Source organism: Ochlerotatus camptorhynchus, unplaced genomic scaffold (assembly GCF_037179485.1).
Source record: "Ochlerotatus camptorhynchus isolate MF236.1 unplaced genomic scaffold, CSIRO-AGI_Acam_v1.1 ptg000437l, whole genome shotgun sequence".
In the NCBI taxonomy this organism is placed as follows: Eukaryota; Metazoa; Arthropoda; class Insecta; order Diptera; family Culicidae; genus Ochlerotatus; species Ochlerotatus camptorhynchus.
The window spans coordinates 70,455-209,173 of NW_027040923.1; the positions used below are offsets into that span (position 1 = coordinate 70,455).

The 138,719-nt window shown below is 38.9% G+C and overlaps 1 protein-coding gene and 1 long non-coding RNA gene across 2 annotated transcripts; one reads left to right on the forward strand and one right to left on the reverse strand.

Moving 5' to 3' along the window:
- Positions 1 to 78,796: 78,796 nt before the first annotated feature.
- Positions 78,797 to 121,010, reverse strand: dpp (decapentaplegic). The gene is made up of 3 exons (XM_065234726.1): positions 120,520 to 121,010; positions 96,294 to 96,937; positions 78,797 to 80,718 (listed from the first exon to the last, which is right to left on the reverse strand). Exons 2-3 carry the CDS (start codon positions 96,919 to 96,921, stop codon positions 79,844 to 79,846), a joined length of 1,503 nt encoding a protein of 500 aa, XP_065090798.1. The 5' UTR covers positions 96,922 to 96,937; positions 120,520 to 121,010; the 3' UTR covers positions 78,797 to 79,843.
- LOC135711764 (uncharacterized) lies at positions 110,348 to 121,213 on the forward strand. Its single transcript, XR_010518504.1, has 2 exons — positions 110,348 to 110,806; positions 121,022 to 121,213. It is a non-coding gene; the product is annotated as an uncharacterized LOC135711764 (long non-coding RNA).
- Positions 121,214 to 138,719: the final 17,506 nt, after the last annotated feature.

The following is a 138,719-nucleotide window of genomic DNA, read 5'->3' on the forward strand; positions in this document are numbered from 1 at the left end:
CACCCAGAATGCGAGCGGAGCGCATTCCACCCCAATAAAAGCTTGCTTGTCCCACAGGGGGAAAGCAAGAACGAGCGTGCGAGAGAAAGAGAGCGGGCATTCAATTTTGGCCACATTTTTGGAGGCGGGTGAAACACGCAAGAATCGAAATCTTCGCTCGAAGCGTTTTTTCCCTTCTCATTCTCTTGTTGGATGCGGATATGCGCGGTAGGATTTTTCGACGGAAATTATAGGCTTCTTGCGGATTCGAACAGCTCAGAACCACACTCCTAATGTGACGGCGGGCCTGTTCGAGGAACGACCGGCCGAAAATGAGATAGATTAGGCCATGGATTTGAGAGCTAATCGAGGCACATTTCATCACTTAATTTTTACAAGTTCTGGGAATAAGTTCGTGTGAATGTTGTTCGTTGGGGCGCGATTGGCGGTGGCTGCGGGAGTGGTGGCGGTGCATTCCATTTCTAATAGTGAGGAGGCTGTTTTCGTTTCGAGTGAGTCTTTCGGTCGGAAAAAGGAGAGGAAATGCTGATTGGTTTAATTTGGGCCTTCGGTGATCGCTTTTTCTTCGGGCCTTCGTTAGGATTCGGTAGAAATTAGGGGTGGGGAATTATCCCATCATATTTCGGAACCCGTGCGGCTTGATTCAGATCGCTGCGGATGAATGGACTTGCTAGAGTGGTTGGCTTAGCCAAACTGACGTCGTCGTCGTCGTCGGATCGATGGCTTGGAAGTAGAACGAGCGGATCACCCGACGGAGGGGAACAGATTTAAGTCAACGGAAACATTTAATTGACGAAATAGCAGCAAATGTGAATAATCGAGAAGACATGATAATTTAATTTCCGAACGTGCAAATTAGTGGGACAGGAAATTGGCGTTCTTGAGGAATATTTTCGGTCGAAGGTGGTAATCTTGTTATTACAGGCCAAATTTTATTCATCCGAAGCCATTAAATATTCATCACTGATGCACTGGCCATATCGCATTACGGGGTTCATTTTTTATAGGTCCAGCAGTCTTAATGTATACCTTTTCTAAAATTTATGGGGACTCGACATTTATTTAGGGTTATATTAATTCAAACTCATTTGATTTAATACACTCTGGAAACCTCTTGCTAACCACAAAAAAGAAAAAAAACCAGACAACTTTGCCTGATTCCAATATTCCTGAGTTAAAGATGCTACTCTTTTTTGGGGGGCTTTAACCTGGATTTGGCGGAGACGTAATCATTTTCTTACTAATTTGAACTGTCAAAATCGAACCAATTTTTTTGCTGTTGCAAAAAGGAAAAAAAAATAAAAGTATTGAGTATTTAGTGTAAATCCAATCGCTTATTTTTTCACATATCATTTCTAAATAGATTCCATGGTTATGTTTTGTTTTATCGGTGGCAACTGAATTTCGGTTTTATAAATCATTTTTTTTTAGCTAATAAGGCTGATGTTATTTTATTTTTATTTGATGTTACCATACCCCTTCATACATTACAAAATACTGAATGGACATAACAAATCTGCTCTTCTCAAATTCGTCACTCACTCTCCTTAAGCTACACAAATATTTTTTTTACATTTATAATTTTTTAATTTATTATTGAATGAGTTGTTAACACATTTTTTATTGTTCCTTGTTATTTATTGTTGCCATCCTCTTTGATTTATTTGAGTGATGTAAGACAAAAAAAATGAAATTAATATTTGCATCAGTTGAACTGAACTTGGTTATAATTAGAAATTTGATTTCTATTTAAAAAAAAATCAACATTAAAACCGCTACATCTAAAAAAACGGTGTGACTTAGATAAATTTTATGGGAACGCTTTTTTATTGTTAATTACCTGTACTTTCATTATATCAAATCGAAATAAAAATCGATCTGGTTTTGGAATTTTTTCCAAAAACCTAAATTTAAAAAAATCATAATTTTGTTGTTTATTATTTCTCCATCTTGACCTACAGATTGCTACAGATGGCATTGGTAAAAAATGAAAAACATTTGTTTGTGAGAAAACATATTTAAAGTTTTTATTTAAACTTACCGGCCCGACGATGACAACAAGTTTTGAAAAATACAGGATAAATAAGCGATTTGACCATGAATCTCTTTAATATGAAAGGAGTTTGTTTCTTTGAAAATCTCGAACAGCTGGTACAATTTGGATATTTTGCGTCTTAAACGGAAAAGGGACAAATGGTACAAACAGTTTTGTAGATCAAATAATGACAATCATTTGAATAGGTACACAATCGTGCGTAATAAGTATTCAGAATCGATAAAGAAAACTCGTTGTGAATATGTTCAAAGGAAGATTGATCAGCATCAAAACAACAGCAAAGAGTTATGGAAAATTTTGAAATCTTTATTAAAACCTAGTAATTGCAAACCGCGGTCCATAACTTTTAATGGCACATTAGAACAGTCAGAACAATTGATTGCCTCTAAGTTTTATGATTATTCTGACGAAATATAACAGCCAGTTAATAGTAGTTGCAGATTTGAAGTTTTTCACCCAATTACATTAGATGAACTTAGAATTGTTTTTCATTAGGAAAATCGGCTGGAGTAGATAATGTTAATGAGTTAATGATAATGATGGTTATTCAAGATTGCTTTCATGTCATTACCACATCTTGCTAGACCTTATTAATGAATCATTGCAAACTGGACATGTGCAACAAAATTGGAAGGAATCCTTAGTGGTTCCTCTTCAAAAAGTTGCTGGAACGATTAAAGTCGAAGAGTTTCGTCCCATCAACATATTGCTCACATTAGAGAAAATTTTCGAACTTGTTGTAAAGGCCAGCTGTTGGAGTATTTAAATAGTAATAGTTTGTTGATACCAGAAAAATCGGGATATCGGGAAGGTCATTCTAGTGAAACCGCGTTGAATTTGGTATTAGCGAAGTGAAAAAGTAGCTTGGAGTGTAAGTAACTATACGATTGTTGCTGTTTTTTTGGAGATAAAACGCGCTTTTGAAATAATTTCTATTCCTTTATTGTGAAACTATTTTCTCTTTCACAAGGGTCAGAAGGACCCGTGTCTACGCCCTAGCTGCTGGTCAAGCCACGGCAACCGTCCGGGGTGGGCCTTACAATGGCCTCTTTTGTGAGAATTGTTATGGTCGTTTTAATAATTGGTAACCTAGAATTTTCGACTTTAAAGTCGACGTAATCTTCCGGTTGATCGCTTACCTTCTGCAACATGGAAGTATACCAAGGTGTGTCTGGTGTGTCTTGAACCACGGCAACACTTCGCGATAGGGCGTCTGGGACCACATTCTCCTTGCCCTTGCGGTGGACTACCGACATGTTATGTTGATGTAAATCAAGAGCCCATCTACTACACCTGGATCCCACCTTCCATTTGGTGGTAAGAATGTGAGTGAGAACGAAGGAGTCTGTTATTACAGTGAAACGGTAACCTTCGATGTAACCACGGAAAGCATCGATTGCAAGGATCGCTGCTAGTGCTTCTTTCTCTGCTGCATGGTAATTTTTCTGAGGCGTCGTCAACTTGTGCGAGTAGTATGAGATGACGCGTTCTCCACCCTCTTGCTGTTGCGTGAGCACGCCAGCAACCGCTACATCACTCGCGTCCGTTTGAATCACGAGCTCTCGTGAAAAATCCGGACTTCCGAGGATAGGGGATGAGATGAGCCGCTCCTTGATCTTACAAAAAGCCTGTTCTGCCTCATCATTCCAATGAATGACCTTTGATTTGGTCTGCAACAGGTCAGTCAAGGCGGACGTTACCCCACTGAAGTCTTGAATGAACCTGCGGTAATAATTCGCCATTCCTAGGAATCTTCTAAGTTTGGAAACTGTGTTTGGTCGTTCGTATTCGACGATCGGTCTAATCTTCTCCGGGTTTGCTCGAAGACCGTCAGTACTTAGAAGATATTCTAGGAAGGGAATTTCGCTGATCCCAAACTGGGATTTCTCCACGTTTATACTAAGGTTTGCCACTTTAAGGCGACGTGCAATTTCAACGAGAAGCTGCACGTGATGCTCGAACGTTTCCGTGACTATGACAATGTCGTCAAGGTACACGAAAACGTACGGCTCCAGTACACCATGACCCAGAACGTTGTCCATTAGTCTAGCCAAAGTGGCCGGACTATTAAGTAGGCCAAAAGGCATTCTGGTGTACTGGAACAACCCTTTGCCCTGCACACTGAATGCCGTGTACTTCCGCGAGTTTGGATGCAACGAAACCTGCAAAAAGGCTTCCGATAAGTCGATGGTGGTTAGGTATTTCGCTCTAGGAAGTTGTCCCAAGATTCGGCCAGAGTGGGGCAAAGGGTAAGCATCACGCACAGTTCTCTCGTTGATCTTGCGTGCGTCCAGACAGTGTCTTACCTTAGTAGGCTTGATCACGGGTACACAGTTCAACGATCAGTCAGAACTGCTGCGTTCGATGATCCCCACATCCAATAATCTCTGCAACTCTACTGCCACCAATTCCTGCGTCTTCGGGGACATAACGTAGGGAAACTGCCTCACCGGGGGTTTGTCCTTCCACTCTTCGCTGATTACGATGCGATGTTGAGTAAGTGGAGTGATGGTCAGCTGTCCTGCTCTCGTTGGAAGAAAAAGACGTTTGATCTCCTCGATTCGTTGGCGCTCATCTTCTGACAAAATCGATTCGGCTTTAAGCGGATCAACGGATGACACAATTCCTGGATCCGGTTACGACTCACTCTGAAGTATTGTGGGCTGGATCTGAAATTTTCTCCAAAAATCCATGCCACATATACAGTCGTGGGACAAATTCTGGACAACCAGGGTTGGAAAAATCTGGATCCTGTCGAGGAAACGAAGAGGAAGGTGAACTTGGCCGAGAATTTGGAGTTCATCGCCGCTTGCCGACCGGAGGGAAATATGTTTCGGCGGACTGTGGAGCTTCTTCGGCTTCAATCGAGCGAATACACTTTCGCTGATGATAGTGAAATTACTTCCACTATCCAGGAGTGCTTCCAGGAGTAAACCATAAACTTTAACGGCCACGTAGGGACGATTATCATTCGGAAACGGATATGTAATGTTACAGATTTCTTCTGTACGGAAATAACAGTACTCGGTTGCGTGTTCTTAGAAGACTGGTGGTTTTTGAATGAAAATTGGAGGATTTACGCTTCCGGGTTCTGCGAACGGCGATTTTCGTTCGCTCTCGGTCCGTTTTTTATACAGTACGGGCAGAAGCTAATAGGGAATCCCTGCAAACCACAATTTTCACAGAAAAGGCGACGAGGTCGACGACACATAACCAAAGGAGTCCCACAATTGAAACAGGTGTTTTGATTCGGAGGTTTGTGACCGTTAACGACCTGTTCAAGAGTGATCTGAGGACGGGAAGAAGTGCCTGATGGACCCGGAACTGGTGATTTCTGCCCAGAATTCTGATTAGAAAGTGGCCTTTGTTGGTTTTGAGAGTTACCAGGACAAGGAGGATTTGGTGGATTTCGCGTCGGGTTAGGGAAATTTTGTTGATTTCTTTTCTGGTTACCCTGTGATTCCTTGAATGAGCTTGAAAATCGCTTTTGCTGCTGTGCGGGTGGCTGTGCTGGTTTTTGGTGATTTTTGCCGGTAGTGTCCTGATTTCCAATCGCTTGAACTGTTTTCTCGGTCCCGAAGATTTTGTTGTAGGCCGAGAAGTTGAGCGCGTCTAGCTTCTGTCCCGCGGCAACGAGTGTTTCCAGGTTCACTATAGGAATGAAAGTCATCTGCCTCTTGTAGTCGACTCTCATGTTCTGCTGTAGGATTTGAACCTTCTCGTGACCCGAAATTTGTACGCACATCGTCCTGAACAACTTCTCCATCTCAAAGTAGTATTCATGGAACGATTCTTGCTTCTGCTGCCGCCGCTGATATGTTTTTATCTTGATCAGTGCATCTAAGTCCGGGTGCATGTACGTTCGTCTCAACTCGAACACTAGATGCTCCCAATTCATCAACCGTCCAGTTGACCGTTGAGTCATGTACCACTTCAAGGCTGATCCCATGAAGAGATGTACGGCGGACTCGAATAGTTCCCGATCTGAGACGTGTTCTGCGAGGGATAGCGCTTGAACTAATTCTAGGAATTCGTTCAGTCTTAACCCCTGGTCATCTCCACTGTACTTTGTGATATTTCATTTGGATAACGGCAAAGTATGACGTGATTGATATGGTGTTGGATACTGAGCAGAAGGGTAGGGGTATGGTTCTGGCCTAGGTACTGGTGAAGGTGCAGGAGGAGGAACAGGAGCAGGTGCAGGAGGAGGAACAGGTGCAGGAGCAGGGGCTGGATTCCGATTACGGGGTACGAAAGAAGGAAAGGAATTCGGTACCCACGGATTGGGTACCTGTTCGTGCCGAGGATTCGGAAAACTTTCAGGAAGGTTGAAAGGTGGAAAATTGTGGCTAGGGCTGCATGAATCAAATGGATTTTGGGTAAAAGGAGGGGAAGAATTTGTCTGCACAGTGATGTCCCTTCCTTCCTTCCGTCTAGACAACTCCTGTTCAATGTCAAAAATCCTTGCGTGCAGCGAGTGAATCCAATCAAGTTCGCTTTGCCTCCATACTAACTGCCTCCTAGTCTTCTTTGTCCTATTGTCTGGTTCGGTTACCTCGTCGGTTTCGTCCTCGCTCTCTTCATTATCCTTACTCTCATCTGGATTGAGAAGAGGGTTCAGATCATCTCCCGGGTTTGGTACGTCCTCTTGTGACGGTTGACCTAAAAACTGCTCTAATGCTGCGGCCGTTTCTACCACCAAGTTCTGGATACCACTATGGAGGTTGGGCGAACCTCTCGAACCTGCCAGTAGTCTCACTATTTTTGCCCCGTAGTGTACTAATCGGTGCTGCACAACGCGATTTTTCTCCTCGTCCTGTTCCGATCTTAATTGACTGAGTAGATCCGTACAATGTTTGGAACTCTCATTCAGATCGTTCGTAGTATCAGCTGCGACAAAAAAGATACCCTCATTTTTTTCCTCATCCTCAGCCTTCAAACGATCCCTTAAAAATTTACGCTTTCGAGCGAGATTCATATCTCTGGTGATTATGACACATCGTGCCGTTAATTCCTCATCAAGTTCCTCTTCCGTGAGGTAATCTACCCTCATGCAATGGTACCACTTCATTACAAGTGTACTAGCCTCATCGTAAGTAAGGATTGATTGAGCCATATTTTTATTAATAAATCAAGAAAAACCTAATAATTCAAGCGGTACCTCTAAATGGTCTTAATCGATTAAGGTAAAATTGTGAAAAATGGTAAGTGTGTATACATGCAGGTTAAATTGGAAAATAGGTAATGCAACAAGATATTTTCATATTGGACTAAAAAATAAATCGAAAAAGCAAATAATACACAATCTAATAAAGGGAAATTACTTAGCAACAACACTAATAAGAAAGAAATAAATACAACAAAACTTGATTCCAAATTCAGTAAGGATAATTGACAAAGTAAGTATAGGTTATTTCAATGCTGTTTCTACGTTTCTGATCATGTCCAACAACGCAGCTAACAGTATCGACGAGAGGGTTTATCATCATCCGCAATGCCCAGCAAATCTCCTTCCGCAATATCCCCACAAAATCAGCTTTTCAATTAGGATCACACTGATGACTACGCGATAATTGAAATGAATTTTAATTCGTTGAAATTTCTCCGGGAGATCGGTTGAAAAAGGGATTTACTTCAGGTCTTGGAAGTAAACCACTCTTTCTTTTGCCTTGGGCGCCAGTGAAACTATTTTGTCTTTCACAAGGGTCAGAAGGACCCGTGTCTACGCCCCTAGCTGCTGGTCAAGCCACGGCAACCGTCCGGGGTGGGCCTTATAATGGTCTCTTTTGTGAGAATTGTTAGGGTCGTTTTAATAATTGGTAACCTAAAATTTTCTACTTTAAAGTCGATGTAATCTTCCGGTTGATCGCTTACCTTCTGCAACATGGAAGTATACCAAGGTGTGTCTGGTGTGTCTTGAACCACGGCAACACTTCGCGATAGGGCGTCTGGGACCACAATTGTTAAGATCAATCAAGCGCTTTGGAATTGCGAGTACTGCATATAAATGGTTTGAAAGCTATTTGTCTGACAGAACTCAACGGACTGTTTTTAATGATTCTGTTTCTAGTCCCGCGGGGAATAATCTTGGAGTGCCCCAGGGAAGTGTATGTGCCCCTGTTATTTATTATGTATAATAATGACATGAGACGTGTTTTACAATTTTGCGACATTAATCTTTTTGCAGATGATACTGTGTTATTCGTTGCGTTTAGATGATGCCGTTTTACACTTGAATGAAGATTTGCATTCTCTAAGTAGATGTATAATGGTACTTTCACGGAATCGATTAAATGAGAACGTCTCTGTTGTAATTGATGATGAGACTATTGATCGCGTTCGCGAGATTAAATATCTTGGCGTGATTATTGATGAAAAACTTAAGTTCAACTCTCACATTGACAATGTCATCAAGAAAATTGCCAAGAAGTATGGAATTCTATGTCGACTGAAAACGATTTAACTATTGCCAGTAAAATACAGCTATACAAATCAATCATCTCTCATCATCTAGACTTTTGCCCTTCCGTTTTATTTTTGGCCAATGCAACACAAATATCGAGATTACAGCGCTTGCAGAATAAAATAATGCGTTAGATTTTAAGATGTAATAGATTCACTTCCTCAACTTTGATGCCGGTGAAGCAAAGAATTGTATATTTGACTATGGAGTTCATTTTTAAAGTAGTTACTGGTTTGCTGCCTCGATATTTGTGTGATCGAATTGAAAGAGGAAGTGACTTTCATAGATATAATACTAGAAACGCGGTTGAAATAAGAACACCACATTTCTTGACTTGTGCTTCACAGAATTCATTATATTATAAAGGAATAAATGTTTTCAATTCGATGTCTAGACATATAAAACGTTCAGCAACACTTACAGAATTTAAAAGACACTGCATTTCACACGTTAAAACTGTCTTTTGAACAGTTCCCAACTAACAATTTTAGCTGCAGATTAGCTTATACGGCCAAAAAATGGCTTATACGGCTAATATTTGCCTGTATAAGCTAGTCTGCAGCTAAAATTGTTTGTTGGGTTATCCAGTGATTTTTTTTAATTGACAAACTATGTATCTTGACGAAGTTATCTCTAACGGATTATTTTATATGGATAGCTGTCATAATTATTGCAAACTGCAAAAACTATTTTTGTTCTATGGTGATGATGGATTTTTAATATTTGATATTTGATATTTGATTACAAAGGTTTGAGCCTCGGGCGCGTATTATGGATATAGAGGACTGAATTTAAAATTCGTTAAAAAAAATGCAATTTTGAAGCTTATTTGGAAGATACCTTGAGTTAGTTGTAAGTTTTCTGGCATATGTCGGAGGTTCGTGAGCATTCCTGACATAGCTGAAAATTATGATAGCATCAGATTGCGGGGTTGCTAGTGTAATAGGATGCGTTGTTGATTGTTCATTAACTCTTGATTAATACTTATGAATATTTTAGGTGGACGAAAAGGCGAACGCCTGAACTTTCCCACAATTATATCGCTGTGAAGCAACTGTAAACTCTAAAGGAAATTTATATCTGTAACTGCAACCAGCTCGTCCAGCTCAAACCTTTGAAGGGGTTTTGAGGTGGGACCATCATCATCATCATCAAATTTTGGAAAATTTCGAAAAGAAAGAAACATGGCACTTCCTATAGGGTGTCCCAGAATGTCTAAGCACGACTTTGGAATACCCCTGCTTGTATCAGATGACGTTTAAACATCTGATTATCACGCAAAGCATTTCTCCGGAAAAGCGCAAACAGATCGTGCACAAATGTTGTACTATCCCCAACATTTCTCTGAATCAATTAGCAAAATTGGAAGGTGTAAGCATCGGAAGTATGGTGATGAGACAAATTTCCAGGAAAGGAAAAATGTGGACGTAAACCTGTTGACCGAAATCTGGACCGAAAAATCGTGCTTCGGTTCGAGACGTGGCTAAAAAAGTGGGATCCTCGAAGAGTAACGTCCAGCGGGCCTAGACAAGAATGGGTCTAAAGTAGGATTGGACGATCTTCAGAGAAAGATCGATCTTGACGGATCGATCATATATTTGGCTCTAGAATCGATCTGATTAAATCGGTACCCAAGAATCGATCTTTGGTAGATCGATATTTTGATTTTTATTTTAATACGCTTGTTTACGTTGGTAGCCCAAGAAATTATTTCCTTTATTATATTCAATTAAATGTTGTCGTGACGGTAAGGGGCTGTTCATTTAAAACGTTGACAGTTTTTTGGGATTCTTGACCCCCCCCTACGTAGACAATTGTCTAAACCATTTTTTTTTAATTTGTCAAGGCCGTGGACAATTTCCAACCCTCTAACCTGTCTACGTAGCTTATGAACAGCCCCTAAGGAGTAATGAGCACAGGAGGGAGGTAGCACAAACCTTCAAATTTTGCAGTATTCGTGAATATCGAAAAAGCCAATAGTGACGTCATTGTAGGGAGCGATGCTGATGTTGACATTATGTTCGTTAAATTTACTACGTAGTTTGTGGTGAGAGTAAATCGTTTTCAGATGTAAATACACTTAAAAAAATTACACCTATTTTTTTTTAAGGTTGAAAGAAGAGATCGATTTGTTCGATCTTTTCGTGGACAAAGAATTTGGCGTCGGATTTGGCGTCGGTTCATTACTCCAAGGACTCGGTAGCCTGGTATAAAGCCAAGAAGGTCCAATTCGTACCCAAGGAGATGAATCCGCCAAACTGTCCCCAGGCCAGGCCAATCTAAACTTTTTGGGCCCTGACCAAAGCACATTTGCGGAAACATGTAAAGGCAGCGGATTCCGTTACAAAGTTTACGAAAGATTGAGAAGAAGTATCCAAAATTGTTGAAATGGCATCTGTGCTGAAGCTAATGAGTAGCGTTAGATCAAAAATCTGCTTCTTGGCTTACGACTGATCGGATCTCGGATTTTCTACGTTAAACTGTAAGAGAATACTATGTGTAGAGAACATGAGTACAAAATAAAAATCGAATTTGCTGTAAACAGAGTTACGTTATCGTTTGTTTAAATCATACTTAGACATTTTGGGACACCCTTTAATACAAAACCAATCACCATAAAACTTCCATCGAACTCTTTGAATATCATCACATTATATACAGCAAAATTATCTGAAAACATAAAAAAAAATTTAAATGTTTATACGAAAGTTAGAAGATACTGAGAGGTAAGCACATATCATCGGTAAGAGACGTGTGTGTGAGAAAATTTGCGAAAAAATCTAAGAGCACCGGTGGGATTCAAACCCACAATTCCCATTCAGTACACGGGTGCATTGCCAATTATACAACGGTGGACCTATGGTCTATGGATGTATTTGGCTAATGACATTTGAATTTCGAATCCGTTTCCCTCCCTAGTCTTTTTGCACAAGCGTTCTCTAATACACACTAATCGTCTATTACCGACGATATGTGCTTGTACCGCAACCACTCAGTATCAGTCGATGTGAACAAACACAGCTCGTATGTGTTCTACATCACACATGTTGGATAAGGGATGTCCAATGCAGTATGAATAGAGCAATGAGTTGTTGGCCTCCGACCACCGGGCCATAGTGATGATTTATCATCAAATTTATTTTTGGATTACGGTTAAATAAATAAAATATCAAAAAGGGCAGCATTCCGCTAACATCCCAAGTTCATTACTTCGTTATGATGGCTACCAAGCCTTTGGGATTTTTTCCTTATAAGAGATTTGAATAGATTTTTCTCCTTTACTTTAATAAAACCTTTGGTTATTATTAGTTAGGTAGGTTCCGATTCTACACATTGTAGTTTAGTTTTTATACCTGAGATCTTGACATTTTTACCTAGGGGATTGATAAGTCTTTAGTGGGATTGACACTGATGAAGACTGCACATTGTAGTCGAAATATGTATCTGTCATGGATACCAAAATTATTTTAGTGAAATTAAATGGAAATAACCCTTTTTTTGCTGTTTTATTAAAAAATGTGTTTGTTAACCCTAGCATGCTAAAATTACATGAGCTATCAGAATCCAAACATTTTCACACAATAGAAGCTTTTGTGTCATTTAGCAAGCATTAAAAACTGCTAAACTAACTAAAATTAACAAAGGAAGGGATGGATCTTTCCAAGTAGCTCGCTGCCATCATGAAAAGTTACAGCAACTTGTTTATGACTTAAATGACAGTTTTCGAAACTGTTTTATGACAAGTGTTTTGCTAGTGTTCATCAATGTTTCAAAATTCAACTTTTTGTTTATTAGTTGTTAGGATAACAGCGGTCAGCAGTATTGATATTTACTAAGAAACTTAAAATTGTTGGCTGATTTCCAACACCCGTTGCATATTAATCTCAGAAACTGTTACCGAAATCCACCAGTCATCTAAGTTCTAGTCTGACAAAGATCACAAGATTACAAAGATGCGAAGGCCGAGGGCCGTACGTTGGGCAGGCCTGCGTTATAGGATATCGCATTGGTGCATTTTAGTATTTTTTTATCGCAGTATACCATGCGTCTCCATGAATTTTGCAGTCGTTTACTCAATTAAATGTTCCAGGCATTATTTAAACGCATCACGCATTGTTCGTCGTATACATTTTAATCCATATAAGTACCAACTTGAGCCTCAATTTATAAAACTACAATGTAACGTTTTTAGCTTGAAACACCATTTAAGAACAGACTAGCATAGAACGGATGTTATCAATTATCTTCAACTTTCAGATCCGTATCTATAAACTCACTCTCACCATTATTGAGCGAACATGTCTCTTCATGAAATCCAAACATACAGCAGGTGTCCGGCTTTGTCTTAACTAGCTGCCTAAATGCATTCCAAAGTGTTGTTTAAAAGCCCTCGAAAATTCTCTCACCCCATTCATCCATCCGTTTCAATCTTGATTGCGATGAAAGTTTTGACTGAAATTATTGCATCGAAGATAGATGTCAGTTCTTGGAAACGGACTCATCGGAAAAGCAAATATGCAATTACCGGAATGGTACTTCCCACAGGCTCTTTTCTCCTTTTTTCTATCTCTGTCTGAATCAAGCATAGTGGAGCATCACTGAACCTACGTACTCAACCCTCTTTACTTGGTGTGTGTTGAATTTGTGTATAAATCCACGTCTCATCACTCATTTCCTACCGTCACTTTCGGAATCCAACCTGTGCTACGGGATGGGAAGGGGGAAGAATGCGTTAAAACAAAGAATTTTAATTTGATTTGGCCATTCCGTTGAGTCACGCTAGAAAATGAATTCCCATAGCACATCATCAGTTTGTATGATTAGGAAGTTTTGATTCTCGTCTATTTTTAAATTTTCCTAGAGTTCGAACCGTTCACCCGGTCAGTCACATCATTGACCAAAAATCGAAAATTGCTTCCTACAGGGCGGCGACTGAGCGCAGTGGGGCCGGAGTAGGTAGCTAGTTAGCAATTTTTTAAAAGCTTCAATTCTAAAAACCAACACACCCTATATTGCTATGTGCTGCACTCATCGTTTCCCTTTCCGTCGGAAAAAGGAACCTAATCTGCGGTTGTGTGTATGTTTTTGTTATCCTTATCTCACGACGGAGTGCGGTTTCTTTTGTCCCTAACTTCCCGAGAATCCATTAAGAAATCAGAAATCGACATCTCATGCCACCACCGAAGCCGGCTCTACATACCTGCATCCACCCTATGGCCGACAGTTTGCGAGCGAGCGATCGGAGTGTAGAAACGCCGGCAATCAATCAGGACGGACGCGGACGGACGGAGATGAATGGATATTGGGTGATTATGTTCTTATGGGCATGCGAGAGTGAGTGAGATAACGAGATGGAGACAGATCCTGGTTTTGTCTCAACTTGGAAGTGTGCGGGCATATTGCGGCTTTGCCAATTTTCCGACGAAATTTAGGGCGTTCTTGACAGGTTTGGCAAAAAAACGCATTCCACTGGATTCGTCGTGTGTGGCAGAGTTTACAATTGTGACGTTTGAGATGGATGTACAATTTTGTTTCGCAAATTGTCAAGATTGAATTTAGCGATGCGTTCACATAAAAAAATATTGTTATATTGCATTCATGATTACTAAGCAAATGCCAAAATGTATTAGTTAGCTTATTATTAGAAGGAATCAGTTTTGTTTTTTCCGAACCTTCAACATCTGACCTGTTCGGTAAAACTCAGACATTTCAATTAATTAGCATTATAGCTTAGGAACAAGGAAACTCCACCACAATGGCAAGACTCGATTATTTAAACAAGGCTGACAGTGTCTTCAAATTAAACTTTAGTGAAACAGCTTTTTAAATTAGGGTCAAAGTCGGTAATGATGCCGAAGTGTGCACAATTGTTTATTTTGAGGACATTTTAAATTTTATTACAGTAATTGACTTGAAACAGTCATGTCTGGAACCACGATGAATCTACCGTATGCGTGATAATGTTTGCACCATTGAGCAATGTCAAAATTTAAAAAAATTCGCAAAAATTTCGTTTTCGAGTTTTTTTTTATTTATTCAAAGGGGGGATGTTTCTCAGAGTCTTAAACTATGTTGATCATCGATCGAGTTTTCACTTGCTGCAGTTACGGCCTCCACACGCTTCCGGAATGCACGGCAGGTTCTAATAATGTAGTCTGGATCCGTTTCTCTCCAGGTACGGGTCAATGTTTGTATGAGGCTTGCTGTACTCGGGTGGCGTTTAGAACAGGACTTGGTCTTCATGACGCGCCATATTTAGTAATCCAGCGGATTAAGATCGGGGTTTGATGGCGGCCACATATCCTTCGCCCAGAACGGAAGATGTTCCTGCAACCGCTTCTGAGTGCGGTTCAAGGTGTGGCACGGAGCCCCATCTAGTTGAAATACAACATTTGGCTTCGGACTTTACTGTTATTTGATCCACGGAAGAACATACTTCCTTAAAATCCCGAGTAAGACCACCGTGTTGACCTTGTCGCCTTCTGGAATGAACACCGGGTCCATTTTTTTACCATCGGAAGCCACCAATCCTAACACCATAACACTAACAAGATACTTGCTCAGATACACGTTCTTGTGCTCGTCGGCCACGTCTTTTACCGGAAGAGAGCTAATGTACCAGTCATTTCTGGAATTTGATACGGGATCGACGGTAAACATGCTCTCGTCGGTGAACAGGATTACCGGATTTTTTCGCTTAAGGAAGTTCAAGATTTTCTTGCATCGTTCGACTCGTAGCTCCCAGATGCGGTAGGTAATCATGTGAGTTTTTTTCCGTGCCCTCGACTTGGCTCCGCAATCTTCCTTTACGATCTTCCGTGCCGTAAAGTCACTGATCCCGTGTTCCTTTGCCATTTTCCTTATTGAACGCACTGGATTCACCCGAATCTTCCTTTTGATAGCAGCGATAACCCTCGGAACCCGAGCTGACCTCGGACGACCTGTGGCCACCTTCGCGGATAGTTGTCCTATCTTTTCTCGGTCTAAAACCCGTTGGACGGTCCATCAGGACACTCCCACGGTAATTGAAATGTATTTTTGAGACATTTGCGCGTGGGACAAATCACGAATACGCTGCCACTTCGTCCTGGTACAACTGTCAAACTAAGTAAATCATTTTCTTTTATACACAGCCTACTACGGTATGAGCTATACACGCTAACTTGAAAGTACCCATTAATGAGTAAAAAAAGAACAATTTTTTCGAAAAGTGGCTTAACTCATTAAATGAGTAAAACTGAGTTTATTCATTAATGAGTATTCGACGAATACTTCAAAAAATGGATATTTTGTTTTTTTCTGCCCATGGGAAAAAAAGTACTGTTTTTTAATGTTTGCTTCATGGAGCTGCCTGTTATTAAATTTAAACATGTTAAACTAATAAAAAAGCTATAATTGTCAAAACTTTTCATAATTTTTATTGAACCAGAATCAATATTAAACGGATCCAAATATATATTGGTGAACATTTAGATATTTCTTATAGATTCATTTACCAAACGAGGCATTAAGTAGTACTTCCGTAAGATCGTCTTCCTCATATTATCACTGCAGTAATCAATCCGATGATGGATGCTGCTATTCGAAAACGTTCAGATCATTGAGCATGTCGTTTTCCTTCTCGAAAATCTCCGCTAATCTGGAACAGGAACACTTGTTAGAATTTCATCATGGTTTCATGTCTTTTCCTTACCTCGTAACAATCGGAACTGCCATCCAAAGCACTATTTTACTGTGCTCGTTTTTAGCCTTAATGAACATCGGCCGAAAGAAATTCACTGGCTCAATCACATCTACGTTGTGTGATCTTATAATAACAGCACTAGTCGGAGCATTTTTACCGAGAATCTCATCGAGAACTTCGACCGATTTGCAAGAATGGCAAGACATTTCGCAATCTGAATACTCCGTGCTTTTATGTTTTCAGTTCATCAGACTGATGACAATTATTATTATTATTACTCATTTTTTCTGCCTTAAGATATTTTCAAAAATGAAGAAAAAATACCATTTTTAATCTTTATGAAAATACCCATTTTTTGACATATTTTTTTTTTCCTTTGGTTTATTTTTTCCGTCGATCTTGTTTTCCGTGCTGAGCACCAATGCTACCGACGTGCCAGGAAGGCAGCTCCCACACCTGGACCCTACCTATCGACCCATCAACTCATGAACCGGGGACCAACGGCTTTACTTCCCATCCGAAAGAAGGCGTGATCGGAGATGTTATGCCTCAGAACATCCCGGCGGCACCGACTGGGATTGAACCCAGGCCTGCTGGGGTGAGAGGTAATCACGCTTACCACTACACCACCGGCGCCGTTGTAATTTTTTTTTTTGCGTACGAAAAAAGGCGCCCACTAACATCAACGAAGGAAGGATAAGGCCCCGGCTTTCAGGGCGGCGGACTTTTCCTTCATGAAACGTGTGGATCTTATCTGTGGATCGCTAACTATGGCTGGCTCTGTAAGAGCAGCGACGTAGGTCTTCTAACCGAGATCCACCTAAAGTCCGATGACAGTTTTTGGTTGCCTGACCACAACATTATCCGGCTTGATCGCACCAGCTCTAGGGGAGGGGGTGGTGTAGCGGTTATCGTCAGGAAGGGAGTCAAGTTCTCCACTCTGCCCCACATCCGCACTTCTATCATCGAGGCGCTTAGAGTGGAGGTGGAATCACACGTGATCGCTGTTTGCTACGTACACCAGTGTACCGCAAGCAATGGACTAGGAATCCAATTTAAGAACGACCTGACCGGCATCACTCGTACTAGCTTGGTCGTTTGGGGTGACCTGAACGCTTGTCACGAAGCTTGGAGGAACTACCAGCTGAACCAGAACGGACGCCTGCTATTCGACCACTCTCAACATGGTCTGTACACTGTACGGTTTCCGGACGAACCAACTTACACCTCTCTGGCGGGAAAGTATCGGAGTATTCAACCCGGTAGCCATCAACGATCTCTGCTCCGACCACCAACCGGTGGTGGCTGAAGTCGGCATCAACGTGGCTCCTGTTCCAAGCCTGCGCAATGACTACCACCACGTCAACTGAGTGCAGTTTGGACGTGTGGTTGACAAAAGCATCGGGGAAGATCCACCGCTTGACATCGTAGAGGACACCGACAGGGCGTTGGAAGAACTTCTTCAAGCCATAAACGTGGTCGACGAGGCGTACGTCCGACCAGTTCCTGTGAGGGGTAAGTTTATTGCCATTGATTCCCACACCCAATTACTGATTAGCATGAGAAATTTTCGTAGCCGCCAGTATCAGAAGTCTAGAGATCTGGACAAAAACGTGGAATGGCTAGTCTGAACAGGCAGATTGCTTCCAGAACATTCTACAAGGTAGCCAAGGTCTTGAAACTCATTCCAAACCCGTTCCACCTCTCAGATAAATATGATGATGATCGGCGCTTTATCACCCCACAGACGAAAATTCCTAAAATCGTACAGACCGTACGAGATCTGGCTGATGATCTTAATATTTTGAAATCGTTCTTGCACAATGTCCTGAAACTTGACATGAGCTTCCAAGCTTTCAAGAAACCGAAAGTTCATGAAGTTTTAGAAGCTTCGAAGAAAATAAGGCCCGAAAGAGCAATTGTTCTACTATCACGGCACGCTGGGGGAAGAGTTTTCCCTATCCGACGAAACGTTGTTTGCCCGACCAGCAGCCTCATAATGTTCAAAACGGCAGATTGTGGTCTTCCATTTCGGAAAATGTATCAAGGAGTGACATAAATATTTCACAGTTCCAGTGTACTGCTCTAGTGATGATTTCTGGAGGAATATGTAAGAGCGATAAATTCCATCGGTTTTCATGGAAAAAAAGTGTTAATGTTATGCAAAGGAATTTGGGAGAAAGTTGTCAAACCAAGTGTACAAGTAATGATTGGAAAAGATCATTATGTGTATAAATAGGATGGAGCGCCCGCTCACACAGTAAGCTCGTTCAGAGGTGATGCATAGATAATTTGACTAAATTTTTGGCCTCCGGTTTACCATGGTAATGTTTTTGAATGGCCTCCGGTTTACCAATGTAAGTTTGGTTGAGGGTTTCAACCAGTCGGTCTGATTTTTTGCATGTGAGTAGTGCCAATGGAGAACTAGTCACTCGCAGAAAATCAGAGCGCTTGATTGAAAACCCACCGAGACAAAGCGGTGGGTAGAACTCAGTGGGTAACGCGTTCATCGGGGGAAAGCTGTTTATCAAATTCATCTATCATGATGTTTCCCAATTTGCAAGGGTCAGATTTTTAGGGTTTTACCTTGAGTTTTACTTTATGAGCCAGGCAGATCTTCAAATATAAGTTTAACTAATCAACGACTCCTGCAGAACTTACCCATGAACTTCTAGAAATTCCATCATCCAGTTTAAATAGAGTCGTTAATTCATGTGCAAGCACTCCGTGTGAGGTTTGATCCCAATTTCACTTGCAAGTCAATAAATACTGTACATGCCACATTACAACCAAAGGTGCTGGTTCTGTTTGCTTTCCCTATTAAAGTATACCGCTGCTACACACCCAAGTCGTAACCTCACGCGTCATGTGTCAATAGTGACCATGATGTCAATGTGCTGCCACTTCTGGTATTTCACTCTGCCTAGCTAAGGCTTGGACAACAGTAGTAGGAAGGTAACAACGCTAATCGCCTTATCGTCTACTTTTACCCAATCTAAACAAGCATACGAACAAACACCCAGGTGCATCCGAAAACAGAATCAATATTTACCAGCTCGGTACCGGTATCTGACTGAACGGATCGGGTCACGCTAGATGTAACATCTATTGAACCAACTGACCAACAACGTGGTGCGCTCCGACTCGGATTAGTGTAATGGGTCCAAGATTTGTTTGCACCTTTCGCGGCTTGGGTGATCCACCTCAGAAATTCCTCTAGATGAGTTGATTTTCCAGTGCTTCCCTGTCAACAGGGTTTCGTTGGTTGGCGGACGATTGGCTGCCATGGATTTCTAGGGATGTTCAGTTTACCGAATGAGGAGTAGAACACACATTCGTCTAGATATCATCAATCAAATCTAGATTAACACAAAACCTTCATAAATTGATTCGCCACACAGTGAATTTGGAACATCTCTCATGCACATCGCATTTCCCTTCAACCCCCTTCGCTAAATAACATTGATTGCTGCAAAAGAGGTTCGTCGCTTGTAAGACGGCCAAGTCTTTTGACCATTTCTCGGAAATACGATCCGCTCTCTCGTGCTGCTGGGAGCAACCAGGTAACCACTTGGCCTGCATGCCACCACAAACGCTAAAAAATTACATCAGAACGCACCAAACCGTCCTGTCTCCGTCCTTTCTCGAAACGGTGTTCTAAATTAAAACATTTGTTTCTTAATTAGTCGATCAGATAACGAATCGTCGAACACGGCATCCTTCATTCATTAAAAATGCTACGGTTTCCATTTCCCTCCTTGCTGCCTCACTTCACGCATGCTGGCTGCAGCATAATTTCATGGAGAGTTTCCACGTTCCACCATTTCCACTGCTGGTCCGATGCGCGTTAGGCAAATTCGTGTCGAACACTCAAGTTTATAATAAATAACATGTGAAAGGAATTTGTATTAATAAATTCGTGGCTCTTTTTTGGCTGCTCGTCAGAGCTAGAAAACCGAAACAACAAACTCGCACCCTCTTCGTTGAGGGTCTATAAACATCCAGAAAAACAAAAACAGACAGTCAGAGAGAACTGAAACCCATCGCGGCGGCGGCGGTGGATGATGATGATGATGATGATGCGACTACCTGATGGTGTGGGTCCGTTAAAAGAGCACTAAAAATTCTTTTAACACGATTCTCCGCGCCGGTTATATATGGGGCTGCGCCCGATTAGAAGAGTGCACATAAATTACAGCCCGAACTGGTTGTTTGGTGGACTTAACAGCTTGGAACTAATTATATCTCAAACAGTGCATCGTAACATGATCGTTAAATTTTTCGGGTATTGATGGATGGGTGATCCGGATGATAGCGAATCGAACTGAACTAGGGGATTGATAGTGCATTAGATAACTATGGTATTTTTACATTGTGCTTTTGAGGTGGTTGCTGATGTCTATGGACGGGTTTGACAGATGAGTATGGCTCCAGTTTCTGAGCTTGGTATTGTGAATCCTTTTAAATTAAGGCCTTTTTAGTCTAGTTAGATAAGACGTATAATTATCACTTTGGAGATGGTGGGTTCAGTCTAAAGGGTGATACGGTCAAAATTTGGTCAAGGGAAAACGCGTGTAAATCGGTAAAATCGTTTATTTAAAAAATCAAATTAAATTTCTTTTTCTAGTTCAATTAGTATAAAATTCAGGAAAAATATTCAGTTAGGCTTCCGCTTTTCCAAATCCGAATTGCCGGGCCTTACGCTTGACCCCTGCCATCAGATTTTGTACAGCCACCTTGTCCACCTTCTTCGCCGCAGAAAGCCAGTTTGCCTTGAACTGCTGCTCGCCCTTAGCAGTTTTTTTTGGTCTTCTTTAGGTTCCGCTTGACAATAGCCCAGTATTTCTCAATTGGGCGTAGCTCTGGCGTGTTGGGAGGGTTCTTGTCCTTGGGAACCACCTGCACGTTGTTGGCGGCGTACCACTCCATGGCCTTTTTACCGTAATGGCAAGATGCCAAATCCGGCCAAAACAGTACGTAACAACCGTGTTTCTTCAGGAAAGGCAGCAGACGTTTATTCAAACACTCTTTCACGTAAATTTCTTGGTTGACAGTCCCGGAAGCTATGAAAATGCTGCTTTTCAAGCCACAGGTACAGATGGCTTGCCAAACCAGATATTTCTTTGCGAACTTTGACAGTTTCATGTGCTTGAAAACATCTGCTACCTTTCCCCTTCCTTTTGCCGTATAAAACTCCTGTCCCGGAAGCTGCTTGTAGTCGGCTTTGACGTAGGTTTCGTCGTCCATTACCACGCAGTCAAACTTCGTCAGCATCGTCGTGTACAGCCTCCGGGATCGCGCTTTGGCCGTCGTATTTTGTTTATCATCACGATTTGGAGTCACTACCTTCTTGAAAGTCGATAGTCCGCCTCGTTTTTTGGCTCGATGCACGGTTGTAGACGATACACCCAGCTTATTTGCGGCATCTCGGAGAGGGAGGTTAGGGTTTCGCTTGAAACTACCGGCAACTCTCTTTGTCGTCTCAGCGGCTTCCGGTTTTCGATTTCCCCCCGATCCAGACTTCCTGGCTGTCGACAAACGTTCCCCAAACACTTTAATTACATTTGTAACGGTTGATTTGGCAACTTTTAGCGATTTTGCCAACTTTGCGTGCGAGTAGCTCGGATTTTCGCGATGCGCGAGCAAAATTTTGATACGCTGCTCTTCTTGCTTGGACGGCATTTTGACAACTGAAGAGTGAATTCCAACATCAAAATAGGAGCAACATTCTACACACACACACCTTCAAAATGAGGGGTGTTCAGGTTTTTTAAATGCAAAATTGAAAGAAATACGTCAAGTTGATATTGACCAAATTTTGACCGTATCACCCTTTAGAACATCTTTTGGATCGAACATTGCTTGACACTCAATATGGGTCATTCCAGCTGAAGAGTAACCTACAAAATTTTCAAAAGATTTCATCAACACCTTTTTGGACTTTGCTCTAAAGTGGCTAGTTGCCTCTAGACTACAACCCAAGTGTTTTTTTTAGGTTTTTAGATGTTATATCATTGAATCAATGGAAGGTTTAAAAATGTTAAGTCTGATAAATTTATCAAAATTTTGGTATGTTGGAAACTACTCTGGAGAGTTACATTAAGAGAAGGTATCCACTTTATCAAAAAGGGCTATTTTCGCTGGCCACAATCAGGTGGGAATGGGAAAGGAATGTTAGTGCGCGAGCTTTGCTGTATTGACAACCGAGTATACGACTGCATCCTCACAAACATCAAGGAAGGGAAATTTGATTAGAGGCTTAGGTTTGTATGATCAGGATACACCTTGATAAGTGATGTGATTATGGTTTTGATACAATGCACTATGGGCAAAAATGGGTCCAAAACTACCCAAAATTCAGTATCTCAACAGCATGCTGAGTTCCGGTCGATTGCATGTGGTCCCATATTCTGTATACTACTAGAGCCTTGTGTTGTTGGTATGTGTTTTGGACCTTTTTACCCCATTTTCCCCTACTTTTTGGAGGAAATATTTTTTCACAGCTCTATTTTTCGTAAGATATAAGCACTTGATGCATGGTTTTACAATAGTATCTTTTTAAACAACAGTTCATGAGATATTAGGGTAATACGGGGTACACCATATAGGGAAGTAGGGGGTAAAAGTGAACCCTCACTAAATTACTTTTAATTCATAAAAAATGTTGAACGGTGCGATTTTTCGAATTACCCCAAAGCTTGCCTGCAATAATAAGATTTATTTTTCAAAATTAAAAAAATTTTGTAATTTGGGGTTAAATTAGCTTTAATTTCACTACTAGGGGAACTGGCTCTAATGTTTTCCTATTGATCTAAGATTGGGCCCATCGCTATTTATCAATTTTATCTAGAAGACCGCGTCATTGGGACGGTACGAATGGATATTTTTGGTTGCTATTGAAAATTTAGTCGATTGCTGAATTTATGTATGGGCCCATATTTGGGACACTTAGGCCGACATTACATACATTTCCCCTATCTAATTTTTTTGTCTGTATATTTAGTGACCTTAAATTGATATAACATTGCTAATTGAGCCCAATTTTTTGATATACGAGGATAGACGTTAATAGATAGACGTAAATAAAAATAAAATTATTTTTTAATAAATCAGTGTCATCATGCATTGTAATATTTTTGGCTTCGTTCACACAAATTCGCAAATCACGCAAACGTAAAATGTGAATTATTATAGCATTAATCTAATGATGCTCTATCATTGCAAAGCTGAGACTCAATTAAAATAATTTGGATCAATAGGTTCAGCCTGAACGAAGGCTGAAAGAAGTTAATCATTATAATATATATCTTAAGATTTTCCAGCAACGAAGGGCTCAAAATAAATTTAAAATAATAAATCCAGCCTTAACGAAGGCTGAAAAAAAGTTAATTTAATGATATTTCAGCTTCGAAGAGCTAAAAATAAACTTTAATAGTTTAAATCAATAGATTAGCGGCGGCGGTGGTGTGGTAAGCGTGATTACCTCTCTCCCTAGCAGGCTTGGGTTCAATCCCAGTCGGCGCCGCCGGGATGTTCTGAGGCATAACATCTCTGATCACGCCTTCCTTCGGATGGGAAGTAAAGCCGTTGGTCCCCGGTTCATGAGTTGATGGGTTGATAGGTAGGGTCCAGGTGTGGGAGCTGCCTCCCTGGCGTCGGTAGCATTGATGCTCAGCACGGAAAACAAGATGGACGGAAAAACAAATCAAGGAAAAAAAATCAATAGATCCAATGACTGTCTTGTTAGATCTGTGTTACAATTGTAATGCTTTTTTAAAGCTACATGATGATTTGCTATGATTAATTATATTTCCATCTAATTTTCTCCATCTCCCGGTCGGCACTTTCATCATCAATCTCAATGACACGCGGTAAGAAAAAAAATTATCGAACGGCCAGTTCCCTTTTACCTACTTTTGACTAGTTTGTCTCCTTTTCTCCTTCTAATGTTGTCAAAAACGGAGTAAAACCACCCAACATGGGGTAGTAAAGTGTGGGAATCTAACGTTGAGTATTACCATATTTACCTATTTTTGGGTACAACTAACTTACTTCTGGGTAGATAGCTAATAGAAAATTCTATACCCTCCCCATGGACATGGAGGTTGACGGTACTGAAGCAAAGGGTTATGTTTAATTTCGTTATATTTGCAACGATGATGATTTCCTATAGTGACACATATCACCTTCTTAATGCTTCAGTATGCCTCAAACGATTAATTCTTGGTTGTTAATAGAACTTCCATGATGAAATCGGCTGCTGAGCAATTCTGATTATAGTATCAGATTTGTTCTGTATACAGAGAAACTGGGAGGGCTTATAAGAAACTTCTCACCAATAATGTTATGATCTTGTAGTAAATTTTGCATATAATTTTATTAATATTTTATTTTATTTAAGCATATTATTTTTGTTACAGTCAATTAGCATTAGCATACGATACAAGAGATTTAATATTACTTGCTCGTTTTTGCGTAAAATAATCAATATTTATTTTACTTGTAATTACCTTTGAAAGTATTTTTCAAGTTTTTTTTTTGTGATTTCAAAATTTTCCTAGTTTGGTTAGAAGTTTCGAAGCTAACACATGTCCACAGGCCTAATAGAAAGATAGACAGACAAAGCGTATCATGAAGAATAGTTGCATGCAGGGTTGCTTCCACTCACTTTCTATAGATGAGTGATTTTCGGAGTTTTGAATTCGTTAGATGTTGTAATGGAGATTTGTGCTGTTGGATGCGGGAGGAGATTGGAGGGCGGGTGTTTGACGCATAGAGCCTGTCAATTTTGCTTTCAGAGTGTCGCAGTCAGCGGTTTTATGATTCGTGAGCGCTCGCGATTCGTAGAATCGTTAATTGTGACTGCAAGTGGATTTGGCGGGTTTTGTGAGTCGGACGCTTGCTTTTTGGCCTCTTTTTGTGTTAAACATGTGCAGAGTATCATTACAGCGTCGAATGGTTTTGAGATTCCTGGTTGCGTGAAATATATATATTGTTGGTAGAATATTTAGAATATTTCATTAAATGAATCATAAATTTACACGATCTGTAATGTGAATTTGTATGATATGTGACGCTCCATTATGTGCATCATAGTGACAGAAATTTACGCTACTTTTTCGAACTGTGTAGTTCATTTATATATTTGTACTTTGACGCGAAGCACTGGCGATTATGGGATGCTCGATGATCCTGGAGGGATCGATTTTGCCCCAAGGTCTTCCACAGCACAATAAATCGACACCATCATTTGTATATTTGATATTGAACATTAACCTCGGGAACTATTTGCATATCAAGCGAAAACGTAGTCCTGTATTGTCGCGATGCGTTATGGTTCTGATATGCTCGATGACCCTGGAGGGATCGTTTTTGCTTCTGAGCAGAAAATCATGGGTTTAATCCCAAGCTTTCCGTCATGACTCTTAAAATTCATGATCACTAAACAAGGTTAAATAAACAACAAATAAACAATACATACTTTTGGTTGCATCGTCAACTTGAGGTGAATCCTAACCGAATACCCTACCCAACCCTCCAACTTCGTAGCACTTATGAGGGTGTCGCTAAGTCGGTAGCCTCTCGTTAAGTAAGTACTACATCAACATTTCCTTCTTTATCCCTGGCTATGGTAAAGATGGGCGTGGCCGGAAATAGCGACAGTCATGCTTCTGTTACTCTTGTTCAGATTGGAACCAATGTTTACTCCCCAGCATTATTCCTGAAAGTAGTCTAACTGAGAATTTCAGAAGAGACGTGAGTGTCGCTAGTATCCAATCTACGAAGTATATCATAACAACGCTAACGCTAACGCTAACGCTAACGCTAACGCTAACGCAAACGCTAACGCAAACGCTAACGCAAACGCTAACGTTAACGATAGGTAATGCAAAATTCTATAGGAATTGCCAAAAGCCAATCTCAAAAACTGCATGATTGTGTGGCTCATCGTAAAAACGAATAAAAGATCACGCACGATCAGAGCCGTACCGGGCAACAAATAGGAAAAGGCAAGAGCACACCAAGCACCATTGCTTCTGCAACACGATCGATAACATAAAAAATACTAAAACTCATTCAATCAGACCAAATTATGGAGCACAAGATAAAAAAAAACAACAAAATCAAACCACCGATCCACATCAACACAACCGAAAAACCCCAATCACTAAAAAAAAGGTATGCGAAAAATTAAAACTAATTAAACCAATGCGTCATGCCCGGGACCAATTCAACCGAACCGATTGACTCTCCTCAGTCCTCACATAGCATCTACAAAATGTTTAACCGCACAATAGTTAGGGTTGATCTGGGTACTGCGGACTCACTCGATGTGCTTGTTACTTGGGAGCTAGTGTGAACTGTCAAACGGGAGTCAAACATTCAGAAGCAACAAACGTAGCTACTGTTCTTATCGATCTTCAAGCATTGTAATCTCATGAAAATGATCCATACTTTTTCACAACACATTCCAAATTTTAAGCTCAAAGGCATAAAGTGACAGGCTCAGCGATAAAAATTTAAAAACCAGCATATTTCGGAGACGAGCCAGCCAACGGCTGAAAGTCTCCTTAATAAAGATAAAAAAAAAACCAGCATAGTTTTTATGACACAGCAGTTTTTTTAATGCACTAAAACATACGTTGACGAAACATGTATGTAAGCAAACTTTGATAAAGGTATGGGGGCTTGAGCACTCCTGGCTTAGAGATCAACAGAAAAAGTTCAAAAAAGGTTTAAAATTTGATAAAAAATTCAAGCAGTCTCCCATTGGCTTTTAGAATCAAATCGGTCGAGGCTGATATAAATTAAATAAAACAACTGTAAACAGCTGCTGAATTGTTCACTACCTTTCACTGTTTTCAGTAATAATTTGCTGAAAAATAGTAAAATTTGACAGCTGGTGATGATTTCATTTTTACGGGTTTTTTTTTTTAATTTAACTGAGCTTCGGTATCGAGTGACGAGCTGGTCGATTACTTTTGACAGCACTCAGAACCCGAAATTAGCATTAAGTACACCCACGAGACAATCCAATGCAGCCTGCTAGAATGATTATAAGTGGTTCTGAACGATCAAATAATGCCAAATATGATCTAAAAATCGCCAAAAATGCATTGAATGCACTTCTGTTGGACCACAAAAAAAAACATTTTAAACGCACTCAGAACCCGTTCGATCGATAAGTTAATTTATACTGTGATTCTTTTCAACTAATCACATCTAGCCGGTGGTGTAGTGGCAAGCGTAATTACCTCTCACCCCAACAGGCCTGGGTTCAATCCAAGGCTGTGCCGCTGGGATGTTCTGAGGCATAATATCTCTGATCACGCCTTCCTTCGCAAGGGAAGTAAACCCGTTGGTCCCCGGTTCATGAGTTGATGACGGAAAACAAATCTAGAAATAAAAGTTTAGGTTAATGGTGTCTTTGGTGAAATATTTGTGCCTTATTTTGGTGGTTGTAAACATTAGGGTGGCCTTCGAAATAATTGATATTCAAAAACTTATTTTTATTTTATTTTTGAAAATAAAGACATAGCGGAAATGGATATTATATTGGCCTAAATGCCCCTCATTTGGGCCCATACATAAATTGAGCAATCGACTAAATTTTCAGTAGCGACCAAAATTATCCATTAGTACCGTCCCAATGAGGCGTTCATCCAGATAAAATTGATAAATAGCTGATTTTTAGCATTGGGTCCAATCCATAGGCCAACATTAGAGCAAAGTTGTAGCTGAAATAATTTCAAGCAACTTTGTGAAAGTGTTTATGGAATTACCAATTATCAGAAGAGGTTTTCATCCACAAATAATTGTTTACACAGCAAGTGCGTTGCACTCTTCAAGTGGCGCAACATTGCAATTCGACACTTTTATAAGCGCCTGGATAACATCATCAAAACAGAGATATCAGATTACAAGCATTGCGCAATGTCACTTCGCAACCGCTTGACCCATTTCTTTTCACAGAGCATTAAACCACAGACAAACAGACGTAACTCTTTGAAAAACTTGTTCTTGAAAACATAGTATCTCAAAACATATAACCTCAGTAACGACATCTCTCTGGCTTCTCGCGGAAAACAAGCTTGCTCGCTAACTCGTAAACAATATTGCATAAAATTTCTGTAGAATGTATAGAAACGTCAAAGTGATCTGATGCCAGCGCTGCGGCGAGTAGTTCGCGGAACTGATAATATTCAAATCAACCGTTAAATGCATGAACGAAGATACACTATGAAGAGTTACGTCTGTTTGTCTGTGATTAAACTATAAGTAGGACATGTCCACACAGCAATTCTTTTCCCTTTCCATTGACCTTCTTCTGATGGGACTTTGTCCTAGACATTTATGCAAATTTGGCTCAACTTATGAGCTTCGCACTGATCTAGATATCTTGTAGAGTTAATAATTATGTGTAGAGAATATAAATAGTTCAGTTCGGTTTAGTTCCAGGCAGTCAAGTTCAGTTTAGTAATCAGTGAGTTGAGTGTACTTAGTGAAGTACATTTTGTTAAGTTGTGATGTGTGTGAGAAGAAGATATACGTTAAGAAGAAATAATGTGTTACATTGGAATTAAATAAAACTTTCTTAAAAAGGTTTGAATAATCGTGTCGTGAACAGACGGAAATGAAAGAACTCCGGAAATAACGAAGTTGGTTATTGGACATGTCTTATCGCAACATTTTTTTTTTATCTCCCAACATTATAATAACAGCAGTTTTTCAGAATATAATTACCTGAAAAATTCAGTGTTTTTGCTTCAAATCTTTTGTTTTATTTTAGTAAACTAATGCTGATTGTAGCGATTTATAATAGGTACACAAACACACAAACACACTCGCACTCATGAAGTATTTATAAATAGAGCATCAAATGATAGATCCCTCGAAAAGAACTAAACTTATCTTAGTTTGCTTCTTCCGTCATGTTACATGGGGCGCTGCCAGGATTTTCTGAGGCATAAAATCTTCAATTACTATCCAATGTTTATAGTGAGATAATGGTGTGTAGGTTTTGTTAATTGCATCCGCTCTTTGTCCATCGTAGGGTTTCTGGGACACAATTCCTTTTCACTACTCGTTGTTGTTTGATAATGCGATGAAGTTTTTCTCTTTCGCAGTTCCCTGTAATCCTGGAGCGGTATAGAACCATCGCAATCGACATCCATTCGATGATATCATACTGAGACTTGATGATAGTACTCTTCAGCAACATGTTTTTTCGGCGTAGAGTTCGTTAGAGTAAATATTCAAAGGCTGTTCTTCCACTTCTAATTTTTTTTTTTCAAAAACGTCTCTACAAGCGGTAACGGATGCCACATAAGCCACAACATATAAGATACAGCGCTTCAAAAACTGGACCAACAAAATTGATCCAATCACACTTAACCATTTTTGCGTAAACGATAATAAAAACTTCATTTACGCATTTAAAGTATGAAGCTTGATGCCGAACTTGATTAATGAAGTCTGGTAAATTCGCGAAATATGTCTACTTTTCTTTAAAATTGACGCAGTGGATCTTAATTTTATGACAAGCTGCGTTTACTGTGCAAAAGATAATAAGATCATCACTCCAAAGAACTGCGCATGTTAAAAAGGCCAGCTAAAAATACCAATTACATACCTAAAAGCATATCTTTAAAAAAATAATATATCCATTGACAATATGAAATTTCAGTTTTATTTTTATAATATTTTGAAAAAATCCCATATTTATAATGTAAAAAAAACCAGAATTGAGGAAAGTAAAGAAATGTGCACAGGGCTGCCATTTAGGCATCTAGTAGTGTTCAAAAATTGAAAATCTCTTTTCAAGTATTCGGCCAAACGGAATTTGGCCAAACGACTCATTCGACCAAACGCCATTCGAAAATCGTGTAATCAAACCCAGCCCCAATCATATTAAAGAGTTTCATGGTCATATTGCTTGCTCATCGTGCTTTGTGAAAATTATCGTCGTTTTCTTCGGTGCTGGGTTTGAATGGCTACAACAACTCGATCATAAGTAGTGTGATGTGATATGAGGGGCTTGGTAGCCTTTGAGCGACCGATTTTGCTTATTGAGCAGAACATCATGAGCTTATTCTCATACCCCTCCACATTTAGGATTCGTTAGCTGCCATTTTGTATTACTATATCCCATCTATTGCAGCGCACCGTTTGCCAAAACGCAGCTTGCTGCATACCTGACTCTTTTATCTAACATCTCAATGATTTCTCGTGGAAGTGCAGAGGACTCATCGGCTTCCAAAAAAGCGGGTATTACGTCAACACATTTCTACCCAATCCTTTCTTGATCTACATTCGAACGCGGCTGGCGCTGGTATTGCCTAATTTTAGATAACCAGTTTTTACACATTAAGGATAATTGCTAGTCTCAAGCATCATCTGTTGTTTCTCTGTGTGATCTGGAAATAACGGAGTAGCATCCGCGGGTGGTCAATCGTGCTCAATGCTCATGCTCATTAGGGTGGCTCATGCTCATTATGGTGGGTCGTTATGATAATTTTTTCCAGAACTATGTTTTTTTGGTTCCATTTGGGGTCATAAACAACTGTGCAAAGTTTTGGGACCATTGGTTGTAGCCCGGCTTTCGGCATTGCGTTTGAAATTTGTATAGACATTAGTATGGGAAAACCTACTTTTTGTAATTTAGTTTCTAGGAACCACAACTATGCTTAAACCATGCAACTAATCGTGTAAAGTATAGTCCAAAAAGTTCCTAAAAACCTTGTCAATAGATCTACGGTGTTAGATTGGCTCTTGAAAAGTTATAGCTATTCAAAGATCGATGTTTTGAACGAAATTCCAAAAATCACTTTTCTTGCCAACACTGCTGGCTGGTGTATCAATGAAAGTCAAATTTTCAGTGCTGAGCACCAATGCTACCGACGCCAGGGAGGCAGCTCCCTCATCTGGACTCTACCTATCTACCCATCAACTCATGAACCGGAGACCAACGGCTTTACATCCCTTCCGAAGGATGGCGTGATCAGAGATGTTATGCCTCAGAACATCCCGGCAGCGCCGACTGGGATTGAACCCAGGCTTGCTGGGGTGAGAGGTAATCACGGTTACAACTACACCACCGGGACCGCTATCTTATGGATTGTTAAGGATGAATTATTCAAAAATAATTGTTTAATTTCCTAAACGTATTAATAGAAGAGGGGCTTCGCAACTAACACATATTCATGGCATTATGTTGAGTTGTGGGTTGCTTGGGTTACTAAACCAACCCCCCCCCCCTCCACTCATAGCAATGGAAGTAAAGCTTCAAACTGTAATAATTTCGGTGTTTCTCATCTTGTCGAGTTGGAAATGTTCAGTTGTGTTATTCAAAACTATGTATATACTTTTCATGTTTTAGACACTAAATTTTAAATTTTGATCCATAAATAGAAAAAAAGGCACCTGTGCTGACCCGACTAATGCAATGTAAAATTAACCCAACTTTGTTATTACATGTAACATGTCACATGAAACATGTCTCAAATAACTTGTTACATGTTATATGTTATATATAATTGTTACATGTAACATATCACATGTAGCATATCACATGTAGCATGTCACATGTATCATCTGATATGTGACCTTTCAGCATGATGCTAACCATTTACGCCAGGCCCGTATTCAGTTAAATATTATGAATTCAAAATCAGTAATCAAATTGATGTCATTGAAAGCAGGATTAGTTTTCCGTTTGATTTTGTTTTATCTAGTTCGTTTATTTGTAAGGCTCAATCGCGTTAGCTTTACGGAGCCGATAATTCATTGTTCTTTGTTTGTAACAAAATTCACTTAATTCTATGTCTAGTAGGAGTTGGGCCGGATACTCGCGGCTTACTCGAGGTTAGAGGGGTACATTGTCGAAGGATAGGAAAAGGGGAGGAGCTTGGGAGTAGGGTTTCGTTGCCTCATCAGAGCGTTGTCGCCAGTGTGAACGGTAGTGTGGTTCTAGATTCGTCTGGAGTTCGACCGGCTATGGTGATCAGTGGGCGACGATGAGGCTCATCGAGACGGGGGACAAGACAAACAAAAACTAATAAAGAGATACAAAAGACAAACGAATTAAATTCTTATACTAGACATTTGCAGAAACACATAAATCGACTGCATATAGCAGAGATCGCGGGTACCCAACACGTCTCTGATAGGGATATAGGGTTGTCTTCTTTGGGCTTCGAGGGTATTCAAAAGTCGCTCTCTGGCGGCGTCATTATCCGTACATTGCCAAACTGCGTGATCGATGTCGTCGTAACCGTTTCCACACCGACATATGTTGCTGTCCACGAGGTTTATTCTATTGAGATGCGCATCTAGCGAGTAGTGGTTGGACATAAGTCTACTCATCACGCGAATAAAGTCACGACTTAAGCCCAAGCCTTTAAACCATGCTCTCGAAGAAACATTAGGAATAATTGAATGTAACCACCGTCCAAGATTTCCATTGTCCCAATCGGTTTGCCAACTCGAAAGGGTACTCTGACGCACTAAATGGTAAAATTCATCGTGTGAAATTTGCCTGTCATAAAATTCGCCTTCCTGCGCGCCCACCTTTGCGAGAGAGTCCGCCTTCTCATTGCCTGGGATTGAGCAATGTGAGGGGACCCATACAAAGGTGATCATGTATGATCTTTCGACCAGTACACTCATCTGCTCCCTTACCTTTGAAAGGAAATAAGATGAGTGCCTACTTGGTTTCATCGACCGAATAGCCTCAATCGAACTGAGACTATCCGAGAAGATGAAGTAATGGTCTGCGGGCATGTTGGAAATCATCCCCAATGCGAAGTTAATTGCTGCCAGCTCAGCAACATAAACAGAACAAGGTTCCTGAAGTTTGCGGAAGGCGCTAGAGTTTTCATTGAAGACACCGAAGCCAGTGGATCCATTGAGACGTGACCCGTCTGTAAAATATCTTTTCATGCAATTGACGTGTTGGTACTTTTCAGTAAAAATACGCGGGATAATAATAGTTCGAAGTTGATCTGGAATCCCATGAGTTGCTTGTTTCATGGTCAGATCATATTCAATTGAGGAACTGCGATTGGTGAAGTGAACACGGTCTGGAGTATAACAAGGAAGACACATATCTGATGATATGTAGTGGTGGTAGATTCTCATAAATCGAGATTGTGTGATCAGCCCAAGAATTTCTTCAAAATTAGCAATTATAAGTGTGTTCGTCACTCCGCATTTGATTAGTATTCTGAGAGAGAGCTCCCAGAAACGGTTCTGGAGGGGTGTTACTCCTGCCAGAACCTCGAGACTCATGTTATGCGTTGAGTGCATACAGCCGAGAGCAATACGCAGACAACGATATTGAATTCGTTTCAATTTTATTAGGTGACATTTTCTTGCCGAGAGAAAGCAGAAAGAGCCGTACTCTAGAACAGAGAGAATTGTTGTTTTATAAAGCGTTATGAGGTCTCCCGGATGAGCACCCCACCATGTGCCGCAAATTGAACGGAGAAAGTTGATCCTCTGTTGACATTTTTGCTTCAAATACGTAATATGGGTATTCCAAGTGCACTTTGAATCAAACCAGACCCCAAGGTACTTGAAAGACAATGATTGAGTAATGTTTTTGCCCAAAAGATTAAGATGCATTTTGGGTGGGTACCGCTTTCGACTAAACACTACCAGTTCAGTTTTCTGCGGCGAGAATTCGATCCCTAGATTCATAGCCCAAGAAGACAAGTTATCTAAGGAACTTTGCAATGGTCTTTGCAAGTCCACGGCTTGTGGACCTCTTACGGAAACCACACCGTCATCTGCAAGTTGTCTTAGCGTGCATTGTTCTGCCAAACAGTTGTCGATATCTTTGACATAAAAGTTCTTCCGTTTGATTTAACAATGTATTACGTACCTATTTTGCTCCCACTTTTGCGAGATCAACGAGATTTTGATTGCAACTTGCTTGGGTAGTGTTTATTCCGGTTATTCGATCCCACGATGTTCCTGTGAAGATCTGACCAATGATTGCAAGCTGGTACTTTAGACAACAACGTTAATTTTGTAGCCAAAGACATAAACCCACACAGACCCCAGTTCTGCTCAATCGCAAAATTTGGGGTTATCATCGTTGTTGGCAACTGGAAACACTGCAAGATGTGGATTTCTTAGGTGCCGTTTCTATGTTTGCTCCAGCATGAAATCAATCCTATTTCCTTCTGCTAAGATATGAACCGTTCGATGGAGAACGGTCGGTCGTATACAAGGGTTTGAATGTGCGTATAAATTTTAATTTGATTTTGGTGAGCTGTTACCTTAACTTCATCTCAATAAAAGAACAATGTCCAAGTGTCCAAGTGTCCACTGCCCTAAGATTAACTCAATCATAATTTGTTCTATGAAAAACGTTCTCTCATTAACCCCACCATCTGTCGTCACTCCAAATGACACATTTTATGGAGTAGACTAAAAGGTTGTCACATTTTACTGCTCTCCTCTTATCTTGAGATGTTAATTTGTAACAATTAATCTAATATGGATGGTTTCGATTATCTCTCTTGCCTTGAGCTTCATCTGTGTGTGGTATACGAACAGGTACGTGACTCATAAAAACGAAGCCTTGTTCTGTTCTAATTCTATCGCTGCGTTTAGAACTAGATGACTCAGCCACATTAAGATCTCCACACCGCAAGGGAAAATGTGGTTTGATCAAACGATAATAAACTTCATGTAAAACAAACTCCGAAACCTGAACCACCGCTGGAGGCCATCGATCGGCGCGCGGTCAACCCTTTTCCCATCGCATCGGTGGAGAGTTGCCTCAGCCAGAAATTCGACAAAACGATAAATAATCGTTAATTGCATTTATCGTTAATGTCATGGCGATCCAGCTGCATAGCGCTGCATGTTGACCGGATTAAGGAATATTTTCGAAAATAAAAACTAAAAACAACAACCTGATCGCGAACGGGAGGATATGTACCGTCTCAGACAAGCACAAATATACACACTCACACGGTCATGGTTGTTTTGTCCATTTGGCAATGTTTTTTTTTGGTTTTGTCGTGGCCGGCCGGTGAGAGGCCTCCATTAAAAGATGTCGATTGCAAACGCACTCCATTCATTTTACTTATTTATTGATTGAATTCCAATGTGACATCTCCCCGCCGCGAATTGCACGCCACCGACCGACCTGGCCATGGTCAATCGTCGTCGTTGTCGTCGTCGTCGTTGTTGCGGTTGATCGTCGTGAGGGTCTCCTTGTTGAGGCTGTTGTTTTCGCTGCTGAGTAGACTTTCGTGAGACAGTGCAAATGCCACACCATCCGCAACGGTTGTCCTGGTTAATCCGATTTCGGCAGAGCCGGATCGAGGCGTTTGATAGTAATGTAATAAGAGATACTCACTTAGAGAACTTAGGATAAGAGCAGCAAGTTTTGGTCATACGTTCCTAACTAGGTCTTACACCCAGCCGAGAAATGTAACATTATTTTACAAATTTGCATAAAAAGCATGCAGAATTTGGTATGTTTCACCACATGAACAGATTCTTTAATGTGATGGTCGGAAGAGTTTTGCTTAAATATAATTTCCAAGTTTTATGTTAACTAAATCTAGTGTTCCGAATCATAAGGGCATAACTGTGATGATCGATTCTCTTCATCGCATTTCCATAGTGAACCAATTTTTCGAACCAATGTAGTGAAAGATTGTATTAGCTTGCAAAAGCAACATCCGTGAAATGTTAATTCAGCGTGAAATGTTAATTCAGACCTCAGTGGTGCAGAGTCGGTCACTTTAAATTTTCAAATGATTTTGCTTGAAAAATATTAATTTTCTTTCCTCTGTTTACATCTTCTCAAGACCACCTTTTTTCCAGATAAAAAATGAGAACTTGCTCGTGACTTCCTCATTATTTGATTACAATTGCTTGAATGAGCCAATATTTTGTTAAGTTCGAAATAAGCTTAAAAATGGGTATCAAGTAAAAAACTAATCAATATCAAGTCAACCGGTCGAATATGCTTTTACTGTTTTCTCTCAGACCCGTTTATTTTGATGTTTAAGTTTTATTTGTTGAAGATGTTTACAATCATTAGAGATTATTGCAATGAATGAATCGTACTTTTTCATTGGTATAAATGAATGTGACCAGCCTTTAAAGATACACTTGTTTTATTACTTTACAATCTAATTTAAGGATAACATTTTGAGTGTTGATCCTAATACTTTATATTTCGAACGAATCTGTTTAAGGGACGTAAGCCTTGATGTTGGTCCTCATCGTTGATTTTTTTTTTGACAGCATCAGTTAGATTGTGAGAGAGATAGAGAGAAAAATTCCCAAACGCTTAAAAATCTTTACAGAAATTCGAGGAAGTTCCAAAAATTTCAAAAAAATTACGGGTTCCTTAAGTTTGAAAGATTTTAGGAACTTCACGAAAATTCTTTTCAATTTTAATGTGATTTGACGTATAACAACCAGTGCTGAGATTTGTCATTGTCATTGACAGACTTTCGCGCGATATTGACAAAATTGTTCGTCACATAGTCACTGACAGACTTGATCCTCAAAAAAACTTTCGTCAAAATCTCATTCATTTTTTCGTCAATGACAAAGATGCACCTGGTAACAAAAAGTGTAATTTAGCACATTCTGTGTCACATTATTGCTATCCAAGTAGCTCAGGACGTAGATACTTGTTCACTAAAATGGATCCATGTAATTGTTTTGCTCAAGTCATTTAATTTCGTTACAAATTTAGCTAATAAACAAATCTGCACATGTTCGTCACTGACACCATTGTCTTTGACAATTGACATGGTTTGCCTTGACTATGACTGTTATCTCAAATGAGTGACCAAAGCAGAATTGTCAATATCACCGTGTACTGTCGAGATTGTGCAGCACTGATAACAACCATGAAAAATAGAACAGTGGATGCAGGACTTTGCTTACTGAGGTTAGGATCTGGATTCATATTGAGTTTACGAAAGTTTTTTGTCTCAAAAATCGATAGCTAATCAAACGAATTGATTGGGTTGTATGAATGACTCTCTTCCCTGTAAGTATTTTTGAGTTTTATGGCAAGTTGATTACAAACAAGCTATACTCATAGCTCAGTGTAAATTGTGCTTACATGTATTTATAGTTCCTGCATTACAATTATTGACTCTAGTAAAACGCGTCGCATGAATTTGAGGTGGTCATGAGCGCACATCTGAACATTCAGCAAGCAACCAGCTTCCAATTTACCATGACAGCACTAGCTTAAACTTAAATACATGAAACCCATCGAAGCTCCCTGTACTTCTGATTGTAGTTTCCTGAGCCTCTATGAAGTTCCCTGAACTTGTGGGAAGTTCCGTCAACTTCTACGAGAATTCCGAAACTTCTAAGATTTCTCCATTTTTTATACTAAATACCACTGAATATCTAGCGGCACCTGCGGTGTAGTGGCAAGAGTAACTGTCTCTCGCTCCAAAGGGCCTGGGTTTAAACCTAGTCGGTGTCGTCAGGATTTTATGAGGCATAAAATCTCTGATAACGCATCCTTTTGAAGGAAAGTAAAGCCGTTGAAAAAAAACAAGTTTCCTGAACATCTAAAAATCCCTTACCTTTATTTCTTGAATAAATTTCAACTTCTGTTCCCTAAACTTCTCCTAGGTTCCATATTATTATTTTCGGACCAAGTTCCCATGAGCTTCTACAAACTTCCGGGAAGATGTTGAACCATTCTTACAAATGTTAAGTAAATATTAAATTCCTTTAATGTTTACGAAGTTTGCTGAGTTTACACAAAGATGACCGAACTTCTTAAAATATCCCTGCACCATATTTTACAAACTTCCTCGACTTTCTACGTGATTTGCATAACTTTTAAAATTTATGCTTTATATGCTGAAATACTATAAAGTTCGCTGCACTTTTACGAAGCTCTCCGAATTTGAACACCGTTTGAAAGATTCGTGTATATATCTGCAGTATATAGTGCACACGCTATATTTGGCATAAATTTACATGATTTGTCTTGTAACTTTAACGGACATTTCGCATAAACCAGCAGTGTTGTATACAAGCTTGTAATCAGTTCCGTTGTTTATGCCAACTGTTGTGACCTTGTTTTTCCTCTGTTCGGGACCTAACACTATTGTGACCAGTAAATTGATCTATTGTAGTTTAGTACATGTCGTATTACTCCATCACTATTGAGAAATGATGAAATATTAGATTTTTTTTTACAGTTGCCACTCTTGCGTTTAACGCAAGGATCCGACTCTAATTGAAAGCTTCCGCTATTTATACCCTTCGGAGTGTTGAAACACCCTCCAAAGCCGCGCCCCTTTGTCAGTCAAAATTGGATTCCTTAGCAACAAAATTAAGGTATGACACCGATAATGACCATGCATCAGAAACCTAGTCTTAACCACTTCAAACTAGGGAACAACGAATAGACCTTTACCAAGTATTCCACCAGAGATTACGGTGATCGTATTGCTGTTTCTAGTAGGTTGAGAAGTTTCAATGGTATGTAGGCTTCGCAGTCAGTATGTAGGTATTCCGTGCGAATTCACTGAATTGTACTTTAAAACACTTTAAAGGAGAACTTTGATATTTGGACGTAATTGCTTTTGTAAAGAAATACGTCAATCGCCGATTGCTCACGAATAAAAGCTCAATCTCGCAAACAAACTATACCAAATGATAGAGGAATCTTTCCTCTACCTGTTTGCGTTGTTAGTTTTTGAAAATGAGCTTTGATTCGCGAGAAAGCGGTGATTGACGTGTTTGTTTACAAAAGCAATTACGCCCTAATCTCGAAGTTCTCCGGAAATAATGTAAACACCAACTTTACACAAAAATTTCAAGGGAGTTTTGACGCGATGGCTAAAATTCAGAATTTCTTTCTTTGTAGTAACTTTTCCAAAATTTACTGAAGTTCTACCATTCTTAAATTCACCATTACGAAGTTCACTAAAGTTTGTTGAGCTTCTACAAAGTTAGATGAACTTCATTAAAATTTGCTGCACTTCTAGATAGCTACCAGAAGCTCTGTGCAATTTCCTGAACGTCTACGAAATTTTCTATAATTCTACGAAGTTTCCTGAAGATCTATGAAGTTCCTTGAAACTCTACAACGTCCCCTTTTTTTGTTGGGGGGAATTGAACTACTGCGTCCATTATTTGAACAACGTCCCCTGATCTATTGCGAAGCTCCACGAAATTCTCTGATATTAAATGATATTATCTTAACTTCTACGAATCGACCTTGATGTCTCTGAACTTCTGTTAAGGCTTATTTTCATAAATCTGAAATATTGAGTACCTTTCCTCACCAGCAAATTTTATAACTAGCGGTGAAGAATTGTGAAGATATTTAGTTGATCTCGTTGAAGATTTTTTCTAAATACCCCTGGCATTCTTGCTTATGATTCTGAATGCTAGATATCCAACTCCAATGGAAGTGGCGAAAAATGTCAACCCAATGCTTCCGGTAACTAGAAAACTTGCATAAACTGTGCCCGAAATTTGCAACCTGTTAAAATTTGTATGCCCGAAAAAAAAACTTTACTCAAAAGCACTTAGATCCGACCCTGTACCCGTTAACTCCTTTCCCATTTCCATCAAGCGAAAAAATTGAAATGGAATGTTAATTTCCATTCAATTGTGTGTGGCTTACACAAAACTCGGTTGACATGCGCGCACCTTCCAGGATGCAACCGACAACCGACTACAACGACATGTTACCTGCTCCATGCACGCTCTCTTGAATTAAAAGTCTAGGTATTATTGGAAGTCACTACCAACATGGAAAACAGAGGGGAAGCAAAACCGCCGCGGTAACTGCGAAATAATAATGAAAACGTGAGAAGGATCTGTTACGTTTCCAGGGTGACACGTTTTATTGTTACATTCCTGAGAGGGACTTCTGAAAAGGTTTCACCGAATAGGAACGACAAAATAATAAAAGCCTGTCTGAGATAAAAAAAAATAAACATTACACACCACGGTGGCGAAAAATGCGAAACATGAAAATAACACACGAGGTGCTTCGGAGTTCCCCTGCCTTCACGCCGAGTTGAATCGTATGGTTCATATATTCTTTCATCTCTCGATATTGTAGACCTTAATCCAGCTGAAATGGATCGTTTGCTGTTTGGGGTGCGTGTGGTTGAGTTTTCCTTGAAATATAACGATCGACTCTCTGATGCAGATCAAGCCTCGTGGAGTCTCGTGGTCTACTATATCAGTGTAGAGACGTCTGGTTCTTGTCCTCATGCTAGAAATCCGGTTAAAGACGATTCAAAATATTGCAGGCATGTTTTTTCCGAATCACATTCACTTTCTTTTTCGATTTTTTTTTTAATTGGCTTGGAGACGCAGCTTTGAATTCGAGATCTAGTTGTGAAGCCTTCAGGCACCAATTCCTTACCGCTGGTATCAATTGATGACGACCTGAAGTTTTCAGGTGTTCTCTGGTGATACAGATCTTCTCGCTGGCCCAGATTCCACGTTGAAATTTATAATGGCTAAAATATATAAAGGGTGTTTTCGTAAAATATGCAACACACAAGCATTTTCACCCATGTTAGAGACGAACCAGCCCAAGGCTAAAAGTCTCTCAAATAAAGCAAAAAAAAAAGACTATTCACCACAAATCAGCCTTTTACCGGATTCTTTTGAAGTATTCCAACAATGAAACAAAACTAATAATGTAAATTATGGAATGTTTTTTCTAATCCGCTTTTCCAACCCAAAATAACTGCACCTTCTTATAACCCTACCCAACTAATTTGTTGTTCATTAATTTATTTGATAAGGTTAAATCGAATTAACTTTACAGAGCCAAGGATTCATGTTTACTCTACAATACATCTTAAAACTATAGTCAAAAGGTAACGGCGCCGATGGTGTAGTGGTAAGCGTGATTACCTCTCACCCCAGCAGGCCTGGGTTCAATCCCAGTCGGCGCCGCCGGGATGTTCTGAGGCATAACATCTCTGATCACGCCTTCCTTCGGATGGGAAGTAAAGCCGTTGGTCCCCGGTTCATGAGTTGATGGGTCGATAGGTAGGGTCCAGGTGTGGGAGCCGCCTTCCTGGCACGTCGGTAGCATTGGTGCTCAGCACGGAAAACAAGATCGACGGAAAAAACAAACCAAAGGAAAAAAAAAAAAAAAAGTCAAAAGGTACACCACAATAAACACTTTGTCTTCCGCCATCCAATAAGCCTCCTCCATCAAAACGGGAGCCGCTTCCAGTGGTTTCATTATATGGCAGTATCGCCAACGAGGGGCAGAGCGCTTCCATTACAGCAATGGACGCAAAACGTGGTCAGCACTCACACTCATGTAGCATGATGTCGAAATTTAGAATTTGGTTTAAATCTAACAAACACGGAATATCTTTTTTTTTTTTTTTCCTTTGGTTTGTTTTTTCCGTCGATCTTGTTTTCCGTGCTGAGCACCAATGCTACCGACGTGCCAGGAAAGCAGCTCCCACACCTGGACCCTACCTATCGACCCATCAACTCATGAACCGGGGACCAACGGCTTTACTTCCCATCCGAAGGAAGGCGTGATCAGAGATGTTATGCCTCAGAACATCCCGGCGGCGCCGACTGGGATTGAACCCAGGCCTGCTGGGGTGAGAGGTAATCAAGCTTACCACTACACCACCGGCGCCGTTACACGGAATATCTTCACTTAGCATATAAGCTTGCATTTGAAAACGAAACTTACTGCCTCGTAAAGGGCACACGCAACATCAACACTCCTCCTAGGTTGGATGAATGTTTAGATCACGAACTGCATCACCAACGTGTGTAGATCTACCACTGCCATTGCATTCGTTCGTCTCTAATGCAAGACCTTCTGATTTCACATGGGATTTACGAGGTGCATGCAGGTGCTAGTGCAAGTAGAAGTAATTTTCATATCGTGAAAAGATATTTTGCAATTTGACATATCAAACGCTTTATAACAAGTCGCTGGTTTCTGTTCCACATATGCGAACTCGTACTTTGGAACAACCGGCAACGTCGTCGTAGATATCGGAGAGTGGCACGCGAAGTGATTTATTTATTGGACCTCTAGAGTAACCCACCAACCGACCGTCACCGCAGACAAATATAATTCATGTTCGACTAAAACGGCCTGTGGATTATTACGCAATTGAATTTATTGCAGAAACGTGAGAAAAGTTTATAGCCACAATCCCAGGGTGCAACGGCACCGAACTTCTCCAGCCGCAGAAATCGGACACAATCTGAGACTGGGAGGCATTTGAATTGAATACACACAAGATGGAAAATATCCTGCCATTGTTGCATTCTCGGGAGTGTGTTTCACCGAGGCGGTTGCTTCTCTGGAGGTCCCGAAATTTCTTCGTGTGGGGTAAGTTTGAATTGAATGGGAAAATTCCTGGCAAACGACCAATAATCGATTTCGTATGCCAATGTGCATTGATCGAGAGCTTTTAATGCAGTTTTGTTTTTCAGAATCGCAGATCACTTCATGTAAACGTTAGCCATATTTGATTAAATTAACTTGACTAGCTTTCAATTAATGTTCATCAAAAGATGCAATCGACGGTTTCGTACATCGCCGCGGAATATCTCCGAAATTCCAAGAATCGATACCAGCAAAATGCTTGCCCTATGTTTAATCAGTTGGTCACAAAATTCTTACCCATGTTTCTTTTAATTACTCGAGCCCAATGCAACCAGCCAGTCAGCCATCCAGCAGCAAAACCCAATGATGCTCGCACACGCGGACCGAACAAGCTGAAATATTTCGTAAACAGTTGCAAAACAAGGAGTTAATTAAATTCCATTTACCCGAGCGTTGATTTTGCTGTAAGTTTTTACCCCGCGTGCTAACAACTGCAGGACCATCTTCAGGGAAAAACTCGCTGCTGTTCGTCTCTTGTCACGACGAGCGTGGCCTTACCATCATCATCATCATCATCACCGTCGTCGTCGAGGTTGCGGATATTCACCATACAGAACCGAAAGGCGCTCCATGGAGATTCTTCGCCAATCCAAACTCGCTCATTGGCAGTTGTCCGATGACTTGGATGGTGCAGCAGAAGAAGAAGCAGCTTTGCATTAAATCTCGTTTGGTTTGCTTTTTTCTTGATGGAGAATCAGCCTTTTTTTGCGCTCTCTCTCTCCAGATGTTGTAGAATGTAGAGTATAGGTACCGCGGGTTGACATTCCAACAGGTTGTTCGTTCTTTCAAGAGCTATAGTCTATAGCACCTGATTTAATGATTTATTAGCATTGAAGTTTCGAATAGCAAGTAAAAAATTTCCATCTGCAGATTGACATACAATTTAGAGCTGGACACGAGAGAACAAAAATGTTTTAGAACTATTTAAAGACCACAGCATTGATCCGAGGCCTTGAGGACTTATTTTCACGATGAACATTTACATTTTTAAGAGAAGCGGAAGATTGAGGGGTCTGCTAAATGCTAGAAAGGTGAAAGGTGGAAGTGACGGACAGGTTCGTTATGGGATTTTTATGGATAGAAACCGATTCATCGCTTTCGGACAGTTTCACAATGTCTGTGACTAAATCATACTGTCTAAAATTGACTGTAGGAAAGCTATACTGGTCTGAAAAATGAGTGGTTGCTCACTTTCAATATTGTTATTAGGCCAATAAAACCGAATAAAGTTTGAGTTGTGTGTTTGGCTCAATACTACAGCAGTATTTAGAACTGATGGTTAAATACCTTCGTTAGCAAGTCACCGGGTGTTCCTCAGCCGTCAACATTGATTATCAATCGTGCTACAGTGTGATCAACGTGTACTCTGAGCGGTAAGCGGAAATTAAAATACCAAAGTTTTGTGGTAATCCATCCGACTGAATTGTGTTTTGAGGCATGTTGGGATCCTTGCAAGTGATAACCTCTCGATGTAGAAAATGGATTTAATTGAACGCGAGTGCTTTAGCTTATCTTTCCTGGCTCAACGTCTTTACCGGCGAACTAACTCGGTTCTTGGCTGCTTGTCTCTAGTCTCATGGCTGTCCTATTTACACTTTCAAGGTCTTGGTCTACTTGCTACTAGAGCTTTGAAGGTGATGTGGCTGACAGCAAGGAACGTTCAATTCAAATTAACTCTTAAACAACAATAATGTATGGTGGTTCTGAAAAGAACCGTTTTGTCGTGATGGTTGAGTAATGCTGAGCTATTAGGGTGTTCAACACGGATGAGGTTAGCGAGCTGTACGGTGTTTGGAACGAGGGTGACGCGCTTGGCATAAATGGCCCACAGTGACTCACGGAGAGCTGCTAATTCCGATCAGTAGCGGGCGGTTTCTTTCTCGTTCTTCGGTGAATGGACGTTAATGTGAGCTGAAGCTCGCTGCTTGTGGCAGCCTTTCGTTATGTACTGCTGCTAATGACGACCGACCGGACAACACAACACACGGTGATTGAATAAACACCGTTAGGCGAGACTGGATTTGGAATTCGATTTTGAAATCTGTGTTGGGGAAAAGCGCTTTTTGCTGGCGATCGGTGATAATTTGAATTATCATAGGAACATTTGCACATTCATTCAATTTTCAATAGTAAAATATAGAAAATTGATAAAGTTTTAATTTAACAGATTCCTAGAAGCATTTCCTATCGATTGGCGTATTAAGATTTAAAATTCATGATCTCTGGGTCAAAATTAGATCACTTTCATGCCACGACCATCTTTGGTTTTTGAAATTTCACCTCCAAAAATACCTTAAAAATACATGGTATTTTTTAGATTTAAACTAGTGGAAACTGACATTCGATTGATGACCTCAACAAATGTTCAGAAAATACTCTTAAAAAAATTTATGGTGGTCCTGAAAAGGACCATTTTGTCGTGATTGTTGAGTAATGCTGAGCTATTAGGGTATTCAACACAGACTGGTGAGCTGTATGTTGTTTGGAACGAGGGTGACGCGCTTGGCATAGATGGCCCACAGTGACTCACAAAGAGCTACTGAATCCGAGCAGTAGTGGCACGGCTACTTTCTCGTTCTTGGCGTCTCGTCAACGGCTGTGGATTGGTTCAGATCTTACTTGGTGAATCGCTATGTACGGGCTAAGATTGGTGCGTTGGAATCGGATGTTTTCTCAAACAACTCGGGAGTTCCGCAAGGCAGCAACCTAGAACCGCCCATGTAATAGTGCAGGTTTTATCGAGGTTTTATAGCATTCTACAAGTCTAAATCCTGGTCTACAGAACCCTCATAAAACCAAAATTGTTACTTGGGCGCTACTGTTTTCGATATTTTTAAACGACGTCGGGTTTCTGATACCATCAGGATGCCGCGTTTTCTATGCAGACGATATTAAAATCTGCAAAATTATTAAAAGTCTCTCGGACTGTTGTCAGGTATTTTTAAAACCCGATCGAGCTCTGTGTGAATATGACCGTGCGTGTCAGCAGAGGATTAGCCCGACTTGAGTAGGGTAGGATGATGCAAAACGCACCGTATAAACAAAATTGACAGTTGCTGACGTATTGAAGCTAAAATCATGGAAAAAATAATTGAGTATGGTTCATTACAATGTTTCATACGAAGATCGAGTGATTTCGAACTACAAAACGATAACTTTTCATGATTTTTAAGACATTTTTTAAATCGATTCTGAACTGATAGCGGGGCAAAACGCCTGATTCATGGTGCAATATGCACTACAATATTGGGGCAAGACGCACGACAACACTGGGGTAAAATGCACCGCATGATAGAGACAAACCATAACCTGAAAGTAGAGAATACAATGACATGAGGTATTTCAAATGATTATTCCTTTATGTTACATCAGAAATAACGCCTCAATTGAGTGTTAAAGTGTTATTCATAAAGTAAAATATCTAAAAAATATACGAAAACTGAATTCGTTCCATTCTTTTGCGATATATGCTGTTACAAACTTAATTTGCAGTCGATGATTTTAAGAACTGTGGCAATGGTTGGGTTTTATAATAATCGGTCTATATATGATGGAGACTTACACCTACTCTGATTATTTTTGTGATCCCCTAAATTACTATTGTAAACAAAGACCGTGAAAATTCCAAAATTCATGTAAAAAAATCGCGTAAATTCCGGAATCCACGTAAACTGGGTAAATTTCGAAATGTACGTAAATTCAAAAATCCGCGTTAAAAAAATCCACGTAAAAAGCAACGCAAGTGTATTTTATAGACTTTCCAAGATTTCAGACATGCAAGGTCCAGAGATCTTCAGACAAGCTCAGAGATCTTGAAGGCAGTACCAATAACTTTTGGGGATGTTTAAAGATCTGTATTGATTAATGAAGTAATGAAATTGGGTTGTTAGCGGAATGCTTAAATAAAACATCAAAAAAGGTTATCTTCCATTTAATTCCACTTAATTAATTTTGGTATCCATGCCAGATACGTATTTCGACTACACTGCACATTGTCATCAGTGTCATTCCCACGAAAGAACTTATCAAAATCTAACCCCCTTAAGTACTCACTGATAACCCTTTTAAGTACTCATTGATGACACTGATGAAGACTGCACATTGTAGTCGAAATACGTATCTGTCATGGATACCTATATTAATTAAGTGGAAATAAATGGAAGATAACCTTTTTTGCTGTTTTATTTAGCATTCCGCTAACAACCCAATTTAATTACTTCATTATGATGGCTACCAAGCCTTTGGGATTTTCCTTATTAGAGAGTTGAATAGATTTTTCTCCTTTAGTTTACTTAAATCTTTGGTTTTTATTAGTTAGGTAGGTTTCGATTCAACACATTGTAGTTTCATTTTTATACCTGTGATCTTGACTTTTATACCTAGGGGATGAGTACTTAAGGGGGTTAGATTTGGATAAGTTCTTTAGTAGGAATGACACTGATGAAGACTGCACATTGTAGTCGAAATACGTATCTGTCATGGATACCAAAATTAATTAAGTGGAATTAAATAGAAGATAACCTTTTTTGCTGTTTGATGTATTGATTAGTTTCGATTAATTCTGGACAGCTCCTTGAATTCAATGAAAATTTTAAGAAACTTTGGGAGTCCTGGGAATTTTCGGAAAATACTAGCAACTCCTGAAAAATTTAGAAATCTTTCTTTCCTTTATTTAACGTCGGTCTCTGTTCCGCAATCTAGTGCCAATCACCGACGGACATCGATTGCCATCCATTGACGACAATCGAATGTGCAGGAAGGCAGCTTCCACACCTGCGTAGGATATCGCACCCATTCACAACACACATGGGCCGGGACCAACGGCTTTACTTCCCTTCCGAAGGAAGACGTGACCAGAGATTTTTATGCCTCAGAAAAATCCCACCGACCTCGGCTGGGATTGAACCCAGACCCATTGCACACTGGGGACAACATCGAAACAATGTGTTAAAATTCAATAACTTCGGTGCTCGCTGGAACAAGAGACTAAAAAATAGTCATTCTTATAGAAAAATTTTAGGTTAGCGACTGAAAGTCAATTTTTATTTGTTATATGCGACAGTTAGAAGATACTGAGAGGTTAGCACATATCATCGGCAAGAGACGTGCGTGTGAGAAAATTTGCGAAAAAATCTAAGGGCACCGGTGGGATTCGAACCCACAATTCCCATTCAGTACACGGGTGCATTGCCAATTATACAACGGAGGACCTATGGTCTACGGATGTATTTGGCTAATGACATATGAGTTTCGAATCCGTTTCCCTCCCTTAGTCTTTTTGCGCAAGCGTTCTCAATACACAACAATCGTCTATTACCGACGATATGTGCTTGTACCGCAACCACTCAGTATCGGTCGATGTGAACAAACACAACTCGTCTCTGTTCTACATCACACATGTTGGATACGGGATGTCCAATGCAGTATGAATAGAGCAATGAGCTGCTGGCCTCACCTCCGACCACCGGGCCATAGTGATGATTTATCATCAATTAATTTTCGATTTTAGGTTAGCGACTGAAAGTCAATTTTTATTTGTTATATGCGACAGTTAGAAGATACTGAGAGGTTAGCACATATCATCGGCAAGAGACGTGCGTGTGAGAAAATTTGCGAAAAAATCTAAGGGCACCGGTGGGATTCGAACCCACAATTCCCATTCAGTACACGGGTGCATTGCCAATTATACAACCGTGGACCTATGGTCTACGGATGTATTTGGCTAATTTATTAGAGAAAATTATAGAAAAAAGTCTCAGGAATCGATTGGAGTGGGTTTCATCTTGGGCACGATAGGGTAAGTTGGGGTTTTTCACAGCTTTGCCCTAAAATCTCCTATTTTGCATGATTTGAATGCTGTATCTCAAGATACCGATGATATAGACGGATGATTTCTTCGGCAAAGTTGATCAAGAGGTCAAGGACTGTTGGATGATGGACAGAACAATTCGGAATTCTTCCGCTAGGCGGCGCTAGTGAGCATTCGAAGTGTATATGTTTGTGCTGCTGTATCTCAAGATCCTGGCTATTTAGACGGATGATTTCTTCGGCAAAGTTGATCAGGAGGTCAAGGACTGTTGGATGATAGACAGAACAATCCAGAATTCCTCCACTAGGTGACGCTAGTGAGCATTGAAAGTGAATATATTTGTGCTGCTGTATCTCAAGACCCTGACTATTTAGACGGATGATTTCTTCGGCAAAGTTGATCAGGAGGTCAAGGACTGTTGGATGTTAGAAAACAGTCACGCTTACCACTACACCACCGGCGCCGGCTTTAGAAATCTTGATACATAGTGTGGAAAATTTACAGAAAGCCATAAACATTCAGGAAAAATCTTCATAAAAAAATTGCGCAAATTTTTAAATGTTCAATGAAGATTAGTTCAATTCAATTAACTTTAATAAAACTTAGAGATTTTCCGAAAACTGCAGTTCTGATATCCTCAGAGAACTTCAGAGAAGCTTTGAGATTTCTATTTATTAATTTCATAATTTTCAGGAATGTTCCGATTACTTGAATGATTATCAGAGCAGTTCCATTAATTAGTTGCAGGAACTTCCTAAAACTTCCGAAGAATCATGCAAAATCCTACGAATTTCAGGATTGTTCCAAAAATTTTCAGGAATATTGCATACACTAGTTTTGTATGCATTTCCCATTATTTAAATACATTATGAGCGCTCAATTAAGAAGGCATTCGAGGAGCGCGGGGCAAACGTATGCTAAATTTTTGAGTAAACAGCTTTAAATGTACCAAGACAGCACTGGATCCATCCGTTTGAAAAAGTAATCGAGAAATATACTGTTATATACGACAAATAAATCACATTAACGTATTTTTGTTAATCTTTGTGTAGAAATGCCTTTGATTTGGAAAAAAATCCGTAACTTAATCCATATTGGACGTAAATCATGGAACGTAAACAAACATTTCATAGTTGGTTGGAAGTGCTATCTAACATGAAGAATTAGTGTGACAATTTATTAGCTAGAGAATTGTCTTAGAAAAGGGTAGGTAGATAGTTCCGTTAGTCTACGGCAGTGTGAAAATTGAATAGAAGTTGAAAATGAACGAAAGAGCCATGCATGTGACAGTACAAATTCAAGCGCACACTTCTTGTTGTTCATGACGAGAGGAGCAAAACAATAGTTGGGTAAAGAAGAATTGCATTATAACACACCATCGACTGGAAATGCTTTCGGCAACGTGCGGCTTTAGGTAGTGATTAAACGTCGCTAGAGCTATTCCATAGCTGCAGAGAGTATATGAGCAAAGGCGGGCGCACCCTTTTTGCCTGTAGATTTGAAGACGCGTACATCATACGGGTTAGGCAAGGAAGTGTGCGTTTGACTTTGTACTGTCGCATTAATGGCTCTTCGCTCATTTTTAAATTCTATTCAATTTTCATACTGCGGTACTCTAACGGAACTATCTACCAACCCTCTTCTAAGATCATCTACCTAATAAATTATCACACTAAAGCTTCATGTTAGATAGCATTTCCAACCAACTCTGAAACTCGCAAACTTTGCGTATGAAGTAACATAAAAAAAATACTTTGAATGAAACATTTCATGTTTCAATTAAGTGTTCTCAAACTGGAACATAAGCATTTCAACTAAGAGAACATTTGATTGAATTGATTTTCTCGTTTCTTTCAACTGATTCTTATGTCAAAAGGGCCGCTTACATGTGTTGGTCTCAGGGACAGGGCTGGCAAATGTCATTTTCAATGAAAGATCTCGCGTGATATTTACAGCGATACTTCTGTCACTATCATTGGATAAGAAAACGATAATAAAGATTTTTTCAAAATCTCTTCGAATTTTTTGTCATGACAGAACGTGACAGTGTTGTGATCATCGTAATTACTAGCTCATTGAATGCTATTAAAGTTACTTGTACCGAGGAAATCTTAATAATATATTCACTATACTGATTACATACGGTTGTTTGCTTAGATTCATCTAAATCAGATAGAAATGTTGATGTCAAAACCGCATACGAATTATTCTCATGAGTGCTTTATCATTGAGAAATGACAAGAAAGCTAATGATAGGTAGTTTCGTCTCGTGATAGTGAGAGGACCTGTTTTCTCATCGTCACATGACGGCCGTGATATTTATCAGCTCTGCTCAGGGAACCGAAATTTAAATGACTTTTTCGTAGTATGTAGGTAGCCTTTGTCAAATAACACCGTCCCCCTCGTAGACGAGCGTAGACTTTTTCCTCCCACCCCAAATAGTCCACGTGGTTTATGAACGGCTCCTTATATCCTCCGTTATAAAATAGTACGCCATTTTTGTATGGTCTCTACTCTCTAACTTACTACAGCAACATTAGTGCCATTCAAGGATTGCAACAATCTAGGACTGTTTTCCGGACTTGTTTCTTGTGCCGATGTTAACCGCATCCTAATAAAAAAAAACTACGTAAGCCTTTTTTGATAGGTGGGCAATCGTCCATACATCGTATGGACCCAAGATGGAGGATGAAGGTGGCAAAACCCGTCCAAATCCGTCCGTAATTTTGTTTGCTTGGGCATTTATTATGGCAAAATAGTGAATGTTTCATGAACTTAAATGGAAAATAGTTCACCAACAGTAGCAGACCGTGATTACCTTCACACCCTTATACTTCTTACACCCCGGTATGGATCATAGACACTCACCAAACACCATATCTAAAGTGTCGTCATAGTTTGTGAACAGCTCCCTACTCGAATGAACTCTCAAGCAATCACAATGAGTGAGTGCTCAGAATGGATAAAACCATTTGTTTCCGAGAATCAGTGACGCATACGTTTTGCATTGCACCAACATTGTCTGTGAATTAATTCAATCAATAACCTTATTTCAAGACAATTACCACTACTGCTGATAGAATCAATTATTTAAACCACTGCAATTAATGTTCACCGTGCGGCGGCATGTTCGGGAATATTCCTCCCCCTTCGACCGCCCATTCGCAGTTGTTTCCCACCTCCACCGTACCGAATAAAGCAGACAGTATGTCTTCTTTTTATTAACCCCTCTCGTGTAGCAGTAGGTTAGGTAGAGGTACGCCGCGTACTCTCGAGGAACGGAGGAATTTCAACCTAAGAGCCATGTATAATAAAATGAAACATAAGATTATTGCTCCAGAGTAAACAGAACAGTGATGAATAAAAAAGCAAACCAGAAGACTGACTTCATTAGCTGGGCTCGCCGTTCGATGTTCTGCCACAAAAACAACGCGCAATATCTGAAAAGCAGTCCCAGAAGGAGAGGAGCCTTTTCGGACCATCATCGTCGCGGTCGCCACCGGTTGTTCTCTGGAAAATATCCTACATGACTTATGAGCATTCCTCCACTCCCATACCAATGCCGATCCCTTGCGGTTCGCTGATGGTCATTTGAAGCGATGACGATGATTATGATGTTTTCGTTAATAGAGATAGGGAGATTCTGGACCACGATCAGTACAACCTTAGGCAGACATTCTAACTTTGGCTCAAAGTTACCTAAGCCTGGATCTCAATATCCCATGGATCACTGTTTACCATATGCTCTTCCCCTCCCCAACGGTAAAGTGCGTCCATTCAGACCCCAGCGAATGAAACTATTTTTTTGCTGTCCCCCTTAATGGAATACCCAGTCGAGTTGCGGCAGCCAGATTTTATGACGACGTCGACAGCGACGCAAAAGAATTCAGAAAATATAGTTATTTCAGAGGTTGGTTCTGCGATGAAATATTTTCGCTACGTGGTATGGTGGGTATCAGTCCGCTCCAGTTCCCTATCACGATGTTCTTCCTTCCACCTTGAGCGCCTGAAGCAGATTTATTTTTTTCTTGCTTTCTGGAACTGTTGTTGTTGATTTTGCTTGGGCTACCTCTGGGCGCTGGAGATCGACCTCACGCGCGCCAACTTGCCTGGGATCGTTCTGGGATCTGCCTGCCTGCCTACCTACTTTCCTGTATGGATCCCCCATCTTGCATATGAATCTTGGTTGCTGTTGAGCGGACAACATCATCCATCGATGATCGAGAACCGTTCACAGCTTGACACGGTACTCGCGATTGAGTTGCCAGTTTTTGTTTTTTTTGCACTTGTTTATTATATTATTTAAAGCCTAAATACCATTTAAAGATAAACTTAATTGATCTAATGACGTTCTGTAAAATTAAAACATCTAAAAAGAATGGTAATAGGGTTAACTCCCCATTTCCGGCCTATTAAGCACTACCCGCACTTAGCATTTCTTAATCTAGCGTAGTTTAGCACCAAACGGAATGTTATTATTACTGATGGGTTCCAAATTTATTTAACTTTCCGTATGTACCGTAAGATTTTATAAAGAGAAACAAATTGTTGAGATATTGTTAAAAGTCTAACACTGCTTCTTGACGCCAAACTCTGCCTATGGATTCTAAACTCGGCCTAACGCATTGAAACGCCATTGAAACGCAATTGAATTCACTGCGGCCTATCGGATGAAGATAAAGATTGATTCGGTCGGAGCGCTTCATTTGTTTTTGAGAATATTTGGTGCAAACTTTCATATCACGCGTTTTTATTGACTTCGTTCGGTAGCATTTGAACTAAAGTATCGTACCAAACTCATAATTTACCTGTAAACGCCGAAATCATGGATTTATTTGATGTTTTCTGCTTGATAGGCCCAAAATGGGCGCTTAGGCCGAAGTAGTTCTCTACCCTATAATTTTATAAACTAAACCCAATTTAAATATCCACTTTATCGGTAAAGTCCTTGTTCCAGAATTGTAAGTTCGACTGAAAATCTTAGCGACATTTCTCGCTGGCATCACTGGTCTTCCTATGTATTCAATGTCGCCAATTACTTCGAAAGTCACTAGACCGACTAGGGGGCTCTGGTTTTTTTGCTGACGCCACTATACTGCAGGTAGCAGGTAAATATTTAGTGGCTAGGTCACTATTTTCAAGTCAGGCACTACAAAGTAACTTATTACTCCAAAAAGTTACAAAATACACTAATTACCAACGACTTCAATCCCTCATCGACTTCATAAGTCGGATATTTCAAGCCGCATCTACAACAATCCCGAGAACAAGCGTCAACCTGGGACGTAAAGCCTTCCCCTGGTGGAGCCCATCCACAAAGGAAGCAATTAAGAGAAGAAAGAAAGCGCTCAGAGCGTCAAAAAGATCTCCAAAAAAAAGCAGCTTTAAAGCACTATCGTACCAAAAGGAACGAGTGTTGTTCAAAGATTCGCGAGGCCAAGCGCCGTAGCTAGTTGTAGTTGTAAGTACCGCCAGTCGGGGTGACAGAAAATGATGCCGAACATTCAACATGTTTTAAAGATGATATAAAGGACAAACCCGAGTTTATTGCAACGCACATAAACAGCTGTAATTTTTTAACCGGTAACAAATGACTTGAAATTGCCAGAGAAAATTCTTACACGAATTCTTAGTATGAAAACAATAGACCCAGGTTCAATGGCAAACTAATACCCACTTTTCAATTAGGGAATCCAAAAGCTGTATTTACAGTTGCGAAAAAGTCCATCCTCAGAATTCCTTGAGGCTTTTCGAAATGTTTAGAACTCTATGAGCTCTTTTGAAATTCTTCTGAGAAGTCCTCTGGAATTATGTTTAGAACTCTTCTTGACCTTTACTCATAACACCTTGGAACTAAAATTCCCTTAGAGTTTCAGAAGAATTTCCTCAGTATTATCCAGAAATTATTCCCGGAATTAGCTAGAAATTATCGGTTCCTTTGAAATTTTCCTCAAAATCTCTATGGAATTTCACTCAAAATTTAATTTTCTTGGTATTCCTTTCGGAATTATCTTGAAACTATCTGCAGGATTCACTAGAAATTATCACTATAAATTATTCGCAGAATTTTCTTGAAATACTCCCCAGAAATCCTTTGAAACTGTCCTCAGATTTCAATATCATTGAGGTTCTCCTTGGATTTTTTTAAGCACTCTCCTAAGAACTCTTTTGAATTTTTTCACAGAAATCCACTGAAAAATATTTAGAACTCTTCATGATTTTTTCTCAGAACGCCTCAAAATTTGATTTTCTCGGTATTCTTTTCGAAATTTTCTTGGAACTATCTGCAGGATTCACTAGAAATTATTCGCAGAATTTTCATGGAATCATCCCCAGAAATCTTTTCTTTTGGAACTGTCCTCAGAATTCAATATCCTTGAGGTTCTTCTCGGAAGTCAAGTTTAAGTTGTAGTTTTTCTACCAGAAATGTTCAATAAAGCTTGCCCCTCCATTCACCAGAACTGTGCAATTTTTACATCAGGAATTTTCAATTCAGCTAGCAGATTGTGGCAAATCTTACACCAGAAATTTTCAACACAAACTTGCCACCAGTAAATTTTACACCAGAAAATTTCAATTTACCAGAACAATGCAAATTTTCCACCGTGAATGTTCAATAAAAAATTGTTTCTCCAATATTCTGATTGGTGCAGATTTCCTTTTTCCATTTTCCTCCAGACATTTTCAATATAGCTTGCGTCTCCTATCATCAGAATGTTTTCAAATTTTACATCATAAATTGTTAGTGAAGCAGCTTCCCTCGAATCATCAGAATGGTGAAAATTTTACACCAGTAATTATTATGAAAGTTTGTTTCTTTATTCAGCAGAAGGATGAAAATGTAAGACCACACATTTTCCGAAAATCTTGCTCATCCGTTTTTTATTTCCTTAATTTGTTTTCCATCGATCTTGTTTTCCGTGCTGAGCACCAATGCTACCGACGCCAGGGAGGCAGCTCCCATACCTGGACCCTACCTATCGACCCATCAACTCATGAACCGGGGACCAACGGCTTTACTTCCCTTCCGAAGGAAGGCGTGATCAGAGATGTTATGCCTCAGAACATCCCGGCGGCGCCGGCTGGGATTGTACCCAGGCCTGCTGGGTGAGAGATAATCACGCTTACCACTACACCACAGGCGCCGCTAGTTGCCCATCAGTTCACCAGAGTTATTCCCTCCATGCACAACCTTGATGATATGTTTACACCAGAAATATTCAATAATAAGCTTTCTCTTCGATTTATAGCCAATAAGGAGAATTTGTTCAACCTTAAATTTACCCTCTTCTTTTAATCCTCCATGAAACACTTTGAAAAAAAAAAAAAAAATTACCCCAGATTTTTGATCAACAAATTTTATTGAAGTTTTTTCCTTCATGCACCTTTGTGGTGCAGTTTTTAGGCACCTTCTAAAAGAAATTGTCTCAATAAAAGGTTTTCAGTGCCCTTATAATATGAAATGAAATTATTTTAAAGGGCGAACACGAAATTAATGCGACACATTCAACAGGGCATAACTTTTTTACCATTGGTTAAAAATCAACCAAATTTTGCACACTTTCTCATTGATGTGTATTGTGTACATGCTGTCAAACTCGAAGTCGTGTTTTTCGATTCAACGAAAATGGAGGTGAACCAACGCGAGTTGAGAGAACAAATTCTTTCCAAACACCTGGAATTTCCTGACCTGTCGCACCGGCAGTTGGGAAAAATGTTGAACATTCACCATTCAACCGTCTCCAGAGTGTTGAAGCGGTTCCAGGAGCGGTTAACGTTGGACCACGGCAAAGGAGCTGGAAGAAAACCGGGACCGGAGAACAAAAAGACGGAGGGAAAGGTGAAGCGGATGATTAAAGCAAATCCCAACGTCTCAAGCCGTGATTTGGCTAAAAAGATCGGCATGTCGCAGAGCTACGTCCAGAATGCAAATAAGAGAGCTGGACTACATACATACAAGGTACAGAACTTCCCAAACCGCGATGAGCGGCAACAATTGACGGCTAAAACTCGGGCACGGAAGCTCTACGAGAAGATGCTGACAAAATATGGCTGCTGTGTGATGGACGACGAAACGTATATAAAAGCCGATTTTAAGCAAATTCCGGGGTTGGAGTTTTTCACCGGCAAGAGCAAGTTCGATGTGGACGACATATTTAAGAAGAAGAAAATGTCGAAGTTCACCTCCAAATATCTCATTTGGCAGGCCATCTGCTCTTGCGGACTGAGGAGTGAGCCTTTCGTGACAAAGGGCACAGTAAATGGCGAGATCTACAAATCTGAGTGCCTCGAGAAGCGCCTTTTGCCGTTCTTGCAGCAGCACGACGAAGCTCCGCTATTTTGGCCAGATTTGGCATCATGCCACTATTCTAAAAGTGTCCTGGAGTGGTATGAGGCCAATTCTGCCCATTTTGTTCCAAAGGACATGAATCCGCCAAACTGTCCGGAGCTGCGCCCGGTGGAGCAGTACTGGGCAATAATGAAGCGGGAACTTCGGAAGAGCAAGAAGACAGTCAAAGACGAGAAGGACATGTTAAGAAAATGAAAAAAAAAAAACTGAGAAACTGGTACCGGATGACACTGTAAAGACTTTGATGGAAGGCATCAAGCGAAAATGCGTTCAATTTTACACTCAAGGCTCCATCGATTAAATTTTCTTTTGATTTTTGAAGTAAATATATGTATAAAACTACCCTAAAATTTTGGTTTGATTCTAAACATTATAATAAAATTGGCATGACATTTTCGGTGTTGCAATAATTTCGTGTTCGCCCTTTACATTCAAATCAAGTTATCAAGAAATCAAGTTATTTTATATCAAAATTTTGTAAGTGTGGAAATAAAAATCTCATTTAAAAAAGGGGGAGCAATTGCCCTACCTTGCCCCACCCTGTGCATGCCAGTGACTTCAGGTAAGTTCCGAGGACTACATGAAAGCCCTGTATTTTCGAAAGTTTAAAGGTAAGTTCTGATAAGTTCATGACAGTTCCATGTACTTAAAAAAAGTCGTGAGCTTGATGAAGATCAGTGAATTTCGTGACAGTTGCATCAAGAACTTTACAAGAACTTCAAGAAATGTTCTGGTAAGTTTAAAGGTCTATAGAAAAAAGGTTAGAGAGTTTTTGGAAAGTTTTAAGAAATTCAGAGCGTTTTGGGATCTTTAATGAAGTTCCACGAATTTCAAGAAAATTCTGAAAACTCTATGTTAGTTCCATAATGGAAAAGCTTGCTGCCCCTAGAAAAAAAATGTTTCGATTCAATGCCTAATATGAGAAAAGGATGTCTTAAATCGAAAACCATCAATTTGTTTTTTTTTTTAAATAATTGTAAAAACATTTCTTCTGAGTTATCATATCAAAACGTTGGACTTAAAAAAAAAACCGGATGAATCGACTTTCAGTTTTGAAGAGTCCTACTTTTTTCATGACGAGATAGAAAAAAAATTTACGCGTCAATTTTCTCAGGAATCTAAGAAAAGGATTTTCCGAATTGGATTCCTAAAAAAAATGCATCCATATTTTTTTATTTATCTCCTCATAAAAAATGTCTTCAATCAAAAAAAAAAAAAAAAAAAAAAAAATCGACAGATTCGTAGAAAAAAAAACATGCTTTTGGGACAAATCAAAATGTAATTTTTTTTTCGGCTCTTAAAGAACAGAAAAACTGCAAGAATTATAGTTAGTTTTGGAAATTTAATGATAATTCTGAGAAGTTCAGGAAACTTCTGATAACTTTAGGATAGCTCTGAGAACTTCATAAACGTCCAGAAATACGGGAAGGTTTTAAAATCCTTAATAATAGGTTCCAATAGTATGAAGACTTTTCTATAAATTTAAGAAAATTTCAAAAATAAATTTAATTTCGGAAAATTAGCTCCAGCAATTCAAAAGTTTTAAATGGCTTCAATTGAGTATAAAGATTTTAATAGAAGTTAAGTTAACATTATGGCTGTTCTGAGATAGTTCCATCAATAAAGGAATAAATGTTTTCAATTCGATGCCTAGACATATCAAACGTTTAGCAACACTTACAGAATTTAAAAGACACTGCATTTCACACGTTAAAACTGTCTTTTGAACAGTTATCCAGTGATTTTTTTATGAATTGACAAATTATGTATCTTGACGAAGTTATCTCTAACGGATTATTTTATATGGATAGCTGTCATAACGACTTTTTAATAATTATTGTAGCACTGCAAAAACTATTTCTGTTCGCCACGAGGGTGATGATGGATTTTTAATATATGATTTTATAGTAGATTAATTAAAAAAAAAGTAGTCTACAAAGGTTTGAGCCTCGCGCGCGTATTACGGATATAGAGGACTGAATTTAACATTTGATAAAAAAAAATGCAATTTTGAAGCTTATTTGGAAGATACTTTGAGTTAGTAGTAAGTTTTCTGTTGGGGGTTCGTGAGCATTCCTGACATTGCTGAAAATTATGATAGCATCATATTGCGGGGTTACTAGTGTAATAGGATGCTTTGTTGATTGTTCATTAACTCTTGATTGCTTGTAATACTTATGAATATTTTAGGTGGACAAAAAGGCGAACTAAGAGGTGGACGCCTGAGCTTTTCCACATTTATATCGCTGTGAAGCAACTGTAAACTTTAGAGGGAATCTATATCTGTAACTGAAACCAGTTCGATTTTGTTTGCCAACCTGGTTAAAATGTCATATTCAATTATCTTAAAGATAAATCGTCCAGCTCAAACCTTTGTAGGGGTAAGAGGTGGGACCATCATCATCATCATCATCATAGAGTGAGGAGATGAAAGTATAGAATTGATAGTTCCGCTTAGAGTACGGAAGTGTGAAAATTGCATATAGAGGAGTAGACAGCGTGCTAGGACAACTTTTAGGAAGGTACAAATCGATTTTATCATCTCTTTTTACCAAACTCCCCCTTTGGAGAAGATCTTTAAAAAATATTAATTATGTTCGAGTTTCAGGGATGTTTAGGCGGTTTTAGTAGATCGTAGCACTTTTTACGCTGAACGAAAGATTGTTCAACTTTATATCCCATGAGGATGATCAAGTCCAAAGAATGAAACGCCGGAAATAAATAATCGTATTATTTTGATTCACAGTTAAAATGAAAATCCAATACTCAATAAAATAGTGTTTAAGTTTTGATGAATTCACTGATTACTGATAAATTTTATCTATACTCTAGTTTTGTGTGTACTTCCCTGAATTATGATTATGGACGCTCCTTGAAGGAAGCGCATGAATTTGAGGTGATTGGGGCAAAATCAGTAATTTATCAGCATGAGTGCACTGTTTGTACTTTTCTGTGTCTGAAAATTTCGTGATTAAATACTATCTCATATGAGAGACGATGCGTTGAATTTGCTTCGCATGGTTTGATCCTAAATAATCTGGATAATAGGATATTCCGGAGATTGAGTAAATAAATGGTTTCATTGTTATAGTTGCTTGAACTTTTTTAGGCTATTTATGCCGTTATGGAAAAAAACATCAAAGAAGTGACGTCAATCGTGAGAGTACACCAAGACTTTAAATAAATAATTATTCTATGTTTTCCATTTATTTTCTTAAAATCCCTTGGTACCAAAATACCGGTAGTCGCAAAAAGGGTCCGGTACTGACAACTAAAAATGTACTAAAAATGGTACAGGTTTGGAAAGCTCTCAATTTACAACTGTAGAAGTAGTCAAAGAGCACTAAGTTGAGGGCCGGCGTAGGGCCAGTAAGGACGTAATATCTTAAGTTATTCCTAATCTCCAGAATTTATAATACTTCGTTGAAAACAGTATATCAATCTGGCAACCCTTCCCCCCGAGTGTGGCTCGATTCCCGGAGAACCCTCAAACAGCGCACTCTGCACATTGCTCGACCTCCCTGTTCCTCCGCGCTCCGTATGCAACCTCATAATGAGGCATTAAAAATCGTTGTTTTATGTTTCATTTTGCTCTCATCATCCAAATTAGATACTTACAATGTTTTGATTATTCGATTTAATGCGGTCGAAGCGGTTGTTCTGTGTGTTGTGTGTTTTCTTCTCTTCGAGGGCCACCAACCGCCCATCAAACCAGCGAACGCAACGAACGGTTCCAGTACATGGATGGCTGTTTCGAGTCATCCAGTACGGTGAGCAGGTTTATCATCTTCTTTATTTTCGGGTGGTGGAAATCAATCAGTCAATTTTACGAAAGTCCCGAGCCTGTGGAAGATGCTAAAACAGGCTTGATTACTGTTTGTATCTTATGGAAGTGGGACGAGGTATTCCTCTGGAATGCGTTCAACCACTCGGGGCAACCTGGCCAAGAAAAAAGGCATCGCCGAGCGGATGCGAGGAATTTAGGCATTAAATTTGATTAAATCAAATCATCATCCATTCATTGCTTTCTTCAGCCAATTTTCCCGCGATTGATTGTTCCTTTCGGTGGTGAAGAATATTGATTTGATTTTAATTGTAATCGCCCGAAACTATGACTATAGTGCCTGCTCTGTCTATGTTCTCTGTGTGGCGTGTAAACTCGTATCTTGCTAGAAAGGGAGGCAAATTGAGCCGACGTGTAATTACATAATGCCCATGATTGGCAACGGTAATTAATAATGGTTGAAAAATTAGAAGCACTTACCGCGTTTGAACATTGGATTCGAGTAGGGTTTATTGATTTCCATTTTCGGTTTCCTTCATTCCTGCTTTTTGGGAATTTGTCTTTTGGAAATGCCTCAGGAATTGCTATTGGATTTGATATAGTGTTTGCTGGATCTATCTGGACGTTTTGCTGCAAATATTGTTTGCATGGAAAAAAGCGAGACGAATTCAAGTTTCTCAAAACAGACTTCGGTAATTTTTTACCGAACTTTCAACAGCTGAACATTCGGTAAAACTTTGACCCTCATTTCAAAACCTGATTCAATAAATTATAATTTCAAAACACTGTCAGCCTTGTGGTAAAATTTTCCTTGCTTGAAGCCTTAAAACTAATATATTAAAATGTCAGATTTTTACCGAACAGCTCAGCTGTTGAATGTTCGGTAAAAAAAAACCATTTATTAGTGTGGAAAACCCAGAAAATGGATGATATCGCTTTTAATAACCTCCTCGTAATTTTAACGGCTTATCTCTCGGTCCTCAAGCGAATAATGGACAGTTTACAATGATGACGAAACAATAAGAAAATTTACACTGTCTAAAACCAGATGTTTTACGTACAGGCTAAACACATTATAGTAGAGACAGCGAACAGCACACAACAATCAGTAGACCCGTATTACAGCTATCCCTCCGTATATGCGACTTCGTTATACAGAAACCCCTATATATTATTCGTTATACCCCTTCATATATGCGGTGGGTGGCATTGTCCACCCACCCCTGTTTCTCTGCTGTCCGTCAACCAGTCAAGCTGATTTTCTTTAGATATCAAGTTTATGGTTGACACTAATCAAATACAAAAAATCAGCGTAAATTTGTTGAATGCAGCGCGACATGCATGACATGGAAAATGATACACGACATGAAAAATGTTGCATAACATGAACAATGCTGCATGACATGAATAATGTTGCACGACATGAAAAATGATCCACGTCTTGAAAATGTAATCAAAACGATTTTTATTGTTACGTAAGTTGTGTACCGTACCTAATGTCTACCGACCTGATCAAAGCAAGAATCTTGGAAAACTTTTAAGTTTAACTTCGTTCAAGAAACATGAAAATTAAGCTCAAGCTCCCAGAACCTTTGAAGCTTGCATCACTTCTTTTTTTCAGTCCTGGAGGTTTGAAATTTTTCACAAATTTTAATATTATAATACTTTATTTTAATTACAACCATATACATATTTGTCTACACCGGAAGCCACCATATTCAATTTTAAAATGGCGTCAATCATTTATCTCTGGCCTCTACACGTCATCTCCATTCCAAAAATTCAAATATTGTAGGGTATTTGACAGTTATTCAAAACCCAAAACCCATCTTGGATTTTAATCATCGATTTTCGGTCTCTAATCATCGTTTCCGCTTCAAAAAGCCCATATTGTAGGGATTATTAAAGTTTTTCAAAAACCGTTAGTCACCATCTTAGATTCCAAAATGGTGACAATAATTGATTTTGGGCTTCAACTCGTCGTTTCCGTTCCAAAATTACCTATATTGGAAGGTATTCAAAAACTGGAAGTCGCCATTTTGGATTTCAGATAACTGTAATCCGCCATCATGGATTCCAAAATGATGGCAATCATCGATTCCCGGCGTCTACATGCCCTTTCCGATTTGAAAATATCCATATTGTAGGGTATTTGCCCGTTTTGACGTAGAACTACGTTTTTGTCGACTATACTTTGGCACAAATTAAAAAATATGTGTGGTAAAATAGTGCTAGGTTTTGAACGCTTGTAACTTTGTCATTTATAAATGAAATTAAAATTGAAATACGCCAATCGATAGGATTTTACTTAACAAATCTGCTGAAATAAATACTTTTCCAATTTTTAATCTAAAAACTTTTGAAAAATGCTCTAATGATAATTTTATCACTGTTTTCATGAACTAAACGTTTTTCCCAAACCCAGTCATCATAAACGAATACCACTTGGTTGCACATCATTCTACTTGAACCTGAAAAGATATATAACAGCGCTGATTTCTTGACTCTGCTCATAAGGGTGAACAAACTGGCTATCTACAAACAAATCATAGCACCTGCGATCCTCTACGCAGCTCCGGTTTGGGAATCATGTGCACAGACTCACAGGAACAAAATTCAGGTCGCTCAGAATATAGTGCTGAGGATGGTTCTTGATCGTCCTTTCGACACTAGAATAACAAATTTACACTAAGAGGCAGTCATTGCCAAAATAGATTCCAGAATTAACGAAATTAAGACTAAATTTGCACAAAAATGTAATTTATCAGAACATGCTTTGATAAGCAATTTGTATATAGTAGATTAGGTGTATATAGTAGTTGTAGGTTAGTTACAGTTGTAAATAGTAGTTATAAGTAGTCTCCTTTTTAAAATTTAAAACAAACCAATCCCACCAAGGTGGTCATTCTTAAAACAGGCCTGATAGGACTAGGAACTGTAATTAATAATAATTGAAATTTCAAAGAAACTAAAGTTGAAAAGCCGCGTCTGTGTCACGTGATATGTAATACATGTGAACCACACAAATTCAAGAAATATAGATCAAATATATATATAAGTCAAAAAGACTCTGCTCATTACCGCTTCGGACGGCGAGGTACTAGGTCCTGCAGCAAGCAGGACTAAGTCAGCGGCTAAAGGTGGATCACGGCGTGACCATGGCCACCACAATGAGCAATAAGACTTGGAAAATTATGTATGTAAAAACCTCTCCCCCCTTAACAACAACCTCTCCCTCCCCCCTTAACAACAACCCAAAAAAGACATGGACTGTGAAGATCACTTTTTTCCGGAAAATAAATTTTAAGCAAACCACGATTAGTTCATTAGTTCATTAACTACGTAGATAGTTTTTTGGGATTCTTGACGCCCTCCCCCTGCGTAGACAATTGTCCATACAATTTTTTAATTTCCAACTCCCCTCCTTAAAATCTATCTACGTAGTTTATGAACAGCCCCTTATAAGTAAAAACAATTTTTTACACACAGAGCCAAAATTTTCAAAAAAAAAAAAAATGCTTAAGAGGAGACATACATTTGATGAATTACCAACAACTGACTATCTGGTACCTCTATATATGCAATTAGATTAACATCCAAAGTGCATCCTTTTTTACATATTCTGCACAAAAGAAACTTTCTGCCCCGCCTCATTCATAAAAAACGGCGGGAAATCCTGTCAGGTGCGGTTGCAAATCGTTCTGCTTGAACCTGAAAAGATATAAAAATGCGCTGCTCATTACCGCTTCGGACGGTGTGGCACCGCCATCTTAAATTACAAAATTTCTGGTCTCTACTCAGCGTTTCCGTTCCGAATATACCCATATGATAGGGTATTTAGCAGATTTTCAAAATCCGGAAATCACCATCTTGGATTTTTGAAAATCCAAAATAGCGTCGAACATCTGTATTACACCACATTACCACAGCAGTACTTTAAAGTACACTACATTATACGTTCCATTTGAGTTTGTCATTTCCCACTCTTTAAAAAGTAAATTAAGAAGGAGAAGAAGCAGAAGCGTAACGGACAAACTTTCGCGTTTATATATTACATAGATAAATAGATAGATAGATGCAAATATTCACTTGTATACTAGTGCCACGTAGTGAATAAATTCTCAAATAATCTGACCACCGACCAACATAAACTTTCAAGATGATGGATCTAAAGAAATGTAGCGTAAGCACACTAGCGCTGCGTAGTGAATACATTCTCAACTTATCTACCCACCATCCCAAATGAACAATGACCTAAATGAACAAATGGCCTAATGAACAACTTTACCGAAGACAGAAATTTCCTAGGTGGCCAAAATCTCAAGATATAGCTTATACAAATATTCACTTAAACACTAGCACCGCGTTATGAATGAATTCTTAACTATTCTGCTCACCATCCGTAAGGTCTTGGCCACCTGTACAACTTTTCTGAAGACAGAACGATTTTAGATGGTCAGGATCTTAAAATATAGCTGAAGCAGGAAATACACATGCGCACTAGCGTTGCATAGGGGGTGATGAATATATTATGTCACGGTCTGTAATTTTGTGACAAGCAATGCATTAGGTATAGGAAAAACTTGCGTAATTGTTCCACAATTTAGATTTAGCGTGACATAATAAATGGATCGCCCCTAATGAGAACATTCTGAAATGCTGTCCACCAACCATAAGGCCTTGATTCACTGAACAACATGTCCGAAGGCACTTTTGGAGGGATGTATGTATTCTATTTACGAAAAGTTCCACCGGTTTGCTCCAATTGATCCCTCGCTTCGTGGCACACAAAACCAATACGCTTGAACGAAGGTTGACCACGAACGAAATGAGTTCTCAGTTTGGGTCTTACTAGACCTATTGAGAATCAGGTTGATCGGTTTGCCTTTGGAACGCTGCTTGTTCGGGAATATAATGCTCGAGTTAAGTTTGCAAGTCCGTCTACAATGCTGTAGAAATTACCAATTGGGTATTTTCTCTTGAAAATTTGGGTAGTAGTAGTTTAGAGTGTATTTGTTAGACTGAATTTTTATTGCTGTCAGTTTTTCGAAAAATGGAAAAAATGGCGTCACCCGAAAAGCATCGTCGTGAATTGATTTTGCGCAAGCAAATAGAAAATCTTCAACTCTCTCATTGGGACATCGGAAAACAACTCGGAATCGTGCAGTCAACGGTGAGTCGTGTGATTAAACGTTACTACGAAATCCTGAGCATCGAACGGAAGGAGAAATGCGGTCAGAATGGATGTTCTATCACTGATCAGGATCACAAGTGTGTCATGAAAGCGTTTAAGCGGAATCCCAATGCTTCGGTCAGGAATGTGGCCAAAAGTTGAATCCGTCCAAGTCTTTCGTTCAGAGAGCCAAGAACCGGGAGGGACTGCATACGTACAAAGTGCAGAAGGCTGCAAATCGTGACGAATGGCAAAATACGGTGGGAAAGTCACGGGCCCGGAAACTGTACACCCAGATGCTGACGAAGCCTCATTGTCTCATCATGGATGATGAGATTTACGTAAAGGTGGACTTCCGGCAGCTTCCGGGGCTACTGTTCTTCACCGTCCAGCACAAGTTTAATGTTCCGGAAGAAATAAGGAACCCAACTAACATTTTCAGCTTTGTAAGCCAACTTTTCCAGCGTTGTGCTGTAAAGTAGCTGAAAAGAAGCTGCAGATACAGCTACAAGCAAAAGCTAGCAAAATAGTTTTGGAGAGCGTTTACTCAACTTTCTCACAACCATTATTCAATTTGTGATTCGCACTGAATAACATCAGCTAATAAAAGCTAATGTCACTTCTATACACATACTAATCAACTATCCACTTGTAGCTGCAAAACAAAGCTAAGAAAGTGAATATATTACTCATTTGATGGCTTCTACACAACCAACACTCTTGCTGAATAACATTAACATCAAAAGTGCTTTTTCAATAACTAAACAACCTGTACTTAGCTAATAAACTGTGTTACAGTAACTTCGGAAGCATTTTCACAGTCAACTAGGTTTATTTTTAGACGTGTGCAGTTTTACAACTTTTACTCTGCTCTTTTATAACTAGTCGAGAAAAGTGATTCATGTGCACTATTATAAAGCCTCTACTCAGCGATTTTGTTGTAGAAGGGAATGTTGATTTGTTTACATAAGTTCAAAGTGTTGGCGTAGCACAGTTGGTAGTGTCAAGGTTTGCCAATGAGGTCGTCTCGAGTTCGATTCCAGGTTCCCGGTGCAGGGTAAATAATTTGGTGATGATTTGTAAATAATTTCGATTAATTTGATTCACAGCAAAATAAACTCAATAAATGCCTTCATAAAAAACCGTAAACAGTATTTAACCCGGCTTCAAGAGAAAGCTGTGTAGTGATTATTGGACAACCGGGAAAAGGTTGAATAAGCGCCTTTCAAGTTCACACACAACTAAACAGCAGGATAACAGCTGTATAGAAGCGTTAATGGATATGCAATAAGAGCTTCTCCCGACTGTTCCAACAGCCATAAGTAGCTGACTAAGTTCGCCAAATTTGCTTGTATAGTGGTTGAGTAAAGGTTTCCTCATATCTTATAACGTTTGAATACAGCTTGAGACTGTATAAATGAAATGAGTAAAGCGTTTACATTGTGAAAATTGTTAGTTGGGAAGCTGAAACTTTCAAATGTTGTCCTGGAGTGGTACGAAGCCTACGGGGTCACTTTTGTACCCAAGGACATGAACCCCCCCCCCCCCCAGGCCCATCGCCAAATACTGGACTATTATGAAGCAGGCGCTACGGATGCATCCCAAGGAGGTCAAATCTGAGGAAGACATGAATAAAAAGTGGGTTTTCGTACAGAAGAAGCTGCAGCCATATATTGTACAGGACCTAATGAGTGGAGTTAAGCGTAAGATGCGGGCACTGTCGTTTGACTTGCACTATCGCATTAATGGCCCTTCGCTCATTTTCAACTTCTATTCAATTTTCATACTGCCGTACTCTAACGGATCTATCCACCTACCCTCTTCTAAGACCATTCTCTAGCTAATAAATTATCACACTAAAGCTTCATGTTAGATAGCGTTTCCAACCAACTCTGAATTATTTATGAATAATTCATCTGAACATACCAATTCGATAAGATATGAAACTTCGAAGTTATTTCAGTTTCAAACTATACTTTTATTGATATGAGTAAAGGGGGCGAGGGAGGGTAGCTACTAGACTGATGCAAAATTGGAAATTTTCGCTCCACAGTGCTCAAACGGTTCCAAATTGGGTCCTGATTAGCCTCCCAAAATTTGAACTTATTTAGTAAGAAACTGACTTAGCACAAACCATTTGAAGTTTATATGGGAATTACTATGAAGAAACCATAATTTCGGTTCGTATCTATCTCAAAATTCACCAGTTCACTCTACTTTACAAAATGATAGCTGAGCTTGTTGAAAATTTTCTCAGCTACAACTTTGTGCAAGACTACTTTTCGATCAAATGTAAGGAACAAAAATATTAATGATTCAAGTCACTGATGTCTTATGATTATGCTCAATCAACTGTTCAGCAGGCAACATTGATGTTTATGGCGCTTAGAATAGAGGACAAAAATCATGGCTACTATGTCATACTGCAGAATACAGTGTTGCCCACAATACAGTTGCTGAATCTTGCCATAAGATTATCTTTTTTTTTTTTTTTTTTTATTATAGTCACTTTAACACTCTTGGGTCATTCGTGACTTGTCCGGGGGTGAGATTTGAACTCGTGACTTTGGCGTGAGAGGTATGGATGTTAACCACTACGCCGGGGTCGCCCCCCCCATAAGATTATCAATCTCTTAAGCAATTAATATCTATTTAATTTGACGTTTGGCTGAAAAACGATTTTCTGCAAAGTTGTAGCTGATAAAATTTCCCATAAGAATAGCAATAGAATTTTTTAACAGTACAACATGTAAAAAGGCTAAAAGACAATGAACGAAAAGTTTTGTTTTCCCATAGTAATTTCCATATAAACTTCAAATGGTTTGTGCCATGTCAGTTTCTTATCAAATGAGTTCAAACTTTCGGAGGCTAATCAGGACCCGATTCGAAACCGTTTGAACACTGTGGAGCGAAAATTTTAAATTTTGCATCAGTCTAGTAACTACGTTTATGAAATAGAGCTATCAGGTTTGTTCCCGTACTTGCTTTTTTGCTTTTGCTGTATATTGCTGTAAGGAAATAATACTGGAATCCCCATCTACGCGATGGGTGGTGCTGTCTATATCTTTACAATCTTTCAACCAATTGAGCTAACTTTTTGTGAGTGTTTATTTTGTGGTTGGCCCTAATGACATACAGCAAAGTTTTGGGAAAATTCTATGAGATTTTTTGCAAATCCTCACATAATCCATCTACATTAAGATGTGCCCCTTCGTACACAATTGAACCGTGTCAATGTTCAAGTATCTGATTTTTGGTAAAAGAACTTATTCTAGATATATTAGGACTGGCCATTGGTTTTCAATTCAAATAGCATTAAAATAAGTGGATGCACCACTAAATCGTATTCATATATTTAGGTTGAAATTTGACCCAGTAACTCAATTTAGGAGTTTATTTATCATTCAGAGAATATCCAAAACCACTAGTCTACTCATCCACCCATCACAATTAACCAGAACAACTCCCAGAAATAGTGGTTCAATCCGATTAGAATATTGCGCGCGAGTCAGTGTGAATATCGAATGTTTGCAATTAACACATGGCCTGCAATCATCATTACGTGTTACAATTACCTCGCCAGAAACACTATGTTTACCATAATTTAATATCTAATGCGATAGATGTAACGCGCGCGGCCCGTAGCTGGGTATAAAAGTATGCCTGGCAGCAAAACAACACACTTCTTCGGCTCTGGGAAATCCAGTTTGGCCGCGTTCACCAAAGAGTCACAAAGGCTGCACGGCTGCTGATCGGAGCGAACCTGTTCTAATCTGCTCATAGCACGACACCAGGGCATGTGTTACTGATGCAGGTTTTTTTTTTCTTTTTCGAAAAAGTAACTCTATTAACACTGTTGTCCCCGGGACAACACCATAGCAGCAGCATGCAGTCAACCTGAAGTGTTCGCTTTGCATTTTCCATTCATTTGCAACTTCCCTTCCACCGAGATCTTGGGCAGCATACGGTGTTGCTGCGGGTCGAGCGGAGGTGATCTAGCAGTTTTTTTTCTCTCCCTTCTGTTAAGCTTAGGCTTCAGTCAAAGTGTCTGGAGCGGACAACTTGCTCAAGCACATACATACACATCCATGATCATGATTGCCAACCATAGAAGGTAGCGGTTTGTGCGAACGCACACGGCTAGCATTTTTTCGCCCCGTTTAATCACTATTAATTTAGAATTTTAAATATCGGTTATTTTTAGCACCGACCGACCGACCGACCAACCGACCGGTGTGTTCAGTGTTTATTAAATGAGTTAATTAAAAAAGGTAGATTGATTTGCCACGGCAAGCAGTCTGAGCAGTGTTGTCCAGTCGCGAGATTAGAAGCAATTAAGCGCGTACTTACAATCACAATTTGCCACTTCTGTACAAGTTGATTAAAGCATTCTGTATTGAGGAGGCTGTCGGCATATTTTTTTACGATCTTTGAAGTTAGCAAAATTTGTGACGCTGTTGGTGGGATGTGTTTGAGAAATACTAGAAATTATTAATGAAATTAAAGCATTTTTTTACTTCTGAATTGGATTTGTCATTAATCATTCACTTTATATTATAATAACGTGAAGATGAACGGATTTGTATGCATTGGGTATAACCTAAATAATTTGATGATGATGGTCTCACAGCTTACCCCTACATAGAGACGTTCCGATATTGATTAATACAATTATCGAATCAAAATATCGAACATTTTGAGAATTTTAAATGTTAGCAGTCATTAATTCAAATATTTCATTCAATTGTGTTGGTCGTGTTATCTGTTTTTGAATAAAATAAAAAGACGCTCACATGATAGAGTCATCTGTACCATATCAAATCTTGCTTGCTTGATCACCTGTTGGGAAATAAATATGCTTCATTAGGGTGGGTCAAGTTGCTGGCGGATCACAACCCCACTGCATTTTCGATTTGTATTGAGGCCCCCATTATCTGTGCTAAATATGATCGAAGTTGGTTTTTTTTTTTTTTCCTTTGGTTTGTTTTTCCGTCGATCTCGTTTTCCGTGCTGAGCACCAATGGTACCGATGTGCCAAGGAATGCAGCTTCCACACCTGGACCCTACCTATTGACCGATCAACTCATGAACCGGGGACCAACGGCTTTACTTCCCATCCGAAGGAAGGCGTGATCAGAGATGTTATGCCTCAGAACATCCCGGCGCCGCCGACTGGGATTGAACCCAGGCCTGCTGGGGTGAGAGGTAATCACGCTTACCACTACACCACCGGCGCCGTTATCGAAGTTGGTTATGATCGGGATTTGCATGGGGAAATGTATGGTTAACTGAATGAACTTAATCAGCAACTTGTCGGAAATTCAGAAAAATGCTCAGAATAAGATAGGGAAATCTATGCAGCACAACTTTGTCTAAGACCGCAAACCGGTTAGACTTTTTACAAATAGGTTTTAGACAAGGATATCTTTGTTGAAGCACTCCGTGTAGACAGCGACCCCGTGGACCTAAACGTGGACGAGTTGACAGAAACTTTAGCGAAGACATGCCGAAGAAACTGGAGCAAAGGAACAAACGGCGCTTACTGGTGGAACGAGGCACTCAGTGCCATCCGGGATAGTTGTCTCAGAGCAAGGCGAATAATCATAGGTGGGCTGGAGCTCACGGTCCCCTAGTGTTGATGAGTTATTTGCCATTAACACTCCGAATACGGTGGGTAAAAAACTTTACGCCGACTACGAAGCCTCCGAAAAACGTGTAACGGCAAGTTTGCAATGGCGCAACTTAGCCATTTCTTAATGAATTTCAAAAATTGTGGTACCTATAGTAATATAGTCGTCTACTTTTTTAAAAAGCGAAAAGAGTTGTTACACGTTTTTTTGAAAGGTGTGTTTGTAGGGTTTTGCAAGTGGCGCAAGATCTGTAATTTAGATTAATGGGCACAAATGTTCACAATTAGCCAGAATACAGTCATGGTTCCTATATATGGATCCTGGAGACAACGGAACGGTCCTCGAAAAATCCGGAACATCCGTAAAAATGGTCAATCCATGATCCTGATCCTAGAGCTCTGCGGTTTTTTTTGAAAACATTAGGAACTGTGATATAAACAAATATTTGGGGTCGTGACATAAACATGTACCTGGATGGCCATGGGACCGTCCTCCGGAAGATCCGGAACATCCGTAAAAGTGGACAATCCATGAAACTGATCCTAGAGCTCCGTGTTTTTTTTAACATTAGGATCTGTGATATAAGCATGAATTTGGGTCATGGACCCAGATGGCCATGGCACCGTCCTCCGGAAGATCCGGAACATCCGTAAAAGTGGTAAATCCACGATCCTGATCCTAGAGCTCCGCGTTTTTTTATAAACATTAGGAACTGTGATGATAGAAAGAATTTGGGCTTGTGACATAAACATGAACCTGGATGTCCATAGGACCGTCCTCCGGAAGATCCGGAACATCCGTAAAAGTGATCAACCCATGAAACTGATCCTAGAGCTACGCGTTTTTTTAACATTAGGATCTGTGATATAAGAATGAATTTGGGTCATGGACCAAGATGGCCATCGGACCGCCAGCGGAAGATCCGGAACATCCGTAAAAGTAGTAAATCCACGATCCTGATCCTAGAGCTCCGTTGTTTTCTTGAAAACATTAGGAACTGTGATGATAGAAAGAATTTGGGCTTGTGACATAAACATGAATCTGGATGTCCATAGTACCGTCCTTCGGAAGATCCGGAACATCCGTGAAAGTGGTCAAGCAATGAAAATGATCCTAGAGCTCCGCAGTTTTTGAAAAAAAACACTAAGAACTGAGATGATAGAATGAATTTGGGGTCGTGACATAAACATGGACCTTGATGGGTATGGGACCGTCCTCCGAAAGATCCGGAACATCCGTGAAAGTGAAAAATTCACGAAACTGATCCTAGAGCTCCTTGGATTTCTTGAAAACGTTAGGAACTGCGATATTAGAATGAATTTGGGATCGTGACATAAACATGGACCCAGATGGCCATCGGACCGTCCTCCGCAAGATCTGAAAATTCCGTAAAAGTGGTCATTGTATGAAACTGACCCTAGAGCTCCACGGTTTTTTTTCGAAATCACTTGGAACTGTCATATATAAATTAATTTGCGGTCGTGACATAAACATGTACCTAGAAGGCCATGGGACCGTCCTCCGCAAGATCTAGAACATTTTTAAAAATGGTCAATCTTTGAAACTGATCCTAGAGTTCTACGGTTTTTTCAAAAGCATGTGGTATAAGAAAGAATTCGGGGTCATGACATAAACACGTACCGGAGACGAACCAGCCCAGGGCTGAAAGTCTCCTTAATAAAGATAAAAAAACACGGACCTGGATGGCCATAGGACCGTCCTTCGGGAGATACGGAACATCCGTAAAAGTGATCCAGAGGTTTTTTATATCATAGTATTTGAAAAAGAACTGCAGAGCTCTAGGATCAGTTTCACAGTATGATAAATTTACGGATGTTCCGGATCTTTTGGAGGACAGTGTCATGGCCATCCGGATCCATGTTTATGTCACGACCCTAAATTCTATCTTAAATCGCAGTTCCAAGAGTTTTCGAAAAAAAAAACCACGGTTTTTTCACAGCTTCAGCGATGATCCACTTTTACGGATGATCAGGATCTTCTGGAGGACGTTCCAATGGCCATCCAGGTTCATTTTTACGGATCTTCCGGAGGACTGTCCTATGGTTACTCGGTTCCATGTTTATGTTAAGACTCCAAATTCATTCTAATATCACAGTTCCACGGTTTTTCGTTCTTGGATCAATTTTATAGCTTGCAATCGGGCTTGTTGTCCTCTGCTGTCCGAAGAAGTCGTTTCCACTCTACTCGATTCATGGCCAGACTTTGCCAGCCTCGTAGTCTGCGAAAGGTCCGCAGGTCACCTTCTACTTGGTCGATCCACCTTGCGCGCTGCGCGCCTCTTCTTCTTGTTCCTGTTGGGGCGCTTTCGAGAACCATTTTCACTGTGTCGTCGTGCGACATTCTTACGACATGCCCAGCCTACCGTAGTCACCCAATTTTTGCAATGTGAACGATGGATGGTTCTCCCAACAGCTGGTGCAATTCTTGGTTCAATCCCAGTTGGCGCCGCCGGGATGTTGTGAGGCATAGCATCTCTGATCAAGCCTTCCTTCGGAAGGGAAGAAAAGCCGTTGGTCCCCGGTTCATGAGTTAATGGGTCGATAGGTAGGGTCCAGGTGTGGCAGCTGCCTCCCTGGCATCGGTAGCATTGGTGCTCAGCACGGAAAACAAGATCGACGGAAAAAAATCAAGGAAAAAAAACTTCTACGAAGATTCCAAAACTAAAATAGAGTTCTCACTTCTACGCAGTTTTCTGAACATTTCCAAAGCTCCCTGAGTTTTTACGAATTCCCCTGAAGCTCAATGAAGTTTCCAGAATTTCTACTAAGTTTTTACTACGTTAATTTTTACGAAGTTCCATGAGGTCAAAAAAGAATCCTGAACTCTTGGTCAATTTGTAGAGCTTAAAGACGTCTTATTATGTTATCGATTAAATGTTGATGTAATATAAATTCTCGACACTGTTTCTTCTAGTCTAGAACAATAAAAAAAGGAGACATAGGGGAAATGGCTCTAATGTTGGCCTATGGATCTAAGATTGGGCCCATTGCTAATAATCTGCTAGTTATCAATTTTATCTGGATGAACGTGTCATTGGGACGGTACTAATGGATATTTTAGGACGCTATTGAAAAATTTGTCGATTGCTGAACTTATGTATGGGCCCAAATTAGGAGCATTTAGACCAACATTACATCCATTTCTCGTACACCTAAAATTCCACTCCCATAGCTACGCCAATGCACAGTGGTTTGAATGCTCAATATCACGAACTTTTTTATTTGCGCCTTCAATGTCGGTTTTTTCACTATGATGTCTTTATAAGAGTTTTTGCATAAAATAAGGCGCAAAGATTAGTGATAGATTTTAGTTCGGAACTCCACCACAGGTGGCGCTGCAAACCTAACTTTTTACATTTACAAGATAGGTATGTGGTGTCTTGAGCAAAGTTGTAGATAATTTTACTACAAAAATCTTTGTTGAACACACACATACTCTGTATTCCTTAGTTTTTGAGATACGTAGCGTTTAATATGACTGTTCAACAGAATTTATTTTTTTTCAGTTTTTATAACATATTTTAAAAACTATAGGTTTTATGTTCTACAAATATTTGTATTTAATCACAATACAAAACTTTGTTCAAAACGTCCAAAAGGTATCGATTACACAGACTGAGTTATTCACAAATTTAGTAAAAAAATCTACATATTTTGTGCCCTCACAGTCAAAAATCCGGCAAAATCCGGCAGGTGAATCTTGAATAAGATGAAAGCTTGTTCAAAAGTGATCTCAAATTCTATTGAAACATTTGTCCCTTTTAGTATCCTCGTTGATTGTTTTGTATTTCAAAAAGGTCTTGACCACGGACATCAGAGTAATTGCCATAATCATAAATCACAGTAGTCTACTTGAAAGTAATATATAATTTTGAGTTAGCTATTATTATATTATAATTAAAAGATTTAACGTATTACGTTATACATCGTTGTATGTATGTATATATAAATATTTCAAAAATATAAACAAAGGTTACACAATATTGTTATTAAGAACATTTTCATCCTTCTCTTCCACATCAAGCATGTATTTAGCATCGCTACAGAGGTCATTAATCGGCTTGTCTCGAGATGCTCTAAGGCTGCTGATGAGAGGATCAGAAAATGTTCCAAATTGATTCCAATTTGATTGGCACAATGGATGTAACAAACATATTTGGATGAACAAGCTTTCATCCTATTCAAGATTCACCTGCCGGATTTTGCCGGATTTTGCCGGATTTTTGTCTGTGATGGCACAAAATATGTAATTTTTTTTTACTAAATTTGTGAATAACTCAGCCTGTGTAATCGATATCTTTTGGACGTCTTGAACAAAGTTTTGTATTGTAATAAAATACAAATATTTGTTGAACATTATAGTCTTCTATAACCTATAGTTTTTAAATATGTTATAAAAACTGAAAAAAAAAAAATAAAATTTGTCGAACAGTCATATAAAACCTTACGTATCTCGAAAACTAAGGAATATAGAGGATTTGTGTTGTAGGCAAAGCTTTTCGTAGTAAAATTATCTACAACTTTGCTCAAGACACCACATACCTATCTTGTAAATGTAAAAAGTTAGATTTTGCAGCGCTGCCTGTGGTGGAGTTCCGAACTAAAACCTATCACTAGTCTTTGCGCCTTATTTTATACAAAAACTCTTATAAAGACATCATAGTGAAAAAACCGACATTGAAGGCGCAAATAAAAAAGTTCGTGATATTGAGCATTCAAACCACTGTGCATTGGCGTAGCTATGGGTATTTATCTTGCTTAAAACCCGCATAAACGCGCACCATCACTTGACCATACCGATAATGGTTATAAATTATTTATAATCCCTCCTAAACTTTAACTGAAATGGGTATGGAAAGCGATATATTGCACCTAAAGTTGATCGATGATACAAAACCATTCATGGACCTTACTGACTACCATAACCATTAACATTCAAGTTCTCAAGCCATAAGTAAAAGGTTCTAATATAGTTCTCTTTCCGAAAATGTATGGAGAAAACAAGAATTTGGAATGGCAATGGTTTTTAACTACCCATTATTTGTAAGGTCCACACCATAATACATAAGGTAGACAAACGTTCTTGTAAAGTTCCATAGCCATTTCAGTTAAAATTTAACAGGGATTATAAACAATTTTTAACCATTTTTGGTAAGGTTAATTTATGGTTCGCGTTTGTGTGGGAAACTTTGTTGGAAATATGCAAAACATTAAAAAAAAAAATAACATACTATTAATCAACAACAATACCACAATGATATTCAGCTGATCGAAATAAAATTTTATTATCTTTAATTTTGTAGCTACATTACAAACCGGATGTAGGGGAAAAGTTCTCTTCGGCAATACCTTAACCTATTATCGTCAGGGGGGTAAACAAAATCCTAGAGCACTCAAATTTGGCCAATAGTTGCTCTGAAACACAATGTATCCACATGCCAAAATTGAGCTCTCAAGGACGTTGTTTACCCCCCTGACGATAATAGGTTAAGGTATTGCCGAAGAGAACTTTTCCCCTATTTGTGTTTTAGTGAACACACTTTTTTTTAGTGAAATTTCATTTTTTAACTGTATCTAGAGAGCTATCATACTGAGAATTTTTCTGACAGCGTTTTTGGATTCAGCGCACGATTTTACATAAGAATCAAAGGCCAAGCATTGAAGTTATTTTTTTAACTTTTATTTGTAAACTAGTGTTATTAATGCTATTTTCTTATTCTATGATTTTTACGCTTCTTATACGAACGTTTAAGGGCTCTCAACGTATGTCGTTTTCGGTTTTAAATCTGGGTCAGAGTCGACTTTCATTAAACGAACGAAAATGGCTCCTGGGTCGAGTCAGTATGATCATAGAGGTAACTCTAAGACTAGAAGGTCCCGAAGAAACGTGCTCAACTTTTTGGCTCAGCTCTGGTGCTCTCTTCGGTTCCAAGCTAATCGATGAACCCCTCGAAACATAGGAAAATCCACGAACCCCTCATTTTATCTCCAGTTTACTTAAATCCGCAGTTTACTTAAATGTCTGTACATTCATCATTTTATTCCACACTTCTTCGATTTTCAAACCTTTTATTTTCATTAGTGAACAATGTCAAAATTGTTCACAATTTGATTTTGACAGCTGTGTTTGTGTTCGACAAAGCAAACCACGTCGAGTTTGAGACGGACCCAGGGCGGATCTAGGTCCGACCCTAATACCATCGACAGACATGATTGTAGTACCGTTGTACTTCTTTAATCCAGTACCACGATCGAGGTACTAGATTAAAGATGTACAACGGTACTACAATCAACAATCAATACGAAACTAACGATTTTAAATAGGCTCACTACTTGACTAGCCTATTGGTCCAAAGCAAATCGACTAACGTGCCCCATTCTAGTATAAATTCCAGTACTACACAGTTTGACAGATAAAATGAGGGGTTAGTGGATTTTCTTATGTTTCGAGGGGTGAATCGATTAGCTTGGGACCGAAGATAGTACCAGAGCTGAGCCAAAAAGTTGAGCTATTTTCTTCGGGACCTTCTGGTCTTAGACTTACCTCTATGCTTAAATCATGTCTGTCATAAGTAAATATAACGAAAATAAGAACGTTTTGATAGCTCTTAGGGTGGAACTAGGTGCGCACTAGGAATAAACGAAAAAAACATCAGTGTTCTAGATACATTTGCATAGTTTTTAAGTAACAGCTTTCTATGCCAACCAATATAACTTGGTAAAACCGTGCCTCAATAAAATCGTTAGCACTGGGGGGAAGGGATTGTTAGAAAATTTCATATGTTTTCTATCATGGCAGGGAGGGGGTCTCAGAAATACCTTACGTAAGCATTAACAAATCATGTACAAACCATTCAAATAAACCTTGCAAGATCTTAGAAAGAGGTCCCCCTATGGCGGGTTTTGTTAAATATTACTTAGTCTTACAATGATGGAAGGGAGGTTTTGGAAATCCCATAAAAGTGCTAACGTAATTATTGCATGACCCCTTCACCAACTAGGCTATTTAAGGCCCATTGTTGGTTAAAAATATCACATTTTATCATGGCCTTATAGTATGGTTCAGAATGATTACGCATATTTATTATGCAGCAAAGTACACGTAATATGTAATTAAAAATTAAATGTCCTGATTATCAAACCAGCATGTATTCGGAGCATATTACGATATTCTTACAATGAGTTGAAGTTTAGTTTAGTTTTCTTTAGTATCCAGACTTTTAGCCGTAGGCTGGTTCACCTCGTAAAAAAATGGAGATAGAGGGATGGATTAAATTTAGATATATCGTTCATCGTAACGATAATTTAGACCCGACATTTATGGATTTGGTATGCGCATGGCAACTATTTCGAAACAAGACAATCAGGGATTCATCAGGATAATAAATAGAAATCAACGCAACAATTTGAAATACTGCTTTTACAAATTTTATTCCTCGCTCAATTTTCGACGATTTATTTAATAAATACTTTTCCTCAAATACAGGTACTAGTATATTACACAAATTTACAAGAAAGGGATAAACAATAGCATTGTATAGCATGAGGAGAGTACAGTTACTACATTCTCAAGGGGGTGCTCAACCATTCCTCTTTGTTCACGCTTCTTTTTACAACGAAAATGACTTCCTATTGAACTCCGAAACAGTTAAAACAACATTCTTAGATATGCCCTCTGTCTAACCGTACTAAATAAATAAAACATAATGCTCCAACAAATATTGTTCGTCTACATTATAAAACAATCTTCCGCACTACTGCTCCTGGAAATAAAAGTAAGTATACAATCCTATCCGAGCTGCTTTACAGAGTGAGTGCGACTGTGATCCGTGTGCGTGTGTCGCGCGGAGTAGCATTTCATTTATACAGAGTGGTAGCTTGGGTCGTAGTTAAATATATATATATTAGCTAGCGGTTTTAAATTAGATATATTTACAAAACAGGTTTCCTTGCTAAGCCGCTTGCGTTCTTGCTTACGAGGTGCCTTGGTTGCATCATGGAGCTTTGTTTCTCCCATCAACTTCATCGTCGTGTCGCACATTCAAGCTTGCATTCGCAATGGACATGTGATTCGTGCTTTTTTGTTTGTACAATTTGTGTATGTTTTCATCGACACTGGGGTTGTTTCCTAGGGCTTAGATTATAACACTTATTCCCAATCAAAGCTCGCATGCATTTCATTCGTTCGTTCGTTGGCGCACAAATTCCTATTCACTCTTGTATCATTTCGTTCAATCGGAGCTCCCTAACCTTTGTTCGCTTACGGATTAAAAATTTACATGACATTAGATAAGAAGGTTGAGTTGTGTAAGCTACGGCCCGGCCGGTTCAACATCGAATCTACATAGTTTTCTTCTCCTATACTCGTCAGTATCTTCTTTAAGAGGATACTCTGCTATAATACAATGTGTGTGTGTGTGTGTGTGTGAAATTTACAATGTGAGGTTGTGGTTCAACGGCATCCGCAACCAACTACGGTCATGTCCTGGTAGTTCTTTAGGACGACCTTGTTCTGCTCGTTCAGGTAGAGCATCGAGATGGACGAGAGCTGTGTCGGCACGCAGCACGCCTTCGGTGCCAGGTTGGGATTGATCGAGTTGACCAATGTTTGCACGATTGCGTGATTCGTCGTGTTGAGATGGTCAGCTATTGGGAACTGACAATCGCCATGACAATAGTACGCTTCGTATCCCGGAGGAGCCACAATCCAATCGCTCCATCCGACGTCACTAAAGTCCACGTAGAGGGGCCTCCTCTGGCAGGTTTCGCTTCCATTCTTTCGCCGGCGATTTCGCATTGGTGCTCGCCGCGCTCGGTTGGCGTTGCTGATTGCATCCCGAATGGGTCGCTGTTTATGTCGACCGTCATCGGTGTAGGTGAAGAGCAGTGGCTGCTTGTGGGACCACTTGTCGTGGCTTTCGTCTATACTTCGTCGTAGCCGTACGTGCTGGTGTTCCGGCGTGGACTGTGGTTTCCGCTTGCTCTTGCTGGTGACCTGGATGAAGAGCCCATAGTTCTGCTTGGGTGATCGCAGCCACCGTTCAACGGCTGGCAGGACGTCCACGCTCACCGAGCCGGTCTCGTTGATCTTGACCGATTTGGAGTCGATCAGCAGAAAGGAGGGTGCCCGTTTGCCTTTCACGCCCGGTCGAATTATATCGTACACCAGGATCTGATGCAGGACGGATCGCGCCCGACGATCTTCGATGGCATCACGATTCAGAGTGAGTTCGGCTGCCCGCAGCTTCTCGCTTCGTGGGATGTTGGTCACGTTGAACATCAATCGGAAGCGGTGGTGGTGTTTGAACCGGTCGTCTATATGGCTTTCTGGAAAGTAGAAGAAAAGAGTGGACTTGTGTTAGTGATGTTGTTGGCTGGTAGGTACAATATGTAGATGTACGTCACGGTGGTTAGTATCATTTTTAATTAATTTAAAAATGATACACCCAACCGGGAGATGTAATATTTGCTTACTATTATGTGGGATAAAATGCAAGTACTTTCGATGATTACCCGTAGTTACCGCTAGTGAAGATGTATACCTATATTCTCGTTTATGTCCGGGCGTGTTTGCCATACAGAAAACTTTTTTTTTTGATTTTATGTGGGGGATGGGTTTTGGGTGTGGACGGGCATATGGGTGATAATATTAGGTTTACGTTAGGATAAAGTTGAAACATTGAGAAACGTATCGGTTCAGTTTGAGAAGTACTTCACTTCGTAACCGATAAAAAATTCTGGCCCACATTACCGTGCAGGGGCGGTGGGTTGGTTGTTTATAAAGTATATATATGTTTTTTTGTGTTTCGTAGCAGATAATCATGTTGGTGTTCACTAATTCAAAGAATAAATGGGATAAACATTTAGCTGTCCATAGTTGGGCGTTATGGAACTTGTGGTACTTGAACAACCTTTTTTATGAGTATCCAAGTAACTACTTAATCACAAAATAACGTTAAATGTAGGTTCCGAGTAATACAATGTCTCTGAGATACGATATGGTTAGTTGGATATTCTAATGAAACTATTACTTTAAAAAACTAATCCTGGTCTTTGTCGTTTCCATGTAACGCTATTTGATATTGCTAACCGCACCGAGCGTTCATTCCGGGTGGCGAGCGAATCTGAAGAAGAATATGACTATACAAGATGAGTGGTACCATATAGCCCCTTTTCGGAACGAGCGTATTGTTAATGGACCTGGTCTACGATTCAAGGTTGGCTTCTGTGATGATTGGTATCACATAATAGGTAAAATAGGTAGCATCATCTTCATCGAAATTTAAGTATTATTGACAATAATCAATAACTAGATGAAATGCTAATTTATATGATAGGTAACTGGATCAACGATATCTAAACATGTAATTCAACATTCAATCTCGATAACTTCGAGATTCTGCATTTCAACACCTTTGACTCTCCTTTCTCTTATCCTTCACCTATGCATCTACGATTGTATGTTAAGAATCAACTTAGCCCTGATTTATTTTTGGCAGATTTCAATCGACTCGCATATTTTGGTAGACGTTATGCTTTTGATTATCGTATTATTCGTATTATTATTACATATTACTATATATCAAAAAAAATCTGGATGAGGCACCCAATTGAAGCGATTTGGATGGGGATAGTAAAGATGTCAACTCCCTGTTGCTAACATTTCGTGGATAAAGGACTAGCTATTGTCCCCCATTCATTGATGTATCTTCCTGTTGGATGGCTCGTTTTCTGACCAATTGGCTGATCAGGTTATTTAAAGGAGATTCTTAATTGTCACAAGGAAATGAATTGGTAAATTGACTATCAATCCATCCATTCGTTTTTTACCCTTCAAACAGCGATTTGTTAATTACAATCAGAGGTTATTCAGCTTGATCAAGTTCAACAGAGAGGAGAACTCACAGCTCTCTGTCTAGTTTCCGTGCTACAATGAGTGGTAGTCCACTATCAGCATCAGCATCATCATCATCATCATAATCAACAGTTTCGCAACTATTTTCTAATGTGGATTTTCCAGTAACTATAATCATCCAGGATTAACTAGCCTATTGAGTATACGGGTATTTTGACCAAATAAATAAATGTTCGGGTCCGAGTCGGGTATGGGTATCAAAAAAACGTGGAATAGTCGGATTCGGGTATTTCTTGCATCTTATCCAATAAAGATAGTAATGAGTTTGAGCATCTTTTTGCCAAATCTCTTCAAAAAAAAAACAACACACAACAATGCCTTCACAAAAACGGAAACCTTACAAATAAGTATATGTGTTCATTGACCTGCAGATGATCAGGAACGGGTTTGTATACGCAAAACTCAACTCATACCCGTACCCAACGAGTCCAAAAACATTTCCTATCGATTGGTGTATTAAGATTTTAAATTCATGATCTCTGGATCAAAATCAGACCACTTTCATGCCGCAACGGACTTTGGCTTTTGAAATTGCACCCCAATGTTGTCTTAAAATATATGGTATGTTAGATTGAAACTTATGGGATGTGACATCCGATTGATGACCTTGACAAATATCCAGGAAGTACTCTTTAATAAATTTATGGTGGACCGGAAAAAAAACCGGTTTGTCATGATGGTTGAGTAATACTGAGCTGAGGGTGTTCAACACTGATTAGGCTGGCGAGCTGTATGTTGATTGGAACGAGGGTGACGCGCTTGGCATATATGGCCCACAGCTACTCACGAAGAGCTACTCAATCCGATCAGTAGCGGTGCGGTTCCTTCCTCCTTCCTCGGTGAATGGACGCTTATGTGGGCTGCAGCTCGCTGCTTGCAGACAGTCTTTCGTTGTGTACTAGAGAACACTCATAGTTATTGAATAAGCACCGTTCGGATGGACCGGATGGAATTCAATTTAAAAATCTGTGTTACAGAAAGCAATTTTTGGAGGCCATCGGTGATAATTTTGATCACCATTGCAACTGTTGGACATTTGTATAATTTTCAATAGTGTGCTATTTTAAATGGATAGTTTTTTAGCAGATTCATAGAAAAATTTCAAATCGAATGACTAGTTTTGAATTAAAATCCATCCGCTAATGACAGAGTTATAAGTGGTCAAAACCTGACCAATTTTCGTAACGCGATTGCGACGATTTTGGATTTTTGAAATTGCACCCCCAATGTGTTGCCAAAAGACGTAATCCTACGTCAAAAAATAAAAACAAAGCACGATATTTTTTCTCTACCTTTATGGAACGTGACGAGGGAAAGAGGCAGGGGGTGCAAAACGGAGAGTTTGCCACTTAATAAAAAAACCTGAGTATGACTCTGAATAAGGGATCAGGTTTATTTATGGCTTCTTGGTCCGCTTTTCCGAATTCCAGGAAACCGGTTTAAACTTCACTAAAACAAATTTTCTTCAACTGCTATGGCAATTGAATTATCTGGGTCTGTCTGGGTCTTAGCAACAACTCTTTGATGCGACAGGCAACAAGATTGAATTTACACATTTTTACACATTTATGGTTGAGATATTGAAAAAAATCAAGTATCTCTTCTTCACTACCCTTTGATTTCAAAAGGAAAGCATTTTTTTTTCAAATGAAAGTTTCACCAACTTTTACGTTTGAACCTTCACTCAAGATTCTGGGCCTTGACATACAAAATCAACCCCTCTTGCTTCGATTCAATCCACGGTTAGGACACGCAAAATTTCGAACGACGTATTCCCATTCTGAGAACCAGGAAAAAACTGCTCAAAACACTTTCGCTCCCGTGATGTTTTGCCATCGCAAGCAAGTTGTTTGCTTGTTTATGTTAGATCGAAGCTACTTTGCGGTGCTGCTGCCCATCACCACCCACCGAGAACCTCCACAATCCAGTCCAAAGTCCCACCGCAGGCGCAGTAGTGTTTACACGATTATTTGTTTCGCGATTTAGGTGTGAATTGATCCACGCTTGTGTTCCGCGCAACATCAACATCGGAGATTCGTATTCGGTCCACACAGCACAGCATTGGGTCATGTTGGTGTAGTGCACCATGTGGTGGGCAAGGGGCTCTCGGCAACAAGGGTTCCGAAAATCTCGCGCGCACAAATAATCAATATCGATCCACTCAGACAGGTCCCACCACGCGTCCCCTTGAGGTAGGCCGATCGCAGCCACTGCCGCCGCCGTCGCCGCCACCGTCGCGCAAAAAGGCGATCCCCCAGCGAGCGGCTAATAAAGAGCGTAATTTATTTCTGTTTGATGTTGAATGATTCCGCGAATGAATTTTGTCTGGTGAATATCTGTAAACATGCCGGAATGATTACCATGCCGGCCATTAGTCGGGTCGCTGCGTGGAAGGGTTAGCGAGAGAGGGAGGAAGAGTAGGGGGTGCAAATTTGTGTTGTTGTTGCCGCGTGCCGCCATTTGCTGCGCCTTTCTGTCTCGAACGAGCGCTGCTACGAGGCACAGCAGTAATACACACAATCGGGATCAAGGCGGAAAAAAGTGCATAAATTTCCGATAAGGGGTGTGTGTATGTGTTTGAAAACGGTGCGGCGCAAATTTGGCCCGAATTTACGCGGAAAATTTGCATCTGTTCGATTGGCTGCGGGGGAGCAAGGGGTGAGAAACGAGGCTGAGTGATGAGGTAATACTCCAAAGAACGGAGGGTGCTGGCGGTCGGGCGTGCCAGAACGTGATATCGATTAATTGAGGTGCGGCCACGATCAAAGCCGCGAGCCGATACGAATGGTCGGCTTCGGATCGCGACTCTGGGTCTGCACTGGCTGGTGCAGACGGTTGTTCGGCTTGGGAAGGGCGGTTGATGTGTGTATGCAGTAAATGGTGGATTAAGTGTTTGTTTATTGATATATTTGACAGTTGTGCTGAGCGGTTCTGGAAAACTCTCACCTATTATGCGCCGCAAGCCGATACGCGGTATGTGGTGGGTTGTTGTTGTTGATAATCGAACGATTCGTGGAAATGATCACGGATCGGGAAACGGACTAATGCGATTGTTTTCTGGAATCGATCGGTGCGCGGTGCATTGAGTCGTAAATCAATTGCACTTTCTGTTTAGATAAACAATCAATTATGTCCGTCGGAGGGCATTCATTCGTGATCAGGGTTGTTAATAGATAACCGTCGATAACGTCTGCAATTGGAAATGAAAATTACTATTGCAGACGTTATCGACGGTTATCAATTAACAAACCTGTTCGCGATGCTATTATCCTCTACTGATTCCTTCATTTAAAGGGTGTCCACTAGACTGATGCGCAAAATTTGAAATTTTTGAACCACAATTTTTAAACGATTCCAAATTGTGTCCTGATTGGCCTCCCAAATTTGAACTCATTTGATAAGAAACTGACTTGACACAAACCATTTGAAGTTTGTATGGAAAGGACTATGGAAAATTCGAACTTTTTGTTCATGGTCTTCTAGCCTTTTTCCATATTGCACTGTTAAAAAGTTCTATAGCTATTCTTATGAGAAAATTTCTCATTTCATAGAATTTCTTGAATTTCTCGAAGTTATGAAGTTATTGGAAGTGCCGTTAATATATCTGAAATTCCCTAAAGCTCTCTAGTCTAACTTCTTTGAGGTACTTGGCAGTTCTTTAAAATGTCAATTTTCCTCAAGTTATCTCCACATCTCTGAAATTATTTTGACTTCTCCAACTTATTTATCCAGAGAACAATGTCCCTGAATTTCTCAAATTTTCTTAAAAGTTCCTGCAGTTTTCTGAAGTTTTTGGTACCACTTTGAAAATCCTGAAGTTTGCCTGAAGTTCACAGTTTCATTCCTCAGACTCTCCTGAAGATCTCTATTGTTTCCTGAAGTTTACGGAACTTTCTTTATATGCTCCTGATGATGTTCCTGGAATTGTTCAGAAATTAATGGAACTGCCCAGAAGATTTTTAAACTTCCCTTAAAACATGGATCTTCTGTGTACCTTTAGGTTCATTCCCTGAAGTTTTTTTTACTATCCTTAAATTTTCGGAACTTTTTGATAATTTCCTTTATTTTACTGAAATAAATTGAACTGCCATAAAGTTCTCGAAACGAACCTAAAGTTTAAGGAACGTCCCTCGAGTTCTCACAGTTTTCCTGAAATTCATGGAACTGCCCTAACTTTTCAGAGCTTACTCGAAGTTCACGTAACTTACTCATAGGTCTTTAAGCTTAAATTTTCTTGAATTTAATGAAACTGCCCCCACATTTCTATCAATCTGAACTTCTTAAAGGTTTCAACATTTTTTGATAAATTCACAAGCTAAAATATGTAATCTAGTAATCCAGATAGGCATCCGAAAATGCCTTTACGCTTTTTGGTGTGCGATATTTCAATCATATTTACAAATTGACCACTTTTATGGATGTTCCGGATATCCCAGAGGACAGTTACGTGACCACCAGTGTGCGCATGTTGGTCCCAGATTCAAATTCATTCATGTAGCATCACAACAAGTGATTTAATTAAAAAATCACTGGGCTATTCGGATCTTCCGGAGGACCGTTTCTTGATTACCTGGGTCTGTAGTTAGACCTTAACCTTCAATCTTCAGTATTCGTGGTTAGGTATATCAATATCGCCGAAAAAAACAATCACGAAACTCTGTGATCAATTTCAGTTCGAAGTTCAACGATAAGTTTAGCAACTATCGGTGCGAAAACCGAAAACGTAAATTAACAATCTTGATAGCAACGGCCGGTGCATAAACAAGTTGATAACTAAAACAGCAAATGACTAAAGTTGTCAAACTAGCAGCCCGAATAGCAACGCATTGGTGCGGGTGCTCTTAGCACATAGAAAATCCGTGTTTTTAGTGTATATTTTTTGATTAAATAAAACAGGAACACTGAAAAGCTCGTGTAAATAATCAATTGGTTCCAAAACTAACATAAAAAAAAATCAAATTCTTTTGTAAAAATAAATTTAATTATTACCTAGTTACAATCATTACAAGGACACAATTATTCAAGTTTTGAGTTCATTCCTTTTGATTAGAATTAAAGTTAAATCTTGATTGTCTCCGGATGTTCATCATGAATTCAGAATCATGACAAATTATTACCAGACTTTTCAATATTTTTAAAAAGTTTTAAAACTAAATCATGTTTAAGTCCTATATGTATGAAATTTATTCTGTGTGCACTTTACCGTGTTTCAAAATCAAATCCTAGAATTAAATTATGGGTCCTTTGTCTGAGATTTAACTGATGATGAAATATTCAGAATCTAAAAAAAAAAACTAGATCCAAAATTCATGGAATTACCTAACTCTGAGTATTTTTTTTTAAGTTTGAGATGCTTAAAATCATGCCATCCGGACGCTATGTGATTTCATTACAAAAACCATGAACAAAGGATCATTGCTTGTTCAAATTCAGTAAGCTCTGAAGGCTCCCCAATCGAGGTCCCAATAATTGCTATGAAATAAATATAATCAAATTTATTGTTTCACCATCAAAATAAAAGTAAGCCTCAATGTCATATTACTGGTCACAGAAAAAATGTACCCAAAACCAAAATCAACAGGCCCCTTACAGATAAAGTTTTCTAGCTACGCCAATGTTGATCTGTTATAAAGAAATCGGATGAATAGAATCCTCGATACATTATTTACATACAAAAAAGTGTCAACTCATCTCATTTTCAATCTGGTGCTCGAAGAGGCAACTTCAAAATGATAATTCCATCGTAATAACATTTAAACTGACCAGACTTTTCTGGAATGACAATTTGCTTTTGAATGCTTATTTTGTACAATCGATCGTGGTTAAATTGAAAAAAAAAATGTTTTTACTGCTTGAAAAACCTTAATTGATCTAGATCAACATAATTTCTAACCTTTTTATATTGGCTGGAAAGCCTTTCGGCGGAAGGTATGCAATAATTATCAGAATCAAAGCCATTATTCGGGCATAAGAGGGTTAAAACGAATATATAACACCTACTTGTGCTGACCCTTGCAACCTGTCTTTTGAGCAAATGTATTGGCTCCAACCAGCGAGGACCAAGACGAAAGAAATTTCTGCACTGAACTGACACATCGTTCATGTGCATTCAACTTCAACAACACAACATCTGTGCAGCTGTGACCGGCTCAACGAATATTATTGCTTTTATTACTACGTATAATGTCTGCTCAATCTTATGCTGTGCCTTTTCCCCATACACTCGCTGTGATGCCGTGGCAGAGTGCCTTTCGCGAGCTGTTCAAGGCAATGCGTAGGTGTATCAGGTGTTGCTATCTGGGGAACTCGACAGTGCTGCTCGCTGCTGCCGGGCGACGTGTTTTTCTCTGGTTTGGAATGCACGACAGAAATCCCTCCCCCGGTGACCGCTCGGATTGACCGGCACCTCACTGGTGGACCTGTTTGTTACAAAACCACTTTTCGAAAGCTCTCGGGCTTGAATTTCGGTGTGTGCATATTTCTCAATGCGAACAATTTACGATGCGTCTCCATCAGTAAACAAACGATTTTAAGCGATCGATTATTTCCCACCACCGGAGAGTGTAGGTCAATCTCGGTTGGAGGAAAATGGTTTTCCTTGAACCCGTACACACCAGCTGGAGCTGGTCATTTGATGCTCGTGCAAATTAGAAGCTACACGCTCACTGGCACCGCTGTGGTGTCGGAACGCTTCAACTTTTGACGATTTGTGATTGGATCTAGGACTGAAGCAGAACGAGCGCGCGCAAACAGGAGAGAATTAATTACGTAAACAATCAAGTTCAATAAATAACCGTTTACGGGCGGATCGACAAAGGGTTGCAGCCAAGGTCCAAAGCGGAAGGTAGTGCCGGGGGTTGGATACCAGACAAACCCGCACTAGTTAGTCGAGGTCATAAATTATCGATATTTCATTAGCGACTACTGGAACCCTCCTCGGCTTCTGGTATTCTTCAATTTGAATAAATTCACGATAAATCTTCTGAAATGGCTCCACACACCCCAGGTAATTGGATTTCTCCTGAAACAGACGGAGGCAAGACAGAAGTGTATGTGTGACGACGACTGTTTCTAAGGGACTCGGAGCAATGAAAGTGATTCAATGCCAACTGCAGCCTCCGTCCGTGGTGGAGTGAAGAAAAAGCTCCACAGCACAATCAAAGCGAGAGATAGAGAGAGCAAAGTGCCCCCCGAAAAGATGCCCATCGTCGTCGTCGTCGTCATCGTCATCGTTTAGTAACCTGCCAAACTGGCCACAGCAAGCAGCTCAACAAGCGCGACCATTTACAATCACTTTCTTCCAGCTGCTGGCTGGTCCGAACCGGTGCAGTCGGTGGTGCGCCGGCCGTCGGTTGTAGTTCCCTTTCTCTATCTCTCGCACCTCGCGGGGTCCCTTTCAACTGACCTTAATTCGTACTTGAACGTAATGTGAAAATATAAATTCCACAATCTCTTGGCAGCCAGTCAGGGATCCGGCCAAGTTATGACGCGCTGCCGGAGCTTTAAGTTGACTCCGATCGCTGTACCTACTCTGTCTACCACCGTCAGTATACCCTTCAGTTGTTGGAAACGGCCTTGCGAAGGCAAATGTGTGAGATTAAAAATAAAAATAAAATGTTATGAACGAACAGCAAGTGACTGAGGCTGTGCCATAGCTTGTCCTACAGCGAGGAGCACAAACTTTTAGGAATTAATCGTATTGTCGAGCAGTTTTGTGACAGCCTTCTATCAGTGATTTTAAGAAAATGAAGCAATCAAAGCCAGATTTTTCAAGCTAACAAAGTTCGAGTGGTAGGAATCGTCGTTTTTTACTGTTCGAATTATATGATCCATTTACCGCTTCATTCATGCAGTTAAAATAATGTTTCCTACCACTCAAGTTCGAAATAAAACAGCCATCATGTGTTTCATAAAAATAGTTATTTGTTGGTCCCGTTTAGTGAAATCGCTGGTCAAAAGTGACGCCAAACCTGCTCCATTAACTTATTTCAAACTTAACATTGCATTAGGTCCTTCTCTTTTGTTAATAACTTGAGCACACATCCGTTTCTTGTTGTGTTTGTCGTATTAGATGCTAGATGAAAGCTTCTTTTATCGATAGGTGTATTGAAAATACCTGATAATGTCTTAAGATGGACGTGGGTATACAAAAAGAAAGTTGACGAAGAGAATCTGTCAATGTTACTTAGGACCTAATGCAATGTTCAGCATGATTTATGCTCTTAAGATCTAAACATAACAAGTTCAACACATGTTCTAACCTCATTACTTATATGAAACATTCTATTCACGGTATATCTTACAGTACAATATTGTAAAAAAAGAAGAGTCTAGGGTCTCTAACGGAACTATGACTGGCTGGTAATACCTACCAGCCAGTCATAGTCCTACACCAACGTTCCGTTAGAGACCCTAGACTCTTCTTTTTTCACTAAACCAGTGGCGCCAGCACTAAAACGAAGACTAGCTACTTCTGATGTCAATAGCGGCATTGGCGATTAGTGATGCCAGCGAGAATTGTCGCTTTGATTTTCAGTTGGAAGCACAATACTACACGGAATCCAAAAATGTATTACATTGAGTGTTACTAGCATTTCCCATCATCCTCCATAGAGATTGATATAAGTTAACCTTGCATACAACAGTAAGATGTACATTTTTGCATTTTATTTATAACATTTTAGAACGACGTACACGCTTGCCACGATTCTCTCCATTTCCCGTTCATCAGAAATAGCATACGAAATCGAGTATGGGAAGAAATGAGCGATTGTAATTCACTTTTAGCCTATTCATATTCCGAGGCATGGATTGATAGCAGTGAAGAAAGCACAGTTCTTATAATCGCAACGTTTGTCGTTCGAGTTCAGTCGGCAACCTTTCTTCTATTTTTTTTTTGACGTGATTCATTTCACTCATTTATACACTCCACATTTTTCATTCTCAATTTTCTTGCATTCTACCGCAGCTCTGTTTATCTCATCCCCAGTTCATGCGGTCTCCACTAACATCTTGCGATGATGCATCCCTCGTTATTGTTAGCAAATCTTACATCCCCTGGTGTAGGGATGTCGTTCACCCACATACTATTTCTAATTTTATGAGGGATCTGTAGACCATGATTTAGACTTGTAGAATGCTTTTAATCCTCGATAAAATTAGCGCCAATCGTTCAATTGGTTGAAATAATTAAATGTGTAACGATACATACTGCACTAATGCCTCGTCCACCTCAAGTGCCTAATATTTAAACACTTTTGGACAACTTGGTGTCGCTGGCGTTGCTAAAATTACACGTGAATCTAATAGCAAATTCGTGTATCATTCAGTTTCAACCTAGATTGGGTATCAAGATTGGGTCTGTTTGTTTTATGACAACCGTCAGTTTGATCGTTTGTTTTTAAAACCTACCTGTGGTTGCGGTTCACACTGACAAAAACTAGTGGCAAATTTTTATAGCATGTCACCAGTTACATTAATAAAAGTTTACACAAGCTTCAGACTGAAGTTGGACATCTGTTCTCTGTTATCGTACGTGGTAGATTGACGCAAATTTGTCTTAAGGTATTTTGGTCTTGATCGATGATCACTAAAGAGATACCCAACAAACAATTTGTGCTGATTAATAGCTGAACAAGCCATTTTTTAGTTGAAGAAGCTTATTTTTGTCTGAATAAGCTCTTATACAACTGTCAATGTTTGTTGGGTTCACACTTAGAAATACCTAATTTTACACGTGACGGAATCCATCTTTGACATAAAAGATAAGACGTAAACAAACATGTCACGTAAAATTAAGTGCTCCGAGCCTGAAAAGTTCGTTACTCAACGAAAAGCTGAATTATACGTTTATTAAGATATTAAAATTGACGTTAGTCGTGTGTACATTAAGGCGTTTTTCAAAATAGTTTGTAAATGTAGAATCGATTGTCTTATTTCTTATTTCATTTATTTAACGTCGGTCTCTGTTGCGCAATCTAGTGCCAATCATCGACGGACATCGATTGCCATCCATTGACGGCAATCGAATGTGCAGGAAGGCAGCTTCTACACCTGCGTAGGAAATCGCACCCATTCAAACACACATGGGCCGGAACCAATGGCTTTACTTCCCTTCCGAAGGAAGACGTGACCAGAGATTTTTATGCCTCAGAAAAATCCCACCCACCTCGGCTGGGATTGAAACCAGGCCCATTGGGACCGGCTAGAATCGATTGTCTTTCAACTGTTTTTGGTTAGGTTGTTGGTAAAACATTGCAAAATTAAAGGGATTGACGTTTGACGTTTGACCGAGCTGTCTACCATCTTACAATTTTTTCACGTCTGAACAACTTTGCTGAAGACAACAATCTTCTAGCTAGTCGATCTAAATAAATCAATAAATAAGAAATCAAATTGCACTTCTAGCGCTGCGTGCTGATTTAATTATGAATTGAACTGTTCACTATCCAATAGCTCTTGTCTATCTGAACAACTTTGGCAATGAGCGCAACCTTCTATTGTGTCACCAGCACTAAATTAATGTACGGAAGTCTAACTTCTGACTTCCCAACCTACTTCCAACTTTAAGGGAAATCATAACTTTAATACTGTTTCAGAAGTCAATTCATCAGTGATATACAGATAATTTTTATCTAAGTGCACAATATCTTATCAAGCTGTCAAGTTAAAGCAAGCGATCCAAACTCAAACGGTACACTAGTGTCGCTAGGTGAGTGAATTCTGAGCTGTCCATCACTCAATAGTCTGGACAACATTGCCAAAGATAGCACCTTCAACCTAGTCGAGCTGTCAAGTAACAACAAACAATTTGAAACCAAATGACATACTAGTGCGCCTGGTGGGTCACGGCGCGGCACTCCGTTTTAAAGAAACAGCTGTACAATCAAATCCATTAAATGTTGAAGTTTAACATTTACATAGTTTCGGAGATGAACTAGCTCGTGGCTAAACATCTCCTAATACAGAATACACATAAAATTACTTAATTTTAGTAAGTCGAAGATCTCACAATATGCAATGTATTGTAGTTTCGTATTTCAAGTACAAGTTCAAGATATTGAAAATATTAAAAGTGCCATAATTATGGAATAACAATAATGGACACAGTTCCAGTTTCCAGCGATTTTTTTAGCTTCAGAAAAGCTGCTGGACCTTTTAAGAAGTTCTTGGAATTTCAGGAATATTCAGAGATATTACCGTTGTTGCTCTTGTTTATTAATTAAGAAGATTTTCAGCCCAAGACTGGAATCTTCAAGATCTTAACGTAATTCAAAAGATTCAAAAGAAATTTAGTTCAAGCGGTGTCTTTGGTGTAGTAGTAAGCGTGATTGCATCTCACCCCAAAGGGCTTGGGTTCAATCCCAGTTGGCGCCGCCGGGATTTTCTGAGGCATAAAATCTCTGATCACGCCCTCATTTGGAAGGGAAGTAAAGCCGTTGGTTCCCGGTCCATGAGTTGATGCGTCGATATATAGGGTCCAGGTGTGGGAGGTGCCTCTCTGGCGTCGATAGCATTGGTACTCAGTACAAAAAACAAGATCGACGGAAAATAAACCAAGGATATAAAAGAAATCCAGAGATTTAAGAAGTTCTAAGTATCCCATGAAAGCTAGATCTAGAGATCTTTGGTGAATTTCAGATATCTTATGGGCAGTTCCCATAGCTATGTCCTTCATGATAAAAAAAATCGGAAACCCTTAAGATGTGCCATGAATTTCAAGAAAGTATAGAGACCTTCAGAGAACCTTTGAAAACTTCATATATATGTTAGGACCTTCACAGGGTTTCAGAAAACTTCAGGAAAGTTTAAAACTGATTCGAAAAGTTATATCATATATATCAGAGCAGAACCAAGACATTGTAGAATTGAGAGCTTCAGGAAAGCTTCTCTGATCTGGACTGGTCAGAGAACCAAAGGCAGTTCAAATAATTGCAAGTAAATTGCAGAAAGCTTGCAGAAGATTCGGGAAATTAATAGAAATTCTGGAATTCTAAGCAAAGCTCCAAGAAAATTTCTAGAATGTAAGGGAATTTATATTAAAATCAGGAAATGGTGAGAGTATATTATGAATGTTATATGATTATCATGGGAGATTCGAAAATTTAAAAAAAAAATTGGCGTAAAATTAACAAAGTTTTAAGAGAAGAAGGCAGTTCTATTAAATAAAAAAAAAAAACAATATCTTCTAGAAATTCTACAGATCTTCAAAGAAATTTAGATATTTAGATAGTTTCATGATATTCAGCGCAGTTCCTAAATACATCTTGAACGATCAGATGGCTTCAGAGCGATTGCATCAAATAAAGGAAATTTGCTGACACTTACAAGAAGTTCCGTGGAATTATGGAATGTTCCTAGAATTCTAGGAATAATTCGATAGCTTTATATGCATCAGAGGATTACGAATATTTAGGGAACCTCAGAGAAGCATATTACACTTCAGAGATGTCCAGAGAAGTTCTGGGAAAATTAGTGATTTATTGCAAAGTTCCGTAAGCGTTTATAAAGTATACAACACTTAAGGAAAATTATGGAAAATTAAAGGCAATTTAATTAACTTCACTAAATTTGCGGGGCTTTATAAAAAAAAAAAAAAAAAACTGAAAAATTCAGGGCAGTCTGGAGAACTTTAAGAAAAGTCAGAAATCTTTTGGACAGTTTTCATAGCATTTGGAAAGTCTCGACTATTGGAAAAGTTATGAATTAGTTTCGAAAATTTAAGGGCAGTTTCATGAACATCAGGAATATCTCGTGAACTTCGGTGAAATCTATGATTATTTTTCATAGAAGGGGATCTTATGAAGGCCAAGTCTCAAGTTCAAAGGCCACACTCCAGAAGGTGAGGGGAATATAGTAATTGAGATGAGAACTATATTACATTAATTATTTCAAATTGATTCCGGAAAAATTTAGGAAACCTAAAAAAGTTTTAGAAATTTTAGGAAACTTAAGGTATTTCAGTACAACTTCAAACGCTTCACAGAAGTCCAGAGATCTTCAGAAAACTCCGAGAACTTCATAGAAGTCCATGAAACTTTAAGGAAGATCCAAGAACTCCACGAATATTTTATTTATATTAAGAAAATATGGGAACATCTCAAAGAAGTTTCGTAAGCTCCAAAAATTCTGGAAATTCAGGAATGTTCCATGAATTTCAGAAAACTAGCGAGACATTTTAGAAATCCCTAAATTTTTAGCGAATCTAACAGATGTTCATTAATCTTCACATATGTTTAGATTTGTTTTTAGTTCATCACATAAGTTCAGTGAACTTTAGGGATGCGTAGAAATTTTTAGGGCAGGTTTATTAATTTCATGGTAGTACAACAAGCTTCAAGAGAACTGCAAAAGCGTTAGAGAGGTTTCTAGAATTTCAGGAAAGAACAAAGAACCGTGAGGGACAGTTTCATAAACTAAAAACTAACATAGAATTCTAGAAAAATGCCGGAAACATCACTGCCGTAAGAGGAGAAAATGACGAAAGCTCCACCATGTTCAATTTTCACTTTTCACCTTATTCTGCATCCTTAATGATTTCCAAAAATACTTAACACTTGCACGCACAATGTGTGGCGTTAGCCATAAATTTTCTGAGTCATACAGCAATTCCACGCCAAATGACGATTCGGAAAAACTCGGCCATCTCCGATTTGTAAAAAAAAACTTTGCATAATTGTTTGTTATGGGCAATCATTCAAATATTTGCTACAATTCGGCCATTTTGAGCCCTGTAAAATTATTAAATTGGCGTTTTTGAAAATCAAAAAAAAAAAAAATGTGTCACTTTGGAGTTTAAGTGACACATTTTTTCGATCGAAATGGAGGCTGTCAAAACACTTTAGATCCAATTAAGGATTTTCTAGAAATTCTACTTAAAATGTTTCGTTTTACAGGTTTCACATGTAGTCTGGAATTCCTCAGAACTATCTTTACATCCCGTTACCCTAATTGAAATAAAAAAAAATAGAAAAACAAAGACATTTACCTTCGTGCGTGAAACTCCGCACCGTGTTCGCGTTGCGCGTGTTGAGGCCCTCCTTTGGCACGTTGACCGAGTCAACCAGATCGTGGCCCATGATCTGGGCGTACAGCTGCTTCATCGCCTCCGGTATCACCACTTTAGATCTATCAATTTTTGGTCTTTTTGGAAAACCGAACAGACTTAGGAGATTCTTCTCGATTTCGACTAGCGTTTCAGGATCGGGCTTACTGTTACTATCGCTATCACTATCACTACTATGACTACCACTGCTGCTGCTGCTACCACTAAAATCTAGACTGTTATCACTATCACTATCATCTTCGTCCTCATCGTCGTCATCGTCATCGACGACGGACGCGACCGGATCCATCTGCAGGTGCAACTCACCGGCCGCCGGCCGTTCTAAACTATCTTCGTCCACCTCTGACTCACTTTGCGCCACACTATCATCACTAGTCGACGGCCGATGATTTGATTCATCTGGATTACTGATGCTGCTGATGCTGTTGCTGTTGCTGGTGGTGGTGGCGGTGGTCGAAGCAGACACTGATGGTTGATCGCCGGTGCTAGCGACTTGCGTTACACCCTGTAGAATCGCCAGCACCGCGAGGACATAAAGCCACGCGTGCATGTTCGTGTTTGCAGCTCTGGAAAAAGGGGTGGTGGAGAAAAGGAAACAACATTAAAATCGATTCAATTAGAGACATTCGGCCCGGGTGGATGGTGGTGTTGTGTATTGCAATCACGCGCTGGGAGCGGCGCGAGCACGTTCGGAACTGACTGAATACACGGAATAATTGACGAGTGCCAACCAACAACAACAAGATCTGTTACCGCGGACCTCCAGGCCAGCAGGCAGCCAGTACAGTGGTCACGGAACGCACGGATGCTTATGTGTAAAGTGTACACAAAATGGCGGCCGCCAGATTGGCTAGCACGGTTAGGTTTGCGCGTTGACGAGTGCGAAATTGCGGCTTGCCGGTGATCGTGAGGATCGCGAAGTAGTGGGATAGGAGGAGAAGGAGGAGACCGTGGGGTTCATATACTAATGATCAGTATTGCTCGATTGAATATAATTGGAGCCGGGGTAATTTGTTTATCAATTTACACGCTTCTGTGTGTGGAACGGGGTGTGATGTGAGTCAGTTCCTCTTGTTGTTGGGTAAGAGACTTTCTTGGGCCGGTGGGATGACATGTGTGCTGTGAGGGAAATAAGAATTCTGGATTGTGAAATAACTTTTCCATCAAATTCAGTTTCGAATTGTAAGTTTCTTCTTTGTTGAGCTGACCTTTTTCCAGCGTGATTTCAAGGCCAATTTCCTCGGTTGGATCAAGGTGTAAGTGATGATTATTGTCAGCAACTGCAAAACCAATTGTAACAGCTTTTGGACAACCAGATTATTTAAATTTTATTATTTTTCAGATTATTCTAGTTGAATTTATTTTTGTTGATTTCTACTATTGTGCGTACGGGAGAAGAAGTATCAGCAAATATACTATATACGTCTCACCCTGGCATGAGAACATCCTATTTATCAGAGTGGATTGTGCATCCCAAGTAACAATTTGGGTTTTATGAGGGTTCTGTAGACCATGATTTTGACTTCCCAAGTAACAATTTTGGTTTTATGATGGTTCTGTAGGCCACGATTTGGACTTGTAGAATGCTATAAAACCTCTATAAAGCTTGCAATGTTACTTGGGTTGTAGAATGCTATAAAACTACGACAAAAATTGCAAAGTTGCTTGGGATATCTTTAGCAACAGCAAAATTTTCAGCAGCAAAGGAGCAATAGAATCGAGTTGATAACGTTTCGCAATTTTGGAAACTGAAGACTGTTTTGAATAAAATTTCTAGGTAATGAGAAGCAACAATGGCCAACGGATAAACTATTGACAACTTTTATTTCTTAAATACTTGATATAACGGTTGCCGCCAACGCCGGCTGGGTGAATCCTATGGCTTACTCCCTCTACTAACAGCAACGGATCAAGGTGGGGCTCTTTCTTAACAACAGTTTGGAGCTTGTACCACCTATGACATTGTGTAACCTGGTTTATGCTTCTTTTCCTTCTTCTTCTTCCCATTTCAATTTATTGCTTATGGCATATTAGCTTATTGCGTGCTCTCAACTTAGTGTTGTAGATGCACTTCTACAGTTATTAATTGAGGGATTCCGATGCCTTTGAAATTTTAGCATAAGTATAATTGTGTGGCAAGTACAATCATTTACTTCTTGTCCGGGGAAGTCGAGAAATTTTCCAACCCGAGAAATTTCTAGACCGGACCGGAAATCTAACCCAGCCACCTCCAACCTGGTCTTGCTTTGTAGCTGCGTTTTTACCGACTGAGCTAAGGAAGGCCCCACCTAGTTTATGCTATGCTATGCTATTTGGACAACTAGATTCTTGTGATATTGCACCATAATCTTTAGACAAACTAATAACCCCTTTACCAAATACCTAAACTTTTACCTTTTCAATTTTTTTTCTATAGGGTGGCCCAGAAACTATAAGCACAGTTTATTATTGGAATAAAACAACGTTATGTTAATAAACTCACATTTTTATTTCATATATATGTTCTCTACAGAAATTTATTTCAATTGGATGAAAATAATACACAGTTCTTTTAATCGTACGCCATGGAGTGAACTTTTGATCTGACGCTGCCCATGAGTTTCAGCACAGATATCCCTTGGAAAGACCCAAAAAGTTTCGATTGACCGGCCCTCCGAACAATTCGGAGGATTCATCTCTTTTGGCACGTATTGCACATTGTTTGCTTTGTACCAAGCTACCGTGTCTTTCGAGTACATAGTGCATTGATGCCAAATCTGGACAAAATAGTACTGGGTCATCATGTTGACGGATCATAAACCGCAGACGCTGATTCAAACACTCCCGAACGTAAATTTCACTGTTCATCGCCTTATTCGTCACAAATGGCTTTGACAACTTACCACACTCACATATCGCTTGCAAAATCATGGCCTTCTTACCAAATTTTTCGGTTAAAATTGACTTATCGGTTAGTCGTCAATTTCCTGATCATCATGAATTGTGTAGTATTGGTCTCCCAGAAGCGTCTTGTTATTAATTTTGACGTATGGGTTATCGTCCATGATAACACACGCTAATTTTCCACACAGCAGACTTTATCTTCCGAGCCCTCGGTCTAATGGATGTGGCTTGTTTCTGACTCTGTTTCGGCTTCTTCTATTTCTTGAACGTTTTCAGTCCGTTTCTTGCCTTGGCACGTTGGACGTTACGCTTCGATGTTCTCAGTTTTTTGGCCAAATCTCGAACAGAGGCACCTTTCTTATTGACGAAAGCTTTGTGATCTTCTGGTCCACTATTCGGTCCACCGGTCCCGGTTTTCGGCCAGATTTCGATGTGTCCTCGAAGGTAACTTCTTCACCAAACATCCGGATGGCAGTTTGATCTATTCCGATACTTACTGCCTCAATTTTCGCCAACTTCCTTACAGATAGGTTGGGAATAGTGCACCATTTGTGCACAATCTGTTCGCGCTTTTCCGAGGAAATGCCTCGCATTTTGATGATTTGCGCACACAAACTTATTGAGCTATAGCTGATTAACTTTATGGGGGTAGAAATGGCGGCGAGTTGAAAGTGTGCTTATACTTTCTGGGTAACCCTATGTGTACACTACACTTATGCAAAATTTGAAATGTTCGCTCCACAGTACTCAAGTGGTTCCAAATTGGGTCCAGATAAGGCTCCCAAAATTTGAACTCATTTGGTAAGAAACTAACTTGGCATAAACTATTTGAAGTTTATATGGAAATTACTATAGGAAAACCAACATTTTGTTCATTGACTTCTAGTTTTTTTTCCATATAGCTCTGTTTAAAAGTTCTATTACTTTTATTATGGGAAATTTCCTCAGCTACAACTTTGCACGCTATTGATTTTCAGCCAAACGTCAATTTAAATAGTTGTTAATTGTTTAAGAGACTGATAATCTTATGGCATGATCAAGCACTGAGGGATTCCATCCAGCATGAGCTCAAAAAACCTGAAATCGTGCTCGACCATCTTCGATTTGGATGACACTTGGCACATATTTTCAGTTTGATAGAGCATTTTCCGCAGGAAAGGAAACAGTTTTGACTCAAGAGAAATTTTTTAAATTGGCCTACGTTATTTTGCAAACATATCATTTAAATAAAATTTGATCGAAAATAGTTGGATGTAGTGAAAAAATGACTAAAAAAGAGTTGTAGGGAACTAATAAAGCTTTTTTTTAAAATACACTAAGAGTTTTTTTTTATTTTTTTCCAAAACAGTGAATAAATAAAAATAAACCTTAAAATTTGAACAGATTAAATGTCAGCTTCGGTAACCATCGACTGTTTTGTTTAAGGTGTCCTGCTGAATAGTTAGATGGGTGACATATGTTATGTGACAGCTATCATGTTTTGAAACAGAGCGATATGGTGAATTGATAGATAGATAAGAACACAACAATTGGTTTTCCCATCGTAATTTCCATTCAAACTTCAAATGGTTTGTGACAAGTCAGTTTCTTTCTAAATGAGTTCAAATTTTGAGCAATGTGGAGCAAAAATTTCAAATGCTGCACCAGTCTAATGTACACAATAGTTCTAATCTGATCTGGGTTCCACTAGATTAAGTCTTTATGATCCGTTTAACTACACTTCAACAAAGCGAGCAACTACAAACTGTCAGAAAAGCAGTTCAACCTGTGCCACTAATTGATACAAAACACCGCAGATCCAAGCCGCTTCAGAGCCCATACAAAGAAATCACTGGCTCAAGTGTGTGCAAAATTTGTTTTGTTACCATCGATAACATAAGCCAGGGGCCGTCCAGTGGCCAGCCCTCGACAGAACTTTTCTCGTTGGGCTCAATCACTTTCGACGTTGGGTTTTCCCTTCTACCGTCGACGAGCGAAGAATGAAATCCCACAAGGGTTTCAATTTTGCTGCTTTTCGCTCTTCAGTTCCCCGCCCACTGTTTTTGCGAGATTCGTCTTTGTGCCCGAACCCTGCCTCGGCCTATTCTCATTTAAGAGTCCTTTTCCGGGATGAGCACTCGAAAAGTGTTTTACTACCGCTTTTATTATTCTTCAGTTGATCCTTCTAATGATTGCGAAGATCTGCTTTCGTTTGCGCTTGTATTTGTGCGTTCGGTCAACGTTTCCGCAGAGTGGAATTCAGGTGGCGCGTCACTTGTTCTTCATCGAGTTCAAGCAGAAGGTCGATCGCCACGACACCTTCCCGGTTGTGGTGGTGGCCGTGAGTGGGGCAAAGATCGCGCAGGGGTGAGGGTTAACGCAACGCGCCGTCGTCGACGACGAAAGTGGTGGTGACTCTCGCTGTTCGCTGCTTGACCGCGATCGGCCTATGCAGGTTGGTAGGTACCTAGACATAGGTAGAGTGAGAGACACACGCAAGTTGCGCGGTGCTGCCACCAGCCAGCAGCGTGAGGGAAGAAGGTCTAAAAATCCTATGTTTGTACGCCGCCGCGGTGTCTACGCGGTTTTGTTCAACGCCGTCGGCGACTTCGTTTATGAGCAGCGTTCTGTTTGGCTGCGGCTGCCGATGTTGAGAACGGGGCTCTCTTTCTCTCACTCAGCTTCATTAATTTATTTCCGCCGTTCTGTCGATGCTGTTGTTAGGAGTTTAGTTGGAAGGTTTTCGAGCGCATTCTGCTGCTCTAGTTTACAGCGGTCTTCTAATAATATTTAATATTTCTATCGCACAGCGTGTGGGCTCTTATTAAAGTTATAATTTATGTGTATTTATGGGCTTGGATCGCTGACTTCCTCGGAAAGACCTTCTCTAGGTGATTTCTATCGGGTAGATTCTCCATCATCACTATTCGCTATTCCAGAAGTTGCTGAAGCAAATAGAAAAAAACTGTTCAGTGCCATTTCGCTCGCCACTGGGGGTGAACCCGTGGTGGTCGGTAGTAAGGGTAATCACATTTTTTGAACTCGCCCGAATGAACCATAATTATAGAGTGAGGGTTTTGTTTTATAGGAAATAAGCTGCTAGTATGTACGGTTTAATTCTGAACGATGAAGCATGCTCATTTCATGAATGGATGGAGGGGTTAGATTCATTGCACGGTTGGTAACAACTTGTGGGTCAAGTGTGAAGCGACTGTTTTTTGAGGGATGATGTCCAGCGTTGTTGGGGTCGTCTTATTTTTTCTATGAATAATTGAAATTATAGCAGGTCATCTACTCGCTGAGTACAATTTCGAAGCAATAGCTGCTTGCATGGATTGTATGTATTAATGGAGTGTATTTTCAAATAGCCGTATCTGCTTTTGAAAACAATGATTCAAACGTCAATTTGACGAAATACTTAGCTCGCCCACGCAAATTAACTCCACCATCAATGTTGGGCAAAGTCAACATTATGGTGATGTTAGTCTGCGTGGGCGAGCTAAGAGTTTCGACAAAGTGACGATTGCATAATTGTTTTCAAAGTCAGATGCGGCTATTTGAAAATTCACTCTTGAGTTGTTAAGTTAATTCTCATAATTGACTTCTTTTATTTCGTCCCAATTTTTATTTCGGCTCAGCATGGATTCTATCCAAAGCGGTCAGTTGCGACAAACTTGACTGAATTCGTGTCACTTTGCGTTCGGACCATGGATTCTGGTGGACAAGTCGACGCCGTTTACACTGATCTGAAGGCTGCATTTGATCGAGTTGACCACTGCATATTACTGGGCAAACTTGAAAAACTTGGCGTTTCTGACTCCATGATTTCATGGTTCACGTCTTATCTCACAGACCGCTCGCTCTGCGTTAAGATTGGCGCCTCGCAATCTGAAGTATTCACGAACATCTCCGGTGTTCCACAAGGAAGTAATCTGGGACCGCTTTTGTTTTCGTTGTTTATCAATGAGCTTTCTCGTCTACTGCCACCTGGATGCCGACTATTCTACGCCGACGACGTTAAAATGTACATGATCATCAATAGCATCGCTGATTGTTAGGATTTGCAACAGATTGTGGATCATATGCAAAGCTGGTGCTCCCGTAACTACTTGACGCTTAGCATCAATAAGTGCAATGTGATATCCTTCTACCGTAAGAAGAAACCGATCAGATTTGATTATTCCATCTCCGGCCAGATTTTGGAGAGAGTTAGTCAAGTCAGAGACTTAGGAGTTACTCTTGACTGTGCATTGACGTTCAAGCCCCATTACAATGACGTCCTGAACAAAGCCAACAGACAGCTTGGTTTTATATTCAAAATCTCCGAAGACTTTCGTGACCCGCTGTGCCTGCGGGCATTGTATTGTTCATTGGTCCGCTCTATTTTGGAGTTCAGTGCTGTCGTTTGGTGCCCTTATCAGGCCTGCTGGATTGCAAGGTTTGAGAGTGTACAAAGGAAGTTTGTTCGTTACGCGCTACGTCATCTACCCTGGCGTGATGCATCTAACTTGCCTTCATACGGGGACCGCTGCCGCCTGCTTGGGATTGATACCCTGGAAACAAGACGACGTAATGCTCAAGCTGTCTTTGCCGCTAAGATTATTATCGGTGAAATTGACTCCCCACAACTACTTCGGCAGCTCTACTTCTACGCACCTGAGAGAGTAATGAGACAACGTAACTTCGTTCATCTTGCGACTCGTAACCGACAGTATGGGATGAATGAGCCTATCCGCGCCGTGGCTAATGCGTTTAATGATGCTTATGCTTGCTTCGATTTTAATGTACCGTTAACTGTTTTTATCAGAAGAATGTCCTGAATGTATAGATTGACTAAGCATCCTTTTAAACTTAGATTATTCATTAAGACAACCAAAAGTCAGATGAATTAAGATTATAATAAATAAATAAATAAATAAATAAATTTGAGAAATTCCATAAATATCCAACCGATCGATATTGAAGACAGAAATAATAAGGCAAAATGGCCGTAAACGCAAAAAATGCCTTCAAAACGAATAATAGCCTAAATTCTTAGAGGCTTAGACCTCTAAAATAGTGAGGAAAATACATGTCTTAAAATTTTGTCAAAATATCAAATGTTTTAAATTTTCAAGAGGTAGATAAAAAATCTTTAAATAGCGGCGCCGGTGGTGTAGTGGTAAGCGTGATTACCTCTCACCCCAGCAGGCCTGGGTTCAATCACAGTCGGCGCCGCCGGGATGTTCTGAGGCATAACATCTCTGATCACGCCTTCCTTCGGAAGGGAAGTAAAGCCGTTGGTCCCCGGTTCATGGGTTGATGGATCGATAGGTAGGGTCCAGGTGTGGGAGCTGTCTTCCTGGCGTCGGTAGCATTGGTGCTCGGCACGGAAAACAAGATCAACGGAAAACAAACCAAAGGAAAAAAATCAGAGTCCATAAGCTAAATTACATGGAGCTGGAAGACACGGTGCTCCCAATACCACATTAATCATATTTTTTTCTAAAGTAAATACTTTTCATTTGAGGTTCAATCATAAAGTTTATTTCTGAACATCTGATTTATTTTAATACGTTGGTCTGCTACTATATCTGAGCTTGTGGGTCACAAATTGTTGAATTAAAAGATCTTTCAGCAAATTAGCTTTGATTAATTGTAAATTATGGTCATTGCTGACAATTGATGAATAGCTGCATTATATTTGTCTGATGAACACCGAAAGTAAAGAAGATTGATCTTGAAGCATTAACGTCTACATTGAAGCTTAATGTAGGCATCAATGCTTCATGGATGTATCCAATTAATATGTAAATTGGCAAACTTTTTTGAGGAATGAAGAAAATGTTGACGTAAATTTTTAAATTATTTGCAGTAATATTTTATGAAGTATCATTTAAGAGAAGAAGACGTCAGAAAACACATAACATTTATAAAAGGTATAACAGCAATGGTAATTTGGATAACTATTTGAACATTTGCAATCAATTAATACAATATGGCCATTGAAATTGCATTTGAAGAGTACAATGAAAGTACAGAACTTGAAATAAAATCATGTCCAAAAAAATTCTTCAACTACGTTAAAACTAAATTAAAATCAGACAACTTTCCATCAAGAAATAATTTTGAAGAAAAGGAAGGTGGAAACCCGGAACAAATTTGCAACTTATTTACAACTTTCTTTCAACAAATCATTACCGCTTTTTCTGATGAATATCAAGATCGAGAATATTTTTCATTCTTCCCTGAATTTACAAAAGACATTAGTGTGAATCAAATCAAAGTGGAGAATTTTATGGTGACTTTTAGAAATTAAACATCTTCAAAGGTTCAGGACCTGACGGGATTCCACCAGTATTTATGAAAAGCTTACGCAATAGAACAATAGAAGTTACGACTCCACTGTTTTGGCATTTTAATAAGTCGCTGGAATCTGAGAATTTCCCCAAAACATGGAATAGTTCTTTCTGGGTGTTTATTTTTATAAGTGAAAAAAAAAAATTGGACATACATAATTAATCCCGGTAATCTTGGATTCCAAAGATTTTTGAAGCAATCGTTAATGAAAAATTATTCCATCAAATCAAAAGCAGAATCACTAACATACTATACTGTTTCTTCAAAGGCCATTTAACTAGTACAAATTTATGCGAATTTTTTAACTATTCGCTGATTGTTATGAAGCTCTATACACAGACTTCAGCAAGGCATTTGATCACATTGACATACTCTTGCTACTCTATCTAATCGCCAACAAATAGTTAGATACAAAGGGATGAAATAGAATCCCATTCAAGTCTCTTCAGGAGTCCCGAATGGCTCTCATCTAGGCCCCTCTTGTTTATACTATTTCTAAATGACATATCCTTCATTCTTAAAACCATAAAAGTTTAAATTTATGTTGACGACATGAAGCTCTTTCTAGAAATAAGGAACTATGAAGACATCAGGACATTTCAGAATGAAATACACATTTTTTTATTTGGTGCAACAAAAGCCTTTTACAACTGAGCGTACAAAAATGTAATTCAATAATTATTAGTAGAAGACGAAGCATTGCCCATAACAAACAATTATGATTGTTTAATGCAAATCGGAGATGGTTGAGTTTTTCCAATTCGTCATTTGGTGTGGACCTGCTCATATTTGTCCTGATTCAGAGAATTGGAAATTTTAATGCAATTTCTGATTCTTACATTCCACAACCAGTGAAAATTTTTGGTTTGCATGTAGAAATAGTTTTCAAATCCTGGATTTAGAGAAAACTGATGGTATTCGGTACCATGGTGTTTTCTCTGCTTCGAAACCTGGCTTCGTCCCCTAGCAGCACACTTCTGTTGCAAAAGGTTGCAGCAACCTATTTAAGACTGAAATGTGTTGCTTAAAAGGTTCTACATTCGACTTGCGGCAAGGGGGCAGTTTTTAAACCACGTGGACACCTTCAGGGGGAGGTATTTGCAAGTATTAATACATAATCGTATACGGTCCAATTAAATTCCTAAAACAACATTATGGATGATTGTTTAGGGGATGGGGGATTCTTAAACCTCTTAAAAATCTTCCACGTAGTTTATGAACAGCTCGTACAGAAATGATTTTAATTTCGTCAAACTTCGCCACTAAATCCACGAGTCTTAAATAAATCAGTGATTCAGTAGGGTTAGGGCGCGTTTTGCCAGGTTGGTCGAGACAGATTTCATGTGTGAGTAAGTAACGATGCTGGACATTGTTATGTGCAATTCACTTTAAAAGGTGCGTTCAATATTTAGCCACATTTAGCTTCAAAGAGCCTTAATGAAATGTGGCACTTGCGAACATCACTCGAAGATACGATATGACGGAATATTGATACTAATGGTATAAAACATAAGTAAATTATTCCAGAAATAAGTTAAGATAACATATTGAAAAATGTGTTAATTGTTAGTGAACAAATGTTATGTTGCATTGAAATACTCTAAATCGTGTTAAATTTAAATGTCCCCTCATTTAACATCCATTGAACCATTCTGAACGGCCATCCCGTAGTGGTTATATCACATCATTGCTTATAATGAATATATCTATATATTTTCCGGTACCATGGAGCGACTAGCAGGGATGTAGAGAAGGACAACAAGTTTAAAAATAGTCCACGAAAATTGGCCAGAATGGTGAAGAAACAGCGAAAGTTGATGAGATCGTTTTAATTTTTTTTATAGCTAATGTATATATACAAAACAATGCTGGGATTATGAGGGACCACCAGGGCAGCCCATTGAAGCGATTTGGATGGGAAAAGTGGGAATATCAACTCCCTGTTGATAACATTTCGTGGATAAAGGGCGGATTCTTTCCCCCACTCATTGGGGCATATTCCTGTGTAAGGGCTCGTGTTTTTGATCAACTGTGCGATCATATTGCCTATCGATCAACTCAGTCCGTGTTTAACCCTTCATACAGCGACATGTTGAGAGCAATAAGAGGTTATTAGGCTTCATCACGACAAGCAGAGAAGAGAGCCCACTGCTATCGGACTTAGTTTACGTGCTACAATAGAAAGGTCAACTTGCATGATCCTCTTTTAAGCGATGTTAGGCACGGATTACCGGGAGGGGCAGGTTGGCCATGGCAAGGGGTCCCACAGATTATACAGATTTTAATATCAGTATGTTTTTTTATGTTTCCATGTTTCATTGACATAATTCCGACTTATGACTCCATATGATTTGATCAGCATTTTGTTTTCTCAAATCAACTGTACAAAATTCAAATAGGTGAAATGGATGCCCCTAATTACCTGGGCCCATACATAAATTCAGCAATCGACTTAATTTTCAATAGTGACCAAAAATATCCATTAGTACCGTCCCAATGACGCGTTCATCGAGATAAAATTAATAAATAGCAGATTTTTAGCGATGGGCCCAATTTAGATCCATAGGCCAACATTAGAGCCATTTCCTCTATGTAATTAAAAAAAAGCGTCCACAGCATGACATAGGCAGCAATTTTACTTATTTCCAATGAGAATTTAACTTGAAGCAAACAGCGCAATGCACATGCCAAGCGTTTAAAATCCTATGAACTGAACCTTGATGGTGGATTCTCTTTATCGGGTTTCTCTTTGAATTACTACAGTTAGATAATAGAAATCCTGGATTTTTCCTGTGTGTTTTCATAGTATTGTTAGAGATGTATTACCTAGCAAAAACAACAGCAAATTTTTAATCAGGCGAGCTATTAAAAAAACAAAGCATCAATTAAGAGAATTAATCCTGTATCGCTGTGTTATTTAAGCAACCGAATTCAGTCTGTTGTTTTTTAGATTGAGCAAATTTCTTGTCAGCGTATATTTTTGTCAAGTCTAAAATTATATGCATGCACGAAAAGACACAAATTCAAAGATTATATTAGAAGTAGTTTTATAGTTTATTCAGGCAAAACGTTGATTATTCAGCTTGAAAAAAGTTTGTTCAGTTTTTAATCAAACATAATGTTTGCTGGGTGGTACTTTCCGTGAATGAATATTACGATGTAGGGTGTATTCGAGTACTAAACGTACTGTTCAACTTTTTTATATCTTTGAAACCTTTTGAATCAAAGTTTCCTTCCATAGGAAAATCAAAACCGATCAATTTTTCCCGTGATAGATCTGATAATTAACTCTCCAAAAGCAGTATTCCAACTGGCAATGAACCGCTTTAGGTTTATTTTTGACATAAATATCAATCCTTCTGAATTGGAACACGCCTTGGACAGCTTAAAAGTAGCGTTTCCAAAATACTTGAAATACTGATTGGGATTTGGAGCCGAGGATCGTTAACCTTTTATTTGGACCTCAGAAATAAAGCTGAGTTCATTGCGAAAATTCTTCAAAACGTGTACCTAATGAAGTTCAAAGTATTTCTCAACTGATAGACAGGCACATCGAAAAATCTTTAGCATGCAAAAATGTCCTGGGGTCATATTGAGATACCAAGATACCACAAGGTTGAATTGAATATTAAGATAATTGGTTTGAAGATGGGCCCCCACATATGCTTGGCCTCGGTCCCCCATAAACAGAAATACGGCTATGAGCCAGGTTAATATGAATAGCTATCGAATCATTTAGGTATAATTGAATGAGATGAATGACAATGTAATATTAAAACCTCTGTAATACATAATACTAATAATAATAATTCTGGTATAATAGAGAAGGATGAAATCTATTCTGTAATACCCATCGAAACTCAGGAACGTATTTTGGTCAGTCAATCACACTAAAATTATCCAAGCGAACATAACAGCTGAGCACGTTCCTACTGTAAGCAGTAGCAAAGCTGCCTTCTCGTCGTTAAATTCCTCAGGCGTCATCCTGGTTGTCTCCATTGTCGCCTTTAAAATCCTTTTTAGGTAATTTGGTTCCTCCCCCACACTGCTGGCGAGACAACACGCCCCGTAGTTCCTCTGATTCCGCTCAATATAAACATTTTAACACATTTTACAGCCGATCCATCAGCTTTTGCCGCACAAATCTCGGTACCTGCCATCCATCCATCCTTTGTATATGCCCTACGGCCGTTCAATTCAGTTTCAGTGCACTTGCTGTGTTGTTGCAGAACACCACTTGTTCCCAGAACTCTGAAATCCGAGCTCGTTTCAGTCCGTCTTTCCGGCTGATTCAAATGCCAATGCAAATGCATTTTAGCAGCAAAAGCAACAACAACACCAGCTTCGACAAAGCAGCAACAAAAAAAGCTGATCAATAAACAAATAATCATTATCATTGGGATCAAACTGCCCTCACCCGAGTTGAGTAGTAGCAGAGAAAAAAAGTAAACAAGAATGCACAAAACCTCACAACTTTGGAGCCGCTCTGGCATGCATGCGTAGGGGATCTGAACCGCCTTGGCGCCAATTTCCATACTTGTGCCTTCTCATCCCTGGCAGCTCCTTCACGGCCACCGCGCGGATATCACCATATTCACCTGCACAGGGGTTTATTTATAGGGCAGCACCGGTTTTCGATGGAAAATAAATAGCACAAAGCTCTACTTTAAATTCATCGGAATCGATCGATGGATCAATCGATCGACGTGGCCGACATGAGGTGTAGGTGCACTACACATCGAGTTGTGTGACACAATCGACAGGTATCAGTTTCGCAGCAGCCGTGTTGCCAGCTCGAAGTTTTGGTCTCCGGGCGTCACTTTTGGATTGGGTGGTATAAAGCAATCCCGTTGGGGTGTAAAAAAGGTTCTGCGCGGGATGAAGGTGGGATAATTTGACAACCCGTCTGGCGACATTGGGTTTTACAAGGGTAACAGGAGGCCCTTGACGGATGTTTGAACAAGTGTTTCGATTTTCGTCTGGATCCGTCAGACAATGTATGCTTTTGTAGGAAAAAAACAACAACGTCACATTGTATGCGTGGAGTTCGATGTGCTGGCAGTCAGTCGGTGCCACACGGAAGTAATTTCAGTTGAATTTTAAATACGGTTCGAGAAACATATAGCTTCTGACAGAGATGGATATCGATTGGTATCAAACGTTAACGTTTTTGATAATGGCAATGTTGTGGTATCCGTTCAGGTTCCTTCTGAGAAAGTTTTGCTTGAAATAAGGTAAGCATGATCGATTTTCGTTGCTGCCAGTGTTTTTTTTGCAGAATTTGTGTCGATTTTTCATAAAAAAAAACCATCGTTATTGACCGGTAACGCTAGTATATCACATCTAAGTGATGCGTTACGAAGGAAGATCTACCACATCGAACTCTCACCCTGAGCTCTTCATGTTGCGGTTAGAACCAGGGTTCTGATGATGCATGCTCAAATACTGTGCGGAACCGAAATCCGTACACCTAAAAAAAATTGTATGAGGTGTACGGATTCCGGTCCCGCACGCTATCATTTGTGTTTGACACAAAGAAGATTCTTTTTGTATTTATTAGAAGGCCATTGGAAAAGTTCTTTAGCTCTTGGAATCATACGAAATATCGCAATTAATTGAGGCTTCTTGTGAGAAGATCAATAAGAATGACTGATAACTATGTTCATAGCTTTCCCATGGTAATGAGATATTATGCCACAAAAGGTCAACTTAAAAAAAGGCATTACTCACAGTAACTAACTAGGTGGGGTGAAAAGTAACCTCCTTGGTAGTGAATTTTTAATGTTTATTTTATTTTATTCAATATAGTCCCTTTTTAGCTCGATACACTTATTCCAGCGATTTTCCAACTTTATGATCCTGTCCAAAAAGTAATTTCGGATGAGTCATATTTTGAAGTTTGGGAAGAGATAATAGTCTAAGGGAGCCAAATCGTTCGAATACGATGGATGCGGAAGCAATTGGAGCCGTAAGTCATTGATTTTAGCTGTGGTTGGGATGCTCTTGTGCGCCGGCGCATTGTTTAGCAAAAACTATTTTTTTTCCCTTCATGTGAGGCCGTTTTGCAGCGATTTCGGCCTTCAATCGCTCGAATAATGCACAGTAATACTCCCTGTTGATGGTTTTTCCTTTTTCGAGGTAGTCCACGAAGAGTATGCCATGACAATCCCAGAAAAACGACGCCATAACCTTTCCGACCCATCGAGCCTCCCTCGGCCGCTTCGTAGCACTCGTGCCGGCTTCAGTCTATTGCCGGGCACTCTCCAGGTTTCATCAACAGTTACCAATCGACGCCAAAAGTCCGTGCGAGTCCGCATCAGCAAGTCCAAACACTCCGAAGTGCTCTCGCGTTCGTGTTTTTGATCAGGAGTGAGCTTGCGCGGCACCCAGCGGAAGGATAACTTTTCCATATGCAGAATCTCGCCCAAAATATGGCGTGTTTCATTTTGAAAAAAAGTGATGAATTTTTGATAGGCCACCCTCCAGTTCGATTCATAGCCCCAAAATATGAACCTGTGCAAAAAATGGTAAAGATTGATGAAGGTTTAGAGGTCGCGCCAATGATTTGGATTTTGTATGGAGATTTTGGTGAATTAGTATGGGAAATTATTGATTTTCGTTTACATTGCTCTAACTTTGGTTGTAGTTGTCCAAACGTTGAAAAAAAAAAAATATGTGGTTGTCATGACAATGATCAACAAGCCTGTTGTTGTTGCGATGAAATTGGCGTTGTTGCCTTGTACATATTCATCTGTCAATTTACCCTATTTTGCCATTTTTTCACATTTTTATAATTCTTGATACGCTGCAAAACTGAGCGTAGCAACTGTAGGCTTTTTGTTTATTGCCATAGCAATAACATACTAAATTTTTTCGACATTTGGACAAGTAGAAGCAAAGTTATAGCGATATAAGCGATTTTTTAAATTCTTCCATAGTAATTCCCATACAAATTTCAAATCATTGGCGCGACCTCTAAACCTTCATCAATCTTTACCAATTTTTGCACAGGTTCATATTTTGGGGCTATGAATCGAACTGGAGGGTGGCCCATCAGAAATTCATCACTTTTTTCAGAATGAAGCACCCTAGTGTGCACTCAGTACTAGTCTTTGCGGTATCTGCTAGCTCGCGCACCTTTACTTGCCGGTCAGCCAACACTCCGTTGGTCGACGATCTATGTAGTGTTATTTTGATTCTATAACTCTATATGTCAAAGGTAGAGCTTCTTAATTTATGTTGAATCAAAGAACCTTTAAAAATATGACAACTTGTGGTTATTTAGAGTACTCAGAACCCATCAACCACGTCAGAATATGTTTCTGGTGTTTCGGGGAAATGATCCGTACCTTTAATTTATACCAGGACCCCTATCATGAGATATATCAGACAGGTTATATTGACTACTCAGGGCGGATGCTGGGTTATTAAGCCGAAGGTCATTAGGCCGAATGCTCACTAGGCTGAACGGTTATTAAGCCAAACGGTCATTAGAATTAACGCTTGATAGGTCGAATTCCGAATAAATATTTTTTTTAAACTTGCGATGAAAAATTTCTGGTTTAAAAGAGATAAAAATCAGCAAATAATAGAAGGATAAATATTGCTATTTCATATTGGCCTTAAATCACCAACAATTTCCTTCTCATATCAGGAAGAAGAACAAGAAGATGAAGAAAAATAATAAAAAAAACAACTTATATAGAAATTCAGGGGTTTTATTACCTGAAAATATGGAAAACGGGAATCCTCAGGGAATTTTATATTTCCTGAAAAAACCAGAAATTTGATCATTTCACAGGGAATTTTCAAATTATGTTGCCAAGAATTAAAAACTTCCTCGTTTTTTCACTCATTGAACTTAATAGATCCTGAGCTGATTTATCTTCAAGTACAAAATAGATTTTAAAAAATCGGGACTTGAATTGCTTTTTGTTAGGTTCTAGAACATGAATATTTTTCGCCATTTTTTTAATTCCAAATTTAATAATTATTATACTTAGAACTTTTTTCTAGAAACTGGATTGAATCCAATAAAGGGTGTTACGATCAAAATTTGGTCGACGTAAACTTGACGCATTTCTTTTAATCGAGCATTAAAAAAACCTGAACACCCCTCAATGTGCACGTGTGTGCGTGCAGAATGTGGCCTCTATTATGATTTTGACATTTGATTTTCAGTTATCACAGTGGCGTCGATGCAAGAAAAGCAACGCATCCAAATCGTAAAAAGTGGCCAAATGAATCACAAACTTTGTCATCTTCTCTCTTTTTTTCTATCAGCCGCTCACTTTCGGGATGATAAGATTCTTCCTGCTTCTATTTAAGTCACACTTCTACTTGGCAACATTTCCTTTTCTAGCCCAATATTCCACAGTTACCGGTAGGTAGCGCTTCGCCACCCGGCAGACATTTTCAACCGGTCCTTTCCCAAATCTATATAATACCAATTACGATATTTTTAAAATTAAATCACACGCACATAAGATTCACTACAATACTAATTAATCGTTTAACTACATATTACACATAAAAAACAAAATCTTAATTGAACTTGGAAAATCACTCCGCGGAAATACAGATAAATCCGTGGTAGCTCACGAAAATACAACCGTTCGTGTGCTGAGCCAACTAAATTATGGTCCGTGACATATACGAGCGTCAATTTTGACATAAAATTGAGTAGTAATAGACGCGAAATTCAGGTCAATCAAACGTACTTTCGAATTTTTCAGTCCCGGAGCACTTAATTTTACATGACATGTTTGTTTACGACGCATCCTTTATGCCAAAGATGGATTCCGTCACGTGTAAGATTAGGTATTTCTAAGTGTGAAGAACAAAAGTCGAAAAAACTTTTTGCAAACCTTTTTCTCGTTATTCGTTTTATACCGTTACCTATTTGTTTAAACGTTTGTTGATTGGTATTGGTATTATGTAATGTTAGGTTATTTTAGCTTTATTTAGATATTAATTTAATATAATAGATATTAATTTAATATAATAGATCAAATTACTCACAACTTGTTTCCTATGCCCATTGATTGGGTAAGCATTTGTGTATTCTGTAATACTGATGATGTAAATGAGAACCGTAGAACTGTACCTTAATAACACGACTGACTATTTCGCATTGTCGACCCGAGTCTTATATACAGTGGACGATCACAACAAGTGCAGTTTGTTTGTTTATTTTTTTACGCATACCTAGGCAATACCGTTCAACATATACATACATGAAAACAATTACAGATCTTGTATACTCATCTTGCCATTAGAAAATTCACTCAACTTTAATTTGAATGACGTTCTCTCGAATTCGGTTAAAATGGAAACTACTTGATGTAGTGATAGGACTCGTTCAGTTTTCCAACCATGTGATTTTATGTCATGATTGTGACGTTGGAAAAAGTTGTTCTGCTTAGTTTTTCCAATCAAAGTTCCAGGTTTGGTACAAAAATGGTCAATCTTCGAATTTTTGACAAGCAACTGAACAGTTTTGTTCCGTATCCCATACATTTTCCCATATAATCAAAATTCACCCGCAAATCGAGATCATAATCAAATTCGATCAAATTTGGCACAGTTTCACAAGGGGGCGACCCCAGCGTTGTGGTTAGCATCATTTAACAAGTAACTACAATAATAATAATAATGATAATAATAATTAAAAAAAAAAAAACAGTTTCATAACTGTAAAATAATTCTGTCAACCTGGTATCTAGGTTTTCTGTGCTCTATTGTCTTGTGCCAACAACTGTGCCAAATTTGAATGAATTTGGTTACGGGAATTTTGTCAGGGAAATGTATGGGGAATGGAAAAAAATTATTAATTTGCTCGTCAAAATAAAAAAAAAAAAATTGCTCTATTTTTATCAAAGCTATTCAGAACACCTTCGTCGGAAACCGCAGATTGATTCGACATCTTTGTAAAAAGGTATTATTTTTTAGCTATCGACCTAGTGCTTCGCACATACTTACCAGCTTATATGAAAGCCAGTACGTATGAGCGGTGCACATAACCATAAATAAAAAATTATATTTGTTGCACAGTAGTCGAATCGATTCACGGTCTTCCATCAAGTTGTTCTGATTAGTTTTCTCAATCTCAGTGCCAGGTTTAGTAAAAATTTAGTGAATTTTTAAATTTTTATAAGAAATTGATCAGTTTCGATCCGTTTCCCATCCTTTTTCGCATACAAACTTTAAAGTTCTCCCGCAAATCCAGATCGTAACCAAATTTGTTCGAATTTGGCACAGTTGTTGAGGACTTCGCATACGCATCGAAAGCGCTCTTGGAAGTCGGGGGTTGTGATCCGCCACACTTGACCAATCCGAATATAAATCATAAACTAATTAATTAATGTTTCCATAAGAATATAATTTACATTTTGGATCTTGTAAAATTTTCGAAATCGCGTCCTTCAAATTTTTCAAAAATTGCAGCAAGGAAACGGCATTTTCGATCAAAATAACATCCGAGATAAAGTTGTTGAGAATTTTTTTTTAGTAATCGTTAAAGTTTAAATAAATTTAAAAAAATGTTTAAAACTCGAAAATCTCAAAATGTTGTTGCCCGATTTTTAATTATTTCTTTTCAAAAAAAAAAAGCTTACACAAAATGCAAACATTTGAATTATTTAAGGCCTTGGACACTTGAAAACTAATAAAAATCATATAATATGAACTTTCGGTAAAATTTTTAATCTCTTTGTTGGTACGCTTTTTAGAATATTTTTTTACGTATGTGAAATGTACAATTATGCGAAATGTCTCAAAAACTGAATTTTTATATTTTTGAGTATAAATTACATGCAAAACCGTTGAAAAAAAAAACAAAGTTCAAAAATTTTGCCAAAATTTCATGTTCTACGATTTTTATAAATTTTTTAGTGTTCATAATTTCCACATTCCAAAAGTTTTAACTTTTCATGAGTATTTATTTATTATTTAACAAAATTCAGGAGAAGTAATTTTGAGATGTTCAGGTTTTTTACAGGTTTTTTGAACTTTTACTTGAAATAATAATTTTGAAAAATTTGGGGAAACTTGATCCCCACATGAGGGTGATTTGATGACATGTATTTTGATATTCATTTTTACAAATGTCTCTGAATCAACTGTGTCCTAACTTTCGGGGATCAAGTTTAACCAAATTGGGTGTTCACATTTTTATACAAATTCGTGGATCAAGTCTCCCCAATCAAAGATTTCAACTTCAAAACATAATGTACAAGAGATTAAAAGAAACAGCACAAATCCAATGATTCTACCTATTCAAAGCTTATGCTAAAAAAAATGAAAATTCCATACTTAAACATTAAAAGATATTAAACCTTTTGCTAAGCTTCAAAAAAAGTTTGAGGTCGTGAAAAGATAAAAAAAACACTCTCTAAAATATAGCTGTTATACAAAATGTTGAAAATGTCACTACAGGTATACCTCGATAAAACTTAACTGTCTCTTTTCACTTCCATCGTCGATTTCTCACAAGCAACAATTCAATCACGCAAAGTAACAATACTACCGGACTGGTGATACAATCTCCTATCTAATCGTAATGTTAATTTGTGTGATTGTGTTGTTGTTTACGAGAAATCGACGATGAAACTCAAAAGTGACAGTTACGTTATATCGAGGTATACCTGTATAAGCATCAAGACAAAAGATTATGGTAAATTGCCAAAAAAATAATCTTTCTAGTTTATTAGAAACCACTGGCGTATACAGTGTACCCAGGGATCAAGTTTTTCCAGTCTCCCCTACATATAGATTTAAAATAATATATTCCTTCAATCTGAATCTATAAAATCTTTTAAAGGGTCAAGAAATCGTTAGCACTCGTATACATTTTTATTTTGAGATAAATCATCATTTCCATAACTTAAATATAACCATATATATTTCCCAAAACATTCAAAATAAGTTTGAGCATAGCAGTTGCTACTCTGTGATTGACCAAATCCAGGAAAATTTGCACAATGAACCATATAGGTACATGGGGCTTGAGATTTTCAATCCATTCTCAGTGTGCAAAATTCGGTAAATCATTACTTTCAATGTCAATAACGGACAGCGGTGCCGGTGGAGTAGTGATAAGCGTACAGGCCTGGGTTCAATCCCAGTCGGCGCCGCCGGGATGTTCTGAGGCATAACATCTCTGATCACGTCTTCCTTCGGAAGTAAAGTAAAGCCGTTGGTCCCAGGTTAATGAGTTGATGGGTCGATAGGTAGGGTCCAGGTGTGGGAGCTGCCTCCCTGGCGTCGGTAACAGTGGTGCTCAGCACGGAAACAATATCGACGGAAAAAAAATCAAGAAAAAAAAAATGTCAATAACGGTGCTGGCCACGTCTTTACGGTCATCGAGAGGAAAAGGATTGTTTTTTAATATTTCTTACTTGAAAGGTTTTCTGAACCGAACCGGGAATCGACCACGTCACGTCCGGCTTACTAATACCATGCTTTAACAAGCAGTATGTGGGAGGATTCCATCAATCTTGTCCTTACGGAAAATATGAACGGAATCCAATGATTAAGTTTGATTACAGTTTTCGTTTTCAGTGTAGCTCCTGTCGATGAATTCGTTTGCTTCGTAGCAGCAAGCATCAAAACAGGTCGCTAAATCTGAATGAGATGGCCAATATACGTGTTTGAAATCTGTACACGCATATTTGAAGCAGGTTCGAGAGATGATAAACAATGAGAATTATGTCAAAATGGACTTCAGCCAGGTCACATCAACCCACCCAATAGTCCTCATATCCACCCAGTCACAAAATTTAGGGCTATCGACTAGCGAAAACTATGTTATGGAAGTTACCATATTTTAATCCATATTTAATGCAGAATTAGTTGAGTACACCATCTTCATTACCACGACACCATGATTTAAATACCACGGAATGTTAAAATCCATATTCCGTTGACTCATATTAATCGTAATTAATCAATCAACTCGTGAAAAACTTTGTTCTGTTGGACTAACTAAGAACACGCACTCGCACATTAGTGTCATTTCTGATCACACCATCTTGTGAAATTTTTCTAAGTCCGAACTAAGCCCACTTTCTGTCAAACACTTTTTTTTTTGCATGGCAAAGCTTGGTGAAACGAACTATAGACACAGGTTGCCAACGCAATTTGTTTCTTATTTGCATCTTTCATAAGCCCCGTTCACAGTAAAGCTTGTATTGCGTGATATAGATTATCTTGATATTAAACGTAACTAATAAGTATTGCTTCTAGAGATAACTTGAGGCATGGATTCTGATATCAAGATAGGCTGTATCACGTAACATTAATTGTGGTGTGAATAGGATATAATATATATTATAATTATTGCGGATCATGAGAATAATTTCCGTCCGACTGCTACCGTAGAATTCAACAGCAGCTGTCAAATTTTCACCGTTAGTATGAAAATAAGCTGAATACTGATAAAAACTTAGTAGAGGTATTTACTATGTGCATCGTAAACATATACACTATCGTTAAAATGCCAGTGTTCATTGGAGTGTAATGGAAGTTTACGCATGTACGAGAATGTATACGTTTACGCCACCAGTATACTTTGACAAACTTGCTGTATTATTTGTGAATCTTGTGTATATTACAGCTGTGGTAGAATTTATTCATGCAATTAATCCGTTCAATGGAAAGTAAATATCTGGAAGAACAATACTCCAATATAAAAACTGAAAACTAAAAAAAAAAAAAAATAAAACGATCCAATAACTATAATTTACAAAATGAAGCAACATTTGACCAATGTCATACATTCCTAAGCAACAACATCTACACTTCTTATCAAATTATATGTTTTAAGGAGTCAAGAATAATAGTACGTTCAGACTACAGAGTTATAACATGTTATAGCGCTATCTTGATGGTGTTTTCTGTTATTTGACAACCGTTATAACATGTTGTAACTCTCCAGTCTGGACAGCGTTTAACGTTTCTTACAGACATGAACCAGCCTGCATATGAAAATATCTTCAATAGAGACAACAAAACCGAACCAATAACGTTTCTTTATCATGATGACCAAATTTTGTTTTTGATTTTTCTTAAAGAACCACCAAAACACTGTTTTGAAACGACAACAGGTATGCAAAATAAAAACATATTATGCCAATCTTCCCCTCAATGACGCAAATGGATCTCCCAAAAGATCCCACGCATCCAGTTTCACATTTTCTGGGCCACCACGCACCGCGGTCACGTGCTCCGATTGTGATCCGATAGCATCCCGCAAATTTCCCCCGAAAAGCATCGGGGTCAAAAGACACAAACACATACACACACACACAAACGCATCGTAGTTGTTGACGCAAACACCCTCCCCGTTGAGCGCCGGTATTCTCACGATCTTATCGACGGCTCCTCCCGCCCAGCCACCACCACCCACCGGGATAATAATAATAAAAAAAAAAAAACAACACTGTTTGCAAATTCGCAGTACAGGCCGCAATGGCGCTTGGTCGTTATGTGATGAAGATGCGCGCACTATGCCATGGAACAAAGAAACCGAGAAAGTCCAGAAGAACTTTGCAGTAACAAAGGATCTGCTTTGCAGAACCTGATGATCGAGGGGCTTCGGGATGGAACGGTGAAAAAAAAGGTAAAACACACTCATCAAGAGGGCAGCTCTACAACAACCATAACGACGGACGGAAAGAAGGACAAAGATCTTAACTTTAGATAAGTGGTTCTTAATGGTTTTCCAGGCAAGATGAAGATGGACGCCTGCTGCAACGCAAAAAGTCAACCGGGAGGATCATCCCGAAGTCCTCCGGTAGATTTATGCCAGACTGTGTTTGGGCTAAAAAGGTGCCGAAAAAAGGTGAACTCTGTTATCTAGCCGTGCCGATCGAGGGTTCGATTCCCAGCGGAGCAAAAGCAGAATTTCGATGGTCCAATCATTTCTCCGGTTGGTGAAGGGTCTTACCTTTGCTTCCAATAGCTGCCCGGTTCGATAATTGCTTCCTGTTTTGTTGTTGTTGTTTTTGGGACTTTGCGGTGAAACTTCGGGTGTAGAGAGAGAGAAACGCGGGAGAGGTTATAAAATCAACTCCTGCTCGAGAACGCACGGTGATGCCGATCGTAGTAGAGGAAGGTTCGTTTCCGCCGAAAGTGAGTTCGATTGAAGTTTTCTAGTTTATAGCACTGCTGTAATTGTCTTCTTCTGCTGCTGCTGCTGTTGCTGCTGTGCACAACGATGGTGATGGTCTTCTGGTTGTTTGAGACTCGGGTTGACTTCCGCATCTAAGCGTTGGCTCAACGTGAGAAGATGTAACGCCGCAGGATCAACGCCGAATCTGTGCATGCTCTTTTTTTTACAATGCGGCAAGCTCACTGTTTATTTCACTACCACTGCCTTATGGGAGGCTATGTTTTGAATTGATTCATTTGGCACTGACATTATTTTTCGATAATTCTTCTCTTTTCAGACCATTATCACGCACTACCATGTGGCTCCACGGCTCACTTGGATGACCCAATTCGGCCAGGTACACAACATTCTCCCCGCTTCCTACGAGCTCTTCGACTGTACACAAAATCTTGTTCCAAAAATACTGTAATCAATAAAATCGAAGTAATCCTTTCCTCGCGAAACACAAATAAAACCTGCTAAACCTTAATTGACACCTTTTTCTCTTGCTTCGTCTCACTCTTGCACTTTATCTCGATCTTTGCCTTTGGTGAGGATTTGCACAGCGAAACTTTTCCATGAACGATCACCGCAGATTCAGACGATCAACTGAAAAGTATCTACCTCCGCGAACCAAACTTAACTGCCTGTCAAGTATCCAGCGGTGAGTGCTTCGATCTTAAGGGTAAGATCCGTGAGTTCCCGTTTGCTCTCACTCTCTTTCCCAGTCGCGGCATTTCGCAGCATGTGTGTGTGGCTCTGTGTTAGTATTTGTCCTCGATCTTTCAAGAGGGTTGATCGTGGAATGCCACAGCATGAGCTTTTTCTATGTTGCTGTTCTTCCTCGTTTATGTTGAGCACCGGTCTTCACGGTGAGTACCAGCACGATCATCCGGTCGTCTCGCTCACACCTCCGTCCGGATCAAATCCCATCTCGCTTGTACTCTCAAGAGGCACGATCCTCTCCCGCTCTTCGGGCCAGACCTGCTTTCTTTCGATGCCGCGGATTAAGAACCGTTTTGCGTTCAACAAAGAACCTTCTGCAACGTGAGAAGAATACTACGCCGTCAGTTGGGAATGAAATGATTATGACCCCTCCCGCTGATTTTTTCTTCGTTACGTCGATTTACCATTGCATGGCGAGCGAGACGTCGTGGGTCCGGACCGTGTGCTCAGGTGAGTGAGTGCCGAGTGAGGTGGTAGTGGGTGCTGCTCCAGAACCAATCAGAATCTTCCGGATTTCGTCCGTGCTGGAGGAGTTGTGGATGCGCATAGCTCTCTCTTTGGAGTTTATGTGTTTTTGGTTCAACACTGAACGAGGCTCTTTCACGTGCGGCGTACAGTTATAACCCCTACCTGAAACCAGATCGAGTGGGAGGGAAAGAGATGGTGTCGTTCTGATGGTGTGGCTGAAGAATCTGTTGAGGTCAAACGGAGTGCATTCTTTCTCTTTCTCATCTTCCGGTGGCATATACCTGAGACGAGTCTTCTGCATACACTCAACAATCCTCGGCTTGAATGACCGATCGATGGGGAATTACGCGATTGACTGCGCTAGAACGACTTGTTGAGACAGGTGGGCATAAACTAATTATCGTTTATGAGGGCTTCCTGTTGTTATGCTACTCAGACTAATTCTCACAGAAACAGGAAATTCCACTCTTCGTTCCTGTTCCAAAAAAAAAAAGTCAGTTGGAAATCCCGCGTTGACTAGTGAATCAACCACCGCCGATTCTACCTGAATTTCCAGCCCACACTTCTATTTCGGAGGAGGACTTTAATTGCTTATGGATCGTAGCCACATGGAGCGTTGAAGAACTTTGCCTACCCGATTCTGCTTTGTGCTAGGCAGAGAGTCTAGCATGATCCATTCTTGGAGGTGGGGTGGGGGGATGTGTCCGGTTGCTTTGCACCCCGAACGCTGTATCCTGATGATTACATTCCGTCTAACGTTGTGTAACCATCAGGACGATCATTCGAATTGATCATCGTGTCGCTTCAAAAGTCACACTTGCACACTCCATGAAACAGGACTCTAATGGCAAAGAAGACGAACTCCGAAGAGAGGGAAATGAAATCCTGAAAGGAATTATCGAAACCTGAGGTAGCTGAGCCGCTGTGCAGTCAAGAGCCCACACAATGTGACCCCCCGGTGGGATTTCAAGTGCCTCGGAGAATTGGAAAGAGTGGGTGCGCAGAAGGTAGGACGAAGGAGGTTTGAAAATGTGAAGCATCCGTGCGTTTTGGTGTAAGCATGTAATCCGCAATTTAGGATTCTTTCTTTAGTTTTTCTTCGGTTTCATTTGTCTCCTCGTCGATCCTGCACTATTTGACATAAACAGGATGCGAATATGTAGGATGGATAGAAGTGGCATGCTTTTGCTTTGCCGTTTTTATTGTACGTTTATTTGTCTAGGGCAGGAGCGTTTGTTGTCAACATGGACACTAATAACATGGTGTCCTTGCGACCGTCATTATCAATAAAAAATATCCATGAAATCAATGTATAGCATTCTGTAAAATCAAAATCATCCATCTATGGTTTCACGGGATATCGCGATTTTGGATTTTAAGTGATTTCCCCGTGAACCACCGCTTATCTGAATATGTGTGAGCAATAGTCCTCAACAATGATGTTCAAGAATGAATAATGAACAATTTTTTTGAACATTATTGAAAAAAGCGGGTTCCATTTAAAACTCATCATACGTAATAGAAGAATACTCACACACTTACAATTTGTTGTTACACTTACAATTTGTTGTTACACAATCAAGAACAATTTCCAAAGAACGGGATCTCAAAGATTGCTTGTTTATCCTGGATATTTAATTTCTTTGCACGCTACTTCTCAATTTTTGAATTTACTTAATTGATTCCTTTAAACTTATCCCTTGATTTATTTGTCAAGGATTTGCTAAGGATGATTCCAAAAAGCCTTCAGAATTAATTTTACTTTCAGGATTTCCCTCAATAATCTTATAATTATGTTCGGTACTCTCCAGAAATGTTCTTAATAACAATCTCCATTATGTTGTGTAGAATTTGCTTTGAATATTCCTCGAAAATCTCTTGGTATGTCATTTAGAATTAAGAAATGCGTTCCCTCAAAACTTGGAATTTTCTGGCAACACTGCTCAAAGTCTCTTGCCAAACTCAGTGAAATTCCCTCAAAATTCTTATAAATTATCTTTGGAATTCCAGGGCTGTTACAAGATTTTCAAAATTGAATCAGCGAAATCCGTGATTTCTCAAAAAAAAAAAAAAAAAAATCAGCGACTTCAAATACAAATCCACGACAGATAAAACACTGTTTTCATAGCTTAAAAATACCATTTGTATTACTACTTCATGGCATTTCAGCCCAAGGTAGTTGAAAAAATTTCCATCCTGAAAAGTTAGTAGACCGGGTGGGAATCGAACCCAGCTTACTCCGGCATAGACTTGCTTTGTAGCAGCACCTTTACTGGCTGAGCTAAGGGAGTATTGTTTGTACCCTTTGAAAAAGAATCTTCAGCTATTCATGTTCTAGGTAGTATAAATTCTTACTATTTAGTGAACATAATAAAACACTTTATGAGATTCTAATTAATAAAAAAGGCATAACTTTTATGAAACATTATTTTAAAACATATATGCATTTGAAATACAAACTCACACGACAATTATTAACATCCACATCCCAATAAAAAATAGGGTGTATAGAACGATTTACCATGTAATTCATTTAATTTGAGGTTTTCCTTTTTCAGAAAAAATAATACTGAAAATGATTTTTCTTAGGATTATTTCAAAAGAGATCAAATTTTTAAGGTAATTCCTACGATGCTTGCCCGTAGATTTGTAATTTTATCCGGCAGTTCGATATACATTAATTAAGCATTAAACCAAAAGCCGAAAGAATCACTAGGCAGCAGCATTTTTCCTGGTTCAAATTCTTCAAAGTTTGTCTATATTTTAACTTCCCGGAACATTTAATCTAAAATATTTACAAGATTTTATTAAAATATTCTCAAACATTTTCGTTTGAATCTTTTCCCAGCGTTTATTTCAGAATTATTTTAAAATAAGATTGAGATTCTTACTGAGAGTCCCTTGGAGTCATCCTTAGATTTTCTTCGAATTTTACAGTTTTTCTGGGAATTAGCTGAAGATACCTGCTTTAATTCTATTCAAAATTCGATTTAATTCTCTTTTGAATTCCCAAACAGTTCACTTCAGAATGGTCTGGGAATTGTTAGAATTATCTTAGACTTCTCCTATAAATTCTTCTGCAATTTTTCTTAAAAGTTTCCCTAAAATTTTCTAGAAATTCGCTTCGTGATGCTCTCGATATTATCCTTGGAGTTTTATTTAAATTATTATCAGAATTTCTTTCAAAATTCGATTTGCTTTGGATTTTTTACAGATCTTGGGATCCTCTTTAAAACCGAATGGAGTATTTCACAGAGCTTCACAGAGAATTTTTCACACGTTAAATTTTACATACTGAGATAATGTCGGGAAAAAAAAATCCACACATAATACAACAAAACCGATTGTTTATTTCAGTAAAGTAGGCTTATATCGATAGCAAACGTAGCTTATTTGAATGTTTCTTTATTGTTTCTTTATGTTTTTCTTTATTCAAGAGGTCTGGACTTATTTGATTGTAATTCTTTTGTATGTGAAATTCTCGAACTTTCTGTGGGATACCCGCCATCAGGTTCCGTACAGTATCCTCAGATACCTTAGTGGCAGCGTGCCTCCATCTTCTCTTGAAATCATTGATGCCAGTTGCTTTACACTTTGTCTCGAATACTTTCCGCTTAATCAGTACTTTTCTATTGGGCGAAGTTCTGGACATTTTGGACAGTTTGGCGGATTGGCTGTTTTTGGCACGTATTTGATCTCTTGTGCATTGGATCCGGAATTTTGACGTCTGTATTTTAAGGAAATACCTGCGATGGGTTACTGTTGGGGCAGCTCCACTTGGTTATTTGAGTGAGATCATTCCTTTTCATTTATTTATTTATTTCCTATCGTTAGGACGTCGATTCAGCTTATCGTTTACCAAAATGAACTCTGCTGCAAACCCTACCCTCTTATCCAACATTTGACCTATTGTGCATTATACCATTCCAGGATGGATTTTGCATAGTGACAAGAGGTCAAATCGGGCCAAAACAGGGCTGGAGTGTCGTGCACCCATTCTTTCTCGTACACATGTTTGTTGATAGTACCGATAGAGATGAAACTTTTGGATTTACGGCCGCAACTACATACTTTTTGGGGAATTTAGAAAGCTTATTTGTCCGGAAACACTCGGCAGCGGCTTTCCTTTGCATTGCAGTATAAAAAGCCAAACCCGGAAGCTGTTGAAAGTCTTTGAGCACGTATGTTTCGTCGTCCATTATGATACAAGAATTTTTTGCAAAAACTGGGTGAAAAGCAATGAAATTTTGCTTATCATTACGATTAGGCACCTTTTTCACTTTGTACGCCTTCAGCTAGTGCCTTTACCTTTTGTACATATGATTATGATTTTCCAACTTTGCGAGCGACATTGCAAACTGAAAGGTTTGGATGTTTCTCAATAATGGCTACCACCTTCTGGTCCGTTTGTCGAGAGCTTACTTTTCGATTTGTTCCACTCCAACCTTCCGATCTACAGTTAAGCGCTGGTGTAACGATTTGCACACACTAAACACGGTACTGTTCGGCCATTTTACCTTTCTGGGGAGATCACGTACCGACAACGTTGGATTTTGCTGCCGTTCGTACAAAATGCGTTTGCATACTTCCACTTAATTCGACGCAATTTGACCAAACTGTACAAGAATGTAAACATGTTGTACCATGAAATAAAGTGCACGCTATTTTGAGGCTACTCAGTTACTGGGTATATCGCACTCATTTTTGCATGCTGTATAGAGTTGTCAAAAAAAAGTTGGAGGGTGGTGTACAAGACACGACCGCATTGTTGACGTAGGACTACGAATTTTTTGTTCAATTTTCTAGTCTGTACTCTCTGTACTATTTAACGGTTCGGACGTTTTCGAAGATGTCGCGCAACAAAAGAATGCATACGATGAGGATTTCTCAGTTTATGAAAGTTAAACGGAGTAAATTTAACCCACCGATAAGACTAAAAATAGACCATCATTTATTTCCCTAACAAATTATTAGATTTTTGTATCATTTTGATGTATTTAGTGACCAATCAAATGGGTGAATCATGAGTTACTCTATATAAATTCTATCATAACTATCATAACCATTTTGTACGGTTTCGGAGGATAAAACTTATCACCAACGTAACAAAACGGCCCTTTTCAGGCCCACCAAAGTCAATTCTGAAAAGAGGAAGTTCTGAGGCATAACATCTCTGATCACGCCTTCCTTTGGAAGGGAAGTAAAGCCGTTGGTTCCCGGGTCATGAGTTGATGGGTCGAAAGGTAGGGTCCAGGTGTGGGTAGCATTGGAGATCAGCACGGAAAACAAATACAAGAAAAAAAACGGAGAGCATTTTGTGTGGTCGTTGGGGGCGTGTGGTTCTGAATTGGCAACAAAATATTTGCATCCTCCCTATTCGTACACGCCCGAAGATCGGAGGCGAATCGCGAATGTCACTTCAACTTGTTTCATCTTGGAACCATAATCTGATGACTGTGTTGGGGAAGCAGCACATGCATGTACGTAATTGGTGGATTTATTAGTTATTTCGAAGCTTTTGGAAAATGCTTGACATTTACCTCTTTTTCAATAGTTTCAATTAAAAAATCATAAGTCAAAAGCATTGTTATCGATGCGTAGAAATGTTTTTTATCGATTGGTGATAAAATTATTGAAATTGGTCCTTTCATAATTTCATTTTTGGGTTTTCATTAAGTGTACCCCCATCTTCCCGAAAGACAGTCCTAAAGAGCGAACACGAAATTATTGCGACACCGAAAATGTCATGCCAATTTTCTTATAATGTTTAGAATAAAACTAAAATTTTAGGGTAGTTTTATACATATATTTACTTCAAAAATCAAAAGAAAAGTTAATCGATGGAGCCTTGAGTGTAAAATTGAATGCATTTTCGCTTGATGCCCTCCATCAAAGTCTTTACAGTGTCATCCGGTACCAGTTTCTCAGTTTTTTTTTCCATTTTCTTAACATGTCCTTCTCGTCTTTGACTGTCTTCTTGCTCTTCCGAAGTTCCCGCTTCATTATTGCCCAGTACTGCTCCACCGGGCGCAGCTCCGGACAGTTTGGCGGATTCATGTCCTTTGGAACAAAATGGACAGAATTGGCCTCATACCACTCCAGGACACTTTTAGAATAGTGGCATGATGCCAAATCTGGCCAAAATAGCGGAGCTTCGTCGTGCTGCTGCAAGAACGGCAAAAGGCGCTTCTCGAGGCACTCAGATTTGTAGATCTCGCCATTTACTGTGCCCTTTGTCACGAAAGGCTCACTCCTCAGTCCGCAAGAGCAGATGGCCTGCCAAATGAGATATTTGGAGGCGAACTTCGACATTTTCTTCTTCTTAAATTTGTCGTCCACATCAAACTTGCTCTTGCCGGTGAAAAACTCCAACCCCGGAATTTGCTTAAAATCGGCTTTTATATACGTTTCGTCGTCCATCACACAGCAGCCATATTTTGTCAGCATCTTCTCGTAGAGCTTCAGTGCCCGAGTTTTAGCCGTCGGGTATGTTGCCGCTCATCGCGGTTTGGGAAGTTCTGTACCTTGTATGTATGTAGTCCAGCTCTCTTCTTTGCATTCTGGACGTAGCTCTGCGACATGCCGATCTTTTTAGCCAAATCACGGCTAGAGACGTTGGGATTTGCTTTAATCATCCGCTTCACCTTTCCCTCCGTCTTTTTGTTCTCCGGTCCCGGTTTTCTTCCAGCTCCTTTGCTGTGGTCCAACGTCAACCGCTCCTGGAACCGCTTCAACACTCTGGAGACGGTTGAATGGTGAATGTTCAACATTTTTCCCAACTGCCGGTGCGACAGGTCAGGAAATTCCAGGTGTTTGGAAAGAATTCGTTCTCTCAACTCGCGTTGGTTCACCTCCATTTTCGTTGAATCGAAAAACACGACTTCGAGTTTGACAGCATGTACACAATACACATCAATGAGAAAGTGTGCAAAATTTGGTTGATTTTTACCCAATGGTAAAAAGTTATGCCCTGTTGAATGTGTCGCAATAATTTCGTGTTCGCCCTTTACGTCAAAATGAGTAAACTGGTTTTGCTCCAATGAGTGGGATCTACCTAGATTCTGGGTAAATGGTTCTGATATTATTTTTTCTTATGTTCAAAATGGCGCACTTTGAAGTTGTGAACAGGCGATTTTTGCGCAACGAGTTTAAAATTAGTTTTTAGAAGTGAAGCAATTAACTTAATGACCTGGATGCCAAAAGCTATCAGCAGCTAGTTGGTAAGGTATACAACTCTAACAAATAGTGCGTTGGTATCATTAAATATTTTATTATTAAAATAATAGTGTTGTTTTTTTAATATTCTTCCTGGACGAAATAATTTATATATAAAGCATTCATGAGGTTTTCATTCGTTTCTACAGAAATGGGTAAGGTTAACTCAGTTGACAAATGTCATAACCTGAGTAACAGTTAACCAGTTCCCTCCACAGGCACGTTTTGTCAAATTTGAGTAAAAGCATGTTTACTAATTTTTAAGTAACTTCCCTTTTGGCTGGACTGAGTGACGACTCATTATAGCATGTGGAGAGCTTCAGCTGTCAAATAAGTGAAACTTTTCAGCGATTCGTGAAATATTTCGAAAACTTCACTGAAAGAAAAGTGTCCGAAATTTAAAGTGGACAAGCTTTATTTAAAAATTCTACTCTGAACTCACAAAAATGACATTGAGTTCAAGTCTACAATCATTAAAAGTTCGTTCCGAAACTCTTTTTGATTTTTTTATAAAAAAAACCTTGGTGTTTTCTCTAAAAAAAAACCCTGATGTAATCCTTTAAAAATCTTCTCCAAATTCATTCGAAAAACAAATCTAGACTAGTCCAAGAATCAAGAATTTTTAAAGGTCCAACATGTTATTTCTTGCAAAAAAAAAAAAAATAAGTAACTGGGGGTTATTCCGAGAGTCGAAGTGACTTTCGTCACTAGTGCAGTGAGAAAAGCCACGGAATGAGAAAAGAAATACTTGAGATTTGTTCCGGCCTAATTATAAAATGTTGACACCCTCTTTATCCAGAGGTTGAGGTTCAGACTTACAGTTTAAATAAAAATAAATTCTGGAATTTATATTTTTCCTTGGTTTAAAATTATGAACATTGTGTCAGTCTGAATTTCTTTGGAATTCTTCACACGATATCTTCATCCTTTTTTTCAAGAGATCCCTTTGAATTATCCTAGAATTTCATCATACTTCCCGGAGATGAACCAGCTGAAAATCTCCTTAATAAAAGATAACCATCCAATCAATCATCATACTTCTTTCCTGGTTTATCCTAAAATCATCTTGATTATCGTCAAACTGTTTCAATTACATTCTAGGTGTTATCTGCAGACCACTCTTAGTACGCCAAGGGCGTAGCCAGGTTTCGAACTAGGGGGTGGGGGGCATTTTTTTAATGGAGAATTAGGTTAGACGCCGATTAGCTGAACACCATTATACCGATCGCTATTGTACCGTATGGATTACTAGGTCGATCGTCGTGTAACCGAAGCTGAATTTTCATTCATACTTTGGCATATGTCATCGGTATTTTATGAATTTTTATAAAAAATAAAACATGTTTATAAATAATGCATGCAGGGTGCCAGAACATTTCAAAACTCTTTTTTCTAGTCGTATTAAAATTAAGTTAGTTTTAAGTCTTACAATCCTCTGATTTTCCACTCCCGGATCTTTTTAATTTCCCTAGAAACCCATATATTTTTTTTTTAATTTTTCCTAGATTTTTCTTAGAAACAAGTTTCGCGTAATCTAATTCGGATTACTTAAAAGATGCCAGGAATCATGCTTAATAACATAAGAAAGAAAGTCAGTATTAATAATACACCAGGGTGGAAAAGCGATAAATTGGTTTTACGAATTGTTTAAGAAATTTAAAGCGTGCAAGAAATTAAGATCCAAAGAATAAATTTTTACAGGTTACGAACTCGTGTTTTGCTTGATATCTGAATTTTATTTTCACCAGGCTGTGACAGATTTTTAAAATTCGGAGTTTAATATAATTTTAAATTTGTCCTGCTTCGGTAAATGTTGAGCATTTTGATCATATTTTGTTCCTTTAACAAAAACCAAGAATCATGAGGATTTTCGTAGTCTGTAATTATCATGAAAAAAAAAACTGATGCTTTTTTCGAGTTTATTGAAATAATTCTGATTCGGAAATTCAAACAAATGTGGAAGATAAGCATTAAAAAAAAGTTGACAAAAGCTAGTGAATCTTAAAAAATTAACTTTTTCCAGATATATGATATCTAAAAAAAATATTTCGCGGCTGATTTAGGGGGGGGGGTGCCCCCTGGCTTCGCCTTTGTAGTACGCATTAGACCTGTGCGTCATCGAATTAAATCATACAACCGCACAGTGGGCCCATTCCGAAGAAAAAAGGTCAAAACCCCTTTCCTCATCTTGTTTTATCGTTTAGGTGTTTTCGAAGATGCTTCTTGAAACGTTGTGAATTGTGCACATAATTTTTTATTCAGGTAGTATAACACTTAGAAAAACTTAGAATCAGAAGATAATATGTTTAAGTCTTCGACAAAGTTGTAGAACAAGGCACAAAGTTTCTACGTCATAGGTCTAGCGAGATATGTATGGATTTTTGTCAGGACTATCTTAAAATCAGTTTTTGAACTTATGGGAATTATAAATCTTTTCTAATCGATTCGACATATTCTACAATAACGTTTTCAATATCATTAAAATACACATCTTTGTGAAAGCAACAATATTGAAAATCCCTTCGTTTGCTATGTAAAGTGATTTCTAAAGAACATTTCTCCAATTTTTCATTTTTAAGTTCTCTGCAAATGGTAGTTTTTGCCTGCCAAAATTTACGTTATATTTCAATCATGATATGAAATACTTATGTACCAAAATTCTTATGCATAATAAATGAGTTTTTCTAATAGTCTTGGTGGTAATTTTGGTTATATTTTAATTTAGTTTTGCTATTTTTGTTAGATTTTTTTTTATAATTAATGTTAGCTATTATTAATGAATGCTTGAAATAGAAGTTTTTAACAATCGCAAGTTCTTTAAAAGGCTCAAAAATAGCTGATGACATCACCGAATAAATTTTGTAAAATATTTGAGTAATTTTTGGCAATAGTGAGTGTGCAAGCCTGTGGATGGGAAAATTGACGTTGCTGCTTTCATGATATATTGTTATAATCCTACCAAAAGATATGTATGTTTTTGTAACTGGTATTGCAAACTACATTCCATATATCGTATTTTGGTTTGGATGGTTGGTTTGATAGTTGTCGTTATTAAGGAGATTTTCAGCCAGATGCTGGTTCATCTCCAGTTTTTTTTTTTAAATTTATTCAAAGCTATACCAACGATCAGACAACTTTCGGAGGAACCACTAAAATTCCGGAACAAGGATCTTCATCGTTTTCGTTAAAAACATGTAATAAAGTGCTCGTCAATAGTAACAATGAAGATATGACAGATGCTTATGACTTCAGATTCATTGCAAGTATAAGATGGCCAACTATGAAAAATTATAAGCAAATGTTGCCAGCTGCAATGTTACTTTTGCTTTATCCACCAGATCAATCATCTGATATATATTCAGACACACTGACAGTGACCTGCACTGTTACATGCAACAGATGATAATTTAAATTTGATGCTGTAATTTTTTGATCATATCATGATTGACCACTAGTGGCGAAATAGATTTTATTAGCTAAATTTGCCACACACTTTTAAAGTCACACTAGTTGTTATTTTGTACAAACATCCGGGGGGATGTAAGATTCGTGGGATTCATCATCGGAGGATGTAGTGAAAATATAGAAAGAAAAATGCTTAGTGTATATTTATTAGTATAATATATTAATGAGTGAAATTAATCATGTCGAAAAAAAGGTTGCCGTTTGCAGGGACTCGAACCACAAACGTTACGATTATCAGACCTGTGCTTTCTCCACTGCTATCTCCATGCTTCAGAATATGGAAAGGCTAAAAGCAAACAAGAAGCACTAATTTCCTTGCAGACTCGACTTCGTTTGCTTTTTCTACTGGAGATAATTGAGGCAAGTGTTTGCGTCGTTCTACCATGTTATACATAAAAATCAAGGCAAATGCTGCGATGTTCATAAACATAGGATGATAGGAAATGGAACTAATAATATTCATTGTAATACATTCTTGGTCTGCGTGTATTCACTTAATTCAACTCGAGACTAGAGACTTTAATTTTGAAACTCCAAAGCCGTTTATCTACGTCAAAACGGTGATTTCTATCACCCCAAAACACTGAGTTAATATTTAAAATAATCAAAATGCAAATAAGAACTTACTAATTGACAGTGCCTAGGCAGTCACTGTTCGGCATCACTTCAGAAACAATTCACTTCAAGTTGTTATAAAAGTATACTTTCTCACTTTGCGTCTTGCTAATATGATAGCCAAACTGTATTTGTTTTTTTATCACCTTAGATTTAACACGCGGAGTAATCTGATTGACTGGTTTTGTTTATTAATTTCTTCTTTATCAGCTAGCATGGTATGAGATGAAATAATATTCAAATTATGCATCGAATGTATCAGTTGGGGAAACAAACGCTTCGTATGATAATTGGTTGTGGTCCGTGCTAGAATGGTGGTGATACTGGAGTCCTACGAGAAATCGTAACGCCCATATCAATCTAGCCTCATTATGAAGCGTCTCCGCTATGCTGTCAGTCTGAAGCTAGCGGAGGCGTTACAATGATGTTGCGTTATTCCCAAGTAACAATCTAAATGCTTGGAAGATTTATTCTTATTTTATCATTGTTTTATCATAGCATCCCTTCCAGCCTGTGGTTGTATTATGGTTTTGTGTGCTTGTCATAAAATCAGGCCGTCAAGTCGTCTATAAAACTGTTTTATGACTACTAAATTAAAACTCAGACTTCATAGTTTTAACGGTAGCTGTAAGGTGGTTCTGCATCACTACTTATAACAGAAGAATAAAACCAAAACAAAACATACAATTATGTTTTATGGTACACTTTTTATGACCGATATAAAACTTGAAGCAGTCTTAGACCTTCATTAAAGCTTCATTACAACTATCATCTTTATCAGAGGCCTAAGATTCACAGATAAGAAATATACTGCTACAACGAAAAATACTCTGAAATTTTTTGTCATTATAAAAAACAAATCTATTCAGATATATGAAATGAAAACCCCTTCAGTGCTTCTGAACACGATGAAGATGAGACGATCGACAATATGAAACTCCTGGAGGAACTACAGTTATACGATCCCTACATAAGGCACAGTGCGGTGAAGGAGCTCTTAAAAATATTGAGCAAGCGGCTTTCCGATACACTTCCGAAAGATCCACGAACCCTTCTTAAAGCAACGCCGACAGTTTCACTAAATCCGTTTGAAGATGGCCAGTATTGACATCACGGCTTTAAACCTTAAGTATTGAAAAAGCTTTTAGTGGATCCAATAAGCATTTCTTACATCTTGATTACAAGCGAAAATAGAAGGATCGCTTGGAATGTTGACTTTTTGACAGGTGGTCATGGTTTTTGTTTTGTTTTGATTCGCTGTACCGAATAAAACCAGCAAGCTAGTTATATAGCTTAAATATAACTTAACGCTCTCAATTTGGGCTACGAAATGCTAAGATACAACCATTAGGTTTATGTTATGCTATAGAATTCCAATCTAGGAGAATATGTTATATTGAGGTATTTTTAAGGAGTAGCAAGTTATAACGAAAAAAAATGTCGCCGTATGAACAAATTTCACACAGTATGAATAATTACGCTTTAATTGATAGGCAATAAAACACTTTCATACATCTATGTATAATCACAGGCGTGCGCAAGGGGGGGCCAGGGGGGGCCATGGCCCCCCCAAATGATTTGTGTTTCATACCTTATGCGCCCTCCTGATGCTCCTCATGCTAGACCTTTACTGTTAACGCCCTCTTATTGTTTTCATACACATTATAAAAAAATCAAAAGTCCATAAACATAACACACACCTTTCTTGTGATGTATAAGCAAGGTGAACAAAAAAAATCTAAGTTCTCTGAGACAGCCGCCGTAGGCAATCATGCATGAAGTGTTTAACAAAATTGTAAGATTAGTTTAAATGCCTCCACACAAAACGATCTTTAAAAACTTGATTTATTTTCTAATTGTTAAGCAAAAGCAAATTCGACGGAGGAATTAAAAAAGACGATTTTATTTTTAAATTACAACAAGCAGCCTAGCGCCCCCTCTAGGAGTATCTAATTTAAATTTAATTTGTTTTTACTTCGATGATACTCATGTCATAAAACAGCAAGGCGTTTGGAAAATAAGGAATTTGAAAGTGTGATTCAACAGGAGGGCACCAGGGGTATTTGATTAAATTTTATATATTTTTTTACTTTGATGACATTCATGCTTCTGGGTGCTGTTAGAATGTTTAATAAAATTAGAATAGTTTGTTTGCGCTAGGGGTCTTTAATGAGTTTGATTTTATTTTTTAATTTTTGTTTCCTGAAATTGGAATTGTTGGTTTGTATCAGGGGGCGGTAGGGGTCTTTAATTGAATTTAATTTTTTGTGTTTATTTTGATGATGAGCATGCTCGTGGAGGGCGTTTGAAAAATGGGGAAATTGGATGTGTGATTTCAACTATCTCTGCTGTAACAGAGGGCGCTAGGGGTCTTTAATTGAATTTGATTTTAAATATTTTTTTTCTTCTATATTTTTTTTCTGGAAGGCGTTTTGATTTTTTCATTAAATATAAATGGTTTGCATTATGGGACGCTAAGAGTATTTATTTTTATTTCTTTTTAATGATACTAATGCAAATTGAAGACGTTTGTGATGTTTGAGAAAATTTGAATTTTTGCTTTTAATTTCCTTGAAGCAAAAGGGGCGCTAGGGGTCTTTAGTTGAGTTTGATTTTATTTTTTAATTTTTGTTTCCTGAAATTGGAATTGTTGGTTTGTATCAGGGGGCGGTAGGGGTCTTTAATTGAATTAATTTTTTGTGTTTATTTTGATGATGAGCATGCTCGTGGAGGGCGTTTGAAAAATGGGGAAATTGGATGTGTGATTTCAACTATCTCTGCTGTAACAGAGGGCGCTAGGGGTCTTTAATTGAATTTGATTTTAAATATTTTTTTTCTTCTATATTTTTTTTCTGGAAGGCGTTTTGATTTTTTCATTAAATATAAATGGTTTGCATTATGGGACGCTAAGAGTATTTATTTTTATTTCTTTTTAATGATACTAATGCAAATTGAAGACGTTTGTGATGTTTGAGAAAATTTGAATTTTTGCTTTTAATTTCCTTGAAGCAAAAGGGGCGCTAGGGGTCTTTAGTTGAGTTTGATTTTATTTTTTAATTTTTGTTTCCTGAAATTGGAATTGTTGGTTTGTATCAGGGGGCGGTAGGGGTCTTTAATTGAATTAATTTTTTTTGTGTTTATTTTGATGATGAGCATGCTCGTGGAGAGCGTTTGTAAAATGGGGAAATTGGATGTGTGATTTCAACTATCTCTGCTGTAACAGAGGGCGCTAGGGGTCTTTAATTGAATTTGATTTTAAATATTTTTTTTCTTCTATATTTTTTTTCTGGAAGGCGTTTTGATTTTTTCATTAAATATAAATGGTTTGCATTATGGGACGCTAAGAGTATTTATTTTTATTTCTTTTTAATGATACTAATGCAAATTGAAGACGTTTGTGATGTTTGAGAAAATTTGAATTTTTGCTTTTAATTTCCTTGAAGCAAAAGGGGCGCTAGGGGTCTTTAGTTGAGTTTGATTTTATTTTTTAATTTTTGTTTCCTGAAATTGGAATTGTTGGTTTGTATCAGGGGGCGGTAGGGGTCTTTAATTGAATTAATTTTTTGTGTTTATTTTGATGATGAGCATGCTCGTGGAGGGCGTTTGAAAAATGGGGAAATTGGATGTGTGATTTCAACTATCTCTGCTGTAACAGAGGGCGCTAGGGGTCTTTAATTGAATTTGATTTTAAATATTTTTTTTCTTCTATATTTTTTTTCTGGAAGGCGTTTTGATTTTTTCATTAAATATAAATGGTTTGCATTATGGGACGCTAAGAGTATTTATTTTTATTTCTTTTTAATGATACTAATGCAAATTGAAGACGTTTGTGATGTTTGAGAAAATTTGAATTTTTGCTTTTAATTTCCTTGAAGCAAAAGGGGCGCTAGGGGTCTTTAGTTGAGTTTGATTTTATTTTTTAATTTTTGTTTCCTGAAATTGGAATTGTTGGTTTGTATCAGGGGGCGGTAGGGGTCTTTAATTGAATTTAATTTTTTGTGTTTATTTTGATGATGAGCATGCTCGTGGAGGGCGTTTGAAAAATGGAGAAATTGGATGTGTGATTTCAACTATCTCTGCTGTAACAGAGGGCGCTAGGGGTCTTTAATTGAATTTGATTTTAAATAAAATTATTGAAAATTTATAGTACAAATTTAGCTCCGAGCTGGTGTATAGGAGGAGGGAAACCTTCAATGAAAATTAGTGGTGGAAAATTTACACCCTTCTGGTGATGGAGGGGCAAGCTTAATTGCAGAAAATTGGTGAAAAATAACTAAGTGTTGGTGGAAGGGCAAGCTGTATTGAAAATATTGGAGGAAAATTTGAACCGAATTGTGCAAGCTTTATTGAAAATTTATAGTATAAATTTAGCTCCGAGCTGGTGTATAGGAGGAGGGAAACCTTCAATGAAAATTAATGGTGGAAAATTTACACCCTTCTGGTGATGGAGGGGCAAGTTTAATTGCAGAAAATTGGTGTAAATTACTAAGTGCTGGTGAATCGAAGGGCAAGTATTGAAAATATTGGAGGAAAATTTGCACCGTTTTTGTAAATGGAGAATTGTGCAAGCTTTATTGAAAATGTGTAGTACAAATTTAGCTCCGAGCTGGTTTATAGGAGGAGGGAAGCCTTCAATGAAAATTAGTGGTGGAAAATTTACACCCTTCTGGTGATGGAGGGACAAGTTTTTCTGAAAATTTATGGTGGAAAATTTACAGCGTTCTGGTCAATGGAGGGGCAAGCGTTTTGTTTTGGAAAATTGTGGTGTGAAATTTGCACCGTTAAAGTGAATAGACGGGGTTTAACTGAAAATTCCTGGTGTAAAATTTGATAGTACTGTTGAATAGAACTGCAAGGTGTATTGAAAATTTATACACAGTACAAAAAAATATTATAATATCAGCCTGCGGTTGAAAGTCTCTTAAATAAACAAAATAAATCAATCAATCACTTCAGTATCACATCAAAGTGGATGCACTTCAATCTGTCGATAATATCGAGGGGGGCGACACATCTAAATCTCAATCATAGATGCTCGAAAAATCTCACGCCAGCGAATAAATCTACGAAAAATCTTCTTGACATTTTAAGCATCTAAATCCATCTACTCGCATCGACTTCCATCTTTTTGCAGGAAATCTTCAAAATCTTCATCAATCTTCTTAAAATCTACTCATCGTACGTGCAGCTAAGCACAGCAAAACAAAATCGTTGCATCGAAGATAGAGTCGCCCCCCTCGGATAATATGGTGTTAAATTACTTGCCAAAAAGGACAAAATTATCATTAATACAGTGCATGAACTGACATTACGCTGCTTTTACTGCAATTGTTTATTTTTGTGACCATACAAATTTCATGGGGTTTTTGACATGATTGAAGTGCATCCTCTTGGAAGTTATATTAAAATTTATTTTTTGCTGTGTAGTGTTAAATTTGCGACGTTCTGATGAATGGAGGGGCAATATTAACATTTATGGCATTATTAACATATTAACAAATGGCCTA

What these genes read in the sequence shown, in the direction of transcription:
- dpp (XM_065234726.1), bottom strand. Translation starts at nt 96,921, where the DNA reads ATGCACGCGTGGCTTTATGTCCTCGCGGTGCTGGCGATTCTACAGGGT. An exon ending in GCGGAGTTTCACGCACGAAG is followed by an intron (nt 80,719 to 96,293) that starts GTAAATGTCTTT and finishes TCTACTTTCCAG; the next exon opens with AAAGCCATATAGACGACCGG.